The sequence below is a fragment of the Ursus arctos genome, chromosome X (assembly GCF_023065955.2).
Source record: "Ursus arctos isolate Adak ecotype North America chromosome X, UrsArc2.0, whole genome shotgun sequence".
NCBI classification, from domain to species: Eukaryota; Metazoa; Chordata; class Mammalia; order Carnivora; family Ursidae; genus Ursus; species Ursus arctos.
The window spans coordinates 83,912,298-84,053,587 of NC_079873.1; the positions used below are offsets into that span (position 1 = coordinate 83,912,298).

At 49.1% G+C, this 141,290-nt stretch overlaps 2 protein-coding genes across 8 annotated transcripts; one reads left to right on the forward strand and one right to left on the reverse strand.

Moving 5' to 3' along the window:
- Nucleotides 1-28,429: 28,429 nt before the first annotated feature.
- Nucleotides 28,430-92,516, reverse strand: TSC22D3 (TSC22 domain family member 3). Of its 7 annotated transcripts, none has more exons than XM_044392145.3 (4): nt 92,342-92,516; nt 89,407-89,832; nt 31,077-31,128; nt 28,430-29,972 (listed from the first exon to the last, which is right to left on the reverse strand). In XM_044392145.3, exons 2-4 carry the CDS (start codon nt 89,724-89,726, stop codon nt 29,742-29,744), a joined length of 603 nt encoding a protein of 200 aa, XP_044248080.1. In that variant the 5' UTR covers nt 89,727-89,832; nt 92,342-92,516; the 3' UTR covers nt 28,430-29,741. The 7 variants fall into 7 exon arrangements, with proteins under 7 accessions (XP_044248080.1, XP_044248081.1, XP_048069409.1 ...); XM_044392146.2 differs by lacking the exon at nt 92,342-92,516 and adding an exon at nt 90,859-91,065; XM_048213452.1 differs by lacking the exon at nt 92,342-92,516 and adding an exon at nt 90,839-91,038.
- NCBP2L (nuclear cap binding protein subunit 2 like) lies at nt 90,110-110,840 on the forward strand. Its single transcript, XM_026478766.4, has 4 exons — nt 90,110-90,295; nt 92,799-93,100; nt 101,679-101,746; nt 110,135-110,840. The coding sequence occupies exon 4, from the start codon at nt 110,164-110,166 to the stop codon at nt 110,689-110,691; it is 528 nt and encodes a 175-aa protein (XP_026334551.1). The 5' UTR covers nt 90,110-90,295; nt 92,799-93,100; nt 101,679-101,746; nt 110,135-110,163; the 3' UTR covers nt 110,692-110,840.
- The last annotated feature ends 30,450 nt before the right edge of the window (nt 110,841-141,290 follow it).

The following is a 141,290-nucleotide window of genomic DNA, read 5'->3' on the forward strand; positions in this document are numbered from 1 at the left end:
CCTGCCTGGCCCTGCCCCCCGCCCCAACCCCGTCTTAATCCCACCGGAGTTCTGGGTTTCTGAAGCCCAACCTTTCCTCCCCCGCCCCTCCCCAGGTCCCCGGCCGGAGGCTGTGGTTCTGTTTCCCCGGGCGAGCTGGGGGTGAGGGCATTTGTCGGGGACTTTTGGAAAATCTAAAGAACTCCGATCCTCCCAGGGCCTCCGGTAAGCAAGCCGGGGCTCCCCGGAAGCCGAGGCAGGGCTGGCCGGCCGCCGCCGCCGCCGCCGGGGCCGGCCTCCCCGCCACGCCCTTGTCTGGCGGCCGCATGGCAGCCCACATGCCCGCCCGCGCCCCGCTTCCCCGGCGGCAGCGCGTGGGAAGACATGTGCTCCCAGGGGAGGGTAAGCGGCGGCGCGCGCGGCGGGTCTGCCGGGGCCCGGGAGCCGCCCGAGAGCCCCGGCGGCGGCACCCCACCCCGCAGTGGGCGGAGCAGCGCGGGGCGAGGGCGGGGCAGAAGGTGGGCGGGGGCGGGGCGGAGCCCTTCCCCCGGGGCTCCCTGGGTAGTCCGCGCTTGCGTGCCAGCCTCGCCGAACGGCAGCCCGGAGCAAGGTCCCGATGTGGGCAAGTCAATCCAAGTGAAAAGAGGTTATAACCACAGAAAGACAGAACATTTCGTTCTGAGTGGGAGGAAGACAGCTGGGCAAGGCCAATGGAAAGCCCCCCCCCCCAGCAAGCCTTGCTTTTACAGGACTGATACCACTTCCCAGATGTTTTAAGCATAACATCTCTATTTTTTTCCACCTCTACTTATTTGCTCTCTGCAGTCGGCTTGAATGTGGCTATTCGTGTCCTTTTTTTTTTTTCCTCAAGGGCTTGCTTGCCTTTTTCCCCCCTAGAGACTGGAGAGGGTTTAATGAGATTCTACCTAGAAGGTGCAGTGAAAGCTGGGGAAAAGCTGGTGTTAAAGGCTTGATTGCTGAGGGTCTCTAATGAATCTAGCACTGGGGACACTTTCACACTCGCTCTTTATAATTCCTTGGAGGCGCGGGGGCGCCTAAGTGCCTTTGGGGGCCTCTTGCACTTTGGAGAACAAACAAAATGCCTCACTGCTCGGCTCTCCGGGACCGTTTCTCCTTTCAAGGCTAGCCTGGTCCCCTTGCCTTTTCTGTGTACGGTGTGAATCGGGGGCACACGGGTGCCGGCAAGAGAGCGATGGCGGGTAACAGCGCCGGGCTGGGCTGAGGGGCCCGCAGGCAGGGCCGTGTAGGAGGTGATCTTTTGAGCTCTTTGAGCTTCTTTTGCCTTCCTTCCACCCAAGAGATCAGAGAATCTGCTGGCGGGGGTGGGGGGTGCGGAGTGGCTGTGGCCCCAGGGCAGGCCAGTTTTGGACAGGAGCGGGGTTGGGCATTCTCAGAAAGCTCAGTCCCTTGGGGCGCCTGCCTCCCCACACGGAAAAAGCGCTGACAGGACAGATTCTCAGCATCTCCTCTGCACCACCAGGCCTAGCCAGCCTGCTCTCCGCCCCTGCCCTTTGCCCTCCCGCCCTGGCTCCTTCTCCAACAATGGCACAGGAGATAAAAGGCAAAAGGCTGAGGTATAGAGGGCAAGTGGCTCTGAATTAGGATGAGAGGCCCCGGGAGAACCACCATCTGTGGAGCAAGGACTGAGTTCCTCAGAGAAGGATCCTTGGTGTGTGGGGCTGTCACCAGGCAGTGGTGGCCTGAAGGGACGGTCCTGAGCTGTGACCTTGGAGAAAAGAATCTGATGAGGGGCCAGGGAGAACTGAGAGGGCATATAATCAAAGGGGTATCATTATACAAGGCAACATGTATTGAATGGTTTCTAAGTGCAGACACAAGTCTAAATGCTTTACATGGATAATCTCATTTAGCCCTCTCAGGTGCCTTGATGACCCCCATCTTACTCATTGGGAGTAGAAATTCAGGCACAGAGAACGTTGAGTAACTTGTTCAAGGTCCACAGTTAGTACAGGGGAGTGAGGCCAAGAACTCAGTTCCATCTGAGTTTAGAGCCACTGCCCTTAGCTAGGCAGCCTCCCCACTGATAGCATAAAGGCCTCAGAGGTTACCAAGGAAGGTTCTGGCAACTCCACCCCAGGCCCGAGGGACCACAGAGCCTGCAAAAGACAGCAGGGATCGTGGGAAAATTCTCACCCCATCCTCTGTGCCCAATTTTGCAGTCTGTGGAGAGGAGCCCTTCCCTGCTGTCGGCCTCTGGTCCCTGCCTGAGCCATGTGCAGATCCACGTGCAGCCATGAGGGTCACGGGATGGGGTGGAACTTGCTGTTGGCACGAGTGTCTGGGCTAGAGGGGAACGAATCAGCACCCAGAAGCAGGCTCTGCCTTCTTGGCTCTTGAATCCCCAAGGAGTGCTAGGCTTGAGCTAGGAGAGTGTTCTAGATGTTCCTGGCCAGGAGAACTAAGGTGGGGCGTCTCTTTCATCAGCTGTGCTAAAAGTCGCCCCAGAAAAGACAGCACTGTTTAGACACCTGTTGTTTGCCCCGGTGTGAACCCTTCTGTGAGGGTTTGCACAGGGGGCCCTTTGGAATGTTCTTAGGGGTTGCCTGGTCCCTGCCCCAGCAGGCAGGCCCTTCTAGCCAGGGACAGTGAATCACCCAGAGCAGAATGCATGCATCTGTTTGGGAGAACACTGTGTGCTCTGGGTCGGCGCCGGAGCCCAAGGGGAAAGGGAAGTGTACAGAACTGACCAGCCAGGGAGACACTGGGAGGGGTTTCTCCGGCAGCTGCTCAAGATCCTCCAGCGAAGCTTCGCCAGCACGCGCGCCTCACTTTCTTCCCTTGGGTGGCAGGAGGCAGTGGGAGAGATTGCAGGCTGCTCTGCCCTGCCCCCTACTTGGAGGCTGCTTCTTCCACTGGCCCTGGACGTTTGGTCGCAACGCCCATGCCTTACCCCTCAGTGTGTACTTAGAATTCAGGTAGTATCTTCTGATTGGAGCTGAGTCGCTCCTGGACTCTACCCTCCTCTCTATGCTCGCTGCCTCTGCCCTGACTCGGGCCTTGCTCCTCTGTCCCTTGAATTGCTGTCACAGCCTCTAGCCGCCCCAACCCCACCCCCTGCTCCATCCACTCTCCTTGCCACAACCCGAGCCACCTTTCTAAAAGGCATAGGTGATTATGTCCATCCTCAGGTTAAGCCCCTTCAGTGGCTCCTCATTACTCTCAGGGCAGAGGGTAAACATTCTGGCACGGCGTTCAAGGCCTTCATGGTTTGGCTCTAACTTGCTCTCCACCAGTGCACGGATACCAGAGAAAATGCAGGGATGTCTGGCTAAATGTGAAATTCAGATATCCAACAAATCATATTTTAGTTTAAGAATGTCTCTTGCACTGTGTCCTGAAATTTCATTTGCTAAATCTGGAACCCCTACTCCAGCTGTGTATCCAATCTTCCTGATAATATCTGTACTTCAGGTCCTTACCGTCTCCTGGGAGGAGTCACCAGCACCCAAACTGAGTCCTTTGTCCCCAGGCCCTCCCTCTTCCAAACCATCCACCCCTCTGCCCCAAGATGTTGCCGGGCCATTCTCTCACTGCCATCCAATAATGCTATTTCCAGGGGTGCCTGGGTGGCTCAGTGGGTTAAGCGTCTGACTCTTGATCTCAGCTCAGGTCTTGATCTCAGGGTCGTGAGCCGAGCATCGAGCCTACTTGAAAAACAAAACAATAATGCGATTTACATTTCCCACCTCTGTTCTAAACCTTGCCCGCCCTCAATTTCCTCCATGACGCTTTTTCTCAGTGTCCCAACAGCAGTCATTCCCCTCTCTTCTGGGCTCATGACACATCCCACCATCCCACCACCTAACATTTGGGGGTGTCGTGTTTCACAGGACAACCTGCTGATGTGCAGAGAGCGTGTCTTCTCTTCGACTGTCCCGCGAGGCATGATGCCTCATCCTTTTTGTTCCCTCCCCCCTCCCACTATTAGGTCGTGGGGCCTCAGTCAATGTAGGCTGGACGATCAATGGTTCATTTACTCTCTCACCAGACTGAGCTCCTAAAGGGCAATTTCTGGACCGAACCTCGAGTAGTTCTTTTTGGTTGAATACACATTTATTGAGCGCCCATTCTGAACCAGGATCTGCTTCTAAGGTAAGGATATCTGTTTCCAGTGCCCTCACGGAACTCACAGTCTAGCTAGGGAGTTCCAGTGTATATGGGTACTTACACTGCAACATGAGTCGTGCAGTGAATAAAGCACGTACAGGGTGCGACGGGCTTACAGAAGTGGAAGGGATGAACAGAATTTGGGAAATGGCGGAGGGGCGCCTGGGTGGCTCAGTGGGTTAAGCGTCTGCCTTCGGCTCAGGTCGTGATCCCGGGGTTCCTGGATCGGGCCTGGCATCGGGCTCCCTGCTCAGCGGGGAGTCTGCCCCTCCCCCTGGCTAGGCTCTCTCCCTCTTTCTCTCAAATACATAAATAAAATCTTAAAAAAAAGAATTTGGGAAACGGGATGTTGGATACGTTATAGCAGAGGTCATGCCTGCTTCAGGGCAGGCCGAGGGCACTCCTGGCAGGGGAACCACAGTGACACATGCGTGGAGGCAAGAGAGACCATGGCGTGTCTTCGGGAACCACAGGAAGTTCTAAAGCAGGGTCCGGCACGGAGGACCTTGAACAGTCACAGGAGATGTTTGGATGGTGGATGACTGACGGGGAGCCGTTCAAGGGTTTGACGAGAACGTTGACATACAACGTTGTGGGCATTGAAGGTGCCCAGTGTGATGATTTGATACACATATATTGTGAAATGAGGACCAGAGTAAGGCTAGTTAACACATCCATCAGCCAGTTACCATCTCATTCAAGGGTTTTAACTGAGCGGGTTTCTGTGTTAAGAGAGGCGATCAAAGCCAAACACAAGAGACCACACGTTGCACGATTCCATTTACATGAAATGCCCAGAAACGGCAAATCCATAGAGACAGAAAGTAGACTAGCAGTTGTCGGAGGCTGAGGGTGGGAACAGGAAGTGATTGCTAATGGGCACGAGGGACTTTTCAGGGTGATGGAAAGGTTCTAAAATTGGATTGTGGTAACAGTTACACAACTCCATGAATATTCAAAAATCATTGGATTGTATGCTTAAAATAGGTGCGTTTTACGTTACGCAAACTATACCATGATAAAGCTGTTTAAAAATAAGAGGCCATCATCAGTCTGGCCACGGTGTGGGAAACGGATGGGAGTGAGGCAAGCCTAGGTGTGGCCCAAGCAGTGAAGAAACTTCTGCAGAGGTCCAGGCAAGAGTTACGGAGCTCTGGCGCTCTGGCAGCAGGCAGGAGGGGGAGGAGGGCTGGAGTCAGCAGACAGGCAGGAGGTTGGATCGGTGAGGTTCAGGGATCCAGACTGCCTGGGGGGAATAAGTAAGAGAGACGGAAGGGTCTAGGATGGCACTCTGGATTCTGGCTTTGACAGGCATGACCTCTGCTATAACGTATCCAACATCCCATTTCCCAAATTCTTTTTTTTAAAGATTTTATTTATTTGAGAGAGAGAGAGGGAGAGAGCCTAGCCAGGGGGAGGGGCAGAGGGAGAGGGAGAGGCAGACTCCCTGCTGTTTGGGGAAGAGAAATGATGGCTGCACGCATTCCTGTCATCTCCACTCCTTCTATGGCTCCCTCTCACCGATAGGCTAGTCCTCTGCCCCCCAGGGTGCTTATTTCCAGTGATACCCCCGTTTGGAGGCATGGAATGACCTGGGGGTTCTGCTGTTCCCCGATGCACCTGTAGAAACCCCCCTTCTGGTTTCTTCTCTCTGGCCCAGAAACCATCTGGGCACACAAGAGACCTCTGGTCTGGTGTGGGGAGGGGAACACTTGGGAACAGATGGTCACCAAGGCCCTGAGGACTCTTGTCACGGGCTCAGGACTCCTCTCTCACACCAGTAACCCCCACCCTTACAGAACTCTGCCACTCACCTACAAACCCGCTCCCTCCCGTCAGTCAGTGAAGGTATCCAGCATGGAGTCCTGGGGATGCCCTCGAAGTCCTCAGTCCTCGGCTTCCACCTCAGTTCCCATTTGCATCTGCCGCCTGTCAGTCCACTGGACCAGCGTCCCTCTGAGTGTTCTCTTGGGAATGCCTGCCTCAGAACGACATTGGGGGGGGTGTTTATTAAACATGCAGATGGCCAGACCCCATACCTGACCTGCTCAGCCCGCACCTATAGGGCTGGGTAGGAGGAAGGAAGTTCTGCCTGTTTCAGAAGTTCCCGGGTGATTTGGAGACCTGAGAATGTGAGAGCTACTGTAGCGAAAAGTGGATTAGGGGTGCTCATGAGCCTGCCACTGCGGCACGCAGCTCCCACCCCCGCCGTGGCCACCTGATGGACAGAGAGCCCTCCCCCAAGTGCTCCCCATGACATGACATGACATGACATGACATGACATGACATGAGCGGCCTTCCCTGATACTCATCCTTCCATCAGGAAAGGCACTCCAGCACCACCGCTAATCGCTAATTGGATTACGGTCTTGCACAATCTGCTCCCCCCCTTTCCCCCCACTAAATTTCCACAGGACAATCAGTGCTCAATTGCTCTTTCCTCTGTCCTCCCAGGCGCTCAGCTTGGGCCGATGCGCTGAGGCGCAGGGGTGTTGGCTGTTTACATGGAAGCTCTTGAAGAGCCCAGGCCAAGTCTGGGCAGATGAATGCCTTCAGACTGCGGCGTCTAGGACAGGGCCAGGTATACAGTAGATGCCCAGTAGCTACTCGGAGTACTGAATCACTAATGAAGGGGGCAAGGGGCATGAATAACATAAATGGAAGTCTTGCATTTGGCCACATTCTGAGTCTTCCAGAGACAGATTTGCCCTCCTGGCTTGCCTAACAGTGAGGTCAATAGGTCAACACCACTCTGTTAGAGCCCCCCAGTGGGTGGGAACACAGTGACAGGGCTAAAGATCCAGAACTGGCAGGGACCTTTATTCATTCATTCATTCATTCATTCATTCATTCATTCTTCAACCAACTAATTTTTTTAAGTAGTCTCCACGAACAGCACGGAGCCCAACGCAGGGCCTAAACTCACCACCCTGAGATTAAGACCTAAACTGAGGGGCACCTGTGTGGCTCAGTCGTTAAGCGTCTGCCTTTGGCTCAGGGCATGATCCCAGGTCCCTGGGATCGAGCCCCGCATCGGGCTCCATGCTCCACTGGAAGCCTGCTTCTTCCTCTCCCACTCCCCCTGCTTGTGTTCCCTCTCTCACTGGCTGTCTCTCTCTCTGTCAAATAAATAAATAAAATCTTAAAAAAAAAAGACCTAAGCCGAGATCAAGAGTGGGATGCCTAACCTACTGAGCCACCCAGGTGCCCCTCAACCAACCAATTTTTTAAAACATATTTTGAAGATTTGTATTTATTTTTTTGAGAGAGAGCAAGAGCATGAGCGGGGAAGAGGGGCAGAGGGAGAGGGAGAAGCAGACTCCTTGCTGAGCAGGGAGCCTGACATGGGACTCACTCCCAGGACCCTGGACCAAGACCTAAGCCGAAGGCAGACGCTTAACTGCCTGAGCCACCCTGGTGCCCTCAACCAACCAATTTTTAATGAGCTCTTCCCATGCACCAGACACTGTACCAGTTCCCCAAAAGAAAATGGTGAATGGGACAGACCAGGCTCTCCCCCTCACAGAGCTTACAGTTTAGTGGGGAAGGCAGACATTAAATAATTAGAGCTCTGAGAAGCGCTATGAAAGAAAAGAACAGTGTCCAATGAAAGTGTATATAGCAACAGAACTTGAATTAGCCTGGCAGGAATGGATGGGGGACGCTGTTCAAGGAGGGGTTTATACCCCAGGAAGTGACCTTGAGCCAAGACCGCAGCAGGCAGGACCAGGAGTTAAGCAGGCAAAAAGCTGAGGTAAAAGCATCTCAGGCAGGGGGTAGGACCTGAGGCAGGTACAAGCTTGGCATGTTTGTGGAACGGTCAGGAAAGCTGGTGTGGCTGGAGCAGAGGGAAGGAGGGGTGGAAAAGCCAGGAGCTGAGACCAGGCAGCTCGGTAGGGGCCTTTTGCATCACAGTAAGGGGTTTGAATTTTATTTAAAGTGGGATGGGCGGGGGTTTCAAGCCAAGAAGATCTGATATGTGGTTTAGGGTCCCCTGGTTGCTGCTTTGGTAATGGATTGAAGGGGGCCACGAGTGGAAGCAAAGGGACACAACAGGAAATTAGGAGGGTAAGCTGGCCTCGGGTGGCAGCTGTGGAGAACTGGGTGTACACGATCAGCCCACACATTTTACAGATTAGGAAACTGAGTCCCAGAGAAGGGGGATGACATCCCCAAGGTCACCTTGCTTCCTGGTCCCATTTTCCCACAAGAGGGAGGTTAACAGAAAACCAGGCAGGGAAGGCTAAGTGGATTCGGGTTGGATGCATTCACTGATGCCTCGTGGCACATCTGGGGTTCTGGAAGCCGACGCAGATGTTCGGAGTGGGAAGGAAATGAAGCGACCCCGGTATGCATTACTGCAGGGCTCCGCAGCTCCAGCGCCGGGGGGTGGGTGCAGCCTTCGGTTGCACATCCCAGCCCTGTTTAGTCTAGCCGTCGCTCAGCCAGGAGCTAAGTACTTACTGGCCAGTTCCTTCCTGCTTCCACAGTATAACGAAGTGCTGAGCTGGGCAGAACTCCCAGTGCTGCTCGGTCCTGGAGCAGGCAAGTAGCAACCTCATGCGGGGCCACGTGAGGTCAGGGGGGCGGGGCCTGGCCGCCAGAGCTCGCGTGGAATTGGCTGCTATTTGACACACCACTTCCGTAGCGGGCCAATCACAAGAGCCACAGCACCCTTGCTCCCCCCCCCCACCGTGCACTTGTCCTTGTGAAAGCCACAGAACTTCCCGCTGCAAAGTGAGCTGGGGAGAGAAGTTCCTTCCCTCTCTTGCCCCACACCCGGCCCAAAAGGCCTTGGGGAGACGCGTCTTGCTCACAGCCCAAGGAGGATGACTGCTCTGCTGGCCAAAGGGAAACGTTTGCGTTTGGGGGGAGGACGTTGTTGAAGCCCAATTAGGGAGAAATGACACCACAGGGATGGTCAAGCCAGGCTTTGCTGAAATAGCCTTGGGTGTAGATAATCACGACAATAATTCTAGGCTGGAAGACTCTCCCAAGTCCTCGCTTGCTGGTCGGCATTGGTGTCCACCTAGCATGACATCTGCCATCTCTTCTACCTGGGTCCCAGCAGGTCAGGCCTCCCTTCACCACCTCCCCAGTCTGCTTTGGGAATGCCGTTCTTAGGGCAAGAGAAGCGTCAAGTGGATTGCAAAGGGTCAGGAAAACTTTTCTATTTTGGTTCTTTCATTAACGAGTTGGATAACCTCCCTCTAGGTCCATTCCCTCGTCTGGAAAATGAGGGATTGGAGCAAATTCTTTTTAAAAGCACTTCTAGGGGTGCCTGGGTGGCTCAGTGGGTTTAGCGTCTGCCTTTGGCTCGGGCAGTGATCTCAGGGTCCTGGGACTGAGCCCCGCGTCCGGCTCCCAGCTTGAAGGGGAATCTGCTTCTTCTTCTGCCTGCTGCTCCCCCTGCTTGTGCATGCGCTCGTCTCTCTGTCAAATAAATACATAAAAGCTTTTTAAAAAAACTTAAAAAAACAAAAAATAAAGGCACTTCTAGATGTGACATGTTAGGAGTCTAATAGCTGTTACCCACCAGGTACCAGGCTAAGAATTTTACATTCCTCATCTCATTTAATCCCCAGAGCAACTCCTGTGAGGTAGATAGACAGATAAGGAAGATGAGGCTCAGAGAGGTTAAGTGACTTCCTCAAGAACACACAGCTAGCCAGGATCGAAATTCGAAATTCGGGTCTGTCTCTCCCCACATCCTACACTCACAACTGCTTCCTTAAGCAGCAACTTCCCTGGCTCTATACTGTCTGAATTGGCCCTGAAGTCCTGACAAGCTAGGCATGGGATGCCCAAGAGAGAAAATGATTTCGTGTCCCCATTTTACACGACGTGCTGGTAGAAGCAGGTGGACGCTTTGCTGCTGGGCGCCGAGGCATTGAGAGAAAGTCTCTTTCGCTTTGTTCCCGGCAGTGATGCCATGGTGTGGGGTCCTGGGCACTCAGGGAGAAGCGGCAGGGCACTGCCAGCTGGGAAAGTTGGCAGGAGAAATGCCTCAGGAGGGCATCACCTGCTTTATAGTGTCGGACCCCTCCCATGGGTTCTGGGATGTCTGACAAATGCTGGACAAGTTCACGGGCCTATACTCTAATGATATTAATGAGGGCAGGGGAGCCTAGTGAAAATTTAATAGACCAGCATAAAAAGTTTCACAGACTCTGGCTGCAGAAGTTCTTTTGAAGGTCCGCACAAAGCCGCAAGGGCTGCTTGGAACTCTCCATCCAAGGAAATTATTAACCTTCCTCATTTCTGGAGAACGATGCTATCTGTTTATTAAATGCCTAAATTAAAGGGAGACGAACAGTGCAGTTGGGGGTTTTCCACCATAATTCATCTGAGGCTCTCTGTCAGGGAAATTCGAGCCTGAGGCTGACTAGGCTTCCTGACCACTTCCTGCTCCCGGGGCTTCCTCCAGCCCTAGGCCTTTCAGAAGTTCAGGTTGTTCAGAGTTCAGCTCTCATTAACCCTTTGAAGTCTGGGTGGATAAATCACAGTTCAAGTCCACGAACCACTTAACGTACATCAAAGATTGGCCAAGGAAGCAATTGGTCTAGCGTGGATGCTTCTAGTGGAAGGATCAAATGAGATAGTGTGTGTGTGTGTGTGTGTGTGTGTGTGCACTTTGTGATCCTTGGAGCAGTAAATTACTTTTATCATGATTTTTTCTCAATAGGATGGTTTCTTTATTTATAGGATGGATGCCGGTCCTCATTAGGGGCCTTTGAACGAACCAGATTGGTACTTGGTGAGCCTGGAAAAGTACTAAACTCTCCTTGCACTTCCTCTTGTGTCCCTCAAGCTAATTAACACCTGATTAAGAACCTTCTGATGGGCCTGTCGCTTTGTGCACTTGAAGCCAGAATAATGTGCGGAGTGTTTCTCCTCAACCACAGCCGCGAAAGGCAGAAGACGAAGGAGCTTTTCCAGCAACGTGGGGCTGGGTTTGTCCCTTGCTCCACCCAGGAGGGGAATTCTCACGGGGAAGGGCTGTGTGCTGAGTGGCTGAGGTGCCTTCGTGCACATCGGGAGGGATCAGTCACAAAGACAGGTCAGCTGGAAAATGGAGCTCATGTCCTGAGAAAACTCTCTTCCAAAAATGCCCAGGGTGACTCTTATGCATTACGGGTGCACAAGGAAACTGGCGCAGCCCTTTGGAGGGGAGTTTGAGAATATCTCACAAGATGAGGTATGCCTTTATCTTTTGACCCACCAATCCCGTTTGAGGGACTTAGCCTGGTGATACACCTCCAGCAATATGGCCGTGCACATGCATGAGGTTATTCATTACAACGTTGTTTGTAACTGCAAAATATTTAGAACGTACCCAAGTGTCCGTACATAACAGACTGGTTGCGTAGGCTTTGGTGCAGCCACAGAATGAGGTCCTGTGCCTCTGTAAAAAAGAATCAGGATGCTGTCTATGAACTGATAGGGAGTGATTTCTAGGATATGTTGTGGGGGAGGGTGGAGAAAAGCAAAATGAAAAAACAGCGTATCTGTAGTATGCTTCCTTCTGCGTAAGAAAAAGGGAAAGTAAGAAAATATAGATGCACCTGTTCACATGTACAGAAAGAAACACAAGAAGAATAAACCGGAAACTAATAGAATGTGTGACCTACGAGAGCGGGTGGGAACAGCATAATATAATAGGTGCTTCGTAGGCATTTTCTGCCAATAGCTTACGGGTGCCATAGAGGACACAGCGGAAGGAATGGTAGATTCGGCCTGGAGTAGCAGGAAAGGTCTATTGCTGTCTTGAAAGATGAGTATGTGGTCACCAGGTTGGCTGGTGAGACTGGCTGGGAGAGTGTCCAGGTAGAGGGGATGGCTATGAGCAAAGGAGCAAAGATCCAGAAAGGGGAGACAGTCTGGTATTTAAACTGTGAAGTGTGGGACCCCTGGGTGGCTTAGTTGGTTAAACGTCTGCCTTCAGCTCAGGTCATGATCCCAGGGTCCTGGGATCAAGTCCCGCATCGGGCTCCCTGCTCAGTGGGGAGCTGGTTTCCCCCTCTGCCTGCCGCTCCCCCTGCTTGTGCTCTCTCTCTCTCTCTCTGACAAATAAATAAAATCTTTAAAAAAATAATAAAGTGTAAAGTGTGTGTGTGTCGGGGGTTGGGGTGACGACTGAGACAGAAGGCCGGGTAGGATAGGCAAGAACCAGAATGTGGATTTCCTTTTATGCAATGGTAGGCAGTTTGAATTTTATTCCAAGTGACAAGAAGCCACTGGAATATTTTGAGCCGAGGAATGATCTGGGCCAGTTGATGCTGCATCAGCCCCTCTGGCTACAGTGTGGGGGATGGACTGAAGGGGAGAGAGAGGAAGCAGGGAAGCCCGCAGTACTAGAGGGGAGAAAGGAGTGGTCCTGCTCTGGGTTATTTTGAAGGGATAGCTGGTGGAACAAATTGGCAGATTGGGTGTGAAGGAGAAAGAGGAAGGAGTCTGGGATAATCCCCAGATTTCTGGCCTAAGCTACTGGGTGTCTGATGGAGCCCTTCTGCAAGATGGGGGACACCGGAGAAGAGGCAGAATTTGGGGGAAGGTGGTAGGTTACCTTGGATGTGTCAAGTGTGAGGTGTCAGTGGGGCACCCAGAAGTTGGATGTATGGCTGAGGGGCTCCGGGAAGAGGTCTGGGCCTGGACCGCAGGTGCAGGACCATATACGTGGACGTTGAAAAGATGAGGCCAACGCGGAGAGTGTATGTACTACAGTGAGAAGAGAAGGGGTCCAAGGACAGAGTCCTAGGGAACGCTAACATGAAACGGGCAGAAGGGGAAGACCCTGCAAAGGTAGCTAGAAGGAGTGTTACTAGAAACAGAAGACAAACCCTAAGAGACTATTAACTCTAGGAAAGAAACTGAGGGTCGCTGGAGGGGAGGTGGGTGGGGGGATGGGGTAACTGGGTGACGGGCATGAGGAGGGCATGTGATGGAACGAGCACTGGTGTCATATGCAACTGATAAACCACTAAACTCTACCTCTGAAACTAGTAATACACTCTGAGTGAGTTAATTGTAGATACCATTTTAAAAACGAGAAGAATTAGGAGAGCCAAGGGCCACCAAGGCCCAGGGGAAGACAGTCGCCTGGGGAATGTGTTCAGCAGGGCCTGGGGCTGCAAAGTGGCCATGGGGTCTGGCCAAGTTGACTTCTGATCTTCGAGGAGATGGTTGTTGGTGGGGCGGGGAGCCACACTGCAAGGCCTGGGGAGTGTGGGGGAAGTGAGGGAGTGCAGTCAGTGAGGGCGGGCTCTTCTTCAAGGACCTTCTACTCTGAAGGGCAGGAGCGAGGTGGGCCAGCACCTGAGGAGGGGCAGGGTGAAGGGTTGGAGAAGAACAGGCAAGTGAGCCCACTGGAGCTACAGAAAGTTAGTAGACACCCAAGGTTGAAAACCCAGACGAGAAAGGAATTATCCAGTGGAGTCAGGTGAGGCGGGGGTGGGCCCCCCTCTTCTGAGATGGCCCAGGACAGGGGTTAGGTTTGAGTAGGAGGAGGAAGACTTCTCTGTCCAAAGATTTACTTCTCATGAAATCATTTTTCTATAGCTTTATTTATTTATTGGTCAGAGAGAAAGAGAGAGAGCACAAGCAGGGGGAGCGGCAGGCAGAGGGAGAAGCAGGCTCCCCGCTGAGCAGGGCGCCCGATGCAGGGCTCAATCCCAGGACCCCGGGATCATGACCTGAGCCGAAGGCAGACACTTCACCGACTGAGCCACCCAGGTGGACTTCATAAAATCATTTTTAATGTGAAGGAAGCAGTAAAGATCAAATTATCCACGCACGAACAGGGGCTCTTTGCGAACTTGCAGAGCGTGTTAGCTCAAACTGGATCCCGGGCTTCGGTCCTAGGCGTCTGGAGGGGATGGTGGGCGCTGGTTGCCCGCTGTGAAATGCGAACAGTACACACTTCAGATGTGTTTGTACAGATGCAAACACAGTTGCATGTACGCACGAGGGCCTCCGATAATAATCAAGGTAAAAAATCTCCCTTAAAACAGAGTATGAAACTTGGCCATGAATAAATAGGACCTAATTAATGGGTTTGCCAATTGTTCTTTCCTGCTCTGGACTTTGGCCAAAGGCTGGAAAGCTGAGAACAGGACAGGGAGAAAGGCCCCAGGCTCCTTTCCTGGTTCACAACTCTGAGGTCACCCCATGGCCCTGAAGGTTCAGCAGAACATGGGGCCCAAGTGAGGCCTGGGTGTGGCATCAGCGCTGATCTTGTACGAAGCCCAGCAGTCATCGTGTGTGCTCGAAGGGCAAAGGACTTCAGCCTAAGACATTCTGTCCCTTTGCAGACAATAGAGCCTCTAAGCTGCTTCGGAAGAGCTCATGCAAGTCATTGTCTAACTGAAAAAACAATGTGCTGACCCTTGCGTGATATGTATTGGACAGAGAAGCAAAACATTCGATTTAGGCCCAGGCTCTGGCTATGAGCTTGCTGTGTGACTTTAGGACAGGACCTTCCGCTCTCAGGGCCTCAGCTGGCCCATCTGCCAAATAAGTGGACCGAACAGATGATCTTTAAGGGACCCGTGACCCCCACATTCCTTTTCTTTCCTTTTTTATTTTTTGATTAATCAACTCTCTTTTTTAGAGCCGTTTTAGGCTCACGCAAAAGTACGGAGAGCTCCCATAGGTCCCCTTTCCCTCCTCATGCACAACCCCCTCCCCTATGGCCATCCTCCGCCAGTGCGACATTTGTTACCATCGATGAATCTATGTTGACATACCGTAATCACCCAAAGCTGTACATGTTATGGGTTCTGACAAATATATAATTACACATGTCCACCGTCCTAGTATCATACAGCATATTTTCACTACCCTAAAAACCCTCTGTACTCCGCCAATTCATGCCCCCACTCCTCAGCTCCTAGCAACCACCTATCTTTCTACTGTCTCCATAGTTTTGCCTTTTCCAGAATGTCATATAATTGGAACCATACAGCAGGTAGCCTTTTCAGATTGGCTTCTTTCATGTCGTAATATGGAACTAAGATTTCCGCATGTCTTTTCATGGCTGGACAGCATGTTTCCTTTAGTGCTGAATAATATCCCATTGTCTGGATGTACCAGTTTATTTCGCCACTCATCCGCTGGAGGACATCTTGGTTGCTTCCAAGCTTGGGCAGTTGTGAATAAAGCTGCTGTAAGCATCCGTGTGCAAAATTTCTACGTGGACGTAAGTATTCGTCTCATCTGGGGAAACACCGTGAAGCATGATTGCTGGCTTAGACGGTAAGTATGTGCTCAGTTTTATACAAGACTGCCAAACTGTTTTCTGAAGTGGCTGTACCTTTTTGCGTTTCCCACCAGCAATGAATGAGCGTTCCCGCGGCTTCACATCCTCACCAGCATTTGGCGTTGTCAGGGTTTTCCACTTTGGCCATTCTGAAAGATACTTAATAGGATCTCATTGTTGTTTCCATTTGCATTTCCCTGATGACATACGATGTTGACCGTTTTTTCATATGCTTCCCTGCCATCTGTCTGTTGTCTGTCCAGGTCTTTTGCCCATTTTAAAATCGGGTTGTTCCTTTTCTTATTGTTGAGTTTTAAGAGGGCTTTGAATATTTTGGGTAACTCTCCTTTATCAGATAGATGTGTCTTTTGCAAGTATTTTCTCCCAATTTGTGGCTTAGCTTCTCATTATCTTGACAGTGTCTTTCATAGAACAGAAGTTTTAAATGCAGAAGTTTTTAATTTTAATGAAGTTCAGCTTATCAGTCATTTCTTCCTTGAATGTTTGATAGAATTCCCCAGTGAGCGCATTTGGGCCTGGTGCTTTCTGTTTTTGGAAGGCTATTAACTATTGATTCAATTTCTTTGATAGCTATAGGCCTATTCGGATTGTCTATTTCATGTTGTGTGAATTTTGGAAGACTGTCTTTTAAGGAATTTGTCCATTTATCTAGGTCATCAAATTTGGGTCACAAAATTGTTCATAATATCCCTATAACATCCTTGTAATGTCCATGGGCTCTGTAGCTGTGGTTCCTCTTTCATTTCTGATATTAGTAATTTGTGCCTTCTTTTCTTCTTAGCCTGGCTAGAGACCTAGAGATTTTAACGATCTTTTATTTGTTTTTATTTTTTATTTTTTTGAAGATTTTATTTATTTATTTGAGAGAGAGAGCGCTTGAGCGCATGAGTGGGGGGAGGGGCAGAGGGAGAAGGAGGAGCGGCAGGGAGCCCGACAAGGGGGGCTCGATCCCAGGACCCTGAGATCATGACCTGAGCTGAAGGTGGATACTTCACCGATGGAGCCACCCAGGCGCCCCTTTAATGATCTTTTCAAAGAACCAGCTTTTGGTTTTGTTGATCATCTCTATTGATTTCCTGTTTTCAATTTCATTAATTTCTGCTCTGTTTTTTTTTTTTACTCCTTATTTTCTTCTGCATACTTTGTCTTTAATTGGCTCTTCTTTTTCTAGTTTCCTAAAGTGGAAGCTTAGATTTTTTTATTTTAAATCTAAGGCTTGTCTACACGGAACCACCAGCAATTCTTCAGTTAATAGTTTAGGTTTTCCTACGTCAGTGCTGGTTCCCACGGAGGTTTCTGCTTCAGGGCTTTGGCTTTAGGTTGTGATTCTTTGTATCTCCTTGTCTGTCTCCCCAGTTCTGGAGACGAGGCAGAAGTTTGCCCTGTGACCTCACCTCTTTTATGGATCTAAGCTTTTTACTTGTTACTTGATGGAGTGGTGACTTCTAACCTCCTTACATGCTGAACTGGAAACCAGAAGTGTCTGTGGTTTTTCTCTGTGTGTTTATTTGTGTTTTGTCTCCCTGCCTATACTATAAGCTCTGTCAATACAGGAGCCTTGTCTGTCTTCTTCATCTTATATCTTCAGTGCCTAGCACTGTGCCTGGCACATGGCAAGTGCTCAACGCTCAATGTATGTTCAATGCAAAAACAAAGGACAGGGAGTCAGAAGACCCAGGCTGTGTGATCTTGGGCAAGTTCCTTCCTCTCTCCTAGTCTCAGCTTCCTCTCTATCTGATGTTGTTCATGTTTTGTTTTTTGTTTTTTTTTTTTTTTTGGTTTGTCTTGTTTTTCTTTAAAGGAGCCTCCACGCCCAGCGTGGGGCTTGAACTCACGCCCCTGAGATCAAGACCTGAGGTGAGATCAAGAGTCAGGTGCTTGGCCGACTGAGCCACCCAGGTGCCCGGTTCTTGTTTGTTTCTTTACTGCCTCCCCCTCCTCCCTCCGCTAGAATGCAGACTCCGTGAGCTCAACAACCTTTGTCAGAGAGCCCGGCATGCAACAGATTCTTTATTGCTTGTTGAATGAACACACGGATGACCGAATTACCGAGTCTACAGAAGAAGGGGGTTTGCCTTGTACTTTGATGGCAGGGATTTCTGGGAACTTACCCTTTCCCATACCTTAACGGGGTGCCTGTCTGGGCTAGTTTTACATACTCCTAAGAAGACTTAAGGCCTCTCTAGGAGAGAAAAGCAAATAGGTCACATGGGTTAAGATGATCAGAAGCGTATGGAAAAACAACTCGCCATACTTTGGAACACAGTGACTTGCCTTTGTCACCCAGGAGGGCACAGGCCGTGCTCCAACATGTGTATCTGACCACCATTTGAAGCTGGATGCTGAGCCTTCCAAAGCCACAGAGACTTAGGTGATGTGACCCAGTTCCTCGGTTTTGCAGAGAAGGGGGTGTGCGACGAGGAGAAGAGACGGCAGTTATGCACCAGTTTCTTTCTAAGGGCAAAAAAACAGAATGTTCAGCATTTGTGGGAGGGACAGGAGTTATGTTCTGCTTGAGGAATTCTTGCTCACTGGATGGGCAGGGTCAGGTGACAGACTTCCATAGCTTGACTTGGCACCAGAATGGGCCCTGCCCAGTGTCAGGAAAAGCGTTTTAAGTTTTAGTTTCCCCCAGCAATTAGTCACAGTGCTCTGCTGTCCCATCTCACAGACTTGAGGGGGGAGATTGAAGGCAATGAAGCAGTAGGACCTTCTAAGGAAACTCTTGTTGAAGAATTCAATCGGGAGCCCCCAGGACCAAAGTTCTAAAGGACCCCTTGCCTTTTGCCAAGAGAAACCCATCCTTGGCCTTCTGCAAGGCAGAAGCCGCTGAGACACTATGGATGCCGTTGGGGTGAAAAGAAGGGGCTTACAGCGAGCAATCTGTCCTTCGGTGACCCTTAGTTGTCTGTGTCATTCTTCATAAGGTTACCAACTGCTCTCCAGCAAGTTTGGAGACCGTCGGAACAGATCCTGTATTCCCAGGTTTGGGGAACTGGGTGTAATTGGGTAATTTTTACCCACAAAGATCTTTTTGGTCTGCGAAAAGCTACATTCCCATAGAAAATAACTCCTTCGATAGACCTCATTTTTTAAAAGATTTTATTGATTTATTTGACAGAGAGAGCAAGAGAGCACAAGCAGGGGGAACAGTAGAGGGAGAGGGAGAAGCAGGCTCCCCGCTGAGCAGGGAGCTGGCCATGGGACTCGATCCCAGGACCCTGGGATCATGACCTGAGTTAAAGGCAGATGCTCAACCATCTGAGCCACCCAGGCGCCCCAAAAATAATCCCTTCAAATTACCATCTCAATGCAGCCTGTCTGAGTGTGAGGTGGGAGAGTGGGAGATGGTGGTGATTGGTGGGATGAGGCCGGACTGGAGGCTTTACAAGGCCTCTTGCAGCCCCAAGTTCGACAGCCACCAAAATCTGAAAGGAGATTCTCTGGAATTTTGACTTTGGATATCGGAGCCCCAGCTTTTGACCTGTGGCTGCCCATTTTAGGGATCACTATCCCTTTTACCTCCATGAAGACATTTAAGAGGTTAGGCCGGGCTCCCAGTTTCTGGAATCTCTTTGGTGAAAGGCCTCTTGGGTCACCTCCTGAGGCCACCTTGGCTGAACAATTCTAGGAAAATGGTTCTGCAGCCGCAGAACTCCCCCCCCCCCCCCCCGCCAACCAAGGGTGTACTCTGCTGGTTCCTTTCCCAGGGCAGATGACCACGCCTGCCAGCCAGCTTGGGCCCACAGCAGTAGGCACGTCCCTTTTTGTGGAAGTCAACAGTGACAGAGCCTTTATGATGCATTTTCTGTGCCTGCTTCCTCTTTTCTTCTTCCTCCTTCTCACCTCTCAGTACATCCACACTCCTAGGGAAGAAACTGCTGGTTGCTGCCTCCAACATCCCTTCTTCTCTTCCTTAAAAACAGAAACTTGGATTTGTTTGGGGATGGCAATGTGCCCAGTTAAAGAAAGGCTGCCTCAGGAGGAGTGACCAGACGAAATTCTGGCCAAGGAGATGTTAAGCAGAAGTGTTGTGTGGTATTTCTCAGAAGCTTCCTCAAAAGGAAGGAGTGATTTTTCTTCCCCTTCCTCCTTTCTGCTGTTTGGATTGTGGATACAACGGCCAGAGCTTGAGCCGCCCTCATGGGCAATGAGGCAACATGCTAAATAGAGTGGGACAGCAGCTTGGAAAAAGTTTAGGTCTCTGGTGACTTTAGAGTCACCTTGTCAACCCTGGACTGCCTGTCTTCAGACTTCTCTTATGGGAGACATAAACTTCTATCTTTTTATTTTTTTAATTTTTTAAAAAGATTTTATTTATTTATTTGACAGAGAGAGAGAGAGAGAGAGCTAGCGAGAGAGGGGAGTGGGAGAGGAAGAAACAGGCTCCCAGCGGAGCAGGGACCCCGGGATCACGCCCTGAGCTGAAGGCAGTCGTTTAACGACTGAGCCACCCAGGCGCCCCTACACTTCTATCTTTTTAAAGCAACTGTTAGTATTTTTTTCTGTTATGGGAATCAGAGCTAATCGTAACACTGTCCTCACTCCCTAAATGAAACTGTAGCTTGACAAGTCACTCCAGATAATGGGGTGGAGTTTTATGGGTTAAAATACGGATACGGAGAAAAGTGAGCATGTAGAAAACCTTTAAGGAAACAGTGGAGATTTTCTTTTTTCTTCCCTTTCTTTTTTTTAAAAGATTTTATTTATTTATTTGACAGAGAGAGAGAGACAGCCAGTGAAAGAGGGAACACAAGCAGGGGGAGTGGGAGAGGAAGAAGCAGGCTCATAGCGGAGGAGCCTGATGTGGGGCTCGATCCCATAACGCCGGGATCACGCCCTGAGCCGAAGGCAGACGCTTAACCGCTGTGCCACCCAGGCACCTCCTTCCTTCCTTCTTTTTTTCTTTCTTTCTTTCTTTCTTTCTTTCTTTCTTTCTTTCTTTCTTTCTTTCTTCTTTCTTTCTTTCTTTCTTTCTTTCTTTCTTTCTTTCTTTCTTTCTCTTTCTTTCTTTCTTTCTTTCTTTCTTTCTTTCTTCTTTCTTTCTCTTTCTTTCTTCTTCATAGAGATTGTGTGAGTGGTGGGGAGGGGCAGAAGGAGAGAGGGAAAGAATCTTGAGCAGACTCCATGCTGAATGCAGAGCCCAGTGGGGGGTCCATCTCACAACCCTTGAGATCATGACTTGAATTGAAATCAAGAGTCAGATGCTTAACCGACTGAGCCACCCAGGTGCCCCCACAGTGGGGATTTTCTTAGTCAAGAAGCATAGAAACACCACTGGGCCGTATGCAGTTTCCCTTCACAATAAGCCCCACGAGAACCCACATCACATCTCTCAGATTTGCTCCAATATTCTCAGTGCTTAGCCCAGTGCCTGATGCACAGGACAGGTTCAATTTAAAAATGATTAGAAGAATAAATAATTCATCTCTTTTGTAATTGACGTAACCAACAGGCCATTTACTTGCATGATTTGAAAGACTTTGGGAAAACTCCCCCCGCCCATTTCCATCCACAGATTTCTTCCCCAACCCACCATCACCTGCCACAATATCTGAAACTCATATAAATTTATCTATTAATCAGTCCGTGTCAGGTACTGTGCTCGATCCTGGGGTGTAGCAGTGAGCAAAACAGGGGTGCCCTCGAGGAGCTTCCAAGTGCAGTAAGGTAGAAACCACAAACAAAAATATGTGAATTAGTCATTACAATCTGGGATAAACGCAGGGAAAGAAACAATGAGGGAAATTTCTTTAGACAGGGTTATGGGCAAAAGCGGATAGGAACAAATGGCCATTCTGAGAGCAGGGTGGCGGTGCTGGTGGGGGCATTCTGGACTGAGGGACCCACGTGTACAAAGGCTCCGAGGGCTGTTTAAGGAATGAAAGAAGCTTGGTGGGGCTGGAGCTTGGCAAGAGCAGGGGAGTGACACGCGAAAAGGCCTGAGAGGTCAGCAGAGGCCAGATCACATAGGCACTCCCCGGCCGTGGGAGGGAGTTTGGACTTTATCCTAAGTGCCATGATAAGCCTTTGATAAACCTCAAGCAAGGGAACACCAGGATCTGATTTCTCATTAAGAAAGTCACTCTGGCTGCTGTGTGGACTTGGACAAGGTCCACTGGGCAAGCAGGGAGTCCAGTGTGTGAGACTTTTGCCCATGTGGGACAGGGAGCCCATGTGAAAGATGAGGGTGGCTTCGCCTGGGTAGTGGGAACAGGGCTGGAAAGAAATAGAGGCATTTGGGGGTGCAACTATTGAAGGTCAAGCAGACGAAATGGGCAAAGGACTGGATGTGGGAGCTGAGGGGGAGGGAGGAATCAAGGGTTCTGGTTTGAACAGCTGTGGATGGATGGTGGTGCCTTACACTGAGGTGGGACCAGTAGGGGAGGGGGAGTTAAGACTTCCATCAGGGGATCTTGATATACTCGTGAAACATACAAATGGGGGCTGGTGAAACTTACAAAGGGAGCTGTGCAGGAAACAGCTGGGTATTTGAGACTGGAGCCCAGGGAAATGTTGCGGACTGGAAATGTAAATTTGGGAGTCATTAGGATGGTGATGTTGCTTAAGACCTTGAGAGTGAGTGGCCCCGACCAGAGAAAGACTGCAGAGGGGGCGGAGCGGAGCCCAGAGGTGCTCCCACAGGTAGAGGAGGAGAAGCATGCAGAGGTGATTGGGAAGGGATGGTAGAATTATTTGTATACTGCCCGTCCTCCCCAACAGAATGTTTTAGAGTTTGAGGAGGCTGATGAATAGCACCCCTTCTCTTCCGCCTGCAATTGGAATCAGTTGAGACACATACACACACACACACACACACACACACACACACACACACACACGTCAGACAGGAGAGAATACCACCTTTATTAAGCCTGAAGCAGCCTGTCTCATCGGCTCTCTCCATATGGTAACATGAAATGGGCTCCAGTAGCACCAAGTCCATGTCTGACCTGGTCTGTGCCTAGCAGAGTACCTGGCCCACAGTAGGTGCCAATGTTTGTTGAATGAATGGATCCAGATGTCAAGATTGAATCGATCTTCACCGATCATCCAAGAATCACCCGGGGAGCGTTAAATTGCCTAGGCACAAATTCTAATCCCAGGCCCATTTTCTCAACATTTCTGGGGATTAGGCTGAGGCATCAGGTTGCATTAAAACTCTTGGCAGGTGAGTTCGAGGTACAGCCAAGGTTAAGAACTATTGCCCTGATGGGGCACGAGGGTGGCACAGTGGGTTAAGCGTCCGACTCTTGGTTTCCTCTCAGGTCATGATCTCATGGTTGTGGGATCTCGTGGGATTGAGCCCCACATCGGGTTCCACGCTCAGCAGGGAGTCTGCTTGAGATTCTCTCTCTCTCCTTCTCCCTCAGCCACTCCTGCTTGTGCTTTCTCTCTCTCTAAAATAAAATAAATAAATCTTAAAAAAAAAAAAGAACTATTGCTCTGGTCCAATTCCTCATTTTATAGATGGGGACACTGAGGCCCAGAGTGAGAGGGTCGATCTGTAACACTAGGGGACTCATTCTGCCAACCCTGTGAGTTGCTGGGACAAGGCTGTTTCTCTCTATGGGCTTCCGGGTCCTCCTCTGGGGGTGAGGAGGTTGGGACAGCCCCCTCCAGACCTAATGGCATATTACTCTATTCTCTTATCCCAGGTGTTACTGAACTCGCTGGGACATCGCTTGTTGCCTCAAGATGCTTCTCCATGATGAGTAGTTAGTTTCGCACCTGAAATGCCTGGGTTCTGGATGGCAGTAAGCAGCAAAGATGAGATGTTTGGTGCGGTTCAGGACCCACACAGTCAGTCTTTGGTAGAGAATTTGTTTTGTTTTCTCTTAGGTGGTGGCAGCAGGAAGCTCATCAGGGGAACAAGAACAAAACAGCAGAGGAAGGTCCAATGGGCTGGGGCCACCCTTCTTCTTTGTTCACAGTCCTCTTCTTCTAGTTCTTGTTCTCCTTCGCCCATCCACTCCGACTTACCTCTTTTTCCTTCCCTTCCTGCTCGCCCCAGTTATCTACATCGGACACAAGTCTTTCAGAGGCGACCCTATTCCTGTGCCGATCCAAAGACGTCCTCCCGTGCAACTCACCCACCCTCTCCCATTTGAGTCTGGTGACTCAGAGCTTGTGTGTTGTTACAATATGGACAATCAGAAGGGCTTTGTGAAACGAGAAAGGTTGGGATAAGGCTGTAGGTGACTCCTGGCTCTACTAAATTACATGGGGTATTGGGGCACTGAGCCATGGGTTGATTTTTACTTTTTCTTTTTTAACGTAGTTCCCATGCCCAACGTGGGGCTTGAACTTGCGACCCCGAGATCAAGAGTCACATGCTTTACTGACTGACCCAGCTAGGCACCCTGCCATGCGTTGATTTTTAAAGGTGGATATTTCTCCAGCAACCTGATCAGAACTCATATATGAGGATGAACAGAATCTGGGGGCTGGAAGGGAAACTGAGGCCTAGAGCAAAGAGGTAATGTGTAGAAGTCTCATGGCTAACGGGCTGGCCCTTCCTGGCCTGGGTTACTTACTAAGCAGAGGGCTTAGAAATGATCCTGGGTAATCATTTTGTTTTGCACGTGGGAAAACAGGTCTGGCAACACCAGTGACTTGCCCCAGGTCACACAGCTTGTTGGCCAAAGACCAGGACTATACCCCAGGACTCCTGACTCCTCTTCTTAGAATACCTCAGCTACCCCAAAGAGACCTTTAGGGACTAGTTTATTTTGACAGGTGGTGGGCCTTGAGAAGGATTCTGAAGAGGAAACGTCAGAAAAAAAAAATGGACCAAAGGATAAAAACGGAGAGATCACAGACCTCAATGTTCCCTTGGGGGGGGGTTTCCTGTCTCTTTCTCTGACACCACCCCAGTTGGCCCTTCCTCCTCCCTCACGGGGCCTCTCTGGGGGCGGCCTCCAAGGTGCGGCTCTGGGCCTCTGCCTGGCCTCCTCTGCACCCACTTCCGGGGGCGCGGGTCCTCTCCCATCATTGCTGCCGCTCCTGTGACCCACAGACACCCCCACGGCTGGCGCCCCAGCTGCTCTAGCCCTGGACTTCCACAGCTGGTTTCAGGCTATTTCCATATGTAAATATGTCGAGCTGGGCTGCAAATCAAATTTGGCATTCATCTCCCCTCTGAAAATCCGCAGCCCTGTTCCTACACCTGTTTCCTTCAGTGTGTCTGTCTGTCCGTCTGTCCCGAGTCTCTCAGTCCTCCAGACTCAGATCTGTTGGGTCACCAGGGGCTGGTGTGGGCGGGGGACTCGGTATTTAAGGGGTCCAGAGTTTCTGTCTGGGAAGCTGAAAAGGCTCCGGAGGCGGATGATGGTGCCACGATTAAAAACAACAGAACCAAACAAAAACTCTCAGTGATCCTCGACCCATGGCTCTTTCGCTCTCTGCTCCGGGACTTGCTCTGTGACCGGGTCGTGCTGATGTTCCACTTTGCGCTTCAAAAGTTCATATCCGCCAGCATCACCAGGAGAGTGAGCAGCTCCCGAGCGCCACTCCCCTCTTTAGTCTGGGCGAGGGCCCGGATCTGCACTGAAAGCAACTTCCCCACCTACCTGCTCCGGATGGGTTGCGGACCTCCCTTAGAGAAACGCTCCCTTTCGGTGTCTCTTGGTTTTGTCCCTTTGTCTCCTTTCCAGGACCCCTGTCCCTGCCCGTGGCCGGCCCTCATCACCTCACACCTGGATTAGAGCAACAGCTGGCCTGCCTTCGGCTAGCCTTTCTCGGCTGCAGCCTCTCCAGCTGCCAGCACCCATCTTCTGCACATGTCTTTGACATCACATCACTGCCCTGCTTAGAAGCCTTCCATGGCTCCCTCAGACCTATTAGATCCTATCTCAATTCATTTGGCGGGGAGCCAGCCAAGCTGGCCTCCCATCCTCCCTCTTTCCCCCTTCCCCGTTCACTCCCATCCCCCTACGGAGGCCCAAAGGTCATGTTTAATCTTACGTCAGCCCCTCCGTTACTTTGGGGTGGTCTCCTTTCTACCGGTCCCTGAAACACTGCTGCTTTCACAGGAGGAATTCTGAAAACTGTGGAGATTCTCCGGCCTGTTTCTCAATGTATCTGTCTCCCCTCTCCGCCAATCCTGGCTCTGCCATCACTGGCGCTATGACATCGGCTCAAGTCGCTTCCCTTTTCCTGCCTTAGCGTTTTCATTTTCCCATCTGCAAAACAGGAATCTTAATGGTGCATGCTCACAGGTTTGTGGGAAGGATTCAAAGGGGTGATGTATGTCAAAGGGCTTAGAATGGTGTCTGGGCCAAAGTGCGGGCCATGGAAGTGTTCGCTATTATTACTAATTATCGTGATGATGGCCCCTTCCAGCCAGCTTCTCCCTGGAAACCGCTTCTGCTTAGAAGGGCTACCTGAAGGAGTTCTCTGTCAAACCTTGCCTGATCTAGCAGAGGTGGTTAACTATTAAGTACCTGGGTTCCAGTGAGCTTCTCTGCATGAGACAACCTGAGGAACTGGGCTGTCTACAAAGCTCTAGTTATGTTCATTAATTTCTAACCAACTAGGAGGAGAGGGGGTGAGATTTGAAAGCAAGAGATTGTTCCAGAATACGTACGATGATGTTAGGGCCACTTCAGAATAGCCTAAAGGGACAGCGGGTTGTGGGACTTCTTTCCTATGATCTTTCTAGAATCCTCCCTACACCACAGTTCCAACTGCCCAGCTTCCTGATCAGCTTGCCCCCTGGGTTCCTTCTAGGAGCCCAACCAGGAAAGCCTTTCTCTGTGGTGGTTCCCAGCCAGAGAGCTTTGCACCTTGTACCCCAGTAGTCCTTGTCTGTAAATAATCTACCGCCCACATTTCTGTTCTACTTTTCAAACCCACCTCTCTGCTTTTGTGGCAAATACAATGAATTCCTTTAAAAGCGCCACTGAATTCAGTCACTGTTTGTCATTATGTGTTCTCACTCTCTCTCTCTCAATGAACGCTAAAATTTCAACTACTGTTGGGTTGGGGGAAGTCCGAGCATATTTTTGACATTTTCCAAGGGTCCGTGCTGTCACGGAGGCCGGGAACCACTGGCCCGTGGGGTACATGGGAGCGGGGGGGAGGAGCACCAAGCTCTCTGGCTCTCAGTTTCCCTGTCTGCCAAATGGACGTAAATCATAACTGCCTCTTTTTCTAAGGTCAAGAAACAGAATGTTCCACATTCACGAGCAAGGGCATGGAGCAGCATGGGGAGGGCGGCCGTGGGGATCAGATGAGACAAGAGATAGGAGGGTTCGTGGAGAGGAGGCATGCCCAGGCAGGGGAGCATTAGCGCCGCTGTTCCTCCGGTTCTTTCCCTTGTTCTGGGTCCAGCTGGACCAGCTGAGCCCCGAACCCCAAAGCCCGTGAAGCTCCTTCCAGGAGCAGCGTGTTCTTTTTGCCTTTCCCCACCCCTACTTGGTTTTCTGTGGAACAACAAAGTGCGGCTCCTGGATGTGACTAACAGCCACAAAGTTCCTCTTATCTAGTCTAGCAACCACTGTGGCCTCAGAAGCTCTAGTGTTTGTCTCTGTTTAGTCGTGGTTGCCTAGGAAACAAAGCTGTTCTCTTTTTCCCACTATGGGACCGCGGGCCAATTTTTTCCCCTTTCTTGCAGGGAAGGGCTGGATGACCAGAGTGGGCCGAGGGTTTGCTGAGCCATCTTCTGGGTTTGTTTTTTTTGCAACTGTGGGTTCTTGTTTGGCTGCAAAGTGGGTGTGGGAAGTCTCCAGATGAACTGAAGAGTCAAAAAGTCCCTCGGCGCTTCGTGGGGGGAGGGGCTCGGGAACTGGGGAGAGCCGCGTGTGGGTCGGGCGGCTGCCTGGTCCAGTTTGTTCCGGCAGCTGTGAAATGTGCATGCGCTGGTCAAATGGGCCGGCCAGACAATGACCTTGGCATCGGGAGTAGAGAGGTTAGGAGCAGGTGGGGCAACTGGGATTTGAGAGGCCAGCAAGCCGGGGTTTGTCACGTTCTGAAGGAGAGTTCTGGCGACTGGAAAGGAACAGGCCATCACGTCTGACCTGGACAGCAAAGGAAGCGTGGCATTTTGAATGTATTTGGCCAGCGATTGGCGCAAGGGAGGGGGACGAGGCCTCTTGGTCCTTGAGGTTTGTGGCTCAGGAAAATCAGGGAGTTCTGCTCCATTTCACAGGGCCAAGGGACAGGCATAGATGCTGTAAGAGGCCGAGATGGAAGGGGATCGTTCCCGGGGGACACAGCAGAGCGCAGTACACAGTACAGGGGACATGGAATGCCCACCAATAGAAGCAGGGAAACGGCAGGACTCCGGATGCCGAGACTTGGGGCCAGGGAAAGGGCGACGGGTGAGAACGGACCCCAAAGGGAGCCAGAGGAAGGAAGTGGAGTCAGGAGCCTCAGCCCCGGCCATGCCACACACCTGGTAGGGTTTGTGAGCCAACTATCAGCAGCGACAAGTACATCAGCAGGGGTCCAGGGCACCTTTCCTGGGGGGATGGGGGGGTTCGGTTTGGGCACGGCATACATTCCGTGTCCTTTTCTCACGAGGGTCCTCTTAGCTCCTTTGCCAAGGTCAAGGGTCTCACGTGGATTGGTGTTAAGGAGGATGCACGAAGTGATCCTGATGTTTTCAGAAGAGGGAAGAGCCCCACTTGTGTTTATTTGGTTCCCTCACATGGATACCCTGCCCTTTTCTTCTGGGCCTCCTTGGGGTCTGCTTCCTCCCAAATCGGCCCCTCGAGCTGAGGTTATGTATTACGGGTCACCTCTCCACTCACTCTGAAGCAGTCTAACGAAAGCAGGAGCAGCACAGAGGGACAGACGTGGGGTGGAGTCCGAATTCGCGATAATAGCCATGTGACTCTGGGTAAGTCACTTACGCTGACCGAGCCTGTCTCCTCACCCGTACAATGGGGGTATTTTGACAGGTATGCCAGATCAAGGACGTAGCACTGGACTGCCACTTAGGGGGTGCTCACCAATGTTCAGGGAGTCGGAGAAACAGTGCCCCCAGCCACCCACTCCAGTTATACTCAGACGCCAGGTTTATTTTTAGAAAAAAAAAGAGCAAAGTTTATTGAAATTTCAAGCTACATTTGAAAAATCCAAATCCAAATCCTGGAGACATAACATCAGGATAAGGTGCCAGAAAGTGGAAAGTGTTCACTGCCACAGAACCCCCTAGACACAAGCTCCCTGAGCACATCACCCAGGCACCGTTGGGTCAAAGCCATCCCCTTGGCCATCCCTTGTGCACAAGGGGACACCAGCAAGCCAATCATTCAGTTCACTTGAGAGTTTTCCACAAACATAAAGAACAAAAGTTTTTGCATGACAATGTGAAGTCCCCGGCTGATCTTCTCTCAACCCCATTCTATGTAGTCAGCACCAGTGAATGGTGGGTTTGGCATTGGAAAGGGGACCTCCCATGTCTTCAGGGGACAGATGGGACAAGGGCTGAAGCAGCAAGGCATCCGTGGCCGCATTCAGAGGCTGGCCCCCTTCCCGCCTTTACTCTGTCGTCTTACTTAACATAAAGGACAAACTGGATCAAGTTGGTGAATGAACACAGTCAAAGAACTAGCCTGAAGAGACAAGGGACCCGTTGATACCCCCAAAGCCAGTCAGGGCCTGCAGCACATAGGTGTATGTGTATGTATACATCGCTACACTAAGATATAGATCTAGCCCTATGGGTTTATATACGCATGTATGGCTATATAGAAAACTATGCCAACACTAACCGAACAGAACTTTGTAAGCGGTCATCCCAAAGCCGTAATCCCACACTGGGCTGTGCACAAAGCCATGCATTAGACCATATTAACCAACAGAAGGCTGACTTGGCTCAATCTCTCCTATCTGTGGCCCTGCCTTGACCAGGCAGGAGAGGAGAGAGAGGTTGCCTCTGCTCAGAACACAAGTGGCTTCTTCATAGGAACAGTCGTTGTCAGGTGAAGCTGCCGAAGATGTCCATGGAAATGAAAAAAACAGACCCCTAATGCTTTCTGGAGTAAACCGGCTTAACAGCTCACACTACCTTTCTCCTTTGCCAGTTGCAGCTAAGTTGCCCAGGCCCTGGGAGCCCCCAGGGCACGGTGGCATGAGAGGCTCACTGGCCGGGGGGGGGGGGGGTGACGAGGCCCCATGCAACTCAGCCTCCAGAGACCTGCTCTTTGTCAGGGGTCTGTCACTGGAGTGGACCCAGGCGGCCATGTCCTTAGGACATCTCTTGGCACCAGCTATGCTAGGTGTAAAGTTCTCCACGTGAGATGACGCTTGGGGAACCAAAAACAAACTGGAAAGAACTAGGTAGAACAAGTTTAGTGGCTCTGCCCACCCTAAGGACAGAGCCACTTACACTGCAGAACCACCAGGGGCCTCGGGCGCTTGCGGGGTTTCGGGAACCGGCTCCTCGGGGCTCAGACGGGACTGGAACTTCTCCAGCTGCTCTGGGCTCGCCAGGGTCTTCAAGAGGGTGTTCTCGCGCTCCAGCTGGGAGTTCTTCTCCACCAGCTCCCGGATCTGCTCCTTCAGGATCTCCACCTCCTCTCTGACTGCGTACATCAGATGATTCTTCACCAGATCCTACCACGGGGGAATCACAACAAAGCCATCCGGTAGCCATCGCCGGCCCTCTGCGGCGGTCACCCTGCCATCGGGGTGTTCCCTGGGCCACCGAGCCCCGGCCTCCCCTCAGCACGATGGCCCTGAGGCCCTGTTCCTCCGGAGCGCTTCGGCCTCACCCAGGAGAGCTGCGCGACTGGGCCATGCCCGAGCTGGGAGCCCAGCTTTGAGCTGCACAGGATCCCCCTCGGCAAGTTTCTAGTGACTCTCAAAGCCGGCCACTTAGAAGTCCTCTGCGGGTCGGTTGCCGGCGGTTGGCTCTAGCCCCACTGCCACCTAAGGCCCTGTTGCTGGCCCACCTCCCAGGGAGGACCTGCGGGGCACCCCATACGGTCTGTCTGCTGGACACACCTTGCCCAAGAGGACGGAACTGGCTCTTCTGGAGCCTCCGCCCCGCCATAGGGCCCAGTACACCAGGCTGGGGTTGCACCTGCGGGGCAGCATGGCCCGACAGGACACTGGCCCCGAGCAAGGTGCCAGGATGGGTGCATCCGCTCTGAATCTGCGGACCCCGCCGGGGCAGGGGGCTGTGTCACTGGGCGCCAGGGCACAGGGAAGTGGTGGCTAACGGCTGGATGCCCCAAGCCCTGCAGCCATTTTGGCTGCTCGGTGGTCTGACCTCTACCTGGTAAGGAGAGGGAGAAGGGGTGGGGTGCTTTGCTTCCTGTTTCCTCCCAACTCCTGACCCCAGCCCAGGCTCTGCAGAGGCACTGCAGTGTGCTCACATCCAATGAGCTCCCGCCCCTGCCAAATGCGAGCTGCAGACAAATGCGAGTGTCTGAGCTCCCTGCCCTGCCACCGGCCCAGGGGTGAGCCAGAGGCTGCAGCAAAGAGACGGACGGGACGGTGAGAGGAGGGGGTCCAGCCAGGGCAGACTGCAAATGTCCTAAAAAGCTGCCCCTCTGACCTGACGCTACCTAGAGCCTCCAAGGGGAGGGGAAGCAGGCTTTTGGCTTCCTCAGGCTCTTGGCAAACGGCTTTTGCACCCACCCCCTCAGTCCTGCCCCAAGTTACATAAGCAGCAGCTAGGTCTGGGGCTGGGAATGACGCAGTGATGCCACTCACCATGGCCTGCTCGATCTTGTTGTCTATGGCCACCACGCTGGCTCCAGAGGCACTGCCAGGACAAAAAGCAAAGCGACCGCGTTACCCACTTGGTTCCACTCTGAGCACCTGGCAGCTGCGGCCAAAGTTCTCCATCTGCCCTGGTTCTTCCTCTCCCGCCTCCCTGCCTCCCTGGCCCAGAGTCCCGGGTACTTTGTCCCCCAAGCCCGTGCAGGAAGCTGCACCTCCCAGCCGGGCTGGCTCCCCCCGCCCCCGCTGCCGCCCAGAGCTCCGCGTGGAGCCGCGCGCAGGGCCAGGGGCGCACGGGCGAGCGTGGCCTGCTCGGCCAGCCCGGGCGACAGGCAAACAATGGGGGCGCGCGGCCCAGGGAGTCCCCCCGCCCGCGGCCCATTCCGGCGCCGGCCAGAAGGGCCGCGGGCGAACCTACCGCGCTCCGAAGCTAGCTAGGAATTCCTCCTCGGCTCGGAAGCTTCCGGCCTGCTCCCCGGCGGCGCACGGCGCGCGGCCAGCCCCCTGCCCAGCCCTGCTCGGCCCGGCCCCGCCGCCCTCTGCCTCCGGCTGCCTCTGCCTCGGGCTGCAGCAGCTCCTTCTCACGGCGCAGCGGCCGCAGGGACGCTCCGACGGTGGCTCCCAGCGCGGCGGTGACCCCCCTCTCTGCGTCCCCTACCCCCGCCCCTTCCCAGGATGCTGCACCGCGGGGAACGGGGACCGGCGGCGCACGGCTCGCTCGGAGATCCCGCTCGCAGCCCAGCCCCCGCCGGCGCCTCGGCTTCGGGAGCTGTGGCCAGTGGTTTACCTGTTATCCAGCTTAACGGAAACCACATCCCCTCCAAGCAGGGAAGAGAAGAAGGAGATGTTGAAATTGTGCAGCTGATAGACCGCCACCTCCATGGGGGTCTGATACATTTCGGCGTTCATGGCTCGGGCGGCCGCGGAGCGCTGGGCGGGCTGGGCGGGCTGGGCGGCTGCCGGCTGCTGGCGCGCTGCACGGGGCTGGGCTCTGCGAGTCGGGCCCGGGGGCTACGAGGGGGGTCGAAGGCTGCCGATCGGACCCGAAGCCAGGCAGCTGCTTCAGAGTTGAAGGGAAGTGACTCGAGGGGTGTCACCTAGTGTGTCACAAACTCCACAGCGGACAGTCCAACCCAGACTCGGAGATATTTCGGCTCCTGCTTCTTTATATAGGAGGAGCTGGCTGCGTCACATGGCGTCAGGGGCCATGCAAATGAGTCCTGTACCGGGCTTTGTGGTCCAGTTAAACCACATCCCCTCCCTTGAACCTTAGGCTAGGACTGTAAACAGTTCAGCACTTTCCTGTGCCAACTGGCATCTCCAAAGAGGGCTCTGAAGATTGGTACAAACCAAACTGGAGCGGATTCTTCGAGAAATAAGTACGAATGCCCTAACCAGAGCAGAGAGCGTTCAGTAAAGGGGGGGCGCTGGCTGGTTTTCAAAGCTCTTCTTCAGGTGTCAGCCGGCATACACCCCCCCCCATGGCTTTGCAATGCCCTAGTACACCACACGCCCTGGGTACCTGCCCACACAGTCAGGAGCCTCACCTCCTTGCCGCCCCCGCCTTCTCAGCCTTCTCTTCTGCTCACATACTTTGTCACCTGCATGTCCCATCACCCAGCCAGCCGGCCCACTGGTCTGCCCCAACCCCAGCAACTATCCACTGATCCCCCTCCTTTGGAGGTACCCCTCTGTGTGCTGACACATGCACAGATCTGTGACATGCTCAGGACAAGAGAGTGTCCCAAGAACTCAGAGGAGTGGGGGAACATGTACAAGGGGGAAGCTGGGGGCCAGGTGGGTGACGGAGGAAGTGGAGGGGGGGAGACAGCAGGGGAGTGAGTGCTGGAGTGACCACAAGACGCCAGCCCCTTTTCCTTTGGTCTCTACATCCTACTCTGCAGAGAAAATACATTCAACTTTATCCAGGATTTCATGTCCATATTGTTAAAAACAAGATCTTGTCACTTTCCTATAAAGAGCAAATGACAACAAAACTATGAAACAAGGCTACTTACAAACCATCCCAGGAAAACATTCGCTTGGTGATGGGTCCAGCCATAGGTAGGGTTAAGAGGCTACTTCGAAATAAGTCAAGCAGAGAAAGACAATTATCATATGGTTTCACTCATTTATGGAACATAAGAAGTAGGAAGATCGGTAGGAGAAGAAAGGGAAGAAGAAAGGGGGGGGTAAACAGAAGGGGGAATGAACCATGAGAGATTATGGACTCTGGGAAACAAACTGAGGGCCTCAGAGGGGAGGGAGGGGAAATGGGATAGGCCGGTGATGGGTATTAAGGAGGGCACATATTGCATGGTGCACTGGGTGTTATACGCAAGTAATAAATCATGGAACTTTAAATAAATAAATAAATAAATTTAAAAATAAATAAAAATTAAAAAAAAGAGGCTACTTCAGGAAAACGCCGATTCGGAGTTACAAGGAAAATGAGGTGATTGTTGCCTACTAAGAGTTACATATGTTTTCATCAAAATACGTTTTCCTTCTTTTCAGCTTCAAGCATAAAAAATAGAAGGCAGCAGAGGCTTGAGGTGCTTTGCTCCTACTCTGTCCTAAGTGAGGCCACCTGGTGGACAGATGCGGAATTGCAGCCAGAGGGCGCAACCTAGCCTGAAGAAGGGACAGGTGATGATGCAACCGCAAGTATTATTTACACCAACTCAGGGCCATAAGGAGAACACTGGGTTCCACCACACATACAATAGTCTGGATGAAGCTAGGGCCAGTGCCCATGAATCAGTTTGTGATTCAGGCTGTGGTCCAAAGAAATACCCTAATGCAATCATGCTACTGGAAAAGTACTAGGGCCCCTTATCAGCAAAGAAGGTAATTATTATTTGCCTCAGGATATTTCTCCTAACCAGGTGCCTGGCACCGACACCCCGGCCGAGGCCCCAGTTAGGCCCAGTCTTAAGGCCTTGCTTTTCTCCAGGCGGCCAGTGCACTTATGCCACCGAACAGCCAGTATTGGCCACCATGACGCGGGGCTCCCCCTGGATCCCACAATAACAAATGCACAAGGGCCATTCTATTGGCCAAGTGCTGACAAGGGAACTATCTAAGCAAACCGGCCCCAGAAGCCCAGGGTGGTGTTTTTCTTCACCCTAGGTGAGGTGGAAGACCCTCCCAATCTCAGGATATTATGTTGCTTTTAGGTCACAAGTCCTCCCACAAGGTGTTTGTTTGCACACAGCTGTGTGTAGTAGGCAGAACAAAGGGCAGACTCTATTTATAGGTCATCAAGAACATTAGCTGAGGGAATAAAAAAGCTTTCTTAAATCAGAAGCTTAATTGATACTGGAATTCCCTGATATATTAATCTGCCCTCTGTGCCACACAGAGCTTTCTTGGCCCTAGGAAGAGTTTCAGACCTGCCACTGGCCTGTAAATCTTTCTTTAACTATTGCTACCCACCCCCAAAATTCCAAGGGAGATGTTGAAAAGAAAAAAAAGATAAATAAGCTAGGTTGGCAGAGAAAAAAACCACCTCCAGGAAGACGAGGCACAGGACAGAAGAAAACAGATCCTTCCAGGGGAACTTCCTTACAGGGAGGCAGAGGCAGAGAAATCAAGGGAGTTGAGGAAGGGAAAGGAAAAGAAATCAATTGCAAGCAAGGCTGTTTGAATTGTAACCTAAAGACACTTACTACAGATAAGCTGAGTTTGATGGGGCACCTGGGTGGCTCCATTGGTTAAACTTCTGACTCTTGATTTCAGCTCAGGTCATGATCTCAGATGGAGCTCCATGGTGAGCCCTACATCTCCCTGGGCTCATCAAGGATCCGTGCTCAGTGCAGAGTTGGCTGGAGCTTCTCTCACTACACCCCCCTCCCCGCTCCCCAGCCACCACCCCCCCCCCCGCTCGTGCATGCACGCTCGCTCTCTCTCTAAAAATAAATAAATAAAATCTTTTTCTAAAAAAAAGCTGAGTTTGAGACCCACTGACAATAATGGCTACCATTAAGTGAGCATCAGCTATGGGCCAGACATTTGCACCAGCCACAGCATAAAGCCTGTGGTATAGGCACGGTCAGCATCATTTACAGATGAAGAAACCAAGGGTCTGAGAGGCTACCTTGCCCAAGATACCCAGCTAATACATTATAGAGTTGGGACTCCAAACCAGGTCTTCCTGACCTACAGACCAAGTTGGTTCCTACCACACTTAGTAGTGGGGTAGGGGGTAGGTGTGTTGAGTAAATAAATAAATGCAGTGGGGGGCTGGGTTGGAGGTGCCGGAAAGCGGTGAGGAGGAAGAAAGGAAGAAGGGCAGGACACGTGGTCCAGAGGCCGACTTTGAGTTCCGTCAGCACAGCGTCAGCACAGCTAGCTTTTCTGACACCCGTGGCAGGGGAGAGCAGCATGGGGGACCAGAAGCACATCCAAAGTGTCCAAGTGAACCTTATAGGGGGGCTGGGCTCACCCACATCATTTCAAAAGGCAGCCCCACAGCCCTCAAAGAAAGCTCGCTCCGTCTAAGAAATAGGAGCTGTTAATCCAACCGGGTGGCCCCCGCAATGGAGCCACATATTGTAGCCCTGGGGTAGACAGTACCCCAAATAAGGGAAGTAGTCTGAAAATCATAGTCATAGTCCAGGCAAACCTCCAGTTTCTAGGGCCCCACTAAATGGCATCCTTAATCCCCCCCCCCATTCCTGCTGTGCTCAGCTTTTAGGAGAATGAAGCCAACCACAAGAAAACAAGCTCCTATCAGGGATTTAGTTTTAAAAAACAACTTCAAAAGGATGCCCCAGGTTCAGCCCACACTCAGTCACTCTCATTCCCTCTACACCTCTAGTTTGCCAGCTGCCAGCCAAGTGAGAAGTGATCACCTTGAGGCCTTAGGATCCACCATTAGCAAACGAAATGATGGCTGGATCCCAGGATCCCAGAGCTCGCTAAGGCAAGACAATGGACCTAAATGCCCCTGTAGAGGGATTTTTCAAAACAAGGGCCAGGAGGAGGGGGAGAGGGGAAGAAGGAGGAGGAATCCGAAAGGTTTTCTGCCTTAACCCCTGGCACACTAGAAAATTCCTCTGCCCAGAATATCTGCGCCAAACCTTGCAGTGAGTGAGTGCGAGTTTGTGCTGTACAAGATATCTATGATCTGATCTAACTTTTCTGAGTAAAGTGCAGATCCATGGGGCTCTCTGTGTCCCTATGTTCTGCGGAGGTGGGCCCACGCAGGCAACAGTGGACTAGGCATTCAACAGCCCAACAACCTTGTGTGAATGTATCCAAGTTCCCTTCTTCCATCCTACACCCGGCAAACTGGGCTGGACCCAGAGCCAGCCTAGCAACAGCAGCCGGGCCTTTGCTGGCACTCGGGTCTAGCCCTCTGGCCATGGGATTCTGCAATCAAACAGACACAGCCGTCCTACCCTCTCTCAGGGGCGTCCTTCTAGATGCAGGGTGGCATTGTGAGGACAGGGCCGACTCCCTCCGTCTTAGGAGGCACTGGAAGCCGACTTGTTTGAGCTGGAAGAAGTGTCTCAGCATTCCCACCGGCCTGGTTCCACTTCAAAAGCCAGACTCTCTAGGACTAGAGTGCTTCCTACTTCGGGTTCCCACGGGACAGTGGGACAGAGACCGGGCAGTCCAGGCCCACAGAACGCGTGGGCCAGATCTCAGCACGCTGCTGAGGGGTGGGGAGCAGACTCAGGGTGGGTGCAGTAGGGTTGGGGTGGCGAAGAGGGGGGAACATCTCACTTCCCTTTTTGTCACACTTGAAGGATTGTGTACTATGCAGCCCAAAGGAAACTCTTTATAGGCAAGTCTTCCTTATTTTCTACAGGGAATGTTCCACCCAAAGATTTCGGCGATGTTGCCAGCAACAGACAGGGTCTTGTGTCAGGAGAAGCGGAAAAAGACACGATGTGCGAGGTGTGGGACAAGCCACAAAGCAAACACAGGGTTAGGAGCTGGGAAAGGAAATCAAAAAGGATATTGAGCACTGGCGCGCTAGCACAGTTAATGGGACGGCTGAAAACCAGCCCTCTCCACGGACTCCTCCGCCCGGCCCCCTTCCGGCTGAAGCTCTGTCGACTTCTAATTACTTACTTGTCCCTTTTTCTGAAGAGGCTGGGGGAATAAGGAGGCTGAAATGCCATCGCTTAATTTGTTCTTGCTTCTGTCTTATCTTCTCTCTTCCCCTCTGGTTCCCCTCCAGTGTGGAAGACCAGAGACAGGAAGGCCACTGCCACTTACGTCGTTACTCTGGCTTCATGGAAAATCCCCAAAGTCCAGAAGGAGGGAAGCAAGAAGGAAAGACGGTGACAGAGAAAGCGCCTTGTCCTCTGTGGGTCATGTGAACTGCCCCGCATGGCCAAGGCCCAGAACCCCCGACTCTGGGGGCCAGGAAAACGGGGAGGAGGATGCGGACGTGGATGCGGAAGGCGATGGTGGGAGGGACCCTGAGGAGAACCCTGGTGGAGATGGCCACTGTCTTGGAGAAGCAGCTCCAACAACCGATTTGGGCCAAACCCTGACACCAAATGATGACAGGAGCAATGAATTGTGCCTTTCAGCTCCCTCGCGGACGGGGTCCCATGCGAGCTTCACAAACAATCTCCTAGTGACGCGAGGGATGACAGGCAGAACCAAACCCCATTCTGACAGGGCAGTCCGCCCACTCCCCCTCATGCAGAGAGGTTCAGAAAGTGCTCCTGGCTGGGCCATCTGCATCACTCCAACTTTGGTGGCGAACCCTGAAGGGCAGGCGGTTTGTCCTGGTGTCTCGGCAAGACTGGAAGTATTGGCAACGTGATCCGGGAGTGCTGTTTAGCTCAGTGGATCTTAAATCTCATGAACCTTGTGTCAATATTTATGCCTGTCTCCCTTTGCCTTATGCCTCGCAGCTGGGAAAATTTACCTCCATACTTTTTCCAAGCCCTTTTCTCATTTTCCACCCTCCCCACTACCCAGCTCCTAGCCAGAAACAGATATTCCTGAAGAAGAGACTGCAAAATTAACCTTGGTGAATGGGATCGCCTCCTCCTTCTCCTCCCTCTCCACATCGCCCTGATCATTCAATTCAAGTCGGTTCAACTCGATTCAGTTCAAGATTGACTGAATGCCTATTCAAAGTGCAAGGCCAGTTTCGGGGAAATTCAACCAAGCAAACAAACCAACTGGTAGTACAAGTCAAAAATTGTGCTTCCTTCCAGAATATCCTGGGTTCGATCTCAGTGAAATGTTTGCTTTGGGGGGAAGAAGCCTAGGGCTTGAGGGTGGGTGGAAGGGTAGCTCCGGGTTCGGGAGGGCCGCACCCCTGCCATCCCTTCATTCCTTAGAATTGGCTGTGCTTTTTTTCTCCCCACCCTGGCCCTTGGCCCGTGCCCATCTCGACGGGGATAACAGAGCAGCCGCAAAGCTTGGAGTTTCTGTGGGACCGAAGATTCCTCTGACACTGCAGCCCATAGGCAGTCTCACTCTGATTCTCTTCCTGAACCCTCTGGGTTTGGGAACGGAGGTGTTTGTAAACCTTGTTTGTAAACAAAGCATAGATCTTTGCTCTCTGAGACGGGTGTCCATGTTTCAGGTGGGGGTCACCTGCCAAACTCTCGGCCTTCCTTCCTTGGCCGGCTCCTCTTGGTCTTAACCTTTGTTCCACTTCACCCTCCCAGACCCGCACCATCTTCAGGCAGGCCAATGGCCTCTACTCCCCCGGTCACGGCCCACCCTCTGGGAATCCCAGCGCACTCCAGCCTGCAGGGGGGGGGGGGCAGGGAAAGAAAGAAAGTCACAAGAACATGGCCGCTCTTCCTGTTTGCACCAGCCTCTCTGAGCCAGGGAGACACTGGTAGGGCCTCTCCCCATCCCTTTGCTCCGTGGAGCAGCCCCGAGAGCTAAAATTCCAAGCCATTTTTTTCCTGGCAGTTGCCAGGGTTACTTTGAGTGGTATGTGAAGGGCTTGCGGCTATTGGCAATGCTTGGAAGACAAGAACCAGGAGGATCTTGTTGGGGCTGTGGAGCCAGCAGACAAGAGGCCCATGAAGAGGCCAAGGTGGAGCAGCCGGCTCTGTTGTGGGCCCTGCTATAGAATGGCTGACCTTTGTAGTGGTACAGGTCTCCCGGGGAACAACAGGACAGTAATAATGCCAGCCTCTTCGGGAGCTTGGGCTCCTGGGCCGTGATGGGCAAGCTTTGTGAGCCTGCCCGGGCTCCTGCATTGTACGCCCCAGGCCCTCGCTTACCTCCCAGCAGAGCTATTCACCAAGGGCTCACTTGAGGAAGCTCCTTGATCCTCTGTGGTGGGACTCTGACTGGTGAAGAGGGGCTCTGCCGATTGCAAAGGGCCTCCCACTCTGCAGTCACCCCCGCAGCCCCATCCTGGAGCTTCCCGGATGGAAAGAAGGCAGCCTAGCTGGGGTGAGGGCAGGGGTGGGAGGGCGCAGGGGACACACGACTCAGCCGAACAGAAAGGAAGGAGAGACACGAGGCAAGCTCCTCCCTGGGCAGCCGCCCCCGCACCGCCCCCAGCCAAGGGAACAGTACTAGGGAACTCAAAGGAGTCTTGGGAGGGTTAAGGAAAGCCTCCTGGCCTGGTTTGAGAGCTGCTGACAAGGGATACACACACCTCCTTGGGAGGAAAGAGAAGCACAGACGCGCACACACACACATTTATGCAAACATTCTCTCAGCTTTTCGCCAAGCCCCATTCACAGCGACAGGCAGGAGTAGGGCACCCTGCCTCTCCTCCCTCTCTGCCTTGCTGTCTCTCTCGCCATTTCCCGCTTCTTCCTGGCCCGAAAGAAGTAGAAAGGCAATAGGACATGGCAAGGTGGCAAGGCAGGACACTCTAGACCAAGCCAGAGTATCAAAAGACATAGCCCTGGCTCTCTCTGCCATCCAGAGCTGGCTGCGCACAGGGCAGACATCATAGGTGACCGGTGGGGAGAGGGCAACAAGCTGAAGCCTCACACTGCACACCAGGAACAGGGAGCCCTGGTGCCGCCGGGTCCACAGTTTTCAAAGACGTCAATCACACATGAAAATAAAAGAGAAATAAAAAAATCAAGCACTACGTGTACATAATCAATCATACGAACGCCTAAGAAATGGCCCTCACCGGCTCGTCAGGAGGACAGTTCTGACTAAAGCCAGCCCTGGCATAGACGCCATGTGTGACTGGCTGCACTGAGAAGTCCTCTCAGCACTAGCTCTTTGCCTGGCGACTACTGTAGTGCCTAGAAACGTCACCATCCGAGTCAGACTCCTGGGTTCTTATGATCATCCTGGGACCTCTTCGTAATTTGAGGAATTAGGATCGTTTTTTTCCTCCATGCCAAAAGCCCTGGGAAAGGGCCACCGTCCGCCACTATCACGAATACTCAAGGAAGAACTCAGTTTTCATATTATGTTCAACAGAGCGGTCAGATCAGCACTGGAAGGCGAGGGACACACAGCAGGGAGACCTTGCTGGTGGGCTGCAGACGGAAAGAAATGGGTCCTCGTGAGATTCTTAATGTCAGGATTGCCTGGGGAAGCTTGTGGAGCATCTGGACGTCCTGGGATCCAGCCCTAGAAAATCCAGTGGGATGGTGTGTGGCTTGGGAAGGATGTTTTCCGATGGGTTGGATGCAGCTCTTCTGTCCCCGGTCCCTGGAACTGCTTTTGGGAACCACTGGCCTAAAGGTGACAGCCAAGACAGGGTCTACCCAAAGAGTCCCCAGAGTGTCAGGGTTGCCAAGACCTACTTAGGATAATACAGCGAGATGGGGTTCAGCATATTCCAGGCCTCATGTCTGTTGGCCTTTCACTCTCCCTTTCGCTCCTGAAAACACTCGATCAGAACACGAAGGAGAGTTGCTTATTAAAAGGCTAACACGAACCTGCTCTGATTTATAAGTCACTCTCTGGCAAATTCTGCCTCTCTGTTAGGAGGAGCAGATTGCTTCTGAGACACTTCACAGCTGTCGGTGGGAACCCTCGGCCTGGGAGGCTGGGGACGCAAAGGGTGGGCATCCCAGGGTGGGAAGGGAGAAGAACCCCGCGGAGAGGGAGAGAAGAGGGAAGGGCTGATTTTTCTCCAACAGCACAGTTTGGTCCGTTAACCCAGCCCTGCCCTCCCTCTATAAGAGCCAGCTCTCTGCCTGCCTTGTGATTGTCACCGCTAGGTCAAACATGGGTCCCTTCGTTGGAAGGTTGGCTGGAGGGGTGTGACTCATTCCCGCGCTCAGGAGCCCGCTGCGGCTGACTACAAAGAGTCACCAGGATCTCTGCAAACATGCTCATCCGCACCGTGATCCAAACCTCAGCTCCCTGCCCCTACCATCCTCACCCCTCCTGTGGCTTGCGAGCTCCTCCCTGGCAAGAAGGCTGCCCCCATGGCTCACCGACTCCCCTCTCCCAAGGGAGCGCAGAAGGGGAATGCGATGCTCTCCATGGCACGCATCCGGCCTGTGTTTTGGTATTTTATTTTATTTTTATGTTTAATTTACACTGCCTGCTAGGTTTGGGGCTTAAATAAACAAAGGCTATGCTTCCCCCAAGGCCTGGACTTCCTGGTTGCCTGTCAGCAACAGAGTGACCCTTTTAACCTCTTCTCTTGCTCCTTGAGACAGGCAGTGCAGGGGGGTGGGGTTGGAAGAGGAAGATATTTTGGGGCCAAAGCCTGGAAATGCTTAGTGCCAGCTTAAAATACCATCCCCCGCCCCCGCCCTTCTCGACAACATGAATGTGAAGTCCCGAAGCCACCTTACCAAGAACAGACTTGCTTTAAAGGCCACAGCAGCAGTGTAAGGGTAAAGCACAAAAATGGAAAAGTCAGAGTATTTGTATTGATTTTTTGGGGGGGAGAATCTACCTTCAGATGTCTTTGTACCACCAAGCAAAGACCCAGTTTGTGGGCGGAGCAGCTTCACACGCCCGTGGACTTTGCGGAGCACGGTGGGCCTGCCCGGGGAAAGGCTCCCTGCCAAAGCTCATACACCTTAAAAAATAAGGGGAACACTGGCCCCTATGTCCTGGGATAGAGCTCTAACAGCAAAGTAACGAATCCTGGTCAACAGTTCTGACATCCTGTTATTTGCTAAAACTAATAATACTGTGGAGTTTGTTGACCGACTTGCAGAAGAGCTAAAGTAAATATGGAAACTGAGGAATGGCCAAGTATAGACAGTTACTAGCTCAGCAGTTGAGAAAAAGGGAGTTTCGCAGATAGTCTTTGCGCACCTTGGGCCACTGGGGCCCGTGCGCGGTTGGGAGAAAATCTGGAGGCATCGGTGACATCACCGGGTGATTTCTCTCCAACAATAGGCTGCTTGATAATGCCCTTGGCCCACAGAGCTGGGGCCTGGGCACTTAGAGAATAATGGTATGAATCGAGAGGGACTTGCCCTAGTGCACAGGCCAGGGGAGGTGCTCCCCGAGAAACACAGCTTTAGCACCCATTCGACTTAGACTTGGTCAAGCAGGAAGAAACTACATCAGGAGGCCAGAGTTTTTCCACCTTGGCCACTAGCCAGCTGGCGGACTGCTCAGAAGGCTCTAAAGCCCCTGTGCTGCCAGCTCCTTGTTCATGAAATGGGAATGATGCTTGCCTCCCAACATAGACGCCACACAAGGTGGCTGTGTGGATATGACACCGCGAAGTCTGGAAACAGAGACAATATCATCATATTACTCTCTGCAGACTGATGACGTCTTAACAACAATACGTACATATATTTGCCTATGGTTCCAGACTTGGTGGACATCCTGTAGGTGGCATAGCTGTGTTCTCTGGGAAGTTAGAAGGACCACGTGAATGTGACATGCTCCATGATGAGTAAGGGTCCCGGTCCCCAAAAGCTGCTGGCGCAACAGCTCCCTGGGTGAGCAGCCGTATCAATCCCTATCAATGCTATTTCTAAGTCTAGCATTTTGAACTTTTTGTCATGTTCCAAGTTTTGTTTCCACGGTGTCACAAGTCACCAGTACTGCTAACGGGGACGGGGGTAGCGTGAGGGATGGATGTGAAAGCAGAATCAACATTTAAATTCAGTCTTATGGGGGTGCCTGGATGGCTCAGTCTGTTAAGTGTCTGCCTTTGGCTTGGGTCATGATTCCAGGGTCCTGGGATTGAGCCCCGCATTGGGCTCCCTGCTCAGTGGAGAGCCTGCTTCTCCCTCTCCCTCTGCCCCTAACCCCTGCTTGCGTGCGCTCTCTCTCTCACTCTCTCTCTTTCTATCTCAAATAAATAAATAAAATCTTAAAAAAATAAATTCAGTCTCTTGAAGGTCTTTAGCCATCCGCCCCTCTACTCAGAACTTGTAACTTGCAGAACGTTCTGGCCTCGAGGGCCTCTTTGATGGCACAAGCAGTCAGTAATCAGCAGGTCCTCTGGTCTTTCAAGCGGGACTGAAGGCACAGGCAGATAAGACCATGACCGGAAGTGGGCGACACACAAGGTCTCCAGTGAGCATGGGTTGGCTTCCTCGACTAGAATACGAGCTCTGTGGGTGTAGGGGTTTATCTTATTCACCACTGTACCCCCAGAGTCTGAACCTGTGCCTGGCACACAGTCTCAATATGGTAAATATGTGCTTAATAAATAACTAAAAGTGTTAGAACTTTGCTAATGGGGAGGAAGGGGAACCCTCTTACACTGTTGGTGGAAATGCAAGCTGGTGTAGCCACTCTGGAAAACAGTATGGAGGTTCCTCAAAAAGTTGAAAATAGAGCTACCCTATAACCCAGCAATTGCACTACTGGGATACAAATGTAGTGATCTGAAGGGGCACCTGCACCCCAATGTTTATAGCAGCAATGTCCACAATAGCCAAACCATGGAAAGAGCCCAGATGTCCATCAACAGATGAACACACACACACACACACACACACACACACTGGAATACTACTCAGCCATCAAAAAATGAAATCTTGCCATTTGCAATGATGTGGTTGGAACTAGAGGGTATTATGCTAAGCTAAATAGTCAATCAGAGAAAGATAATTATCGTATAATCTCACTCATATGTGGAATTTAAGAAACAAAACAGAGCCTCATAGGGGAAGAGAGGAACAAATAAAACAAGATGAAATCAGAGAGGGAGGCAAACCATAAGAGACTCTTAACCATAGGAAACAAACTGAGGGTTGCTGGAGGGGAGGGGGTGGCCGATGGGGTAACTGGGTGATGGACATTAAGGAGGGCATGTGATGTAATGAGCACTGGGTATTATATAAGACTGATGAATCATTGACCTCTACCTCTGAAACCAAGAATACATTATATGTTAATTAATTGAATTTAAATTAAAAAATAAAAAAAAAAGAACTTTACTAATGGCTCCTGTGGGGAAGAGCTATATAGGCAAATTCATGAATTCGCCTTCTGTTAACACTTGAATTTGGGGACAGTCACTGTCTGAGAGCAATTCCGCAGTTAAAAACATGAAAGACTAGTGAAAATCAAACATACTTGGGAAACCCAACCCAAACACAATTTAATTGAGTAAGTGGCCACTAATGACCTGGAACCAAGGCCCGACCTCATCAATAAAAGGGATAATTCACCCGTGTGTGTGCTCCTGGTTCTGCACTAATGCTGGGACTCTGGTCCATTTCCATCTTTAGCTGAAGGGGATGGGTCAGCTGGGAACAGGGCACCCACAGGGAGCAGTGGAGGGTGATGAAGCCCGGGAGCAGGGCAGCCAAGTCTCAGCTGGCAGCAACATCAAAGAGGGATTTGGGGCTAGCAGGCCTGATTTTGAGCGAGTGACAGCCATATAACTGGAACGCTGTGTGTATGTGGGGAGGGGGGGATGGGGGCAGACCAAAAACAAAAAACAAAAAACTGTCCTGACCAAAAATACCCCGATACCAGCCAAGATAAAGGAAATTCTCACTGTTCATGTCACCATGGGGTTTGAAGTGTTGAGGACCCCTGTTAAAATGAAAAGTCTCTCTCAGAAGGGGAACTGTTCAGTCTTTCTCAGAGCGGGAACATGATGACCTGCCTAATGTGCTCTGAATAGTGGGGGGCTTCTGGGAGACCTGCCCCAGGCTGGCTCAGTAGAGATGGGTGGGGTGCTGCTGGGAAGGGGCCTCACAGTGGGTCCTGCCTAACTGGTGGCCTCGGGCTCTCAGGGGGGCACAGGCAGATGTGTCCACATATTCTTGGGCTCGCTGTCAAGTGACCACAAAGTGCCCGAGCAGGCAGCTCTAAGAGCAGTAGAGCTCATGACATAGAAGATGATTTTCTCCTGCTCTTCTCGGGGAACCCAGCTCTGAAGCAGCTGTGAGGAGCAGGGATGTGCCGAAGCCTTACGAGGGACGTTTATCTTCAGCGTTCCCTGTCCAGGGGATCTCGCTTGCTTGCTCCTCAAGGCAGCCTCCCTGGGCCTACCCTCCTCAAGTTCCACTTACTCGTTTATAAGCTGGCATAGGTGGGACATGGACTCCCAGGAAGGCCCTGTGGCTGATAAGGGGCTGCTGGGCTCCCCCTCCCCTGGGATCATTCTTTTTCACCGAGGGCCTCCCATTAACCCAGAGGAATGAGTCCAGCGGGGGAAGCGCCAGGCCAAAAGGCAGGTTGCCGGGGAGCTTTCTTTGGCCATTTTCTGCCACTCTCCGTCGGCAGTCGCCTTCTCTGCCTGTGCACCAGGCGGCTCTGGCGGCGGACACAGTCCTCACACCAGAGCTTGCCAGGGCGGCCCTTGCCCCTCGGCACCCCTCCTGCTTGCTCTTGTAAAACCCTGGCAAAACCTCAGCCCTGAAACCCCGCTCTAGTGTGACCAGGTGATGGACAACTGCCTCGCACCAGGCAGAGCCGGGTCCGTGGGAGGGAGGCCGGGGAGTAGGGCTGGGCGGCTCCCCACCACCCCCCGTGGCCTTGCTGTGAGGCGCTGACAGCTGGGAGAGGACCTGAAACCAGTTAGCCTGGGGCTCCCGGCCAGCAGTGTATTTTCATCTTGTTTTGACTGGGACTGTCCTCCCCTGTGTAAACACGTCCATGTCAGGGGAAGAAAATGTAGAACGGCTTAAAATAGGTGGGTGGAATGCATCCCACCCATGAGTCACCAGTGCAGGGAATGCCCCACAGGTGGGCCTCGCTTTAAGCAAACCTGACAGAGGAAAGCCTCGATTCAACAAGGGGGGCAGGGATGGACAGCTGTTAGGTCTTGACCTATCACCGGGAGATCTCAAAGCCACATCTGGTCCAAATAACAGCAGTAGCTCCCGTGTACTGATAGCTTAGCGGGCTCTGCGCGAAGAGCATTATATATACGTTAGCCTTTGGAACCTTGTCAACAGTTGGCATAGGATCGTTGACAGTAGGGGATGGTATCATATTATCATTAGGCCCATTTTATGGATAAGGAAACAGAAGCCCAGGGAGGTTCAGTGACTTGCCCAGGGTCACCTGGCTAGTAAGTGGCAGAGGCCGAATGTTAAGCCCTGGTGTGTAATTCTAAAGCTCCGGCCCGTCTCGAGCAGGCGTTTTGCTTTGTTTTGAGGAGGATTTCCAGGCCAGGCTGCCTTCTAGGCACATATATTCCTTCCCACCGAACCCCCTGCATCACAGCTGCAAGGGAACTGGAAACCTTATCAGGGTCCGGGCGGGGAGCCCTAGGGTGGGGGTTGGTTCTTTCCATTGACTAAAGGATTCCCATCACGGTCCCCTGGAGGCTGGGAGCCCCCTTAGCGTGTCAGGATGGGAGAGATCCGCATTTCAACTCAGGGACTGGCGGACTGTTTAAGGGCAACCACTTGACCGGACTCAGGGAAGGCCCCTCAGGAATTGCGAATAAGTACGAACTGCTCAGACACCCGGCTGGGGAAGGGACAAAAGACTTAGTATAAGCTAGTATAAGGAAAAACCAAATGTAAACATGTATTTTGAAACAAAATGTCACGGATCATGCTGTCGGCGCAAGGCTGGCCCCCGGGGCCAAACTGTGAAGTAGGAGTCTGCCTCCAGAACCTTCCTGCTTCCTTTTTCAGGTACCTTCCTCCTGCCTGTCGCCTTGGGCGAGCTGTGCCCTCCTGCTCCTGGGAGTTCCATGGGGCCCCTTACTACCATCTGGGGTGCACTGCCCTCCCTAGCACTGCCCACTTTAAGGGAGACTGTCAGTCTCCCTCCCCCAAATCCAACGAACCTGGTTTAGGGGCCAACCCTAGAGGACAAATCAGAGAAATGTATTTGAGTCAATGGCAGGTAAAGCTTAACAGGTTTTCCTCAGTCAGATCGCAGGGGCTTTAACCACAGATTTTAGTCAGTGGTACTTTAGGCATGGGTGGGGCGTGGGGATGGGGAGGGAACGAGCTGGGGAGGGGATGGCCATGGGAGGGGGGAGATTGTTTTTCAGGGTTCTTCAAATCTTGCCAAGTAGGCCACATGCTACTCTGATTATAGGTAAGCCTGACTCTACAGAGAAGGATAAATACTGTGTCCTTATACTCATGCTGTATTCCTTCCAGAACATGGCAGAAAGAGCACTGGAATAGTAATCAGGAGACCTGAGTTCTGGCCCGGTTTTGCCACTGGCTACCAGAACAACCTTGGAAAAGTCCTGTAACCATTCTGGGCCCTAGTTTCCCCTACACATAAAATGAGAGGATCAGGGCTGCAAATTGGTATTTACTTGGGTGCTTATTTGGTGAGTGATACCCCTATTTAGACTGGGAGCTCCATGAAGCCATATGCCAAGGGTTTGTAACAGTGTCTGGCACATAGCAATACTCAACAAACGGAATGATAGAATGAATGAAGGAACTGAATGAATGAATGAATGAATGGCAAGTGTGACTTCTAAGGTTGCTGCCAGTTCTAATAGTCTCTCAGCCTTGACTTCAGCAGATGCAGCCGTGCCTCTGGGTGGAGAGGCCCAGGCCAAGGGCTGGCTGGATGAAGCCTTCAGGCCTTCGTGCTCAGGACCATGGGATGCAGGGGCAGCCTGTGGCACCATAGGTAGCAGGCAAGCACTTCCCTGAGGCTGAGGAAGCCTCCAGGATGCTGGATGGGAGGGTGTTAAGGGCTATAGGAAGGGCAGGGTCGGTCAGGAGGAGTCAGGAGAGTAACTTTTACACAATTTTCTGTAAAACGGGAAGCCGTGATAACAGAGACCTGATGGGTGTCTGGGCTGAGGTAGGAAAAGTGCCGAGTTGCATGGTGACTCAAGGTCAGGAGCTGGAATGGGGCCCAGAGCTCTCAGGCCTCCGCTCACCCCCATGGGACTGCCCCTGGCTCCAGGCCAGCTCCCTGAATAGCTCCCCCACCCCCACCCACCCCTCCACAATCCCAGCTTCTTAGGCCAACCTGCTTCCTTGTCCAGCCGCCTGCTGCCCTCCCCCAGGGCCACATGGAATCCTCCTCCCCCGGCCTCCCTCCAAGGACTCCAGTGCAGTCACCCATCAGAACTTTCCGAGGCCCACTTCTGGGCAGACCTGCCCACCCCCCCCCCCCAGCGTTGCCCGCGTTCACACTCTGATGCAACTCCTCCCCTTCTTATGCAAAAGGGGGAGCTTTGCCAGCACAGCCTCCCCTCTCCTCTGAACATACCCCCTGCTTCTCCTCCCCCACTCCATGGCCAGGGCCCTCTCCCAGGAACATTCTCAAGCATTATTCAGAGGACTGAGATTTTCTCCCATGGCCCTACCCTTTCCTCCAGCACCCTTCACATTTTAACAGGGGCCACAGTTTCAATCCAACAGAATGAATCTTGAAGAGTGACATTTCAGGTACTAGCAATCGGAGTGAGAGGTATTTATGGGGCAGGGGGCTCTTCCCAGAATTCCTGAGATAACACTATGGGGGTGGTTACCTCCATACTCTGCTCTGAATGCTCATTAGGCCAATTCTGGTCTTTGCTTCCCCGGGAAGTTGGGAGACCAAATTTCTGGTTCCACCACTGCCATTAAAACGGTCTACGTGACCTTGGGCAAATCAGTTAATCTCTCTGAGTCTTGGTTTCTTCATCTGTCAAATGGGAGTCATTACCCCATGCCCTACCCACCTTGCCAGAGCTGTTATGAAAATGAGAGAGCGCGCGCGCATGTGTGTGAGTGAGAGAGAGAAAGAGAAAGACAATGAACTTTTTAAATGGCAAGGTCCTGGATAAATATCGGGGAATTATTATGTCTCCCTTCTGCTGTGCATGAAGGACCCATACAGGTTGCACAGTAGTGCCCTCCTTACAAAAAAATGCCGACATGCCTCCGGCACCTTTCCTCTCTTCTGTCCTGTCTCTCCTCCAGGCTTTGGCCCTTAGCCAGGGTTGGCCTCCTGTGCACCTCCGCTCTGCTTTAAGAACATCTCCTGCCCTGCCCCTGTCCCCTTCACCACCCATCATGTTACCCACAGGCATTTCTTTAAGATCCAAGAGCCTCTAGCCATTCTCTCTCCCTCTCCGGTCATGGTCACGGGGTCATGGCCATCCGTGTGCCTAATGACCACTCTTTCATCCCTGACCTCAGGCCATCCCCATCAAAAGCTTTGAGGAGGAAGGACTCGTGGGTGGGGGGTTGGGGGTGGTAGTCATTGAACTTGACAATTTGCTATAGAGGGTGAACACGGTGCAGAACACCCCGCATGTGCTCAAGAAACACACCATTGTTTGGTTACACGTGTGTGTGTGGGGGGGGGGGAGATTTGGGGGTGGTGTCCGCTTTGGGGCCCCTGAAATCATGACAGCTAGGCAACTGCCTGCTCTACCTCTAGATTCGCCAGGCCCTGCCCAACTGTTCTTCCGGCCCATCTTCCCGCCCATCTTCCCCTTCACCTCTCAACCCCGACCACCATGGGCTGGGCTCTTTTATCTCCAGGACCTGCATGCTAGAATGTGATCTCGGGCCTCCCTGGCCTAGCGCCACAGAGTTTCTCTGGTGACCCCACCTTTCCCTCAGGGATGAGAGGCTGGGAGCAGTTTGGGGCATCCTCCGAATTTCCCAGCATAAGCAATCCATTCCCTCTGAAGGACCTCACCCACGAGTCTCTTTACCTGAGAAAATCTGGGTTTCTCTCCCCAGAAGGAGGGGCCCCTGAGCTTTTCCTAGAGGCTCGAGAGTGATGCCCACCACAGATGGAGTAGCTCTGCACCTGTACTAGGCCATGGCTGTCCCCTGGGCTGGAATGTCTCTCGGTCTGGTGAATGCCAGAAAGAAGGCTTCTCCCCAGATTGTGAGGGGAAAGCCCTCGCTTTCCCCCTAATGCTCCCTCAGGACTTCATTTCAACCCACCCTTCCCCAAAGGAGGAAATCAGAAGCAAAAGGTGACCTTGCCAGGCCTTGCCAGGGACTGGTGACAGGGCCGGCAATGCATGGCCTCATTTTGTTGGCCCTCACCACCTGCCTCCCTCCCTCTGCCTGCTGCCGGGGCCCCAGGGTTGGCAGGCAGGTCCAGGGGAGGTGGGACTCTCTGGAGGTCACCGAGAAGGCTGGTCCCGTAACAAAGATGGTGAAGGGGGGGTATCTCGGAGGCCCAAAGGTGAAGCAGCTGAAGCAGTGGGAGGCCTCTGAGGTAAGTGAGGGAAGAGGGGAGTGCGCAGAGCAGAGTCGAGGTCTTTGGTGGTGGTGGGAGGTTGTTAAGAAAGACCACGAACTCTCACATTTGTTAAACTGGTTTTGAAAAGAATAATGATGCTAATAGGTACTACTTATTGAGGGTTTATTATGTACCAGGCATTGCGTCAAGCGCATTTCACGCATTATTTCATTTATTTCTCACAACAACCCTATGTAATTTTTTTTTTTTTTTACAGATGACACATGAAGGAATAGCAGCTCAGGGAGGTTGTGACCAGCCTAATGTCACACACCTAGAACTGGGATTTGAGGACCTCATTGACTCTGTAACCCACACTCTTCACCCCTAAGCTAGCCCTCACTGTTCTTGCCACAAGCATGGGCCCGCTGGCCGAAGGGCCCACCAGGTACCCTCCAGCATCGTTGGGCCTCCCGATGCCCTGAGAGCCTCAGTTTCCTGGAATTGACTTTTCTTCACCCCACTTTCCCCCCCCCAAAGAGCCTAACAATTTCAATTGGGGATTCATTTAAGAGCATCCAATGGATGGGACAGGGGTCACACAAGAGGACAGCGCTCTGAATTGGGAATGAGATCAACTTTTGCTCTGGGCTCTGCCATGAAATTGTCACGTGACCCCAGGCAGGTTGAATCTTCTTTTAGGCCCTCAGTTTCCATACCTGCCCAGACTTTATCTCTGCTCCCAGGCAGAGATCAGTCATGAATAAAATCTAAGAGTATCAAATTCTTCAGGATGGGCCCCTGACCACCCTCTCCACCGAGGAAGAAGTCCTGCCGGTTTGAAAGTTTTCCAACTCCCCACTGTCCACTCAGGGCTCACCCTGTGGCGAGTCTGCTGTAACACCCACTGCCACCCTCAACATGGGTCTGGGAGCTGCTCAAGACCTCCGTGCCAGGAGATGGCTCCTTACCCACCAAACCCTCTCTCCCCGAATGTGCATCGGTGTCCCTTCCTATCACTACTTTGAGGTGACCTTGACTTGCCTTTTCCTCCTCTCCTTCCTCTCCTTTCCCCCCGGCCCACTATTGCTCTGGGAACACCATCCTTCTTTCCTCCTGGCAAATGCGTCTGACGCACACCAGCTGGCTTCCTCCTTGAATATGCAATCCTCCCCTTTGGCCTACTTGGCATCTTCTGGCCTCTTTTTCGTTGTGTTTTGTTTTCCTACATATTCAGAGAGATGGAAGGAGACTTGAGGACCAATTAGTTACATTCCCGCCTTTTATGGGGGAGGACAGTGAAATTTGGATAGAGCAAATGACTTGCCCAGGGTGATACAGCTAGGCAGAGGCAGAGCCAATACTTCATCTGTCTGATTTGGGGGCCGCTGCTCTTACTCTCTTTGCCCTTTAGGTAAGGCTTTGGCCCACCAACCCACCGACCACCACTTCCCTCCCCATCTCCAAATGTCACACCACTCCTGATTGCTTTCCATGTGTATATTTAGGTTTCCCAACAGAAAAGTAGTCTAGCGGGGGCAGGGAGCCAACTAACCCCTGAGGTATGAATGAGGTACCAAGCAGAGAATTGATCTGCCTAAGGTCATACAGTTCATTAGCAGTAGACCTGAGACCAGGATCTGGGCCTCCTAGTCTCCACTCTGGGCCATTTCCACTACATCACGATGCAGCGCACCTCTGTTGTTCTCCAATTCCCCCCTTCTGTCCTTTACTGAAATGTTTCATTCTTGCATCGTCCTCTTTTCCTTGTCTTCTCCTCCTTCCTAACTTCTGCCTTTTTCACAACCCTGTGGGATTTCAGAGCCGGAAGGGACCTCAAGGATCATTTAGTTCCACTCATCACTTAACAGAGAAGACTGACAACAGGAGATGGGAAGTCATTGGCTTGAAACTGGATAGCTAATTAGTGACCCAGCTGGGATACAGGCTCAGGTCCCCAACTCCAAGTTCAGTGCTCTTTTAACCAACCTCTTCCTGACTTTATGTCTAGAGTCCTTCTTCCTTGAAACCCCCCCCCCCCGCCCCCACCGCCCCTGCCATCCAGGTCCAGCAAGATCTGAGAGTGCTTGGGCCCACGGTCCTACAGCATCCCTGATGAAAGGTTTGGAAGGAGCAGAGGCCAGGAACCACTCCCATCCTCGCACAACCCACCCCAGGAGGCCCCAGCCTGGCCTTGCCGAGAGTGGTGACTATCAAGTATGTGTTGACATAAAGCCATAGCCTCTCGGATTCTCAGTTCATGGCCTAGACGGTGGCGTCAAAGCCCGAGCCGGCTGCAAAACGAGGTCAGTTCACTGTCCTCCCAATGGAAAAATCTTGTAAAATCAATAGCACTTATAACGTCAACAGACCCGGAGACCTTTCCTCTGTTTGTTTTTTCCTCCTGAGCCACTCTTTCTCACCCACCCTGCTGTGAAGGCATAGACGACAAAGGAATCTGCCAAGTGAAGCCCGGAATCTCTGAAGGCGGGCTTCCACTTCCCAGAGCCCCTGAACCCAAGGGAGAGAGGGGGCATGTTGAGGTCTGAATGGCTTGTGAAGACCACCCCCCCAAGGCCCTCCTGGCTCCCTCAGGCGAAGCTCATCAGATCCAAGGCCCTGCCTGGCAACTGGCTCCTGCTTGGGAATAACCAGAAGCTGCTCAGAGCTCCAGCAGAGATTCTGGAAGCTCAGCCCTACCCTAGCTTTACCACACTGGGCCTTCACTAAAGAAGAGAACAACTAGAAAGCCAATTAGACAACACCATGGGGCCTTCCTGCGCTGGGAAGTGTCTGAGGCCCTCAGACTGGAGTGGATGTTGGCTCTTTTCCCAGACATCCTTCCCCTGCCTCCAGTGGGCGTATCCTACCTTCCCTCCATGCACATAGAGGGTGGCTGCCCCTGTGCTATTATTTGCATGGTCACAAACAGGCTTCTTCCTCCTGTCCCTAAACTGGTCCTACCACAGAGCCTGAAATTCCTACTATCAGAGGCAGTCCTTTATATGAAAGCATTGTGAATTTATTCCAGCCTGGATTCGTTTGACAAACAGTTATCGAGCACCCACTCTGCATCACACGCTGGTACCTTCTAGCAACTGTGTTTCGTGCTACTGAAGACGGTTGTGCCTCATGAGTTCCCTTTGAGCATGGAGGACCAGACGAGATGGCACATTTTTTGCTCCCAGGCAAAGGAAGCTTGGGGATGAGATATGAAGGCGGGTCCTGAGAGTAAGTGTGTGCCAGGGCGTGGGTGGTGAAGTGGGAGACACCTCTTCCATACAAACTCGGAGGACCGGGGACAGACACACCCCAGAGAAGTTGTCCTGGGTGGCCGCAAGAGGCAGATGTCAGGACAACCACATGGCACAACTGTGCCTTCTGCCCTCTGTCCCCACAGCAGGGCTCTTTGCCTGTTGGCTTCCCAAGCAAGGCGAAGGACAAGACATTTTGGAAGAAGTGGTTCTCTTTTTTCTGATATGCCCTCGGGGCACTACGGTTGGCTCCTTTGTTGGTCAAGGTGTGCCCAAGGCGTTTAAAGACAACTAGGTACCTCTTTCAGCAGAGAGTTCTCCTGGTTAAACACCCCACCTCCAACCTCTGAATGCACGAACCAGGTTTCACAGCTCACCTTCTCCTAGGCAAGGCCTTGGCCCTGTGCCTGCTCCCCCAACCCTGCCCTCTGGGTGATCTTGCTCAAGGGTGCCAAGGGAGTTGGTGGCAGGGGCTGGGAGTAGAGCCCGGCTTTCCGTGGATCCTTGCCTGGCACTCTTTGCCACCAGACCCTGCAACCTCTCCCTCTCATCTCTTGCCCTTTGTGCTCTGTCTGCACCCTCTGGAGGCGTGCCCCCGCACCCACTAGCGTTCACTGGGTGAGATGTTTCTGCCCAACACCACTCAGCGGTTCAGCCATATGGGGCATAGGGAACCTGGCGGTCGGCTGCCCCCTGGGGCCAGGCCTGGTGGGGAGGGGAGGACAGGTCACTTCGCTGGTCTGAGATCGGCAGAGCTGGATCCCTAAGTCAGTCATTCCTTTTTTAAATCAGGGACCCTAAGTGCAGCCCCTAAACTTGGCATCCCAGAGCTAGGACCAGGTCACCGTGGGGCCCCACTCCCAGGCTTGTTGCTATGACACATGGTTCTACAAGTGCTGAGCGGCATTGTAGGGGCCGGATGCAAACGGCACGCAGCAGGGTCGAGCTGTGAGCCAGTTGGCCAGCTGACATTTCAGGGTCCAAAGAGCTTGTGTGTACTGGACAAGCTGTTTATTGTGGTCTTGGCACTGCCCGGCCCTTCAGACAGCAACAAATGCTCCCAAACTGGGAAAGGAGAGGAAATAAGGAATCAGCCGTAGCCAAAGAAGACCTGGAATCTCTTCCCTCACACCATTTGCTCCCTGCAGCTGACGTGCTGCTGGTGCCAACCATCGGAAGTGCCCCTGTGAGGGAACTGGAGGGGGCAAGCTCCACAAACCCCCATTCGTGAAGACCCAGATCACAGATCGTGTGCATGCCCACGTCGGTACCCTTCTGCCTGCCCAGCTCCCCGAGGCTGCTGCTGCTGGAAGGTCAGGCAGTCTGTATTTGGACTAGGAAGGAGAAATCTTGATGCTACAAGGTCTAAACATGCAGAGAAACTGGTACACCAAGTCTGCTGCAGGCTCTACACACACACACACACACACACACTACCCCCATATTCTCAGGGAGATGGCCATCAAGAGGCCATGATAAAAATGTCCTTTCGAGTCCTGGCTTGGTCCTTTCAGATATCCTCAGGCTGGGGAAAATGTAGCAAGGGCATGTGTGTTAGAGCGTAGGGTGGGGTGGGCAGGTGAGACAAAGATCCCAAATGAAGGAAGCCGGGAAGCCAGAGTCCAGAGAAGTTGTGGGGAAGGTGGAACTTTCCAGAAAAATCTGGCCCCATCCATGCCCAGGAGCCAGTCTAGTCTGGCCTATGGCCTGAGGGGAAGCCCTACTTGGGAGGGACGGGATCAAAGATAAGGGGTTGAACTCTGCCTCAGGCTCTTGACTTCCACCCAGGCTTGTGGTTGCCAGGACTGGACAAATGAACTGCGGGAGGATCTTCTGAGCATCTTGGTCAGGGCCTCTGGTTCGTCAATGGTTTAGCAAGTAGTCAGCCCTATCAGCCCAGCTATGCGTGATAGATACCTTCTACACACACACACACACACACACACACACACACACACACACACACACTGCAGTAGTAACGAACACCAGCAGTAAACATTTGTTGAGTGCCTACTTTGCACCAAACATAGTTCAAAGCACTTCCTATACAGTATGACCATTATCTCAACTAACCCTCCCCGAACCCTATAGGGTCGATAATTTTTTATTCATTCTCCATGTACAGAGGGGGAGTCAGAGGCTCAGGCAGGGCGAAACAACCTACTCCAAGCCCCACCAGGTAGAGCGAGTGGCTGCATGAGCATGCAAATCTAGGTCTGTCTGGCTCCCAAGCCTGTACTCATTACACTCAAGGGCCCTTGTGACTAAGCCTACTTGTCCCTTTGTACAAAAAGCCTCAGGGAAAGAAAGAAGAGGAGGGTAAGAGGGAAGATCCAAGAGCTTGGCCTTGGGAAAAGAACCACAGTGATGGGAGAGACGGTGGGTGACCGTGTGAAAGAGGGAGGCTAGGCCGCAGAATGCCCACCAGACACCAGAGCTAAGATCATCTAAGTCTGCAGCCTCTCGGTGACCCCCACAACCCCCCACGTGGTGCCTGCCAGGACACTGGTACTCACTCAGTAGAACTGCCGAAACACAAGTAAGCCCAAACATGGCCACCTTAGGGAATACGCACAGACCAGGTTGCTGCCTCCCATTTGGTAAGACCCAAGCTTTTTTTTTTTTTTTTTTTTTAAGATTTTACTTATTTATTTGAGAGAGAAAGAGCTCGCAGAGAGAGAGAAAGAGAGTGCAAAAGCACAAGCCGGGGCAAGGGCAGGCCGATCAGGGAGCCTGACGTGGGGCTCAATCCCTAGGACCCTGGGATCATGACCTGAGCTGAAGGCAGCTGCTTCACTGACGGAGCCACAGGAGTCCCCAAGACCCATGTTTTAAAGTGGCTTCCCAGAGGCTGGGTCACCAGACATTACTGAAGCCCCCAGCATGCGGTGGGCATTGGGAATAAACAAAAGAATGCAGTAGGGACCCCGGCTTTGAGACGTGGCCAGGCTGGCGGCGGGGGGGCGGGGGGGGGATGTTAGATTTGCCTTGAGCCACCCCGAGGGGTCAACTGAGGTGAGGGGGGCAGGCTGTGCACAGTCAGGGAACAGAGCTAAGCCCCTGGGCCTCCCGGGGGGGATGGGGCTGCGGCCTTCAGCTCCATGGTCAGAGCGAGGCAGCCCGCACTGGAACCATTCTTCATCGGGTTGCTTCTACAAAGGCAGCTCAGAGCAGTCTTTATAGGACAGTGCTGGCCACTTTAACTGGCAAAGCAGAGAACCCGAGATGGGTGAGGGCTGGGAGAAGGAGTGAAACCACAGGAGGTTACCCTCATCCTCGCTCTCCCTAGCGTCTGCCAGCGGACCCCCCACCACCAGGAAGAGGAGAGCACCCTTCTTCAGAGCTCCTACCCACCCGCATATCGTCTCTTCCCTCCCTGGGAAGCCCAAGGCTTAGAGAAATGAATCCAAGTAATTAACTAATTAATGAATATGGATGGCAAAGTTGCTGAGGTTGCTGGAAAACACCCTGCTGCCGCCAACACGCACAGCCCAGCCAGGCACCCGCCTCCCACTGTGGGCGAAGGGGAGGCTACCCAGGGACTACTTGACTGTGTCTCCCCAAGGCACCAGCTGCAGCCGCCGTGCCTGCCACCCAGCAGGCCCGTGCCCAATGCCAGGAGACCCGCGTCAGGGCAGCCCGTCCCCTTGCGAGGACAGCATCCCCCCTCCAGCGGGGGCTGCGATCTGCTCAGCTACTCAGCATCAAGGGCGCGCTGTGGTCCAAGGAAGGCCGTGTGTGGGCTCTCCGACGCGGAGTGCAAGGCTGCAGGAGATGGACGGATGGCGAGAGGAGAAGGGGAGAGAAAAGGAGAAGGAGAGACGACGGAGAGACACACACAGCTGGCAGGAGCCCATCTCCAGCTGTTGGGCGGGCTGTTTCCTTTGATAAAGCACTTGGCAGTACTCCCAGTTCTGTAGTTTCTGGCCTGCGAAAGCACACCCGGAGCACGAGCCTGCCTGTGGGAGGACTTCAGCCTTGCTTTGTTTTCCTTCTTTCTTTCTTTTTTTTAAGCTTTGCAAAATGCCCCTCCCCTTCCAAGGAACCTCGCCCCTCCCCATACCCAGGCAAAGTGAAGTTGTACCGACAGGTGATGTGGGCTGGGCCACTGGCGTGTCTTCACAGAAAGTCAGTGCCACGGAGCCACACTTGAGGGCCTGAGACGGGTGTGCAGTGAGGCCCAGGTGTGTGCATGTGTGTCGTGTACGTGCGTGCGTGTGTATGTGACAGAAGGGAGGAGGGAAGGAGGGAGGGAGAGACTGCGTGTGTTTGTGTTTGTCTGAGAGGCTGTGCTTGTTTGTTGTGGCCGACGCTGCCTTCTGTAGGGCACATCATCACTGCTCTCCCCGCCTAGGCTCGTTCCAGCTCCCTGATGTCTCCCCGGAAAGGACTGGGAAATAGGGGAAGTCCCAGGGTCACATGACCACGAAGCACAACAAACCCTCCCTCCAATCCCTGGTCCTGTGGCTTCGTGGTGCCTCCCTTGTGGAGTGAGGAGCTGAGCTTGAAGGCCTCCAGGGTTCCTTGGAGGAACCAGAGCATGCAGTGTCACGGAGCCCCCTGCCAGGCTATAAACGAGCCTAATGACAAAACTCCCCCACTCTGACCAGCCCCCACAGGGCCTCCACCGCCCCGGTTTCCCAGATTCCTGAGGGGAACTTGATCTGGCCCAGGGGTCTGCACGGGCTCTTCACATCGTCCCCAGAAGTCCCCGCTCCTTGGGAGCCCCAAGCCCAGAGCTCGCTCCCCCACCCAGCCGGCCCCGCGGAGGCGCGGGAGGCCGGGTCTCTGAGGGAACCTCTCCGGGAGGGGGGGGTCAGTTGTAAGGCTGCCACCCAGGGGAGGGGGCCCTGCCCAGCCCAGCGGGAGGGCCAGAACCTCCTCTGCAGCCCAAGGAGGCGGCGGCTGCCCCACGTGAAGCAGCTCAGGGTGACTGTGCCACTGACCGCTGCCCCACTGTGCCTGTGGCCCAAAGCAGAGGGGCCCTTGGCTCTTTGCAATGGGAGAAGTGAAAACAAACACAGCCTGGGAACTTTGGACCAGCTTCCAAACTGAAAGGTCCTCAAGTGTCCCTTGTCCCTCACCTCCCTCCTTACGAAAAGCATTTATCTCCTGAAAAAGGGGAGGGCATTTAGACTCACAGGGCTAGAGTCCAACTACTTCATCTTACATAGGGGGAAACTGAGGCCCAGAGTGAGGCAGAGACTTCTGCTGGTTAGCAGAACAACTGGCATTGGAAGTCAGGGCACTATCCCAAAGACTTCTGGGTCCTGGCCATGGTTGAAAGAAGATATACCAACCCGAGGCCCAAGCAGGCTTTTTGGGACCCAGACGCTATAGACCCAACTCTAAGTGGACAGTGTAGCCCGAGGAGCTGAGGGTGGCCATGAGGGTGGTGTGGGGCTGTGAGCACTCTAGATCCGTTTCACCTGTCAAGAGTCATGCTTGTTGACACTGCTGGGCCAGGTGTGCATCATACCTGGGGCTCAAGCCTGAGTTGGGATGGGAACCCTTGCTCTTCCCTACTTTTACCCTTCCTAGAATATTCTTTATACTGAGGTTTCAAGGTCTGTAATGGGGTGGAAGCCCAGCCCTAAGTTTTCCCCTGGTGGTGGTGGGGGGGGGGCAAACCTAGATATACGACCTTTACCACTCCTTGGGGATGCAAAGCCCACTTGCTCCTTCCTAGCCCAGAAGTGGGTGCATGGGAATACCTATCAGCTTTAAGAAAGCGATGCACCATGGATCACCTCCTCAACTTTGAGCAAGCTCTGGGGCCAGACTGTAGGAAATGTCTAAGTTCACAAGGCTGACCCTGGTGTGCTCAGGCCACAATGAAATCGATTGGGTCTGTGCTCAAGCCATGGGCTGGGGCCGAAGCGGAGTTGGCCCTGCCCTCTCTGACACCGCCAGCCTTGCAATACTAGAAGCTGCTAACCCTCTACTGTGGCCAGTGTGGAAATAGCACGTGCTATTTTCTGAGACGGGGTGACCTGGATATCTGGGAGCAGCCCCATTAAAACAAAGAGCTCAGCACGGAAGACAATCATGCCCACTGCTTTCAGTACTTGAGCACGTACTTCGGAAGCTCCTCTCACCACCTCCACTGCCCTTGTTCTCGCTGAGGGCCGTGGTGTACCAGTAACAGAACATGCTCCTTCTTGACTTTCCACTCGTGAGGTTCTGCTCCCAGATTCCAGACTGTTGCAGCTGCCACTTCATTCCACCTATCATTCTATAGAGCCCATCGTTTCATAAGACATTTTGGTATGTGTTGTTTTGCATCTGTGGACATAGATTTTTATGATGGTTCTTGAGTTATTTCTCTGCACGTATTCCACCGCCCCCAACTTGACCCAAAGCTCCTGAAGGGTGAGAAGCAGGTCTTAGGTAATTTTTCCCCTCCCTTCCTCCCTACCCCTGTGCCATTCGGGACAGTAGTGTGGCCAAGAGGATCGCCTCAATAGTGCCTGTTCAACTCAGTAGCAACAATTGAGGAGGCCAGTATAATTTCTGAATTCATCTGTATTCAGCGATGATGGAAATCTGCAGCTGGATATATCTGTTGCAGCAAAGAAAGAGCTATTCTTGAGGGGAGGGCCACCCAAAGCCAACATGTCAGTTGACTTAACCACCCCCTCCCTGTGCCATCTTCATGAAATAACAAATAAGCAGTTGGGAGAAGGGTGGGGTGCCTCACCCCAAGTGGCCATTAAGCCCACAAGCTGGACATTCTACTTCCCAGCATCCCCTACTCTGTTTCATCCATCTCTTTGGCAACAGGGTGTTAGGCTGCTTTCTAGGTTCATGTTCAGAAGTGGCAGTCTCCCTGAATCTAGCCACAAGCCTACATCGGATCCAGAGTGAGTTATTGATAGGAAATTACTGAAATTAGAGAACATGTTAGTTCATTTATGGATATTCACATATACCTTGTTTATGGGTTTACCTAGGAGAAGATATAAGGGGACTGGTTTTTTTTTTTTTTTTTTTTTTTTTTAATTAATAATGATTTTTTATTATATTATGTTAGTCACCATACAAGGGGACTGGTTTTTGATGGTGGGGACACACCTATGGATGGGAACCCTGCATATATACGGACACTTTTCCTAAAATACTCATTCCAGTCAGAACTGTTTCTGGGTTTTCCTTCTCTCCTATTTCACAAGTGGCCTCCTAGACTAAGTAGCTAGAAATCTCTCATTTCTAACAGGAAGAATACAAAGGTTGTCCAGAGACCTATGTTATAGCTAAGACTGAGAACTTAGCTAATATCTCTAAAGAGTGAACTACTTACTATTAACCAAGTCATTAATTAGGGTCATGTTTGCACTTCAATTGTCAGCTCCAAACATCTGTTTGTTTAAACCGAGGTCACTTTAAGTTTATTACAGTTATAGCCACTGGTGAGATAATCTGCTTAGATTTCACAAGTATGTGTGAATTGCCTACCTCAGCCCTTATTTTCACAGAATAAGAGTTCTCTTGAAGGCACAGGGTCAGACTAAAGATAATAGATGATTTTCCTTCTCAACAGAACTAAAAACAAGGCTTTAATTAATTCACCAAATTCTAGGATTGGATATCTGTATTACATTTCTTAATGATGTTAATCTGTCCAAGGGTGACCCACAGGATTCCCATTGATCCAAGAACAATCTTTAGGCAGACGTTTCATTGGCTCAGAGATTGTTTCCTAGTCATTAAACCCTGCCCTTCTCAACTGTGGAGTCACCCCCACTTTGTTGGTAGAAACTGCAGGCGGCCAGGGAGAGGGGACAGGGGGTGGGGTGGGCAGCACTAGAGATCATGAAACAGAGAGGTGGAGGGATTTATGGTAGAAAATATCTCCCTAAGGAGGAGGAAGCAGAGGCAGAGAATTCAAGGAGGTCTGCGGTAAAGAATAGGGAATAGAGGGGCTCCTGGGTGGCTCAGTTGGTTAAGCATCTGCCTTCAGTTCGGGTCATGATCTCAGGGTCCTGGAATCGAGTCCCACATGGGGCTCCCCGATCAGCGGGTAGCCTGCTTCTCCCTCTCCTCGTTGCTCCTGCTCTCTCTATTTCTGTCTCTCTCTCTCTCTCCAATAAATGAAAGAAAGAAAGAAAGAAAGAAAGAAAGAAAGAAAGAAAGAAAGAAAAAAAGAATAGGGAATAGAGGCCGAGATGGTTCTCCCAGGCAAGCCTAAGATTTGAGGATAGTCCAGACATACACACCCTCATAAACCCTCACCAGACACACAGACACACACAGACACTCACACACACACACACACCTCTTTCACATACACTTCCTCACCATGACTCTCAAGTTCCATATACAGGAATAGACTCAGATGGAGTTACACACATACGTCACACACACAAGAACACCAACCCTCCCAGATGCTATCCTTCCAGCTGTCCCTTCACAAACACAGGTGCCCCTCTCCCCTCCCCACATAAATGTATTTACCACCTATTTTCATACCTTTTTTGCATACATTTGAAACCTGTTTTTTATGCATATCCACATTACTACCCAAATCCCCTCTACACACTCAAGTCCTGACACATGTACAGTTATGCACAGACACACAGACACAGGCACACACACACACCCTCCTTCCCAACAAAGGCAAAAGGAGTCTGTGCTCAGTAAAACCTAGTGCTTTCTTCCTTGGTAGAGGGGATGTGAAGGAGTGCCTGGAAAGCTAGGTGAATTTGAAAAGTATTTATTCTAATGACTCTTAGTATGGTGGAAAAGTCCATCAAGGACATTTGAAATCCCTCACAGAGTTCACTCCCTTGGCCTATAGACAAGACACCAGTGGTAACCTTTAGCAACTGCCAAAAGCTTCTAAGACTCTCTTAGTCCTGCTATGCTAGCTGACCTTTGCAAGGAATCCTGGGTATTTTGAACTAGGGACATTCAGTATAAGATATAACACAAAACAAAACAAAAACAAAATCTTTCCCTGACATTTAAGAACAATACTAAAGTGTCTGTCCAAATTCACCTGGCAGGCCTGGCCTGTGGCAAGATGGCAAAGAAGGAAAAGTTCATTCTAAAGCCCACCTGCCCTGGGTCTTCGTCTTGTCCCCTGCCAGGCTTACTCTGTTCTGGCCAAAGAAGACTAGAACTTGGAAAAGGCTTTTGGATTTGACCAGAAGGAGGTCATGGGCAAATTTAGAGGGAGTCTATTAGATCTAAGATCCAAGGGCTAGGCACCATGACCTAGGTAGGGCCTTCTGCATCGGAAATCTAGGGTCCAGTGAGTTTTTATCCAAGTCCTGCCAGCCTGCCCATTAAGTTCAAATGTGGCTTGGCTAAAAAGCAATCAGATCTGTTATTGACACTGTTTCATTCTGAATAGCATGGAGGACTAAAGGCTTTCTTTACTTAGTTCATTAGTTAGCTAACAAGCATTTTCCAAGCACCTACTGTGCATGGAGCACTGTCCCAGACACTCAGCTCTTGCTGTCTCTGCTCCTGCTATTGAATTTCTGAATACAGGCTGTTGCCAGACATCCAATTTTCTGAGTGCTTGCTCTGACAGGGAACAATGACTAATGAACCAAACATCAGGGAGGGCCCTCTGATCTCCAGCACAGAACATGCCCATAAAGGCAGAGTCTAATTTGTTCAGCAAGCAGCTGCCAATTCTTTTGGGATCTTAATTACCTGGAGCAGTTTATATGGGTGAATCCCCTTGGGAGAGAAACCCTAAACCCTGTCTTTCTCACACCCTATCATACCCCAGGCCCCATAAATGGCTTTCACCCCCAGTCATTGCACATGGGTACAAAGTCTGGGCCACAGAAGTTCACCAGACAGGCATTCAGGCACCGCACACAGTTTTCCTTCACATCTCTACACACATCTACACACACACACACACACACACACACACACACACACTGGCAGCAGTGGGTTATAGTGGAAAGCACTCTGAACCGTGAGTCAGGAGATCTTGGTGTCAACCAGCTCTGCCTCTGCTTCTCTGTGTGACCTTGGGCAACACTTTTCCTGTCTCTGGGCTTCTTGCTTCCTTGCTTATAAAATGAGGGTGGGACTAGATCTCTATGGCCCTTCTAGCTCTGGGACTTGACATTGCGATTCCTGAGCCTCAGAGAAGCTGTGTGATCAGGTCAGGTTTGTAGGGGCAGCGGCTGACTCAGGAGCCCGAATAGTCACCAGAACAGTAACCATCAGGGAGAAGGGGCAATCTCTCTGTCTCCTCGGGTTAGCCCCACCCAAAGATCCATACTATTTCCCATATGGCTGGTGGACTGGAGACAAGTGTGGGCTCTGCTGTTGACTTCTGCCTCATCTCTCTCCCCCATCACACCTTGTATAACCATCATTCCAACGCTCGTTCATTTTAACCAGCCCTTTCACTCATGGCGACTAGTTCCCTTTAGCAAGCTCTTCAGAGAGGCCAGTGATTAAATGGTCTCGAGAGTCTCCCGAGTCTGTAAAATGTAAATAACAGCCTCTGCCCTGGCGGCCTTTGCGGGCTTTCCGAAGGATCAAATAAGATAAAGTCTGTGAAAGCGCTTTGGAAATTGTCAAGTGCTATGCAAATGTGAGGGATTATTATTAATGATGGGTGGGGAGGCAGCCAAGGGATGGAAGGAGCTGAGCGCCAACTTGCCTGCTCTCCTCACCATCTTAGCTGGGTGAAGGCGCTGGAACTACCAGCCAGCTTGTGGCCAGCCAACACATCAGTAGGGATGGCGTTTTGATTGGCATTACCCCCCATTTTCTCCTAGCAGAGCTCAGGACCAGAGGAAAGAGGGCAAGGAAGGAGTAGGTTAATTTGGGCATGGAGAGGAGAAAGGCCTAGAGTGCCTCAAAATTAAAAAAAAATTTAAAGGAGACCCTTTCTTTCAAACAGAGTCTCAAGGGAAAACCCAATTTATAAAACCAAACAAAGGAGAGCTGCAGTCGTAATTGAGTAGCTGAGGTTGGGGTGAGGGGCATGGAGGCCCACTGGCTGGGCCCTCTGCTGGCCCTTAAGATCACTCTGATAGGTCCCTAGGGCTCCAAAGGAACACACTGGAAAACTGAAAGTGTAGAGCAGGAGCTCATGCCTGGCACCCAGTGCTCTGAGCACCCAGAGGACAGCCACCACCTGGACACTGGAGGGATAGGGGTATAGGGCACAGAGAAAGGGGGAGGTTAGAGAATGCTATAGAAAGGCAGACAGAGTTGGGTGCAATACTTTTTGTCTACTGAACAGTCTTGTCTAGGGCCCCAGGCCTGTGTTCTCGGGTTACCCTAGAATGGGGCTGTAGCTTTGGCAATCAGTGCGGATGGTCTATGAAAAACACGGATCTAAAAATGGGTAAAAGAAAGGCCCAGGCCAAATGAATGTGAACAGTGCTCCTGCTCTCCCATTTAGCTTTGAGGGGGAAGGAGCTGCTCCCCAGGGTGAATCCACTGAAGTAGCTCCTTCTAACCTGGGACCCCACTATGAATGAACATCCCTGGCATGGGGAGGAGGAAAAGGCCGGAAGGAACTGGCTAGACATCTTGAGGTGGGGTCAGTTGCCAGCCAGGCAGACAGAAACCTGCCACCAGCCCAGGAGCTGAGCAGAGGAGGAGCGTGGGAAGTGCTGGCGAGGACAACTCGGGACCCAGCAATCCAGGCAGGGGGTCTTGGGCCTGGTCAGGATTGGAGCCCAGAAGCGGAGTCACAGAACAAGGAGAGAGAGCTGGGGAGTCAAGGGGGTGGGAAAATGGAGAACAGTTCCCTCCTGGAGCACTTGCTCCATTTTCCCAGCCTCCCCACCCAAACAGGCTCAGCAACAGGGCACAGCTGACTGACTAGGCAGAAACCGATCAGATACTGCAGGTACAAGCTGAAGGATCCAGGCCGGATAGGGGTATGTGTGCCCAGGATTTCCACACAGGCAGGACATGGGTGGTTGCTGACTCGAGAGGCAGGTGGAACGGTGTCAGGGATTTTGTTAAAGTCCCTGCGATGGGGAGGATATAATAATAATAAAAAAAAATCACCTTAGAGTAAATGATGCTGGCATCCTAGAAACATCCGGTGCTGGTATTTCTATATTATTCAGGCCCTTTGCAAAAAGCCCAGTGTCTTTTCTCTAGGAGATTCTTATTCCACATGTGTCTTCCCCTGATTCCTTTTCCACATGTGGTGGCCTAGAGCTCCTTCTCAAATTACCCTGAGGTAGCTGCTGTGGAGACACGTTTGCTGTGCCAGGGCTGAGCAGGAAATGGGTAACCCAGAGCAGAGGATTAGCCGCAAAAGCCATTTGTGCTTGAAGGAAACGAGAACATTTGGAATTCCGGTGTGCTTGGGCGGAGGGGAAGAGGTCGTTACATCGGTCCAGACGGTCTTTGTCCCTGCTCTTCTGGAAGGGAGCAGTGGGACCATCTCGGAAAATGTGTTGCATGAGAGAATCACTTGGCGAGGGGTTACTTCCCCTGCATAAGCCTGTGTGAGCACAGACACAGGGAAGGAGGTGGAGAGGGGGCCTCCTGAGGGGCCTGGAGAGGAACAGAACTCAAGGAGGAAAGAAGAGCAAGTGAGCCAAAAATAGCTTTGCAACAGACCCCTCTGAAGGACTGTAACCCTTGCTCCGTGAGTGGTTAGAGCTCCTCCCTTCAAGGGAGAATGGTTTTGCTATTACAAGTAATTGCCTCACTCCTGCTTTCTCAGATATTTAAAAAGTCAACTGAGTCAGGTACACATGCGGGGATTTTCCAGTTTCTTCCCTGCATCTTTTGAAAGTGCATGCCTGGCTGGGTGGGGGGAGGGTAGAGAGGCCCAGTAGGCCCAGTGCAGCCCCGCTCCCCAACTCCGATCTTCAGGCTAAGCCAGAGCCTTCACCCTGATACCCAGCCCCTTGTGTCTGGGCTTCTCTGGGGGGGGGGGGGACACGGCCAGGACTCTCCCAGTTACCTCTGTGAAAGCCAGCCACGTCCCCAAGGACGGCCTGACGCATGGGTGGAGAGGGTGGCTGCCTGCTTAGTATGATTTGAGGGGCTAAAGGTCAGAACAATCTTGCCCGGAAAGGTCAGCTCCACCAGCCCACAGCTGAGCCTGCAGTTCTCGCTTTGCTTACTCCTTTGGAAAGTCCAGGTTTAAACAGAATTGTGACTTGGGAGGGGAAAGCGCATTCCGCTACTGCCAGCTGTTTACACCTTAGCTGGAGTCACTGTATCCCATTAGCAGTAGTAGAAAGCAGGTCTCCCCCAGGGGGATGGATGGCTCAGAGGTCAGGAGGTCAGGAAAGTTCTGGAAGATGTAGTTGAGAGCCCTGAGCAGCTGAGGGTAGTTGGAGGGAGCTTGGGCTAGAAGGGAGACTGGGGAAGAAAATAGAGCGTCAAAGACAAATCCCACCCAGTTCACCATTTTCCTGGTGATGGGCCTGCTTCCTCTACCCCAGCTAAAAATGTTTCAGGTTTTGGCAGCTAGGTTTACAACAAGGGAGACACAATCTCCTCTCCAGACTGAGGCATTTCCCCAGAATTCATGCTCATCTCTGCCCACTTAATGCAAGGACCAGGTGCTTGTGGGGTCTGGAGCCAGGGTGCCATTCACCTTCCCTACTGGGCTTCAAGGCCTGGCATGAGCCACCCCTTGCTTCCTGAGGAGCATGAAAACAGTCATTGGTTCTTTGTCATGAGGGAGTGTGGTGGAAGGGGATATGTGCTCCCTTGGCCAAGCCCCTGCCCTGGAGACAAAGAATAAGGAAGGAATGCATGAAGCCTTGCACCCGGAGGTCCGGAGTCTGTCTCCAGTGGGGCCAGGCACAGACCTGAGTGGAGTGGGTGCTCCCAAAGACAGCTGGGCTGGAATTTGCTGGGGTCCCCTTGCATTGGAGAGGTTAGAAACCATCTGGACAACTAGAGCCCTCAAGATGGAGCACCGCTGCCCAGCTTAGATTCCCCAGAGACACCACCGGAGCCTAATGAGGTTGCCAAGGGAGCGGGTCTGGCAGCCTCGCATCAGGGGCCGGGACGCGGAGCAAAGACACAGTCCCGGGCTCAACAGAGGGCCCAGAGCCAAGATATGCAGGGCAGGCAAAAATGCAAAAATCAATTCGCAAAGACAGCAAGAATTAAGTCTAGCTCTAGCCCGACGGAATGAGTCCCCTGTCCTACCCTCCCCCGCCCAGGCTTCTGTGGGCTGCAGGGACTGGAGGAACCGCATCCACCCACATTGCCACAGGGCCAGCCACGGCCACACACTGTTGTGGCTGGCTCAAGGGTCTCGGCCTGTCACTGCCACACAAAAAGCAGCACCAGCCTCTGTTCTCTGTTCTTCACCTCCAGCTCGGCCCCTGGCAGGGTGCACCTGGCCAGCTCTGCTCTGTTTTCTTAAGGGTGTGCTGAGCCAGAGAGTAGCAAGGGAGAGAGGATGGGCTCAAGAGCGAGGGAGGAAGGGCCGGGATGCTGGCCTCCTGAGGCGGCAGAGATTCCGAATGAATACACTACAGACTGGGAAAGGTAGCAGTGCTGCCTCTTCCAATTCTAGCACTTCTGGGAGTCATTTCTCAGCTCACACTTCCCTCCTGTGACAGATACATAAATCCTTTGCTGAAGAGGCTGCCGTGCCCCTTCCTGTCTCAGAAGTGATTTTCCTCAGATGAATTGCACCACCTCCTTCAGACTTGCATGGGTCAGATGACCAGACCAGGCACAGTGATACAGCCATCAGGCTATGGTGAAGAGGGACAAGGGGGCTATGATTTCCTGTCAGCAACCTGGCCCCGAATCTCCCCAGGTCAAACTGGGTACCAGTGGACAGGACCCTTGGAACTTCCTGGACAAATCCATGGCATAAACAACCATATGACACATTGCAAAGACACACAGAAAAGACTTCTGTCTGACTGGAAGCCAACTCCCAAGTATTTCTGGGTGCCTTCTTCCACTTTGTGAAATGTCCATGGCAATACGTGGTCTTGGCTTAGCTTCCCCCTACACCCACTTTCTCCTCCTAGTTTCTGTAGACTCCAGGGATGCAAGCTCATTTTCATAGCAGCCCAAATAATGAGGAAGGCAGAACTACTGAAAAAAAAATTAGACCCACAATGTGATTTCAAAGTGAGTGATACATGATTTTTTTTTTTAGAGATTACCTTTTATTTTGGATTATCCGTTGCCGTGTTTGATGTTAGTTACCCCAGCCACGTGAAATTCAACTATGGTTGTCTTTGGAATCCATGTATGAGTGGATAACTTATTTTTGCAAGAGCCTTCTTTATTTATGCTCAACTTAGACTGGTGTCAAAGTGACCCCGCATGCCTGAGTACGCAGAGACTTGCTAGAAGGCGGGGGACGGGTGCGGGGGGACAACGTGAGACTCAGTGACTGCCGTGGATATTCCACAAAGAGGATAATGAATATAGGAATAATCAAAATGTGACTCTACCCAGATGAAAGAATGGGGCTATGTGGGTAGGGAGGCTAAAGGAGGAGGCTGCAACGAATCGTTAGCACACAATTCAGTAGCATTAAGGAACAAGCATGATCCTGGATGCTCTAAATAGGAAAGAAACATGTAGGAACTATGAAGTCATCTTCCTTCTCTACTCCATGGCCGCCGGCCACTAATGAAACTCTACACTGCTCTCGTCTCCCGTTGGACAGCTAGCTCAGGGGGTTAGGACAGGTGGCTGGGCCCTCCGAGGTCCAGTTAATGTTACTCCTTTCCTACCTTGCCACCTTCCAAATGTGTGTCAGTGGTCATTTTGAAGAGACTCGGGGGGGGGGGCTGGCTACAGGCAAAGGTGTGCCCCTTACATTCTCAGCAGTTACAGAGGACAGAATGAAATCTCGGGTGGAGAATTTGAACAGTGTCTAGAGGATGGAGAAATAAAAGCTGGTTCAAAGTGTTTTTTAAAAAACAGATACAGCTAATCTGGCAAAGGGGGCTGACAAGGGATGGAATAACTACCATTTAAGCATATTACGTGGTGTATAAGAAAGCTGGAGGACAGAATTTAAGAGGAACGGTCCCGGAGAGCAAAGGTTGTGAAACACTGGAATGTACCACCAAAGGATATTGTGGTATTCCCTTTCTTCGAGGTGTTTGTGGCTCAACTGTATCTGCCTGGGCCTTTTGCTAAAGACAGTTCCAGGGACCAAACAGCATAGGAAAGAGATGCAAGTCTCCCAAGGTTGCAACCCACTTGGAAGGCGGGAGACCAGGCCCATAACTTTATTGCCTTGCTGCTTGCTTCCTGGGGTTCATCCCCATAATCTGCAAGGTGAGCCCTGGGAGGAAGCAGGGATAATAATCACATTCCCTATCTTAGGGCAAGCGAAGGAGGAAGTGGAGCAAACTTATTTATACGGACAGAGCTCATCACAGACTCCCAACAGAAATAGGAACCCTCTTCTCCAGTTTGATTTTCTACAAATTTCCCACCAAATCTTGTCCAAATCTGTCCGGAAATCGGCTCCAGTCCATGTAAATCGCCACCGTCACATACTTCCTGTCCTACTGCGGCTTTGTGCATTCAGAGAAAGATCGTAACCTCTTTGACCTGCTTCCTGGAAATACCTCCTTACATCTGAGTTAAATTTGCCAATGAACAATGCTGAGAAGAAATCAGTGGAAGCTGGTGAGGACAGCCCCACCAACTTTCCCGAAGCTTTCTACCCCCCGCCCCTCTCCGTGTGTTCTGGAGTGTGGTAGAGACAGTGCCCCGGGGCAAGGGAAAGGCCTGCCGGTAATCTGGAGTGTTGAGTGTCATGGGGCAGAGCAGGACACCAGGAATATAAAAATAGCAGGGTGTTCTTACACTTGGACTAGGGCTGTCAGAGGAGGCCTTCAAGCTAGGTGTATGTGGACGAGATGATCTCAAACCATACTGGATGGCCCCTACTATCCTCTGGCCTGCCTCTGCTAACACAGTGCGGTAGTGGGGCCCCAAATGCAGTGATTTGCTTACCACTGTCAAGATATTAGCCACATCTGAGTACCACCAGCATTGTTCTTAGGGGCACCTGGGTGGTGCAGTTGGTTAAGCGACCGACTCTCAGTTTTGGCTCAGTCATGACTTCGGGGTCGTGAGATTGAGCCCCGCCTCAGGTTCTGCACTCAGCGCTGAGTCTGCTTGGGACTCTCTCTCTCCTTCTGCCTCTCCCTACTGCTCTTTCTCTCTCTCAAGTAAGTAAATCTTAAAACAACAACAACAAAAAATAAAGCAGATTCACTTCTTAAAAATGCCCCCACCTTAGGAATATTTTTGAAATCACAGAGTATATATGTTAGACACATTCTCCCCCTTACTACCTGTCAAATAAATAAATAGCCATAAAAATAGAAAAACAAAGTTAGTCCATGTAGCACCTAAAATCATCTCGCATACCACCAGCATATGTTTACCACGCTTGGGGGAACAGTACTCTCTGTATAGTGCACGCAGATGGTCCCCACCGCCAACAAGCAAGGCTTTATATCCTCCTCCAATGTAAAGCCGGCAGGGCTTGAGAATGCCTGCCTGGCCCGGAATACCGTTCCTGAGCCCGCCTCCCTCGTGCCTTTCTCTCAGGGCGAGGGCCCGGGCCCTTATTATTTTTCTCCTTTCAGGTGCCAAACCCCAGCCAAAGCTGGAGTTTGCACCAGAACACAGGGCCCTTATTCTCAGTCAAGTGTTCCTTCCCTCCGGCTATTTCCCCTGCTGAGAATTCCACACTAGACCTCACTTAGTTCAGACAGTGCCCTCTCTGGAGTGGACTTCTTCTGCCTTGGCCCCTGGGGCTGCATCGGCTGGAGTGCCCTAAGCCCACATCAGTAGCCTTGCCTGTCGGGCCAGGCACTCCACAGGTCCGGCGACCTCCGGCTGGGGCTGGCCGCCCAGGGAGCACGTGGTGCCCTTGGTTGGGAACACCGTCTTCCCTGGGAAGCCAGCGACCCGCCCTCTCCCGAGCCTGCTCCTCGGGTGGTCGGCGGGAGACAAAGCAGGCCCGCCGCAGGAACATGAGAGGAGGGGCCCAAGCATTCTGCCGGCCAGAAAGAGGTGTGCCGATTTTAGCTCAACCGGAGGACTTTCTAACAATCAGGGCTGAGACGCCTTCAAGCCCAGGCAGGGGGTCCAGCCCCCCCGCCCCGGGATGCTTTACAAGAGATTCCTGTTTCGGCTAGGAGTGCTCAGGTCCTTCAGTGACTTAAAACTTTTGTTGTTGTTCTTAAACAGATAAAACAGATAATCATCCCCCATCCCTCACCACCCCACCCCCACCCCCACCCCCACTCTAACCTGGCGGCTCTCAGGGTCCCTGGATGCAAAGTCCTCAGAACAGCAGAACTGCCCCAGGCTGGGAACTCCGCCCCCTGGGTTCCCCTGGGGGGGGGGCACCCAGAGCCTCACACAAGACACCTTCTAGTTCAGGGGAGCCCAGCCTGAAAACCCTGTGATGAGGAAAAGCAAGCCAGGTGAGGACCCAAACCCTACAGCTGTAAAGGACACGCGTTAAGATTCTTATTTGTGACCTTGTTTGTTTGGAGGTGTTAATCTCTATTTGGTCAGGCGGTGGCACAATCTACCTCCCCTCTTTCTTTTTGTCCTCTGAATTCTCTCCTCCTCCCCTTCCCTCCCTCAAATTCACCTTCTACCTGGCCTCTCCTCCCTTTCCCTCAACTCTCTCTTCCCTTTCTTCCTTCTGCCCCTGGGGCGGCCCCTAAGGTGCCAAGGAAGACCATAGGGCTCTATATAGGGCGGCACAGTTTCCTGCAGGAATTCCAAGATCCCTTCCTACCTTAGGAATCTATGATTGATTAACTGAGTGGCAAGAAATGATTGTTGAAGGTACTGAGCCTAGAAGAAGGACTAGTCGCAAGGGAGCAGAGCATGTGGTGGCGTGGATGGGGGCGCTAGGGCAGTGAGCAGGTGTCTGGACAGGTGCTGGGGAGGGGGTGTTCCTCTTCTACTCACTCTCCCTACTGCAGCTTCCCCGGCAGTGGGGGCGCTGATGGGGACACAGTTGGCAGAGGATGTTGGAGATGACCTGCCATCTAGGGAGCCCTGCGCTCTCACGCCTGGCCCCGCAAGGCGCTCTCTGGTTGGTGAAATGTCACCTACTATGGCTTATAGACTCTCACCGTACAAGCCGGGGAGGGGCGAGCGACTCTGAAGGAATCCGAATGCAGTGCGATGTACCAAACACCAACACTCACCAAGCAGATTGGTTTCTGGTAGTTCATCTGTGCATTAGTGGGGGGAGAGTAGCTATATATAGTGAATGTCAAATTCTCAGAGGGCCCTCCAGCAGTGGGCCTGCTGCAAGTGGGGGATTTCCCAAGAAAGCAGGTTTCTAAGACAAGGGGTCAGTCTAGTCTCTCTTCTTAGGCTCTCTTTTAGATTTGGAGGTGAACATGCAAGACCTGAAGATACTCTTAACTCAATTGAGAATTTCCACAAAGACGCACAGGAAGCCCACAAGAAACACATTCTGGATTGAGTACCTGAATTTTGGGGCTTAAGGGGCCACCCGGAGACATTTAGTGGAGAGGCTCATTAGCAACCGCGCATTGACCACACCCCCAAACATCCTAGTTGTCCTTACTAGCTCATTCCAAGTCCGACATCCCTTGGGTTCTGAAAATTAACCCCAATGTTCTATTCAATCTGGATTCCCTCTTGAGGTCATGACTCTTTACACATTTACCACTTTCTCCTTCCCTTTTCTCATTCATGGGAACTCCTTCTCCCCTACCCCAGCATTTTAACATTCAGGAGTCCAACGACTTATCCAAAGCATCTGTGTGTCCCATCCACGCACATCAGGATTTTCGAGGCATTTTCCTGAATAAATGAGTTGGAAGAGACTCTAGAGACCGGCTTGGCTCTCCCCTCCCCCATTTCATTAGTAGGGAAAGCAGCCCACGGAAGGGTAGGGAGTTACTTACTCAAGCTCAAGCATCAGATTGGTGGCAAAGTCGGGACTGGAACCCAGATCTTCTGGATCTAAATCTGACCCACTTTCCACCACCTCGAGCTGTAGCTCCTCCAGGAACTGTGCCTCCTCCACGAGTTCAGGGTCCTCCCCAAGCTGGGGCTCCTCCACGAGCTGGGGCTCCTCTAGCCTTTCCCCCTTCATCTCGCCACTGCCCAGGAAAGCCTCGATTGCCTGGCTGGGGTTGGTTCCTCTTCTCTCTCGCTCGCTCTCTCTCCCCCTCCCTCCTTTCCTTCCTCCTTCTCTCCCTTTCCTTCCGTATCTCTCTCAATTGCTCTCTCTGTAGCTGCTGGGCTAGGGCAGGAGCAACTGGAAAGTCTTCCTCAGTCTCAAAAGAAAAGTGCTCAGGGAGTCTCAGGGCCAGCCTGGGCTGGCTAGGCTGCGGAGGCAGGAGGAAGTTCCCGGCCCTGAGTGCCTTGGGGGCTGCTAGGCTCTGAGGGAAGGCTGGAGCTCCTGGGGTGAGCACTGCCCTCCGGATCTCCTGCAGAGGCCGGGCCAGCTTCCTAAACTAACTCCCAGACTGAAGGGGAGGGCCGGATCCTCCGGGGGAGCCCAGACGGCGGCTCTGCCAGCCAGCCCCTGTGGTTGGAACTTTCAAAAAGACCAATGTTTCAGCAACTGATTTCTTTTCCGAGCCGAACAGCAGGCCTTTCTGTCCCCCTTGCATGACTGTGGCTGTGGCATACAGCCCCAGCCTGAGCAGAAGCAGGATTCCAGGGCTGGGACTCCATAACACCCAAACCACTGGTCAATTCTGTTAAATAAAATCAAATAAAAAAACACCGTTTTTGGCATCAGGTGGACCCAAAGCTGGTCTCCTGGCATGGAGATACTGTGTACCTACTGGGATGGGATGTGCACAGCCGTCTAGAGACGAGAAGTCAGAAGACCATTGGGTCAGAGAATCAGGAGATATGGTTTCTCTTTTCAGCTGGTCACTAATTGGCTGTTGGTTTGGGGGCAGGTACACAGCCTCTTCTGGACCTCAGTTTCCTCACCTGTAATGGGAGGGGATTGGACCAAAGGGCTGCGAAAGCCCTGCTCCTTCTGAGCCTCCGGGTCTCTAAGATGTGTGTAGAAGCAGAAGGTGCTGGCCCCCGACCCTGGGAAGGGGGACGCTTGGGGTCTTGAAGAGGCAGTCCCCAGCTTCACTGCCTTCTGAAACCCTTCTTCTTTTGCTAGCAATACCTGTAGAGTGCCCTCAAGCTTCGTAGGTTTTGATCTCTGGTACAAATTTCCAGGCTCCCGGCAGCTTGCCCTGCCCACCCACACGCCCCTACCTCTGAAGGAGGAAAGCCAAAAGCCTTCTCAGTCATTTATACCTGAGTGTGAATGAAGAAAGTTCAGAGAGCAAGCGGGAGAAAGCCTGCCAGACTGGGCTGCAGGTGTTAGCTGGCTCTGGGCAGGAGAGGGCGTGAGACTGATGGAGCAAGGGGAAGGGTCCCCACGAGGACTGGTGAGAGGCAAGGCAAGGCAAGGCAGAGGACGCGTTGTTCTGGTTCCATGTAAGACTTGCCTAAGGTAATGAAGGCTGGCTTCCCTTTACTGAAGGCTTCCTGGGAGCATCCTCTCACTGAACCTTTCCAACCACACTCGCCCCATTCTTTAGATGAGAAAACTGAGGTCCAGGGAAGTCACTTGTCAAGGTCAAAGAGTCTGTCAATGGTAGTTTATCAGATGTGAAGCCCCTGTACTTCATGAGCACACAGTGGCTAATGTCTTTCTCTGCTTCTTGGTGGCCCCTCCAGGGTCTTTTGGGGGGGGCAGGGGAGGGAGAACACCATCCCAGCTCCCTACAAGGGCCAGCACCTCCCACTCCTCTGGTAGAGGGACAGGGAAAAGCAGAGGAGGACTCTGCTTCTCTAGGATCCTGGCTCCCCGAGATCCAACAGCCCTGGGCACACATCGCTGCAAATACTAGAATATACTAGCAAAGTCTCCCACATTTGAATAGGAGAGTAAAGACAGCATTTTGGAGAGCCGGTATTTCTGGGGGCCAATTTCAAGTGTCATTTTCAGTGCATTAGTTCTTTATTCTCTTCACTGACCTTCATCCTGTTCATCTGGCGAGTGAGCTCTTCAAAGCCTTCCTGATCCTGATTTTCAGCTGCTAGACTATTATGGCCCTTAGAGAATCACTCTACCTAAATCAAGGCTGCTTGATCTCGGAACGAGAAAATGTCCTTGGGGGTTTGCGACTACACAAAGGCCTCAGTGAGCCGGACAGACTCCACTATCCATATCTTAGGGCATCTTAGTGACTGGGGCCGTTCTGCCTTCCCTCGATACTGATTTGGGGTAAGACTAGCTCACCGAGGGGTACATGAGGTGCCCAGGGTTTTAACGAGGTGGCTTCTTTCTGCAGATCTCCTAATCCTAGCGGAAGCCCCCTTAGCTTGTGTTCTCATGGCTTCCTGCACCTTTCCTTCAGTACGATCAATTGTAATGGTACAGTTATTTATGTAATTATTATTTAATGTCTGTCTCTGCCACCAGATTGTAAGTTTCCTGCCACAGGGATCCTGCCTGGTTTGTTGGTTGCTGCTGTATCCCTCACGTCTAATCTTCCTCATGTGCGTGGAAAGAGGAATCCTCTTCCTCCACAAGTAGCTGGGGTGGGCAGTGTTCCTCTGATGCCCCTGGCACAGGAGTTCTCCCCCAAACTGTTAGCCTGTGGAAGATGGGTACCCCACCGAGGCTAATTTGAGAAGGCTGTAGGACGCAGGAAGCTACCCTGACAGTTCTTGAGTCCATTCCCCCACCCCATTCCAGGCCCAGAAGAGTGCATGCCGGCTTTAATGACTGAGCACCAGTGGAGATTTCACATTTTTATTATGAAAGTATTTTTGTGAAAATACTTTCATATACCACACATGCACTCTGTTCTGACTTAGGAGCACCTGCTTCTGCCTCCTTTGCCTGTCTGTCCCTTCCTGTCCTTGGTCCTTATAACCGCCCCTCTACACCTTTACCCAGTTCTTTATTTCTACGGTCAGCACCTTCCCCACATTTACACATTATTAGAACACACCACGGTACTTTTATTTAGCTTCTCTGAATGCTTATCGTCAGGAAGTTCTTCCTATTATCTAATCTCAGTTCTTCATGCTACAGTAGAGGCCTGTTTCCTCTTGTTTTGTTCCTCGTGTGGTTTGGAAGCAGCTAGTCACCATCTCTGAGTTGTGACTTCTCTTATATTTGAAGATCAACCTCTCTCTCTTCACCACCCTCCACTCCACCCTTAAACTCCTCTTAGATCAATCATCTTTGTTCCATTAGCCTGGCCCCATAGCCCCCTGAAGTCCCAGGTTTATCTCCTGCGGGCTAAATAAGTCTTGTTGGCCTTATCTGGACCCTTCACAATTAGAATCCCTTGGATCACGCTGACTCTCAGCTGTCACTCGCCTTGCTGTTATGGTGGGACCAGCCACTCTCAAAAATGAAAGCTGTTTGGAGTCCCTTGATCAACTTTGCCCCTCTCCGAGGTGTAGCCTCCCTTTCCTTCTGCATTCAGGTTGTTTTTCAGCCTGGATGAATATCTGACATTTGCAGCCCAGAAAATTTACACCTCGGGCTCCAGAAAGGAGTGCAGCCTGACGCTCTGTGTCCCACTGCCTCTGTACAATGAGAAGCATTCATAACTCAGAAGGAGGCCCACAAAGAGAAAGGAAAAGCCAGACGACCCTCCCCTTTCTTTTTTCTTTACAGTAAATAATTTACAAAACCAAATTTTCCTCCCCACAGGCTATACCCACTTTATCACCGGTCCCCAGGACCAGCCTTTACACATTTCCATACTGTCATGGACTATTTTTAGCAAAGGATGACATTAAGTACTAGTCGCCCCGTGGGCTTCCAACTCATCTCTTCCTCTTGTCAGAATGCTGTTAGTCCCCCTCGTTTGGACCTGACAGCCACTCATGGCCTAGAGATGTTTCCGAGGGTGTGAGGAGCTACCTCACGGTACAACTCCAGGGGCGCCTTCGCAAGTCCTCGGCCTAAAAATGTCTCCTTTGGCCTGGGTCTGCCGATTAGAACTACACTGGGGCTGATGATTTCAATATTAGAGATGCAGCCCCTCAGCTCAGGTATCACTTCCTCAGGTAGCCTTTTCTGGGCCTTCGTTAAACTCTCTGACAGAAGCTTGTTCCTTTTCCCTCTTACCCAGTTTGTAATTGGTACCTTCATTAGTGTGACTGGTTAATGTCTATCTCTTGCACTCTGCTGATTATTCCATGATGGCTGTGACTGCATCTCTTCTGAGTTTCCTGTTCGATTCCCAGTGTCTAACACTGAGCCTGGCCCAGGGAAGGTGTGCAAGAAATATGTTTTGTTGACTGAATCTGTTCATGAGTTTAAATGTGAATTCCCCAGAGCACTGATGGGAAAGGGTATGAGTGTGAGTGCCCAGCGTACTAGCTGGGGGAGAGGGTCCCAGAAAGCAAGGGCGGAGTGCTGCTCTGGTCAGGTGACTTCCTTCCCCAGGTGACTTGAGGCTGGCTCCTTTTGCTCCCCCAGCTCCTTCTCCTATCAGCTTGATGCTTCCCTCCTTCCTTCGCATTACCCCAGGGCCTTCACTGGTAGGGCATCTGGGAAAGAAGGATCTGAGCAAGGTGCAAACAAAGCTAAAATGGCCTCCTACAGGGCTGCCAGCAACTTTTGTCCAAAGACACATGGGCAAATCGTGTATATATTCTCATGGCAGCACCTTGACTTGTCCCTGGATATGTGATCCACCTCAGGAGGGGCCTGGTGGAGATGAAGGCCAGGGGTGCTGAGACATGAAGCCACCTGCCCCCCAGGCTCCTCTGGTGCCCACCCTCGACTGCCCTCCCAAGCTCAACCCACCTGGTTCCCATAAGCTTTCTCCAGGCAGAAAAGAGAGGTGCGCCTTCCTGCTCCCAGGCCCCAAAAGCCTTCACCTACCCAGGGCTAGCCCAGGTCCCCGAGGGTACTAGAGGCCAGCTTGCCCGGAGTCAAAGAGGAGCAATGAGAGGAGGGCCAGAGTGGGCCCTCCTCTGGTTCCTGAAGCTTGGTGACTCCGGCTTTCAGTCCAGGAAGAATAGAAAGTGTTCTTGGCTGCTGTCCCCACTCCAGGCCAGCCCCTTCCTACCCATGATCCCTGCTCCACTGGCAAGGATCCCCTCCCCTGTCCCAACCAGAGAGCCCTGCAGCTGCTTCCCACCATGCCAAAGCCAACCCATTCTTATGGCCCTGCTGGAAGCCACAGCCTAGAGAGACTCTCCCTTCCTAGTTTGCTTTGGCACCACCCAAGCTCCAGCCCTGCGGACCCAGGGCGCAGCAAGCTTAAGGCCTTTCCCGCAAGGAGCAGGAGTCCCTAGCCGGGCCTGCGGTTGCCTTAGTGGAACTGCTTTGTCCCCCGCTAGCCTTGGGGACAGCTTCTCCACCCCTCCAGCTACACTCTTAGCTCCCCAGGCCCCATCCTGGCCCCTGCCACCTTGCCTGTCTTCTTCAGTGCTAAGTAGGGTAGGCACTCAATAAATCCACAGTGGGTGCTCGATCAACAGTGGGCCCTTGGTCAATAAATGATGGCCTGATTGACTAAAGCACTTGGTCACTCAGTCCAAGGCCCAATGAGGGGCTGCCATCATTCATTTCTCTGTGCACCTGGGTAGGAAGACTATGTTGCCTTCAGACAGAGCAGAGCTTTTTCTTAGTCTTTCTTTCTTTCTTTCTTTCTTTCTTTCTTTCTTTCTTTCTTTCTTTCTTTCTTTCCTTCCTTTCTTCCTTCCTTCCTTCCTTCCTTCCTTCCTTCCTTCCTTCCTTCCTTCCTTTCTTTCTTTTTCTTTCTTTCTTTCTTTCGTCAATAAATGATGGCCTGATTGACTAAAGCACTTGGTCACTCAGTCCAAGGCCCAGTGAGGGGCTGCCATCATTCATTTCTCTGTGCACCTGGGTAGGCAGACTATGTTGCCTTCAGACAGAGCAGAGCTTTTTCTTAGTCTGTCTTTCTTTCTTTCTTTCTTTCTTTCTTTCCTCTTCTTTTTTTTTTTTACAGCAATGGACTCTGAACTAGAAGGGCAGGGGGATAAGGAGAAGCGAGGGGCTCAAAGCCCAGGAGAGGGGGGGGTCTCAAGAAAGGGAAATTCTGTACCTTCACCTCAGGCTCCCCAATATTGACTGGATTCTGGCTGGGATCTGGGGTACTTCCAGGGCCCAGCTCTCCTGAGCCCTGAGATGATGGTCTTAAGCCTGTCTAAGGATTCCGGAGTCTGAGCTTTGGTTACAACCATGTCTGCTGGTAATTTCCACACCACTTTTCTTTTTACTTTGTTTCCCTGTTTCTTCCTCTTTTTCTCTAACCAGAGAACAGTGTCCCCAACTACCCTCAGCCTGTGAGCCATTTACCCACTGGCAGCACAGTGGGATGGGCTCAGGCAAAGACAAGGGAAGAGCAGAAGAGGAACTCTCGGTTTAGTCACAAACTTGGAGCCAAGGGAATATTAGATTGATTGGCCTATTCTGTGTTGTAGATAGTCAAATGAACTTACTAGAGAAATATGTCAGAGAATTCAATAAGCCTGACTTTGCTGGGGGCTTGGTTGCACCAAGCCAGGTAATGTAATTTTCTGAATAGGACAGGAAGAAAGAAAGCTAAGAGTCCTTGTGAATTCAGGCCAGCCTGGGGACTTTGAGGCTTCATGGAGAATGGGCTGGGAATTGGCCTTCTTTTAAACGGCTCCCCCAGCTTGTAGTAAACTATTCTGTGTGGGGTCCCAGAGCAGTCCCTGAACCAACAAGCAAATACAAAAGGAACAGGGACTTCTAAGACCTGTCCTGGGGCCCCTCCAGATGCACCAGGTTGTCTCTTTAGCAATGTAGGATTGGGTGATAGAAGAAGTCGCCCTCCCTACCCTCCACCCCCTGCCCCGCCAAATGCCCCAAATCACGCGACGCCCACAGCAGTTCACCTGCCTGCTTACATGTGCTGCTGAGTGTGGGGGCTTCAGGGGGGATCACCTTTGCAACCTGGTACTTGCCTCTAAGCACACTGCTTTCCTGACACCATAGGGAGAGCAGGCTTTTCCTTTGGAAATAGGATGAGCTCTGTAGACCCCCAGCAGGCTTCTGAATGTCTGGCCCCAGGGAAGCCTGCCACTGAACAAGCAGAAGCTTGATGCCTCAGTAACCTGGCTCTGTTACATAAGGCACTATGCGAGATAATGAGTCAGGGCCCTCAGGCTGGCCTAGGCCCAGCCTAGTCTGGGAGTGAGGCTAAGCAAGGTGAGGGAGGGTGGGAGGGGGGGTGGGTAAGCAAGGAAAGAGCTGCTGGAACCACTTCCCTTCTTCTCACCCCCTTCTTCCTCAAGGATAGCAGGCGTAGCCAACCAACGGTCTAGACCGCTCTGACGGGAATCCCAGCCAGACCCCTAAGCTGTGAGCAGCTGCTCTCCATCTCCCCTGAAGAGAAGACAAGAGGAAGTGGGTTGAATACCCAAGGCTATTTCGTGAGTAAATTCTTCCTTCGAGGAAGGATGGGGAAGGTCCCTGTGGGGTTCTGTCCACAGGCAGGGCCCCGACTTCAGGCCGGGCCTATTTGAGGAAAGTGGCTTCCAAGAGAGGAAGGCTGACAGTGTGCCTGGGGCATCACTGACCAAGCCTGCTTCCAGCTCTTGTTTCTCCTTGGGCTAGTGTCTGTGCCGTGGGAAGCTTCCCATTTGGTCTCCCATGCTGGCTGGGATCTCACCCCACTTACACTATTTCCAAAAGGGTAACAGCCACTTTGGGGCAGGGACCTCCAGCTAGAAGGTACAAGTGAATTTGCCTTGCTCACTGATAAGATTTCCTCCTGCCTCGATTAGCATTTGGGAAACTTGCTGTCTACTCTCCCAGACCCCTATCTTATTCCCAGCCCAACTCCTTCATCCAGCTCAGTGTCGGCATGGTAGACAGTGGCTGCCCTAAGCCCCTGCCATGACTCCTCATGGAATCTGCTTTGAGGCTAGGATCTAGCCTTCTGGACCTCACGCAGATTCCATTAGCCCACAGGGTTCTATGGAAGGCCCGCTCTGCCAAAGCTGTGGTCTTACAGCGAAGCCCTAACCCTTGTCCCATTATTGCAGACATTGGAACAGCACAACATGTCCTGGGCCATTATTGCTGTCTTCATCTAAAAGGGAAATTTCGTCTTTTTGACCCCTGTGGTCATGGAATGCCTTCCCTTGAGTGCACAGAGCACACAGAGTGCTCCACTAAATGGGCCCAAGCTTCAGTCCCACTCAGCACGTTGGCTTCTCCAGGGCTCGAGAGGCGATTGCATGACACCAACCAATTTATTATGTAAACCCAGCCAGCCATGGCAGATTATGGCTTTGTAGTTATCTTGAGGGATGCCTTACATAAGAGGAGAAAGTTCAGGTAGGAGCAGCATCGTGATGAGCAAACACAGCACAACGGCCACCACCAGGTGCGGATAGACAGGGCTAGCCTTGCTCGCCTCCACCAGCCCACAAGGTGGGGGCAAGTGCTCTGCTGGGCTCCATCACTCAGAGGATGGGAGACCCTGGCAGCCTTGGCCAGACTCATCTATCTCCATTTACCCAGACTCCCTGGCCTTCAGGACCTGTCCTGGAAAGGAGCCAACACTCTACCTGGAATTGAGAGCTTGTTAGTTTATCTGGAAGTGCAAATACGAGCAGGAGTGTTAACCTTCTCTTCAGGCAGGGAGGGAAAATAAGGTCACCCTGGGAAGAGTTCTTTTCTGAGGTGTGGGCTCACATGTGTCCATTCCTGGTAAAATTCATGCTCTGTTCTTACCATTTCCTTCCTTCCTCCCTCCCTCCCTCCCTCCTTCCCTCCCTCCCTCCCTTCCTTCCTTCCTTTCTTTTTCTTTAAAAGATCTTATTTATTGGAGAGAGAGAGAGAGAGCACGTGCACAAACAAGGGGGAAGGGGCAGAGGGAGAGGGAGAGGGAGAAGCAGACTCCCTACTGAGCAGGGAGCCTGACTCGGGGCTCGATCCCAGGACCCTGGGGTCATGACCTGAGCCAAAGGCAGATGCTTAACCGACCGAGCCATCCAGGTGCACCCCCTACCATTTTTCTTTAAGAGCACAAACCTGCTAGCTACACCTCTCCAGCTCTCATGCTGCCCAGAGCCCCATGCTGCAGTGGGCCTTCCACGGATGCCAGCCTTGCCTCTCTACCTCCCTTCTCCAAACTTGGCCTTCCCGCGTGTCATTCCCATAGAACCCTACTCCCAGTGAGTTGCCTTCTTGAAAGAAGGTCTGATAAATAAATCCACACAAAGTAGTCAATGATAAGTAATAATGTCACATGTGGCTAAAAGGTATGGTAGGCCCTGGCCATTCATGAAAGGGGCACCCTAAAACCTTTGCCAGCCTGGATTCATGAGCATCCAGAAAGCCCATCATTTCCCCTACAAAAACTTCTCTTTCCATCACTTCGTTAAACTTTTTAGCTTTCTTTTCATTGTAATCACCAGCCCTAGCAGCTGACTGGGGGAGGGGGTGTTCTCCCCAAAGAGACAGGGACTCAAAAAGATGCGTGTATGCCAGCGTGCATGGCAGCATTTTCCACCACAGCCAACAGGTGGAAGTGACCCATGTGTCCGTGGACGGATGAGTGGTTCAACAAAATGTGGTTGATCCACACAATGGAATATTATTCAGTCATTAAGAAGGAATGAAGTACTGTCACGTGCCACAACGTGGGTGAACCTTGAAAACCTTATACTAAGTCAAGGAATCCAGACCCAAAAGGCCACACAATGCATGGTTCTACTTACAAAAAATCCCTAGAGCTGGCAAATTCATAGAGACAGAAAGTAGAATAGAGGTTACCTGGCGCTGCGGGGAAGGGAGGATGGGGAGTCAGTGTTCAATACGTACAGAGTTCTGTTGGAGCGATGACAGAGTTCTGGAGATGGAGGGTTGCACAAGCTCGCAAATGTACTTAATACCACTGAACCGGCTGCTTCAAAGTGGTTAGAATGGCAAATTTTATGTTATATACGTTTTTCGGCTATATACGTATATATTACTTACATACTTCATATACGTACATAAAACACCTATATATCATATATACATATGATTTATGTATATTATATACCTATACCAGCAAAAGCCTCTTAGCACATGAAATTCACATCCATGCCTCAAGAAAGAGACAATTTCTTACATGTCAAGATTCTCATGAGGCATCCAACCCATGACAGTTAAGTTCGCAGATGCATTTGTCATGTTAACAGGGAATGTGTCTTAATCCAAGAGTGCTTATTCTTTGTCAGACCACTAGGGGCTCAGGAAATAGTTATTTTAAATTACCTTGGGCAAGGGAAGGACTTTCGAAGCTTGATACCAAAAGCGAAAAAAATCACAAAGGCAAAGAATGACAGGCTTAACCACATAGAAATCCAAAACCTCACTACAGGAAAAAAACCCCTCCATCCTCAAAATCAAATGGCAAATTAGTTGACAAAGGGCTGCAATCTCGAATTCGGGGTTTCTCACGGTGTGGTCTGCATACCACTGGTGCCATGAAAGAGGGGTTTTACATGGTACACAGATGTCGAACTGGATCTTAGAGTATGACTTTAGACACTACAGCAGGCGGGTAGGAGAGTCGTTTTGCGCCTCAAATCACACCATGTAAGTGGCTACGCCCTCAGAGGTCAAATGCAGGAACATACACTTACAAAATCATTCATTCTAAGACTCCCTTAGAGAAGCCCAAATAATTTGTTTTTTTTTTTTTTTAAAGATTTTATTTATTTATCCGACAGAGATAGAGACAGCCAGCGAGAGAGGGAACACAGCAGGGGGAGTGGGAGAGGAAGAAGCAGGCTCATAGCGGAGGAGCCTGATGTGGGGCTCGATCCCATAACGCCGGGATCACGCCCTGAGCCGAAGGCAGACGCTTAACCGCTGTGCCACCCAGGCGCCCCAAGCCCAAATAATTTGTATACGAATTTTTCTGGGAAACCTGATCTCTGAATCTCTATCTTTCCCCTTGCTGCTATATATCAACTCAATAGGAAAGTTAAAGGAACTAGCACACGCAAAGCAATTCGACATTTTTGCTATTATTATTTTCTGAGCATCTAAGTGAGGGAACCAGTTGTTGCCAGCTAGAAGGTTAAAGGAAGACAATGAGGACTTTTAGAGCCGGAAGCAAACTCTAATTCAGAGTGTTTCAGGCCACACCAGGCAGGTGCGCTTGGGGGCCACAGGCAGAACAGAGCTGATTGAGACGCTTTGGATAAAATCTTAGAACTATATTTGAGGTTACAACATCAGTGACAATAACAGACTGGCAAAAGCTCTCGTTCCAGCTCGCTACACCTTACTGATCAGAGAATTAAGGCCCCTCACATGTCAACTTTGCAAGTTTTTTTATGGGCTACATTTATTTTATTTTAATTTTTTAAAAGATTAATTTATTTGAGAAAGAGACAGAGAGGAGGAGCAGGAGGAGGGCCAGAGGGAGAGGGAGAGGGGAAGAGAGAATCTCAAGCAGGCTCCATGCCCAACTCGGCGCCCGACATGAGGCTCCGTCTCAGGATCCTGAGATCATGAATGGAGCTGAAATCAAGAGTCAGATGCTTAACTGACTGAGCTGCCTGGGTACTCCATATTTTATTTTATTTTTTTTTTTACATTTTTTTAAAGTAGGCTCCATGCCCAGTGTGGGGCTTGAACTCATGACCCTGAGATCAAGAGTTGCATGTTCTATTGGCTGAGCCAGCCAGGTGCCCCTCATAGGCTACATTCAAATTGGAAATTTTAGCTGTTTGCCCAGTATATTCTATCTGCCTCCTAAGTTTTCCAGTTTTAGAAGCATATTCAAATGATAAGGCAGTGTCCCTGAATAAAAGGGTGACCAACCATCCCAGTTTCCCTGGGACTGTCCTGGTTTGAACATTGAAAGTCTTCTTTCCCCAGACTGGAGGGTCGGTCACCCTACCTAGTAAGGACATTTTAACCACTTGATTAGTTTCTGGGCTAATATTTACCTCTGCTTAACAACTCTTTCTTCGCAGACAATTCTTTACTGTCTGATTGATCTTAGGCGGAGTTTTGGCTTTGCTCTTTGTTGTGAGGCATCAGGCAAGTTACTTAATTTTCCCAAGCCTCAATTTCCTTTATTATAAAATAAAGAAGGGTGACAACAGTACCCATTTCATTGGGTTGCTGTAAGTATTAAGTGAGATTATGCAGATAGAATGCTTAGTACATATTGTAAACGCTCAATAAATGTTAGCTATTAATCTGTTGTTAGTTACCTAACACGAGATTGAAGGGATGGTATTTATTTATTTATTTTGAAGATTTTATTTATTTATTTGAGAGAGAGAGAGAAAGCACGAGGGGGGGGAGGGTCAGAGGGAGAGGGAGAAGCAGGCTCCCCGCTGAGCAGGGAACTCTGAGGATGTGGGGCTCCATCCCAGGACCCTGAGATCATGACCTGAGCTCAAGGCAGCCGCTTAACCGACTGAGCCACCCAGGCGCCCCTAAGGGATGGTATTTAAAACACATCTTCCCCTGGGGCACCTGGGTGGCTCAGTCAGTTATGCATTTGCCTTTGGCTCAGGTCATGATCTCAGGGTCCTGGGATCCAGTCCCACATCAGGCTCCCTGCTCAGCAGGGAGTCTGCTTCTCCCTCTGCCTCTCCTCCCCGCTTGTGCGCGTGCTCTCTCTCTTTCAATCTAAATAAATAAATAAAATCTTAAAAAAAAATAAAACATATCTTCACTTTACCCAGTATTTTAGAGGGACCTTTATATACCAACAAGCTGCTTGCCCATTACCATTGATTCGTAGGTATATACACAGCACCGTCCATCAGGACTTCTACCAGGCTAGAAGTAAATGCATGTAGCTCAAACAACAGAAATCATACTTAAATATTAATAAGGATTTTCCAAGACTAGTTTAAAGTTGTAAAATCTTTACAGAGGACCACACCAATAATTAAGCAGTCATCTGGTTAAAAAAAAAACAACAACAACAGTTATTGCGTACTGGCTGTCTAACAAGAAGCCTAGGGAAAACTAAGTGAGTGTAAAACACGGTCCTACCCTCAAATTGCTTACACTCTTGTGTTCCAAGGATTCCAAGAACTAAGCCAGGAGCAGGGGCAGGTCAAAGTAGACAAACCAGATAGAAATGAAGAATGTGCCCCGCCCTTCCTCCCTAGAAAACAGGAGCCCTGGCAGCAGAAGAGTGGGCTGCAGGCAGAGAGGCGAGAGAGTAACTTTTCTAGAAGAGGCAGCCTTGAAAGTCAACAAATTAAAGGAAAAGGACACCCAGGCAGTAATTTGAAATATCAAATCATTAAATGGAACCGAAGTAAAAGGGATGGCTGAGTTTTGAAGACAGATGCCCAGGGAATAAATGAAGTAAGAAAGAGGAAATTTTCACTTTGGAGAAGGCTGCCCAGCAATAACAGTCTCCTATGTTGCTAAGGAGCATGTCATTCTGGGCAAAATCTAAACCACATTCAGAATCTCCAATCTCTAAGGTCCTAGGAAAGGTCAAGGAAAATGAGACAATGCTTCATCCTTCTAGAACTTTAGGGCTGTTACCACAGGACCCTGTCACTGCCCAGCCTCACGGAAGCCTGAGGGCTTGCTGGTTTGTTGCTCAGCTGTTTGGGACACTGAGTTGCTCTGATTCCAGGAGGCACAGTATTCAGGTACACCTTCTCAACCATTCGCCCTGCTCCCTCAACCAATGCCCTCAGCGCCCCCAGCCCCAACCCATAGTATTTTCAGGCTTTGCCAAGAACCAAGCATCAACAAGCAGGTGTCCATGGTAGTAGGTGACGTAGGAGGTTTTTCCATTCAAGAAACCCAGACAACCAGAAAGCATCCCAAGGTGTGGCACAAGCCAACACTGATCTCAGGCTCTCAGCCTTACACCTCGCTCACCTAGGCTGACAGTCCTAGGTCTTGGACTTAGGAACCAGAGCCGAGGAAGAGGAAGCGTTCCCTCTTATACTTCAGCAAGGCCATTTCGAGGCAGTTTCTCTCCCCCATTGAAAGAATACAAATGCTACAGGCGCTCTTTCCAGGTGTTTCTGTCACCCCTCCCCCTCCACCACTCTCCTACCCTTTGGAGCGGGATTGTTAGGAGCCTGTTAGGGCTTTAGCTGGGCAGGGGCTGCGGCGTCTGTGGTGTGAATACACTTGTAATCTTCCACCAGAAACGAAGATTCCCTGGAAACCTGTTCCGTATCTGGCTTGGTTTCTTTGAGACAATTGCCGCCTCACGTGAAACAATTAACGAGAAAGGGCTTTGATGGCCTGGAAAATGCTTGAGAAATACAACTTGTTATGATAATGCTAACGAAGTCAGCAGCCCTGCTTGTGGGGCTGTGGAGGCAAACCTGGCCTTAGCACCAACTGAGGGCAGTTCCTGCCGATGGGATTGCTTTGACAATTTCCTATGTGTGCTTCACAGAGCCACCCAATGATTCAAATATCCTCTGGGTGCTCAAAATTACTTATTACGTTGGCCCAATACACCACCTGCGACCTGAGATCTCAGAACTACAAGGAACCTTAAGAGACCAGAAAGATCAGGGAACTTGCTCAGGTTCACACACGGAGATAGAGCCATAACTAGTACCACAACCCTGGTCTCCCACAGCGAGGTTCTCCTTCTCTTACATAACCTTTGTTGTTAAGAGAGAATAAGATCCACCCCTATACATGCCTGCTTACACATACACACACACACACACACACACACACACACACACACACACACATGCGCGAGTGCGCGCATCCCCCCTGCCCCAGCGTCCTGTCCTGATGGTTCTAATACCAACCCCAGGGCTGGGTTTTCCTGCTTCCCCTGCCTCAAAACTGCCTCAGTTGTCTCCCCGCTACCAAGACTAGCTCTTACCAGAATGTCTTGGACTGGAGGACAGCAGCCACCTTGGGTCTTCCCATTGTGTTTCTCCCCTCCCCCTCCCTTCCTTGCCCTTCAATAGGATTTCTAGAAAGTCTGACCCGCACTCCAACACAGGCCTGTGGAAACAGCGGTTCATCCACCCACCAGTCCCAGGATGTTCTCTCTGGGGCTGCTTTTAGCCATCACTGGAAGTTGAAGGCCATGATCCATGGAGGAGGTGGGGGTACCCCCAACCAGAGTCTCAAAAAATTCTCACACATGTGTAATTTTTCTTATTCTTAGCCCTCCCCCACACCAGCAGCAGCTTAATTTGTCTTGACATTTTGCTTGCCCTCGCTGTCAGTCAGGGCCACTAAGTAATTTAAAAACCCTTGCAATTTCAGTCCTAGTTTGCACATTTAGAAATGGGCTTCTGAAAAGGGTGCAACTCGGATCCCGGGAGCATCCCGCAGCAGAATCTCCAAAACGGTGGCAGAAATGTGCGCATTTGAGGACGGGGTGCCGCTGGCTACCCCCAAACCAATCTAGGGCTCTGCCCACCTCCAGGACTCCAGATCTCCCTAGGCAAGTCTCCGCGGGCACCCTTTAAAATAGGGCTCCCACCTGCTGGGCCTCCCCTCTGCCCCACCGGACTCCAGGTAGCCCAAGGGTCCGAGTCAGGTCGCGGCCACCCGGAGCCCCGCCTCCCCAGTGCTCCCCCCTCCCCTGTGAACGACCCGGTCGCCCCTTACGTCAGAGGTGAGGGTCCAGCAGAGGCCAGCGCCAGCCGGGACCGCGTGCCCACCCGTATGCCCAGCCACCCACCTGTGGAAGAAGAGCAGGATGGAGAGCATGGTCTGGTCGATGTTGCGGTTGCAGATGCCCTCATTGATCAGGTAGCAGGGGTCCCGCAGCACGGGCTCTAGCGAATCCTGCCGCATTATGCTGTTGAGCTTGTCGGTGTTGAGGTTCTCAAAGATTAGCTTCTCCTGCAGCTGCCGAAAGTTGCTCACGGTAGGGCTGCCCGGGTTGTTGTTCTCTCCGCTGCTGTCGCGCTGGAGCCCACTCCGGTGGGCCAGGTCCAGGCAGCAGTTGCAGCAGTCGAGACCGACAGGTGAGCGGCAGTCGGTCTTGGGCTGGGCCATCTTCTCAGGCTCGGGGGCCGCTTGGCCCTCGAGGTCAGGGTCGGCTGGCAGGTGCGCGCCCGCCGGGCTGGCCTGAGGGGACTCCAGGGTGTCTGGAAAACACAAGCTGTGAGAAGAGTTGGAAATTAGTGCCTAAAGCCAGCCACCCTCTGCTCGGCCCCCTCCTGGCTGTGCTGCTCTGGGTGCGAATAGAAACAGCTGGACAAACAGCTCCGAGCGGATCCTTCGGGCTCACTTCCTCCTCTTCCTCCTCCTCCTCCTCCCCCTCCTCTAGAGGCTGGGGCTGCCCCCGCCCCCCTAGGTGCCACACGCGGCCCTAGCGCAGTCCCAAGTTTCCCAAGTGTGAGCGGGGCTCGGCGGACCTGTGGCAGCAGGAAGGGCGGGCAGCAGGGCAGAGGGAGAGCCGGGGCGCGCCCTCGCTCCCTCCCTCCTTTGCTCCCTCCCTCCCCGGCCCGCTGGCTCTCCCGCTCTCGGGCTCCCCTGGGCTGTGCCGGCTGAGCGGTGGCAGGAGCCGAGAGCGAGTGAGCGAGGGAGCGAGGGAGCGAGGGAGCAAGGAAGCGAGTGAGCGAGTAAGCGAGCTGCACGCCCAGGAGTCAGCACAGGGCTGTGACAGCATGTAAATTACCCCAGGGGGGCCGGCGGAGAACGGTCCTCCGCAGCTTCCCCGGAGGCCGCCTGGGTCCTGCCCCCCCAGCCCCCGCCCCCACCGCCCGCACCCTCGCACCCACACGGCCGCTCGCACCCTCGCCCGCGCTCCCGGGAACCCGGCCCGGCTCTCCCCCCGTCCGCGCGCCCGGCGCCGCCGCTCGGGCTCTCTGGCGGCTCAGGGCGCATCCTCCGTCAGAAATCTACTTGCGGCCGGCCGGGGACGCCGCGCCACCCCGGTCTCGAGCTCCGCGGGAGGGCAGATGTTCCGCGTCCCACCGAGGACGGGTCCCCCTGCAGGAGAGACGCAGCCCGCGCGAGCCCGTCTCGTCGCTGCCTTAAACCGCCGCTCCGCCACCAGCCGGTTTCGGGGGGTCTGCGGAGAGCGAGCGGTTGCCCCCGCGGGGAGTCTGAGAGCGCCCGGCACGCTCTCGCGGTGCCCGGGGAATGCCTGAAACCAAACTCACGGAAGCACGCTCAAACTCGCCTCGGTTTCTGGCCCCTTCTTCTCACTGATCTTCCCCTCTCTCCCCCACCCGCGCTCTCCTCTCTTCCCTGAACCCCATCTGAGGCGATCTCTGCCCGGGCTTCCGGGAATGCCAGCTCCCCGGGCGGCTTCCCGCTGCCTTGCCCCCTCTCCCTCCCTGGGCTCGCGTCTCCCTTTGCCCTTCCGTCTCTCGGCGCTTCTCCTCCACTCTTTAACCTTTCTTTCATTTTCTTTCTTTTCGGTGTTTCTTTCTTTACCCATTTCCGCTCCTCTTCCTTTTCTTTTTTGCCCCCCTTTCCTTATTTCTTTTTTCTTTTCTCTGCATTTCCTCAGTTCCCCGCTCTTCTCCCCCATTCCCCCACTTCTCCCCATGCCCCCACTTCTCCCCCATTTTCCGTCTTCTCCCCTATTCCGCGTCTTTTCCCCCATTCCCCGTCTTCTCCCCATTCCTCCTCGTCTCCCCCATCCCTCACTTCTCCCCCATTTTCCGTCTCCCCCATTCGGAGTCTTCTCCCCCATTCCCCCACTTCTCCCGCATTCCCCATCTTCTCCCCTATTCCCCCTCTTCTTCCCATTCCGCGTCTTCTCCCCCATTCCCCCACTTCTCTCCCATTCCCCGTCTTCTCCCCATTCCCCCACTTCTCCCTCATTCCGCGTCTTCTCCCTCATTCCCCATCTTCTCCCCCATTCCCCATCTTCTCCCCCATTTTCCAATCTTCTCCCCCATTCCCCATCTTCTCCCTCATTTTCCATCTTCTCCCTCATTTTCCATTTTCTCCCCAATTCCTCGTCTTCTCCCCCATTCGGCGTCTTCTCCCCCATTCCCCATCTTCTCCCCCATTCGGCGTCTTCTCCCCCATTCCCCCACTTCTCCCCCATTTTCCATCTTCTCCCCCATCCCTCCACTTCTCCCGCATTCCCCGTCTTCTCCCCATTCCTCCTCTTCTCCCCCATTCCGCGTCTTCTCCCCCATTCCCCGTCTTCTCCCCCATTCGGCGTCTTCTCCCCCATTCCCCCACTTCTCCCCCATTCCGTGTCTTCTCCCCCATTCCCCCACTTCTTCCCCATTTTCCGTCTTCTCCCCCATTCCCCCACTTCTCCCCCATTCCCCGTCTTCTCCCCCATTCTCCCTCTTCTCCCCCATTCCCCGTCTTCTCCCCCATTCCGCGTCTTCTCCCCCATTCACCCATTTCTCCCCCATTCCCGGTCTTCTCCCCCATTCGGCGTCTTCTCCCCCATTCGGCGTCTTCTCCCCCATTCCCCCACTTCTCCCCCATTCCCCGTCTTCTTCCCTCGTTTTCTTTCTGCCCCCTTCATTTCCCCCCCTCGATTTCCCCCCGCGCGTGCCTCGCCTCAGCACCCCCGCTCTCTCCTCCGGTCTGACCCTTTCTCCTCGCTTCACTTATCTTCCCCTACTTCTCCAAGCTTGCTGCCCCCCATTTTCCGATCCCCGCCTGCCACCTTAGTTGGTCTCTGTCCTCACCCTTTCGAGAGCTGTGGTGAGGAAATGCTCGTGGGCACGGGGGTGGCGTGAAAGTGCGAGCCGAGGGGCTCTCGGCTCTGAGGAGAGGGTGATCGTGGGGCTAAGGAAAGGTCAAAGGTCAGCTCCGCGGAGAGCGAGGCAGGCTGGTTCCTTGGGTCAGACCCCGCGGGCTTTGCGCGCTGTGGGGAGGGGCAAGCGGAGGCTTTCCGGGTGCCTCAGGCCTCGGGGAATTGGAATACTCCGAAATGTGGAGGATTCAACAATTATTGGCTCCCGAAAAAAAAATTCCAAATATTCATGATGTTCAGTTTTCACATAAAACTCAAGTGGATTTCAGTTTCAGTCAGCACTCCCCACCCCCCTCCGGCTCGTTTTTTTTTTTTTTTTTTTTTTCCCCTTCACAGGAAGCTCGTGGCCCTCGCCATAGAGCAGCGTATACTGCCATCTTGTGTTTCAGACCTGGAACATTCCCTGCCTCGGTCACAGAGTTCAATCTCCGGGAGACCACAGAGGTGCCTCCTAGCGGAATCCACACTGCATTGGTTCTGAGAGCGGGAGGAAAACGGAGGCAGATCCTTTACACGAAAAGGGGCCCCCATGACTGACCTGACACCCGGACGCCAGTCAGGGCCAGAGCCACCCTCTTTCTAGTGGAGCTTCACTTGCCCGAGTCCCTGCAGATTGGGTTTTCCATACATTCGAAATTCCCTCGGGGTGCCACAAGCAGCCGCCCTGTGACTAGGAGCAAAGGGCAGCCAAGTAAGTCCGGTTCCCAGGGCCCTGTGGGTCTTGTATGGGGGCCCCCACAACTTGCGGAAATGGAGGGAGGGAGGGCCGTGCTCTCTCTGCCGTGGGGGTCAGAAAACCAGAAACAAGCTGTATCTCTAGCTCCCGACAAGATCCCAGGATCAGAGATGAAAGAGGCTTTTGGAGGTCACTGACCAGCCGGGAAGAATTGAGACCATGGTCCCTAGGCTTTCACAGCCGGCTGAAGGTTCAGTTTGGTCTCTCAAAAGCCTTTAGATGCTTTAATTTCCCCCCTTTTCTTCTTCCTTGTCTTTTTTTTTAATGTTCTTGGGTAAAAGCCAGAGGAGGTAGTAGAATATGAAATTTCATATGCATTGTGCAGACTTATAGCCTACTGAATTGTTTTTTAATTACAGTGTTTATGATTTCCCCCCTTGTTTATAATTATTTTATGTTAAACATTATAACAAAATATATTAGCTCCATAAATGTTTACTTAAGTTGTGTTTTGAGAACTGCTGGGGCCTTTTGCTTCTTTACTTGCCTGAGTCTTCTTATCTTTGTGCATAACCTTGGGACGAGGCCCTGGTGGAAGTATTTCCTTCTTGGCATTTGGCACCATTAAACTCAAGATTTTGTCCCCTTGACATTTCCCTTGTTGTAGTCCTTGCTCTCGAGCAGTGTTGTTAATAATTCAGTGCAGCTTTGCATACTATATCCAGGCCGATCAAGAGCAAATATAACTTAGATATAGAAAAATCTGGGTAGTTCAGAGAGAGAGAGTCAGAAAGCTACCGTGTGTTTGCATACAAGTCCAGCTTGTATTGACACATAGTATACCTCCATGGGAGGGCTGACTGGGCAGGACCCCCTAGGCTCCCCTCTGTGAAGCCTCCCCAGAGCTTGATTCTCCAAGCTGCAAAATGCTCTTGCAAAAACCCAGCAAGCAGAGGGGGGTGCACTTCTACACAGAGCTGGTGGTGGCTTCCTGGGTGGAGCAGAAAGGGAATATAAGAGGCATCTCCTTCTCAGACGGGGTCATTCAAGAGTCAACTTGCTCTGCACCTGACCGTGCTGGATGCCGTGTTAGTGGAGATTCCGAGGTAAATAAGACATAGCCCAGGCCCTCAGAGGACTCATGGCCTCCTGGCAAAACAGATACGTCGACAGATAAGAACAGTACAAATGGGCAGTGATGATGGAGGCCTGGTGTGTGGTGGGAGCAAGTGCCGTGGAAGCGTGGAGGTGTCAGCTCTGGAAAGAGGGAGGGGCAATCTAGGTGGAGAGAGCAGAGAATAGAGGCGGCGGGGATGCTGTCCCAACGGGTGTGGATTACAAAGAAGGTTGGTGTCCTGGGAGAACAAGATGAGAGATGGAATAGTGAGAGGTGAGGCTGGAAAAGGAGGGGGGACCAGGTCTTAGAGGGGCTCCTGTGAGACATGAAGGGGATCCTCTCACTTCCCAAGTTTGCCATGCATTTGGCAACTCTTAAGAAAAAGCACGGGGGGTGCCTGGGTGGCTTAGTTGGTTAAGGGTTAAGAGTTTGATTCTTGGTTTCAGCTCAGGTCATGATCTCAGGGTCATGAGAAGGAGCCCCGCATGGGGCAGGCTCCGCGCTCAGCACAGAGTCTGCTTGCAATTCTTTCCCTCTCCCCCTCTGGTCCTCCTCCCCCTCTGCTGCTCCTCTAACTCTGCTTCTCCCCTGCTTGTGCTCTCTCTCTCTCAGATAAATTCTTTTTTTAAAAAGGGTAGGTATCATTTATTGAGTTGCTGCTTGTGCAGGGCACTTTATTTTTTTTAAAGCTTTTCCTATTTTTTTTTTTTAAAGATTTTAGTTATTTGTCAGAGAGAGAGAGAGAGCACAAGCAGGGGGAGTGGCAGGCAGAAGGAGAAGCAGGCTCCCTGCTGATCAAGGAGCCCGCCCCGCTGCCCCCTGGATCCCAGGACCCTGGGATCAGCAGACGCTCAATGGACTGAGCCACCCAGGCGTCCCATGCTAGGCACTTTACATTAATAATCTCATTTAAGCCTCAAGAAAATCTCGTGAAGCAGGTACTATAGTTATGGTGATGAAATGGGCTTTGGGAAAGTTAAAGAAGCTCTCATGTCACACACATCCTAAGCCAGGCGTTCGAATTTGAGCCCACCACAGCTTTCTGACTTGGAAGCTTGTGGCTTTAACAATTAGGTGACTTTGTAATGATGGGTTTATCAAACATTTACAAAGTATAACAGCTGTTTTTTTAGAAGATTGCACCGAGAAAAAACGTGCCATCAATGATTTACTAACATATTTAAAGATTTGTATTTGTACTGTAGAGAGCCAGGAAAGATATTGGCAAATCTGGTATAATAATTAATACTTCAATAGTTGAATTTTTGATCACCTCCCATGTGCCAGGCACTGTGCTAAGTGCTTTACGCGGCACCATCCGGCTTCATTTATCACAACGATCCTGCAATTTAGATACTACCATCATCCTCACTTAAGAGATGGGGAAACTGAGGCACAGAGAGGTTATCCAGCATATCTAGGCATTTGCAGTCTAGCTAGATTCAAGTTAAGGCACACAAACAGTGATTTTCAGGCAATCCCCTTTCCCTACCCTCAAAATTCAATTTTGTTCACTTTCTTTGCTGGAGAAAGCCGATTATCCTTCCTGAAACTTTTCACAATTGTTTATCACAGATTTGTAGACTGTTGTAGCCAGCAGGGGTTTTAAAACCTAAATCAAGGGTTCTTAAATGTATTTGTGCAAAGGACTCCTTTGACGGTATAGTGAAGCCTGTGGACCCCTTCTCAGAACAGTATCTTTAGATACATAAAATAGAATATGTAGGATTACAAAGGAAATCATTTACACCGTTATGCCATTATCCGGGGTGCCTGGGTGGCTCAGTGGGTAAAGTGTCTGCCTCCGGCTCGTCATGATCTCAGAGTTCTGGGATCGAGCCCCGCATCTGGCTCCCTGCTCAGCGGGGAGTCTGCTTCTCCCTAGGCCCCTCACCCCGCTAGTGCTCTCTCTCTCTCCCTCTCTCTCAAATAAATAAATAAATAAGTAAAACCTTACATTGTTGTGCAAAGATCAAAAATAGGAAGTTGTGATGTAGTTATGTAAGTGCTTGTTATTCGTGTAGTAAATACCAAGATCTAGATGGGGCTACGATAACCATGGTAACTTCAAAATAATGATGAGAGTGAAAAGTATTTAAGGGCACCTGTAATGACAGTAACATGACCTAAAACTGATTGCCGCCAGTGACAAAGTCACAGGTGCTGCTAATACCACTGTGGTCTGTTCTCTGCATTTGTAATTGAAGGAAATCTGAATTTTAGTTAAAGGTTGCTGAAAATGGAGATGTAACATTTTCCACTGAAGTTTCTTTATCCTCTGAATTTTTAAGAATCCTTGCTCTAGACCAACCACCTTGTAATGTTAAAACAACAGCTAATACGAATGAGCCTCGACTACATGCGAGCTACTGTGCTGGGTCTTTACAGCCATTTTCCATTTATCCCTCATAGCAAACCTATGAGGTGGCCTTGTTTTATAGCTCTGAGAGAAATGGAATTAATTTTCCAAGGTTACACAGCTGGCAAGTGGAAGAGAATGACAGAAATGTACTTTCTCGCAGTTCCGGAGGCTAGAAAGTCTGAGATCAAGGCGTTGTGAGGCCCCCTCCTTGCCTTGTACATGGCCATCTTCTCCCTGTGTCTTTGTATGGTCTTTCCTCTGTATGTGTCCAGATCCAAATTTCCTTGTCTTATAAGGACATCAGTCATACTGGATTAGGGCTCCCCTTAATGAACTCATTGTAACTAAATTACCTCTTCAAAGACCCCCATCTCCAAATATGGTCACATTAGGAGGTATTGGGGGGTTAAGACTTCAACATTTTGGATTGAGGGGAGGACACAATACAGCCCATTACAGACCCCAACCACAAGGATTCAGATTCAGTAGGTCTGAAGTGGGGACCAGGGGTTTATAATTGTAATAGGTCCCCAGATATTTTTTTTTGAGAGAGGGGCAGGGAGGGGCGGAGGGAGAGGGAGAGAGAGAATCCTAAGCAGGCTCCTTGCCCAGAGTGGAGACTGTGGCGGGGCTCCATCTCACAACCCTGAGATTGTGACCTGAGCTGAAATCAAGAATCTGACGCTTAACTGAGTGAGCCACCCAGGCGCCCCCCACCCCGGGTGATTTTTATAGGCAGCCAGGTTCAGGAGCTATTCTGTTCCCAACCACAAACTTTCTTAGCACAGTGCTTGGGCATGGTTGATGCTCAATACATATTTGTTGCTTGACCAACTGGAAATAAAATATGGAGATGAGCAAGTGGAGGAAATTTTAAAGTGCCCTTAAGGACCATCAAGTAGAACTTAGACAGAGGTCTCAAATAGACACCTCTGTTTGCAGATAGGGAGCTGGACCCGATGAACTCAATGTCCATCCCTTCTTACTTTCAGTTTTTTATACGCAAAAAGGACGAGGTGCAAATTTATATGCGAGTGTTAAGCAAGCACGAACTAAGAACCGATATGAATGGGATAGAGTTAACAAGAAAACAAAAGTAAGATCCTACATATGTAGGGTATTTCAGTCTTTGTGATTGTGTGTTTACTTCTATCTGGAGCTTTGCCTGTTGTGGATATTGTGCGTGTGCATGTGTGTGGGGGATGATGGAATACGGTTGTATATGAGTGAGAAGGATTTGTATAAGAAGGGTGTGTGAATGGGTACTTGTATCAGGTTTCTTTTTAAAAGTTTTTTTAAAAGATTTTTTTTATTTGAGAGAGAGAGAGAACAGAGGGTGAGTGAGAAGGAGAAGCAGACTCTGCCGCTGAGCAGAGAGCCCAAAGTAGGGCTCCATCCCAGGACCCTGGAATCATAACCTGAGCTGCCATAAGGCAGACACTTAACGGACTGAGCCACCCAGGCGTCCCATTATATCAGGTTTCTTAATGTCACCTGAGGACCACTTTACTTTTCTGCCATAGAGCTCAATAGATGGTTACCATTTTAATAATTTTTAAAAAGCAGCAGCGGAAGTAGTAATATAAAGCCCTGGTACTCAAGAATCTCTATTTTTTCTCGATATACTTCAAATACTGATTTATTTTACTATAGCTTGGTTTCCATCCCTCTATTACAACTGGGATTTGCTCTATTCAGAATAGATACATTTTTCTCTCACTGAAATTAAAATATATCCCCCTGTGGAAGGATTCTAGCTAAACTGTTGATGGTGGTGATCTCTAAGGAGGGGGTGGGATTAGGTGTGGGGGCAAAGGAGTAAAGGAGAGGGACTTTGTAGTGTTATCATTTGCCAAAAAATTAGTATGCTGTACTTATAAAAATTAAATACTTGTATCATTAAAATAATACAGGATTAATTTAGAAAACTGTTGTTGCAGGATGGTATGAAGAAGCCTCAAAATTCAGCCACAATTCTGCCAGCCGAGAACAACTTTTATCTTAGCCCCCCTGTATGGAACTATTTCATGGAGGTCATATATTATTGCATCCTAATATCTACAGTGTTTTTTTCTGGAGTTGGGGGCGGGGAGAGGAAGTAAGGGAGGAGGGGGGAGAGAGAGATTTACAAGATAAAAGGTGTGATAGATGGAAGCACGGGGTGGTGATGGGGGTGGTGATGGAAGGAACACAGGGCAGGCGTACCTAAAAATTGGAAAGGTCAAGGAAGGCTTCCTGGAAGAGGTGATGCCTGAATTAAGCCTTAAAAATGAATTGGGAAGGCTGAGCCCATTTTCTAGTGCCTAGTAAGCATTTGACTAATTCAATAGTGGATTTAAAACACTTAGTGCCTAGCAGGTGGTAAGAGCTCAATAAATAGTAGCTATCATTATTACCTGACCCTTTCAAACAAATTTGAATGATAGTTTGTATTTGCTATGAGGAATAAATGAGATAATGCACGTCGAGTACTGAAGATGGTGCCAGGCACCTAGTAAGTGCCCCCTACATGGTGGGGGTTGATACTGTTGTTGGTAGTGGTTTTATTATTTTGGGATTCTACTGGGCTGAGATGGACTCTACTGTCTCTGATCTTCTGGGTTGTCTGACTCCGCAGTTTGTCCTGTTAAATTATTTCAGATATGATGTCTCCAAGCATGATTATGTTCGGAACTTTTCTTTGGAAGCTTTTCCTCATAACAACCACCAGCTCTGGGCACCTGGGTGGCTCAGTCGGTGAAGCATCTGCCCTCAGCTCTAGTCCTGATCCCAGGGTGCTGGGATCGAGCCCCACATCGGGCTACCTGCTCAGCAGGGAGTGTGCTTCTCCCTCTCCCTCTGCCCCCCACCCCCCACACTTGTGCTCTTTTGGTGGCAAATAAATAAATAAATAAATAAAATCTTAAAAAAAAAAAAACAAACAACCACTGGCCCAACCACCACTGCCACCATCACTAACCACGTGGTGTGCTCATGTTGTAGTCTCCAGAAGCATATAGAACATAGCGGAGCTGATGGTAGAAGAAGTGGTTGCCTCCTGGTTGCCTCAGAAGATATTTTCTGTGTAGTAAAGAGATAGTCGCTGGTTTTCTGATTAGTACAGCCCCTCAATTGCCGAAGACAGCTGGTAGAAGTGAATCGAAAGCCTCCCCCATCTTTTTGGGGCACTCTCATTGTTCTGGATTAGAGGGTAGAGTATACAGAGGTCACAGGTATGCTCCTCAGTCCAACCCCATCTCCCCACAAAAGTCAAGAGCAACTGCTTCCTCACCAGCTGCCGGCAGGCACTTTTTCTCCAGTTTCGCTAGCCAGGGCAACTCGTCTGGTTTTTGCCAAGCTTCATGGATATTCTAATGGCATTTGTAAATGGTGGATATCAGAGATTGCTAGCTTGCTGCCGTATTAACCCAGAGTTCCCCAGATGAAACCAATCTTCTTACTGAAGACTTCAGTAAGAAGGCACAAAAGTCCTTTGCTTTTTCTTTTTTAAAAAAAGATTTATTTATTGATTTATTTGAGAGAGAGAGGGAGGGAGAGAGAGAGAGCGAGAGCATGTGCCAGCGGGAGGGGGGTGGCAGAGGGAAAGGGAGGAGGAGGAAGCAGGCTCTCCGCTGAGCCAGGAGCCCAATCGGGTTCTCGATCTAATGGTGCTGAGATGATGACCTGAGCCAAAATCAAGAGTCAGACACTTAACCAATGGAGCCACCCAGGCACTCCAAGTCCTTTGCTTTTTCCATGGTCCTTTGTGAACTAGCTTTCCACCCCTCCAGCCTGGGGACCCTGTTTTTAGCAGTCATCTCATTTTACCAGATCCAGGACTCCTCTGCCTTTTTGTAAGGAAAAGCTGTGTTGTACTTTCCTGAAGCTTTCGATCTCCTCTGGCAAGAGGGAGGTTAAGAGTAGAGGGAAGCTGAATGAACCTAAGGGCTGCCTGTCAGGGTGTAGGGGTGAGAAGGGTTGGGGGGGTGCAGGATGCTGCTTTCTGTCTTCCTCTCCGAGCTGAGAACCCTGGCACCTTGCAGAGAGCAGGGCAGGAGAGGGTGACTATCTTGCAGAGAAAACTTGTAAGGCTTTGACGTCGTTTGTAGATCCCAAGCTACTGATTAGGGGCCCCTGACCTAATATAGTAGAAAAATGGCTTGTGTTGTTGCTAGTTTTTAATATCCTTCCCAACGTGTATCTCCCTTCCCGTGTTAGCTTTCTGAATCCTGATACTCGGCACTCAGATTGATCTCTTAGCCCTACTTTCCACTCCTTGGGGCATTCTCATTTACTTTCCAGCCACCTCTGGAATTCTGGACCTGGTTTATCTAGTCCTTTGTCCCCTCTCCATATGTTGACCTAAAGGCAGCCTGCAACTCTTACAGAGGTTGAGATCTCAAAGTTCATTCTGAAGTCCATTGTTTACAAGGTGACATGCATTTTCCCATAGAAGAAAATATTGTTGGGGGTGCCTGGGTGGCTCAGTCGGTTGGATGCCTGCCTTTGGCTCGTGTTGTGATCTCAGGGTCCTGGGATTGAGCCCCATGTCGGGCTCTCTGCTTGGTGGGGAGTCTGCTTCTCCCTCTCCCTCTGTACTGTCCCTCCCCCCCTCAAATAAATAAATACAATTTAAAAAAGAGAGAGAAGAAAATATTGTTATAAATGGTAGTTACATTTCCAGGCCAGCCCACCACTATATGTATGTATACACACACACACACACACACACACACACACACACCCTCACCCTCCAATGTATTAGAAGCGTGGGCCGTTTGCAAGGAAAAGGTTGAAAATCTTGGTCATTCAGCCCAAACAATCCAAGGGGAATAAGACATGCTTTAGCCTGAACTGCTGGCTGGAGCCGGAGTCAGGGAAGTCCGATTGGACGAGGTAGGTGAGGCTTCCGTGGAGGCTGTCTCGGGGCACTTCTGATGACTTTGCAAGGCTGCAGAGGGTCACAGCTCTAATTCTCTTTTCTTTCAAATTTCCCTTCAAAACTGACAGCTTTCAGTAATCATGACTACCATATCCTGGGCTCCTCCTGTGTCTCCTCCTCCACCTACCTGCTCCTCCTGTCGGCCTCGCAAAAGCACTCTCAAGTAAACGCTGTAATGATCTTTGTTTTACAGACCGGGAGACTGAGGCTCGGGAAGGTCAGTGCGCTTGACGAAGGTTACTAGGTACAGTTGGATCGCAGGTCAGTGGTCTCCCACTCCCCAGACCCAGGCTTTTTTTTTTTTTTAAGACTTTATTTATTTATTTATTTGACAGAGAGAGAGACAGCCAGCGAGAGAGGGAACACAAGCAGGGGGATGTGGGAGAGGAAGAAGCAGTCTCCTAGTGGAGGAGCCTGATGTGGGGCTCGATCCCAGAACTCCGGGATCACGCCCTGAGCCGAAGGCAGACGCTTAACGACTGAGCCACCCAGGCACCCCCAGACCCAGGCTTTTACAGTAGTACTGGCCAGCCTTTTCTCTCCCTTATCAGGACGTACATCAGGAGCACTGCTGGAGGGCTCTCAGCCGGGATTAGACTTGTTGGTTAGCTCACAAAGGAAACAAAGAGCGGAGCAATCCAGACAGGTGACACGGGAGGGAGGAAGGGAAAGAGCTTTGCTGGGCAAGAGTTCCGCGAAGAACCCAGGTACAGAGAAGTGCTTCTTAGACTGTCACTGTGCGTACAAATCATCCCACACCAGCGATGCCGACTCTTCCTCAGCAGCTCTGGGGAGGGGCCCCGGGCCTCCTGGTTTCCTACCTGGCTCCCAGGTGACGCTGCTCCCGTGGGCCCAGGGCAACACTGCATAGCAAAGCCACAGAGTGCAAACGATAAACGAAACAATCAAACGTCATGAATGCCCTGTTCTTAACTTAATCAGGACCAGCTTCTACACGGAACAGCCACTTTATGATTCTCTTTTCTCCTGTAGGCGGTCCCAGGCCATTTTCTCTGCCATGTTTCAGCATACGCTAGGCTACTCTATTTATTTATTTATTTATTTATTTATTTATTCATTCATTCATTCATTCATTCATTCATTTTTAAAAGATTGATGTATTTAGTTAAGAGAGAGATAGCACAGAAGGGAGGGACAGAGGGAGAGGAAGAGAAAAAGGTAGACTCCGTGCTGAGCGCAGAGCCCGACACAGGGCTCGATCTCTCAACCCTGAGATCAGGACCTGAGCGGAAACCAAGAGTTGGTCGCTTAACCAACAGTGCCACCCAGGTGCCCCTCAACTGCTCTTTGAGATGCAGGTGTAAAGACATATGAACATCTTCTGCCACTCTGAGCTCTAAGCAGCCTTAATCAGGCATTAGTTTCTCTTGGCACAAGCTAGATCTCTGGCCATGGGGTTCCAGGCCTCAACAGCTGCTCCCAGCTCTCTACCACTAGGAACAGTCGTATAAAGGTAAAGCATGTAACACTGAGGTCCCAGCTCTTTCTAATTTCCTTTCTCAGAGCTGCTGCCTTCATCTGCAGCGGGAAACAGCCTGGCTTATTTCTTCTGCATAGTTGAAATAATACCAAGCATTGGTTTAAGGCAGCTATTGTAAGGCTCTTCATGGGGTCCTCCCTCCAATTCCAGAAGGCCAGTAAAATTTGTTTCCTGGAATGTTATTTGCTTTACCTTGCCACCTACTCTCCTCTCCCCCCACCCCCCAATTTTGATCGTGATCATTTTGAGCCATTCTTCAAGTTTTTCTTCTATTTTTAGAGTCTCTGACTCATTCTTCCCCAATAGCAAAAGTCAGGGAGGGCCTTCTATTCCAGCCAAGCTCTACTTTCTAAAGTAGGAAATAGTCTCTCACAGTGTCTACAAATCAGCTTGACGGTCTGCGGCGCACAATGACTGGATTGCTTTTCCATCTTCTCTCTCTAACTGTAGCCTTTCTAACTCCTGTTGTGGGTAGGTGTTCATCCAGCCTTCACTTGAATACGCTGGATAAGTTCACATTTCATGATTGGATAAATGAAAACCTGCACTGAAAAGGACTTGCAATCTTCCCTTTGTGACTCCTATCCATTAATCTTACTTTTACCATATGGAGCAGAAAGAATCCTTCGAATGTTTCATGACGGCTGTTGTATCTTCTTTTAATCATCTCTTTGTGACAGAAAAACGCCTAGTTCCTAATCAGTCTGCAATGGTTTCTTTTATTTTTTTTAGATTTTATTTATTTATTTGAGAGAGAGAGAGCGAGAGAGAGAGCATGAGCAGGGGCAGGGGAGAGGAAGAAGCGCACCGCCCCCCCCCCCCGCTGAGCAGGGAGCCCAATGCAGGGCTCTATCCCAGGACCCTGGGATCATGACCTGTGCTGAAGGCAGACACTGAAACGACTGAGTCACCTAGGCACCCCGATCTTTCTTTAAGGATTTATTTATTTATTTTTGAGAAAGAGTAAGAGTGTGGGGATGGGGGTCGAGGGGGAGTGGGAGGGGGAGAGGGAGAGGGAGAGAGAATCTCAAGCAGACTCCTCGCTGAGCATGGAACCTGTCATGGGCCTTGATCTCATGATGCTGAGATCATGACCTAAGCCGAAACCAAGAGTCAGTCACTTAACCGACTGAGCCACCCAGGCGCCCTCAGTCTGCAGTGGTTTCTTGACCCTCATCTAGATGCATCTTAAAACCAGGCACCTGGAAATGGACATACTGCTCCCTGTGTGGTTTGACCTGTGCTGAGTACATTAGGACCCTTCCTTCCTATGATCTTCTAATACAATTTTATGATTATGTTGGCTTAAAACAAAAGGGAGTCATTTCTTCACATGTATTGAGCACCTACTTTGGGTCAGATACAGTACCTAATATCTACTAAGTGACCTCTCCAAAGTTTCAGAGGTTGAGGGTCTCGGTTCTCTCTGACCCGTGGGACCAGGAGATGGCATAGTTACCCTCTTCCCATACTTCCTGTTGTCTACTGCCCTCCAAGTCTCTCACTTAGTAAGGACCTCAGCACCTCATTTATGGTCTCCGCAACTCTGGCTACCATCCTGAGGGATTTTGATGACCCATCTACAAGCTTCATCCTTTCAGTCATCTTCAATCCACTTCACCAACCCATTCCCGTGATCTACTTTGTTTTCAACATCTAACTTCATCACGTATTCCATTATGCAAATCAAGGCCATCAGTTGCTCACTTTCATTTTCCTGGCCTTAATCCACGCTGCCACATAGCTCCTAATGTCCTTTTTGTTTTTGGTCTTACAGGAATAGACATAGCTTGTCCAGTTCAAGGCTAATCCATCCATTATGCTTTGGAGCCCATTTTCTCCCACCTCTTGGTGACTTTTCTCCATTGGTTATCTCCCCTTTCTCATCGGTATCACCACTCTTTCTCTTTTGTATTGGCTGCCTCCCATCAGCATTTAGATATGCTCAACTTTCCCCCATTAAACAAACAAACAAATAAACAAAACTCTTCTTCAGCTCTGTTCCTCACTGGTGCTATTTCTTGCCTTCCATCATCAAGGAAGCTTTATCAAAAGTGAGCAGTCTACACTTGCTGCCTCCATTTCCTCACCTCCCATTCAAAACACAGCCCTGCCCTTTCCCCCACTCAGTCTGGCTTTTCTGACCCCAGAACACCACTGTTAACTGCTCTTGTTAAGGAAACCAATGACATCCTGATTGCTAAACCCAACGAACAATCTGAAGTCTTGATTTTCCTGGAACTCTCTCTGCTGCAGATAACATAAATGATTGCCCTCACACCACTTCTGTCCTCATGCCTCTCTTGAAAGTGCCCACTCCTTGGCTTTGCTCATGCTGTTCCTCTCCTTATTCTCCTCATTCCTCCTGGTTACTCCTTCCTGTGCCCCTTTGTGGACTCTTCTCTGCCACCCCTTAAATGCTGGTCTTTGCCAGGATTTTTCTCATTCTATACCCTTCCCCTAAATCATCTTATCCATCCCTATGGTGTTATCTACTGGGCTGATGACTCCCTACTCCATAGTTACAGCCTCAGACCTCTCTTGTGAGCTCCAAACTAGAATCCTCAATTGTGACTAAGCATGTGGGGACATGTATGTCCCACAGGTACCTCAGAACCAAGATCTGTGTGTCAGAAATTCATCTTCCTTACTCCACTCTGCCCTCTAATCTCTGTACCCCACTACCACCATTTTGGTGATGCAGACCTCTGTCCACACAGTTGTCCAGGCCTGAAACTGGGGAGTCCCCCTAGACTCTTCATTCAAGCTGTTGCCAAGACTTGTTAAGTGTATCTTCTAAGTTTCTGGTATATTCTTTCTTTCTTTCTCTCTTTCTTTCTCTCTCTCTCTCTTTCTTTCTTTTTTTAAGATTATTTATTTATTTGAGAGAGAGACAGATAGCAAGAGAGAGCATGAGCAGAGAGGAAAGGAAGAACAAGGGAGAAGAAGGGAGAAGAAGGGAAAAGAAGGCTCCCTGCTGAGCAGGGAGCCTGACTCGGGGCTCAATCCCAGGACCCTGGGATCATGACCTGAGCTTAAAGGCAGATGCTTAACCTACTGGGCCACCCAGGCGTCCCTGGTATGTCTTTTCTTTATGTTAGTACAGCATGCTAGTCCAGACTCTCCATCCTCTTTCTTTAAACTATTTAAATAGCTTCTTAACTAGTCTCCTGCCTCTTGGCCTACTCCCCTTTTAATCTGTTCTCCACATTGGGGCTAGAATTAGTTTTCTCGAATGCGAATCACATCACATCACTCCTCTCTGCTTCAAGCCTTATATGACTCCCCACTGTTTGCTGGTAGAGTCCAAGCTGCTCTTTATGCCTTACAAGGGCTTTCACAACCTGGCCTTGCCTACCCTTCCAGTCTTATCTCCTCCTTATGACCTATAATGCTTTCCTTATCCTTATGCCCAAGAAATAGCAAACTGAACACCCCATTATGCCTCCATGCCTTTGGACACACTGTTCTCTCTGCCTAGAATGACCCCTTGTCCTCCAGCCAAACTCTTATTCAACTTTCAAAATTGAGCTTGGAGTAGGTCAGGAGAGTTACACAAGAAACTAGTAACAGTAATTTGCCTCTGCAGAGAACTGGGTGGCTGGGGCAGAGGTGGGAGGCCAGCTTGCCCCTTCCATCTCTCATCCTTTTGTACATTTTGTACTTTGTACCAGACATCTGAATTGGTTACTTGAAACATAAATACAACGGGGTCATTAAAAAAAATAAGGACTTAGGGATCATGTCCTCTAGAAAGTTGTTCCCCCCATTCTTTCTCTCTGTAGCCGCCCCCCAGCCCCCGCCGGTTCTTTGTGCTACCTCCGGACCTAGTCTGTGCTCCCGTAAGTAAAATTATCACAATTATTTTCATTTCTCTTTTAAGCTGTCTGGCCGCCCAGACTGTGAGCTCCTTGAGGGCAGAAGCTTATCTTATCTCTTGCCGTTTCCCCAGGATCTAGCACAGGGCTCCATGAATGTTTAGCCAATGAAGACATGAGTGAAAAAACGAAGTATGGGATGCCCCAATTATAAAACAGGGCTCCCAAGCCTGTGCTCTTTTCAGATCTCCCGCCCTCTGTCCCTTTGCCATGGGTCGAATCTAAAAGTAATAATTGACATTTATTAAGTATTATTCATCACCTTGTCAGTGTGGATTTAGTATCGTCTAAGGCTGCCCAGATCCCTTCAAAGTCCCTCCTACCTCCAGTCACTGGAAGAGTTGCTAGGTATTTATATGTCTTATTCTGAGTCACTGAATCACAGAATGGAATACTTTGTCTAATACCTGCTGTTTATTGAACACCTACACTGTGTTAAGCATTGTGCTAGGTGGGTTCTTTTTTCTTTTTAACACATGACACTGTCACAGCATTTGCTGCAAGGTAGATATTTTGATCCCCGGTTTACAGGTATGAAAATTGAAACCAGTCTGGTTAAGCACTTTGCCCAAGGTCACATTTCTAGTAAGTGGTGAAGCTGAGATTTGAACGGAGGTCTTTTGACGTCAAATTTCATGCTTGCTTCATACACTACACTGACAGAAAGGGGGCCTCTCCACTGCTTGACTGTTCCGTGAGGGGTTCCTCAAGGCAGCCCATTCCATCTTAGGCCCTTCTGACCATTTTAAAAGCTCTTGTTTGTGGTAAACCAAAATTATAAACGAGCAGAACAAGACACAGCCAAGAATAGAGCCTTTTGGCTCACTGCTAGAACTTCCCTTCTGGTCTGACACCAAACCACTCGTTTATTCGACTAGTTACAGATTCATCTCAACAAACAGCTGGAGCGTCCAGGCTATACGTTCCCATCTCATCTACAAGAAAACGATGGGAAACTTTGCCCAATGCCTGGATGAAATGAAATCTACTCTAGCTATCACATTCTCTGATCTGCCAATCTAGTAACCAGATTTAAAAAAAAAAAAGGGAAATGAAGTCTGAGAGGGATATTTGTTTTTTAACGGGGCAATTTGTCAATGACTCCAAGTAATGAGTTTCTAGCAGCAGACTTTCAGCCACCATTGACAGGCTGTCAGGAAGATGGCTTGGGGCAGTGGGCTTCGTAGTGTTCTTCAAATGACATCTAAGTAGGCAGGGCCCCCTCATTTGCATTGCTTTGAACTGCACAGCAGTGTCGTTTGCACCTGGTTTTATTTCGGCTTCTATATCCATTTTCCATTTTATTTTTCTTTGACTGTGTTCTGCCCTTGCACATGTTTTCCGTGTCTGGTTCATTCCCGAAATTTCTACATCCTCCTTCCAAACACACACGTGCATGCACACACACACACTCACTCACTCACTCAATCACTCACTCTCTCACCCTCCTTGTCCATTGAAAGTCAGTGCATTGCAGCCCCTCCTTTGGAAGCCTTCTCTGATGCCCCCACGCTGGAACTGCCTCTCCTCCTCCTGTGTGATGTAGTGGAAAGTGCCCACGGTGCCCATCACAGAGCAGATCCCCCGTAAATGTTCGTTCCCTTCTTCTCTTTCCCCCATGTATATCTCTACACCAGTGTTGATCACGCCATATTGTATTTTCTTTTCTTTTCTTTTTTTTTTAAAGATTTTATTTATTTATTCGACAGAGAGAGAGACAGCCAGCGAGAGAGGGAACACAAGCAGGGGGAGTGGGAGAGGAAGAAGCAGGCTCATAGCGGAGGAGCCTGATGTGGGGCTCGATCCCATAACGCCGGGATCACGCCCTGAGCCAAAGGCAGACGCTTAACCGCTGAGCCACCCAGGCGCCCCCATATTGTATTTTCTTATTTACTTGCCTGGCTTCATCACTCAATTCTGAACTCATGCATGCATTCATTTGACGGATATTTATTGCATGTCTACTGTGTGTGTGCAGATCATTGTTCATGCTTAGGGCTGGGGATACAAATAATTTCTGAACATCCTACTTTTGCCATGTCTTTTTCGTTGTTGGATTCATAGCACCTAGCATAGCGCCTGGCAAATAAAGGGTGTTCATTAAGTGTTTAAGAGAAAGCATTTCCTTAGCGGGGTTCCTCCAGGTGTGGTCCTTGTCCCGCTTGCATCTGGATCACGGAAGGGTGAGGGGTGCAGGTTTGACGTTACAAGTCAGCTCCTGGATCTTGCTTTAGAATCTCTGAAGGGGGGGCAGCAAGAATCTGCATTTCCATCTAGTTCTGCAGGTACTCCTTGCACACTAAAATCTGGGAACTGTTGCAAAATAGGACGGGGGGTGGAAATAATGCCTGCTTTTGAAAAGCACAGCTAAAACCGATTGAATCATTTTTAATGCCTCTGACTGCAGCAGGAAAATTTAGTAAAGGGGGGAAAAGGGCATTAAACAACAACAAAAAATTCTCTGGGGAGGTTTTTTAAATAGATGGAGTATTCCAGTAATTACATATAAGGCCTTCTAAAGTCTAAGATGAAAAGCGGATTTATTGCTAGTAAAATCTAATCTTAATTTAGGTCAAATTTATGATGCCAGAAAGCTTTCATTTTTATAGAGCTACATGTACACTTGATAGTGTATATCTAGGGACTTTTTGTCTAGTCTAACAATGCACTATATTGATTTCCATATTATAGACTTGACTTGTAAATTTGTTATTTTACATTATGAGAGGGTATAATACAACTGTATTTGTGCTTTGACCCTGATTACATATATATATATGTATATATATATAATGTATATATTACATATATATACATATATATATGATTTATATATATAATGTATATATTACATATATATCACATATATATACATATATTACATATATATATATATATCTGATTTATCAGATGCCTAGTCCTTGATCAGGAATGGTGGTAGTGCTCGTTCTCCGTGAAAATTTGATCCATTCTACTGTTTTATGCCATATTTTCCAAGAGCATTCTGTTATTAAATGTGTTCTTTGATAATAGATTAGGTATGTAAGAGCTGAGTCAACCGAAGACAGCGAAGACAGCGGCGTAGCTTCCCTTTCAAGAAGACTTGCAAAGTTGCATTTTATGACCACGTTCCTGAGGCCTGGAAATTTCCATTTTGGGTTTGCCTTGACATGAGGTGTCTATGCATCAGGGCACAAACCTCTGGACCATACACAGGTTTGTGTTTCTGCTTCCTTCCCTGTCACTGTTATTTTTTTCAATTTAATCTAGGGTTTCATTGGTGGTGTCACTGCTCCAAGATGGATCGCAAACAGCAGCCCTCACGGTATCCACTGGGCACCGTGTCCAACGATCTGAGAATTCTGCGAGGCGATTCCTCCCTGGAGCTGAGCCAGTACCGGGACCAGCACTTCGATGTGGATGATGATGAACAGGAGAAATCACTGGAGGAAAGCTCCACACTCTATGTGGGGAATCTTTCCTTTCATACTACCGAAGAGCAAATACATGAGCTCTTCAGTAGATGTGGTGATATCAAGCATGTATTTATGGGCGTGGATAAAATTAAGAAAAAGGCATGTAGTTTCTGTTTTGTAGAATACTATGACAGACTTGATGCCGAAAATGCCATGTGGTGCCTAAACGGGACCTCCCTAGATGATCATATTATCCACACAGATTGGGATCTAGGCTTTAGAGAGGGCAGACAATATGGCCGCTGCCGACCTGGGGGCCAGGCAAGTAATGTGTTTCGTGAAGATTCTGATGTTGGTAGAGGTGGCTCTGGAAAACAGGCTCAGGCCCATGATAAAAGAGGAGTCCAGTAGTGAAAAACCTGCAGCTCTGGCCCCTGGAAAAGTCTATTAAAGAACAACACCAGGTCAGCAAATAACCCGTTTTGTAACAAGTTGAAATTACTTTACGTGCTGAGCAGAGACCCTTTCGTTGTATTTTTCTTCTCTGAAATGTTATTAAATGGCAGGAACGAAAACATTCTTTTGCTCTTGTCTTAATTTTGAAGCTGGTTGTAAGATATCAGTTTGACCGTCCGGTGGTCTAAAGTAAAGTGTTCGTTAGGAATAAATTAGGTATAAATTAGGTATCTGAGTCAACCAAAGCACGACTACCATTTTAGGAAGATTTTATGGTCATGTTTTCAGGGCCTGGAATGATTTTTTTAAAGAGCTTTCATAAAATAAAGTCAAATCGATGGAAATTTAGGAAAATTATCAAAGGAATAAAGGCACATTATTTTAACATAAACACTAAAAAGTCTGGAAGAGTTCATAATGAAATAAAAATTGTCTTGCTGCACCAATTCCTACCCCAGGCTTACTCCCTAGGCAATAACTTTAAATTTTAAAAAAATATTTTATTTTTATTTTTTTTAAGATTTCACTTATTTATTTGACAGAGAGAGAGCGAGAGAGCACAAGCAGGGGGAGCAGCAGGCAGAGGGACAGGGAGAAGCACCCCTTGCTGAGCTCAATCCCAGAACCCTGGCATCAAGACCTGAGCCCAAAGCAGATGCTTAACTGACTGAGCCACCCAGGAGCCCGTTAAGATTTTAAGTCATCTCTGCATGCAACGGGGGGCTCGAACTCACAACCACGAGATCAAGAGTCACATGCTCTTCCTAAATTTTTTTAGCAAGTTTTTTTTGGGGGGGGGGTTTCTTTCCTGATAGTTTCCTCCATATTTCTAAATAACATGACTGCATATACTATTTATTTTCATTTTAAACATCATCTGACTTCCTGCTTTCATAGATGAAGATTTCATTCACTTACACCTACATTTTCACTTCTCTCCATCCTCTTAATATAGTAGTTTACAGCACTTTATTTTTTCTATTGTTACATAAGTTAGGCTATACTGCGGTAACAAACAATCCAAAAAACAACACTAAACAATCACTGAAGTCTGATCCTCACACTAGGTTTCCATTGCCAGTTGCCTGGGGGGTTCTGCTCCACACCTCAGTGATCATCCTCTTTCTAGGGCCCAGAAGGCATAGCCACTGTCATTAATGTAAATCACTTATGGCTATTAACCTCCCTCTTGCTGCCCATTGTTTTAGGAATCCAAGCTTAAGCCCATCAGAGGTTGACAAACCCTGTGATGATAGTTATTAACAAGTTCAGGGGCAGACGATGACCCATGGGGACCCCAGCAAGACTGAAAGCAAGGATTTTTAGTTTATGTCTTTCCCACTGGATGTGAATATGTATGTATTATAGTGATTGCTACAAGCAGCCTTCTTACAATCACAGGAGAAACCAGCCCTAGGATGAATTGGACACTTTACACGGTGAAAGGAGGGGCCAAAGCAACTGCAGCCTTCATGAAATTATGCAGCTGCTGAAATCAACTAACCTGGCAGCACACACTGTGTTTCAATGTCCTATTGTGTGAGATAAGACATTATTTTATTGTGTAAGCCAGCTTGTTAACATGTTCTTGAAAGCTCTTGGATACCAAATACTTTTTCATTTTCTTTCTCTTTAAAGAGAGAGGGAGGGTGAGAGTGCAGGCAGGAGTGCACCTGTGCAGTGGGGGCTGGGTGGAGAGGGGAGGCAGAGGGAGTCTTTGAGAAAGTATCTTAAGCAGGCTCCACTCCCAGCACCGACAGCGGATGCGGGGCTCAATCTCACGACCCCGAGATCATGACCTGAGCCCAAAACAAGAGTCTGACGCTTAACCAACTGAGCCACCCAGGCGCCCCCACCAAATACTTTTTCTTAATTATATTCTTGTGTAAATGATTTAAGTTGCTCCCTTGTAAGCCCAAACATGTATCTCCAGGGTTCATGACCTTACATCTGGGAAGTTAGATAAAAATCAGCTTCTTAATCCTGACTTCTCCACTCTCTGACCGGAGGTCAGCCTCTCTGGTCAGTAACATTCTTTCCTGAGTAAGAGAGGAAAGGGGATGTCAATTTTTATAGAATGACAATTTTGTGCTGGGCACTTTGCTAGAGGCTTTAAAACACAATCTCATTTACTCGGAACAACTCTGTACCTGTGACATAGGTGAGGAAACTGATGATCAGAGAAGTGAGGTCACCAAGGAGTAGGTGGCAGAGCTGGGGTTCGAAGCAAGGGAGTCTATGGCGAAGCCAGTGCCCTTAATCACGGCACTCTTTTGTCTCTTTCCCTTACCTTCAGTCAGGTCACTAGGTCCAAACCTCTCTCTGAGGTTCCTTTTTCTCTGGAAATTATCCCACTGGCTACATCATATCTGAGCTCTCCCTGCCCTCCCTCCCCAAGCAACCTTCCTGAGTGCGTTGTTCTTTCTGCCTTGCCAACCAATGTCACTCAGGCTCGACACTAATACCACTCAGCCATATGTATCTTTACTCCCCGGGCAAAAAAGGAGCATCCGACAGGCATTTCTGGCCAAGTTAGATTACTCTGCATACAGTCATGGAGTTTACTAACTTTTCAGGATCTCCCCTTTGGAACTTCCCTAAAATAGAAGAAGATATTTTTAAAGTCATGGGATTAAAAATCGGATTTTAATTACAAAATGTTTCTGGAGGAGTATCTTGGCATCTCTCAACCACTCCTCCTAGTGGCTCCCCACTTGGATTGCTCCCAAGGATGTCTTTTCCTAGGCTCAGAAAAAGCATTTAACAATATCTTGTGAAGCATGCTTTTGGTTAAGCAAAGAAACTTTCATACTGTATGGCTAGAAGAGTCCTCAAGTCATTCTTACAATATACCATGTTCTTCAAAATCACACTGAATATATCAATAGAATAAAGGATGAAAATCACGTGATCATCTCAATAGGCACAGAAAAAACATTTGAAAAAATTCAATACCCTTTTCATGATAAAAATGCTCAACAAACTAGGAATAGAACAGAGCTTCCTCACTCTGATAAAGGACATCTATGAAAACCCCACAGCTAACATCATACTCAGTGTTAAAAGACTGAAAGCTTTACCCCTAAGATCAGGAACAAGACACTTTTATTCCATATTGTACTAGAGGTTTTAAGCTAGGACAATTAGGCAAGAAAATAAAATAAAGGACATCTAGATTGGAAAGGAATATGTAAAAATATTTTTATTTACAGGTGATATGATCTTGTATAAAGAGAATCAGAAGGAGTCCACAAAAAGTAACTATTAGGGCTAATAGTTCAGTAAAGTTTCAGGATTCAAAACTGATACACAAAAATTAATTGCACTTCTATGAACCATCAATTAAAAAATCCAAAATGGGGGACGCCTGGGTGGCTCAGTGGTTAAGTGTCTGCCTGCAGCTCAGGTCATGATCCCAGAGTCCTGGGATTGAGTCCCGCATCGGGCTCCTTGCTCATCAGAGAGCCTGCTTCTCCCTCTGCCTGCTGTTCCCCCTGCTTATGCTCTCTCTCTGACAAGTAAATAGATAAACTCTTTTAAAAAAATAAAAGAATAAATAAGAAATCCAAAATGAAATTAACAAAGCAATTTCATTTAAAAGAGCATCAAAAAGAAGACAATACTTAGGAGAAAATATAACAAAAAAGTGCTAAATTTATACTCTGTAAACTTCAAAACATTGTTGAAAGAAATTAAATGGAAATAAGTGGAAAGATATAAATGGAAATAAATGGAAAGATATCCTGTGGTTTATGGATTGGAAGACTTATTAATATTGGTAAGAGGGCAATAACTTCCAAATTGATCTATAGATTCAATGTAATTCCTTTCAAAATCCCAGCTGTTTTTTTAAAATAGAAATCAAGGAACTGACCCCCAAATTCATATGGAAATGTAATAAAATAGCCAAAACAATCTTAGAAGAACAAAGTTGAAGACACTTCCTGATTTCAAAGTTACTATAGGGCCCCCCCGGGGGGCTCAGTCCTTAAGCAGCTGCCTTCAGCCCAGGTCATAATCCTAGGGTCCTGCGATCGAGCCCTGCATCGGGCTCCCTGCTCATCAGGGAGCCTGCTTCTCCCTCTCCAGCTCCCCTTGCTTGTGTTCCTTCTTTCGCTGTCCCTCTCTGTCAAATAAATAAATAAAATCTTATAAAAAGTAACTACAAAACTATATAGTAAATAAGACAGTGTGGGCACCTGGGTGGCTCAGTTGATTTGGCATCTGCCTTCGGCTCAGATCATGATCTCAGGGTGCTGAGATCAAGTCCCACATTGGGGTCCCTGCTCCTTGGGGAGTCTGCTTCTCACTCTGCCTCTGCCTCTTTCTCTCTCTGTCTCTCATGAATAAATAAATAAAAATCTTTAAAAAAAAGACAGTGTTGTACTGGCATAAGGACAGACATACATCAATTGAATAGAATTGAGAGTACAGAAGTAAATGCTCACATTTATAGTCAAATTATTTTTGACAAGGGTACCAAGACAATTCAATGGAGGAAAGAATAGCCTTTTATCTTTTTTTATTCAGTTTTATTTAAATTCCAGTTAGTTATCATACAGCATAATATTAATTTCAGGTGCACAATACAGTGATTCAGCACTCCATACAACACCCGGTGCTCATCACAAGTGCCCTCCTTAATGCCCATCACTTATTTAACTGATCCCCCCCCCACCTCCCCTCTGGTAACAATCAGTTTGTGGCACTACTAGGTATTTACCCAAAGAATACAAAAATACTAATTCAAAGGGATGCATGCACCCCAGTGTTTATAGCAGCATTATCTACAATAGCCAAATTATGGAAATAGCCCAAGTGTCCATCAACTGATGAATGGATACACACACCAAAAAGCATGAATAGCTAAAGAAAAAAATAGATAACTTGGATATCATCAAAATTAAAGACTTGTGCTTCAGAGGATACCAAAAAGAAAGTAGAAAGACAATACAAATAATGGGAGAAACATTTTGCAAATTATATGTCTGATAAGGGACTTGTACCTAGAATATATAAAGAAGTCTTACAACGAACAGTAATAGACAAATAACCCAACTTACAAATGGGCAAAGGATCTAAACAGATGTTTCTCCAAAGAAGAAATATACATAGTCAATAAGCACATGAAAAGATGCTTGGCATCAGTAGCCATCAGGGGAATGCAAATCAAAACCACAATGTGATGCTACTTCCCAAACACTAGGACAGCTATAACCAAAAAGTCAGATAATAACAAGCACTGGTAAGAACGGAGAGACATTGAAACCTTTGTATGTTGCCGATAGGAATATAAAGTGGTATGGCTGCTTTGGAAAGAGTTCCTTGAGATGTTAACCATCGTGTTGCCATACGACCCAGCAATTCTACCCTTAAGTATATACCCAAAAGAAATGAAAACAGATGTCCCCACAAAAACTTGTACACGAGTGTTCATAGCACCATAAATTATAATAGCCGAAATGTGGAAAGCAACCCAAAGTCCATCTACCGATGAATGTAGAAACAAATGTGGTATACCCATACAATGGAATATCATTTGGCCATAAAAAGGAAAGAAGAACTGATACATGCTCCAATACGAATGAACTTTGAAAACATTATGCTTAAGTGAAAGAAACCAGTCAAAAAGGACCACAGATTGTATGATTCCACTGATATAAAATGTCCACGGTCAGTAAATCCATAAAGACAGTACATTAATGCCAGGGTCTGGGGGGAAGTGGGGCAAGTGATTGCTAATGGGTATGAGGTTTCATTTTGGGGTGGTGAAAATGTTTGAAAATTGTAGTAATGGTCGCACAGCTCTGTGAATATACTAAAAGCTGTAAATGGATGGATTGTATGGTATGTGACATATCTCAATAAAGTTGTTAAAAATCAGGCTAACAAAAAGCTTATTGGAGGTGGGCAGAGAAAGGGAGAGGCAAGCTATTCTATCTGTGTCTCTTCTGGGAAGTTCGAAGGCTTTCCTCGATTAAAATTTCTTCCAGAACACTTGCCTTCCCTGCAACCCTACTTTCACCAACCCATTTTCTTTCGATTCATGTGCCTTGATGGGTCTTCCATGGTGCTAGTGCCACCAGCACCTTCCTTGGTGGGGAGAGGGAATGTACAGTTAGTCAGGTATTTGGATTCTTTGCTGTGTTCTGTCCTAGAGGAGCTATCTGTTTGTCTGGGTAAGGATAGTGCACTGGACCAATTTCTGATCTAAATCCAGGAAAAACTCGACCGGATATGTAATGCTACCTTTATTATTTTTAAAAGATTTATTTATTTCCGAGAGAGAGAGAGAGAGGTAGGGAGAGAGGGAGGGAGAACAAGCAAGCGTTGGGGGTGGTGAGGAGCAGAGGGGGAGGGAGAAACTCAAGCAGACTCTGCACTGAACACAGAGCCAACATGGGACTCGAGGTGGGGCTTGATCTCATGATCCTGAGATCAGGACCTGAGCTGAAACTAAGAGTTGGGTACTTAACCGACTGAGCCACCCAGGTGCCCCCAGCATATTCTTTTTTTAATGTGACTTTGCTACTGCTCCAAGTAAGAAGAGGAGCTCCCCCCCCCTCAAATCTGGGCTGTAACTTGCTCTGACTAATAGAATGGGATAGGAATTATTTATAAAACTGTCAATGCTGGGCCTTAAGAGATCTTGCAGCTTTTGTTTTCACAGTTAACTTCTTAGAACATGGTTGCTATTTAGAGAAGTCCAGACTCTCTGGCTGGAAAAAGAGACCATGAGGAAAAGAATTAAGTTGTCCCAGTTGGCAGCCAGCACCAAGGCTCCAGTCATGTGAGTGGGGCCATCTTGGATCCTCCAGACCCAGTCAAGCTGTCCAATCTGACACCACATGGAACAAAAATGAGACTTCCCTACTGAATTCTGCTAGAAGAGGAGACAGGCAAAAAAAAAAAAAAAAGAAAAGGAAAATCTATAGAATAATTATAAATTACAGTAGATTATACAAAGGAAACAAACAAAAAGCTAAGAAGAATAACACAGGGGACCTACTTTAGATGCACTGGCCAGGGAAGTCATCTCTAAGGAGTTGACATTTGAATTCAGACTTAAAGGACACAGAGGAATAGTGGTAAGAGTGTACTAGGCATAAGGAAGAGCGCGTGCAAGACCTTGACTCAAGAGAGAGCTCAGTGTGTTCCAAACACTTAAAGAAAACCAGGGAAGCTAAAACAAGGAAGACGAGGTCAGAGAGGCGGACGGAGACTAGATTCCACAAGGTCTAGCCAGTCAATCAAGAATTTGTATTTTTTTCCTAGGTACACTGTAGGTTTTTTTTTTTTTTAAGATTTTATTTATTTATTCGACAGAGACAGAGACAGCCAGCGAGAGAGGGAACACAAGCAGGAGGAGTGGGAGAGGAAGAAGCAGGTTCATAGCAGAGGAGCCTGATGTGGGGCTCGATCCCATAACGCCGGGATCACGCCCTGAGCTGAAGGCAAACGCTTAACCGCTGTGCCACCCAGGCGCCCCTGTAGGTTTTTTTTTTAAAGATTTTATTTATTCATTTGAGAGAGAGAGACAGAGACAGAGACAGAGAGAGCACAAGCAAAGGAAGAGGCAGAGGGAGAGGGAGAAGCAGACTCCCCGCTGAGCTGGGAGCCTGACATGGGGCTCTATCTCAGGACCTGGAGATCATGACCCGGGCTGAAGGCAGATGCCCAACCCTCTGAGCCACCCAGGTGCCCGTGAAGGGTTTTAAACAATGGGGTGACATGATCTTTCATTTTGAAAGGGCCATTTTTGCTGCAGTGGGAGAAAGGATTGGGGGGGGGATGCAAGTGGAGAAATCAGGTCATATTGCAATCTAGGCTAAAGTTGAAAGTCGCCAGGTCCAAGTGATGAAGATGGAGAAGTGTGGCTAGCTTTAAGATATACTTTGAAGATACAGCTTGCTGATGAGTGCCATGTGAAGAACAGGATAAGGGAAAAGGAAGAATCAGAGGTGACATAGATTTCTGCTTAGGCAATAGGATTGATGGTGGTGCTCTCTGTTGAATGTAAGGAAATGATTCAGGGAATCCAGACTTCAGTTTTGAACATGTGAATTGTGATACATGTGTGTGATCTCTCTATACAGGTGTCAAGTGGACAACTGGAACTCCGAAGAGAACTCTGGGAGATTCATTTGGGGCTCATCAGGAAAAATGGCACTTCAATTTATGGGAATGGCTGAGCTTAGCCAATGAAAGAATATAGAAATGAAATGGGAAGAGGGTATAGGACAGATCACTGAAGAATATCAATATTTAAAAATTAGCTAAAGGAAGAGCAGATAGCAAAAGGGAACGAGTAGTGACTAAGAAGTTAGGAGGAAAACCACGAGACTGTGGTGTCAGGAAAGGCGAGAGAGAAGTGTATTTCCAGGGGAAGGAGTGATCAACAGAGCTGAATGTTGCTGACAGCGTGAGTACAATAAGGACTGATAAATGCCCATTACATTTGGCAATATCTAGGTCATTGGGGACAAGAGCTGTTTTGGTAGGATGGTAGAAGTGGAGGTCTGATCGCAATGGATTGAGGATTGAATGGGAAGGCAGGAAGTGGAGACAGCATATGTGGAGAGCTGATATGTGAAAAGTTGGCTATAAACAGGAATAGATGAATGGGATGGAAGTTGGATATATGTTCAAGGGAGAATGCTTATTTTTAAGATCAGTAGTACTAGAGTGGGCTTGAGCTCTGATGGAAACGATCCAAAGGAGAGGGAAGGATTGCTGTTGCAGAAGAGAAGGGAGATAGATACCTGGAGAAGATTCCTTGAGGGAAAGAAAAGGGATAGGATTCAGAGCACAATGGAGGGACTGAGTGCCCTCTTGAGGTTTACGTTCATGAACTTAAAGTGAAACTGATCAGCTTAGTTATGTGATGCCCCCTGCAGTATTCAGCTGCCTGCTTGGGTGAAGGTTCCAAGAAGGCAGATGGCAGAGTTCATTTGGGATTGGAGTTTTGCCGGTAGCGTCAACAGAGGGAGAAGGGGCCAAGGGAATTGACTGTATTTGCAAGGATGAAACATGGGTTCAGGACTGGCTGAGGAATGAAGTAAAATCAGAATGGAGGCCGATGGATATTGAGAAGAGTGATGGCCAACAGATTGGAGGTCTTGGAGAGGCTGAGTGTGTGTGTGTGTGTGTGTGTGTGTGTGTGTGTGTGTTGGCAGTGACGGTGGGTGGCAGAGGAGTGGGATGTTTCAAATAAAAATGGGAGAGGTGATAGAATTTTGGTGATGATGTTGTCCAGGGGTAGCCATGGGAACAGGTGGCTGAGTTGGAGTGAAAGAAAAAGACCGTGGGAGATGGATAGGTCAAGGCACTGAGAATCTGGTGGTTCGTCCACGTGAATGCTGAAGCCCTCGCTTTGTGGAGTAGGAGGCAACATCTTCTATATAGAGTGAGTCAATCAGTGTGTTTGCTCTTCAAAGAAGCCAGTTTTTGTGTTTGGATTCTAACTTCACCTGGGCCCTCAGAGATACTGGGGAATTCTCCATTTCCCTAATGAGCTCGCTCTCTCATTCCTCAGAACAGCTCTTTTGACCATATACTACTTTCTGAATTATGTACCTCTCTCCTCACACTTGGTGCATGATTTTGCTTCCTACCGTCTTCAAGAGTATAGTCTTGAAGACAACAGGCCATCAGGAGGGACATCTCTCACGCCAGCTCCTTCCATACAAACTAACTTATATGTGCACAGTTTCGTGGTTTCCTCCTTAAGTGGGATCTATCCGTTCTCCTAAGGTTAATGCCCCATCAGTGTGGAGCTCCACCAACGTGCCCCATGCTGGCAACATCCTGTCTCTTCTGTATCTTTATTTCTGCTTGACGTTTCCCCTGAGGCTCTAAATTGGCACACATCTGTCCCAGCTGTACACAGCGGCGGCTGCCACCATGACCACCACATCCTTCCTCTGGGCTTGCCTTCGGAGGCAGACATGTTGAAAGTAAAGTGAAACTAGCGGAGAAGACATGGCTGCCTCCACTTCTTCATGTCAGAATCACTTCTTTATTTGTCTTTTAACTTTTCATTTTGACTGAATTTCAGACTTATAGAAAACTTGCAATAAGATTGAAAGAAAAGCCCATCTTGCCTTTTACCCAGATTCCCCAAATGTTAACATTTTACCACATTCGTTTCATCCTTTTCTCCCACCCCCATCTCCTCCTTCCTTCTCCCCTCTCCCTCCCCCACCTCTGTCTCTCTGTCTCTGTCTCTCTCTGTCTCTCTGTCTGTCTCTCTCTCTCTCTCACACACACACACACACCTTCTTTTGTTCTGAACCACTTGAGAGTAAGTTGCAGACATAATGCCGTTTACCCTTCGCTACTTCAGAGTATATTTCCCAATAATAAGGACATTGTCTCATGTAATCCAGTCACAATGATCAAAATCAGGAAATTAACATTGATAGGATATTTACTAATGTACAGATCTAATTCCTAATTCAGATTTCACTGAATGCGTTGACCCAGTGTTGTCCTCTATAGTAGAAAATCTTGATTCACGGGTAGCACTCAGCTTTCACGTCTCTTTTCATCTGAAATAGTTCTACAGTCATGTGTTTCATGACATTGTCAATTTTGAAGAGTACAGACCAGCTATTTTGTAGAATGCCCTTCAATGGGAGTGTATCTGCGTTTTCCTCATGAGTGGGTTCAGATTATGTGTTTATGGAAGGAACGTCACAGAAGTACCGTGTCCTCAGTAGGCTCATGATGTGGATTTGTCCCATTACTGGCCACGTTAACTTTGATCACTTGGTTAAGATCCCATGTGCTAGGTTTCTTCACTATGAAGTTACTATTTCCCCCCCTTGTACTAATAGAAATCTAGCAGGGAGATACTCCACGACTATATATCTTTCTATTCCTCAAACTTTCTTCCACTAGTTTTGGAATCCACTGATGATTCTTGCCATGTGGTGGCCACGTGTTTTTTTTTTTTTTCCTAATTTTACCAGTTCTCTTACATTTTTTATTGCTGTAAAGATGAGCTTTCTCTTCTCTTCTGTGTGTTTATTTCTATCTGTGTGGACTTAAAGATTCCTATACTTTTCAAAGGGTTATCATCTTTTATGATGATACTTTATTTTAATGCTCACATTTTCCAGATTTGGCCAGTGGAAGTCTCTTCATGCTGGCTCTGGTATCAATTTGATTTGCTCCTTTCATATTTTGAGTAGTTTGTTACTTTCTTGCACAAACAAGATATTCCAGGCTCATCTCGTACTTTCCTTGCCCTAGTCCTGAAATCAGTCGTTTCTCAGAGGAGTCTTGTTCCTTTTAGTGAAGAATATCCTTGAGGAACCAAGGTCTGGTTGCTGACTGTGCTTGTTGCCTGTAGAGCTTCACAGTGGACAGAACTATGAGACACATGTATGTATATGCACCTACACGTATATGCAGATATGCACGTAACCTCCAGAAATGAACACCTGCCTTACAACTATGTCTCTTTGAGTGTCTATATCTATATTAAAAACAGTGAAATCACACGGATGGTCCCAATTCAACACCACAGGAGTCATTCTGTCCTCCTTTTCCATATTTTAATTTTCTTCACCAGCAGTAAGATATCTGACTCCCGTTATTCACAATATATTATAATCACTTCTTTACCTACTATGCTTGGGCTTTGGTTCTACCAACTCACCAGAATGATTCTTGTCAAGGACACAAATTTTCGTAATTGCTCAGTTCAAAGGTCACTCTGGTCCTAATATGCCTTGACCTCTCCTCCGTGTCTGACTGTTGAAACTGCTCCTTCTTTTTTTTTCTGTGTTGTGCAATTTTATTTCTTTTATTTGTTGATAGAATATATATCTAGAACGTATAAGTGCACATTTTTATCCCTTCTTCCCATAGAGCCAATGTGCATATTCTTAAATATTGGACAGTCCACAGAATTGGGGAAAGGTTATGAACTTGATAAAGCCACCAATTGAATTTGCTAGTAATTCAGATAATCCTGAGTATGAATTCGGTCTCCAAAATTCTGGAGTATGGAAAACCCCAAGATAGTGGTTGTATTTATAGTATTGGGGGAAAGATTCCAGGACTCCGGGAGCACAATGTCCACGTTAAGTGAACCTCCGTTCATGGGCATCCCATTACTTTGGGGTCTCAAACCTTCCGGGTTATGTCAGGACTAGGCCAGAACTCAGGAGACTTTGTGGTTTGAGGTGTTGCTGAGTCTTCTCTCAGTTTTAAGCTAGAAGCTTCCTGGACCTAGAAGCTTCCTGGAGGAGGGCTGGTTGGCATGGGGCCTGTTTGCTTGAGAATTGTCATCCTATGTGGGCCCGAGTGCCTGCTGAGCTGGCGAGTGTGTTGAATCATCAAAACCAAAGCCCATAATGATAAGTGATGATGAACATCTTTTTCATGTGTCTGTTGGCCATCTGTTTGTCTTCCTTGGAGAAATGTCGGTTCATGTCTTCTGCCCATTTTTTAATTGGATTATTTGAGTGTTGAGTAAAAAGTTAAAAATAGAACTATCTTATGATCCAGCAATCTGGGTATTTTCTCAAAGAATACAGGAACACTAATTCAAAGGGATACACACACCCCTATGTTTATAGCAGCATTATTTATGATAGACAAGATATGGAAGGAGCCCCAGTGTCCATTGATTGATGAATAAAGAAGAAGTGGCCTATATATATATATATATATATATATATATATATATATATATATATTATTCAACCATGGAAAGGAATGAAATCTTGCCATTTGAAATGACATGGATGGAGTTAGGGAGTATTATGCTAAGTGAAATAAATCATTCAGAGAAAGACAAATACCACATGCTTTCACTCATATGTGGGAATTTAAGAAACAAAAAAAAAACAAACAAGGGAAAAAAATAAGAGAGAGAGAGACAAAGCAAGAAACAGACTCTTAGCTATAGAGAACAAACTGATAGTCACCAGAGGGGAGTGAGGTGGGTGGGGGGGTGGGTGAAACAGGTGATGGGGATTAAGGAGTGGACTTGTGATGAGCACAGGGTGATATATGGAGTGTTGAACTACTATATTGTACACCTGAAACTAATATAACACTGTATGTTAAAACAACAACAACAAAACAAACCCAGAGCCCTTAAGTCACTGTGCTCCCACAGGGCCATAAGATCTGACAAGACTCCTCAGTAGTTTCACTCTGGCCTTGATCTTCCTTGACCTCTCCTCTGCGTCTGAACCCACTGAAACTCCTCCTTCTTGAAACTCTCTACTTCCTTAGTGCAGTAGGGAAAATAATGCCCCCCCCAGATGTCCAAGTTCCAATTCCTAGAACTTATGAATATGTCCCTGAATATGGGGAAAAAGGCTTTGTAGATGTGATTGAGTTAAGGATCTTGAGATGCGGAGATTATCCTAGATTGTTTGGATAGACTCAATGTAATCAGAAAGGTCTTTATAAGAGGGAAGAAGGAGGGCAGTTAGAAAAGATGATGTGATGACAGAGGCAGAGACACGTGACAATAATATGCTACTGGCTTTGAAGATGGACGTGACCGTGAGCCGTGAGCCAAGGAATGCGGTGGTCTCTAGAAGCTGGCAAAGGCAAGCAAAGGGATTATTCCCTAGAGCCTCCAGAAAGAGCCAGCCTGTCGACACATTGACTTCAACCTAGTGAGACCGATTTTCAATTTCGAACCTCCAGGAATATAAGGTAATAAATGTGTGCTGTTTGAAGGCACTCATTTTGTGGTAGTTTGATAACTAATAGAATAAAAATAGAAATACAGTAGTCCCTCCTTATCTGCAGGGGATATGTTCCAAGACCCCCAGTGGAGGCTGAATCTTATATATACTATGTTTTTTTCCCATACCCACATCCCTAGGATAAAGTTTAATTTATAAACGAGGCACAGTGAGAGTTACGACAGTAACTAATATTGAAACAGAACAATTATAGCAACATACTGTAATAAAAGTTATGTGAATGTGGTCTATCTCTCAAAATATCTTAGTGTTTTTTTTTTTAAGATTTTATTTGTCAGAGAGAGAGCACAAGCAGGGGGAGCAACAGAGGGAGAGAGAGAAGCAGGCTCCTCGATGAGCAGGGAGCCCTAGGTGGGGCTTGATCGGAAGTCCCTGGGATCATGACCTGAGCCAGAGGTAGATGCTTAACTGACTGAGCCACCCAGGCACCCCTATCTTAGTGTTCTGTACGCACCCTTCATTTTGTGATGATGTGAGATGATAAAATGCCTATGTGATGAGATGAAGTGAGGGGCAAGAAGGCTTTGTGACAGAGCATTAGGTTATTGACGACCTTCTCACTGTATGTCAGCAGGGGGATCGTCTGCTTCTGGACTGCGGTGGACAGTGGGTAACTGAAATGGCAGAAAGCAAACCCACAGTGATCGGGGGACTACCGTATATACAACAGCAATAGAAAACTAACACACTTAGCTCCATGACACTACACCATCCCGCTTCTCCTATCTCTCTGGCTGCTCCTAGTCCCTTCTTCCTGGGCTCCTTCCAGGGCTCCTTTTCCTCTGCCACTCCTTAAATGTTGACATTCCCCGGGGCTCTGCTGTCCTCAGCCCATCTGTCGTCTCACTCTGTCTCTTCCTGCGTGAATTTATCTGCTCTCATCATTCCACTGAGCATGCTTGTGATTTGCACATCTGTGTCTTCAGTCCTTACCTCTCTTCTGAGCTCCTCATCCACACATCCATTTGTCTACCCAAGTATTCTGTTTCATTATTCTATAGGCTCCTCAAACTCAGCATGTCCCAAACTGATCTCATTATTCTTCCCCCGCATTGCCCCATCTTCATTTCTCCCCAAAGTCTACTCCTTTTTCTGCATTCCCTACCCCACAAGAGTCAGTTAAGTGTCTGACTCTTAAAAGGATGGCATCACCATCCCCAAGTACCCAATATGACTGACCTGACTCGTCCTTCCTCTTTCCTTATTTGACACAGTTCTATTCGAAGCTCTCCATCTCTTTTATATTTGTGTTCTCTTTATCTTTCTTCCTACATTGCAGTTGTTTCCCAACAGCTGTTCTGTCTTATTCCCCACCCCCTCCCATCCATCCTTCTCATAGCTACCTGAGTAATTTTTCTAAAATACAAATTTCATCACGGCATTCCCCTATTTCCAACCGTTCAGAGATGGTTCAAAGCTTCTGGATAACGTCCATATTCCTTGGGATGTCACATAGAGTCCTTTGTGATCTATTCTCGGACCACCTTATCAGCCTCTTCTCTTTATTCTACTCTACACTCAATCTATCTGCCTACAATATTATCCACTCTTTGCCGTTACCATATCCTCTTTGGCCTCCGTGCCATTGTGCGTGCCACGCCATCTTTCTGAAATGCCCTTTGTCCTCCAAATAACTTCCACACTGCTTTCAAGACTCATCTTTCCCCGACTACCCTCCTCCCACTTCCACTGCCTATCAGGATCCCATCCTACATGCTTTGTAGCAGCTTGTGTTTATCATATCTCAATGCTTTGTCACACTTTTTGTAATGGCCTGTTCACTTGTATTTCCCCTCCTAGACTGTGGACTCCTTGAGGACAAGTACTCGGTATACATCAAAAAGTCAACTCTCAGGGCACCTGGGTGGCTCAGTCGGTTAAGTGTCTGACTCTTGGTTTTGGCTCAGGTTATGATCTCAGGGCTGTGGGATCGAGCCCAGCGTTGGGCTCCATGCTCTGCAGAGAGTCTGCTTGAGATTCTCTCCCTCTCCCTTTGCCCCTCTCCCGCTCATGCTCTCTCTCTCAAATAAATAAATACCTTATAAAAATAAACTGTCAGCCATAAAAAAAAAGAAATCTTGCCATTTGTGACAACATGGATGGACCTAGAGGGCATTATGTTAAGTGGAATAAGTCAGAAAGAGAAAGACAAATATCATAAGCTTTCACTTACATATGGAATCTAAAACACAAGACAAATGGGCAAATGGACAAACAAAACAGATTCTTTTTTTTTTTTTTAAAGATTTTATTTATTTATTTGACAGAGATAGAGACAGCCAGCGAGAGAGGGAACACAAGCAGGAGGAGTGGGAGAGGATGAAGCAGGCTCATAGCAGAGGAGCCTGATGTGGGGCTCGATCCCATAACGCCAGGATCACGCCCTGAGCCGAAGGCAGACGCTTAACCGCTGTGCCACCCAGGCGCCCCAACAAAACAGATTCTTAAGTACAGAGAACAAACTCGTGGTTGCCAGAGGGGAGGTGGGTAGGGGGATGGGTGAAAGAGATGAAGGCGATTAAGAAGTACAAATTTCCAATTCTAAAATAGATAAGTCATGGAGATGAAAAGCACAGCATAGGGAATACAGTCAATAATATTGTAATAATGTTGTATGGTGACAGATGGTGATTACACTTAATAGAATTGTGGAACCAATACGTTGTACACTTGAAACTAATATCACATTGTATATCAATAACACTTCAAAAATAAAGAAAAAATAGACTCTAGTGTAATGGTTTGATTTACATATGGCACCAATGAAAGCCAATCAAATTGCTTTGTAGTCACAGGCTTGTATCTTATTTTATTGTATATGTATACATTGACAGTTCCTTGAAATAAAATGTAAGATTTATATATTAATTGTCATGCATTTTCGTGTAGTTGCTAATCCTCTCATTCTGTCCATCTGGACTTCATTTTCATTCCCCAAAGCTTATATTTCCTCAGAAGAAAACTTAAAGTCCCTTCTAAATGACTATCTTCAATGAACAGGCAAGTAATTTTCCACAGTTGCACATAACTGAGCTCTTTATCCTTTCCTGCAAACTTATCAGGAATTGGAGAATCTGAGAGTTGAAAAAGATTTTTATAGGTTTCATTTTCCAGTGCTTCCCATCCCTGATAGCTCATCCAAGGGGGCCTGTAAATATACAGATTTGTGGGTCCCACTCCAGAGGTGCGATACAGCATACTCTGAGATCGGTATGGAGCCCGTGCTGGGGTCTAAACACCCTGCCAGGCCTTGAATAACCCGGATAGCGATATAGCATATGCAATTCTTCTTAAACTTGAATGTAGAATTTCACTCGGTAGGTCTGGGTAAGGGTCCCGAGGTTCTGCATTTCTAGGAAGCTCTCCTGTAATACTCTGCTGCTGGTCCTTGGCCCACACTTTGAAGAGCAAGGGCATTAAAAGCACAGAAGGGTGGAGTCAAAGAAGCCTACGTTTAAAGGCTGCTTCTGCCGCTTACTTGTTATGCAACCTCGAGCAGTTTGCTTCACTTGCCCAATCTTCAGTTTCTTCCTTTATAAAAGGTCTCATTGAGCTGTTGCGGAGATTTTTTTTAGGTATACAAATTGACACAGATAGATTCTTCTGAAAATTTGAGCAATCTAAACAAATTGAGCTTTCTCTTCATCTTGATTACGCAGACTAATTTGAGGAGAACATCTTTAACGGTACTGTGCCTTTCTCTACAAGAATATGTCACTTTTTATTGAAGTCTTTTTTTATGTGTTGTGAGACAGTAAATGAGATAATGCTTTAAAAGCACTTAGCGTGGTTCCTGGACGTCGTAAGTGCTCAGTACTTGGTAACTGGTAGCTTTTTTTTTTTTCTTAACATTTGCTTATGGAAAATTTCAAACACATACAAAGTAGAGAGGATAGTATAAATGAACCTCAATGTATTTATCACCCAGTTTCAACAATTATCCATGCATGGCCAATCATGTTTCATGTATACACCAACTCATCTCTCCCACCTGAATTATTTTATTTTATTTTAGATTTTATTTATTTGAGAGAGAGAAAGAGAGAGAGAGAGAGAACATGAGCGCGGGAGGAGCAGAATGGGAGAAAGAGGGACAGGCCGACTGTGCTGAGGGTGGAGCCTGACCCAGGGCTGGATCCCATGACCCTGAGATCATGACCTGAGCCGAAACCAAGATTCAGATGCTCAACTGACTGAGCCACCTGGGGCCCCTCCTGGATTATTTTAAAGCAAATCCTAGACACCCGTAGGATTTCCACTGTAAACACTTCAGTGTGTATTGCTCAAAGATAAGACCTCTCTCTATCTCATAATGACCATTATGCCACTATTTTCACCCAACACTTTAACACGAAATCCTCAATATAATCAAATATCCACTCAGCATTCAAATAGCTCCACTTATCTCCAAAGCATCTTTTTGAAGTTGGCTTGTTCAAATCAGAATATGAATGGAAGTTGTATTATTAGTATCATTTCTAGTACCATTATTTCTGTCACACAAATATCCAGCCTGGAACCCCAGTGATGGGGAGCTTATCAGCTGCCACGGCAACCTGTTTCATCTTTGGATAGCATGACTACGAGGTGTCCATTCAATATAAAGAAGGAGTTCTGTCTCCCTGTATCTTCCATCCACTGGGTCTCACGCAGGACAAATCTACTCCCTCTGACAGCCTGTATTAGTTTCCTATGGCTGATGTGACAAAGTACCACAAACCAGGTGGCTTTAAACAACAGAAATTTATTGCCTCAGTTCTGGGAGACCAGAAGTCTGAAATCAAGGTACTGGCGGACCTGTTTTCTTTGAAGGCTCTAGGGTTGAATCCTTCCTGGTCTATTCCAGCTTCTGGGGGCTCCTGTTCTTTGGCCTGTGGCAGCGCAACTCCACTCTCTAGCTCTGTCTTCACGTGGCCATCTTCCCTCTGTGTCTGTGGCCAGATTTCCCTCTTCTTATAAGGACATCAGTTACATTGGATTAAGCAACCCACCCCATGCCAGTATGACCTCATCGGAACTAGTTGCACCTGCAATGACTCCATTTGAAAATAAGGCCACATTCTGACATCCCAGGGGTTAGGACTTCAACATACCTTTTTGGGGGACACAATTCAACCCATAAAAGAGCCCGTCTGATATTTGAAGAAAACCATCATCTCCCTTATAGTTTTCTCTTGTGCAGATTATATCTTCTCCATTCCTTCAACCTTTCCTGGGGTTTGGCTTGATTCTTTCCAAACCACTGGCATGTATTGAATAATCTGATTTGGCTCATGGATTGAAATGTTGTTGAGGCATAGTTTGACTGTGCCGAGTAGACCTGCACTATCTCCTCGCTGGTTCCATGTATGCTATCACTGCAGCCTAGGTTTGAATCAGTACACCCCCCCCATCTCAGGCCATATTAGGTGTTCCCCTTCTGTTCTTTGCACTTACCACACTACATGACAGTTATTGGAGTGAAGAAATATTAAGGGTGTTATAAGTCAACTCTACACGCCAACAGCATGTTATGACCATAAAATAGCTGATCCGTCAAACATTAATTGAGATTTTACTATGTGCCAGGCACAGTAATGGTGTGATGGATACAACTTTGAATAAAGCATAGTCTTTACCCTCCGGAAGCTCAGTCTAAGGAGCGATACAAGCATGGGAACAGACATGTCGGGACAAGTGTTGTGACAGAGGCCAATTCAGGATGCTTTGAAAGCACGGAAGAGAGACTTCTAATCGAGCCTTGGGTGGGGCATGTTAGGGGAAGCCTTCCTTAGGGACATCATGCCCTGGTCTGAGTCTGAGAGGATGACAAGGAGTCTGCCAGGCAAACGGGGGGAGCATCAGAGGGAATGGGCATCAAAGCAGAGGCTGCCATGTGGGCAAAGGCATGGAAGTGTTCGGAGAATTTCAAGGTTGCCAGCTGTTTGGTATTGTTGAAACATAAGCTGTGCGTGAGACATGGTGGGGGATAAAGCTGGCAAGTTTGAGGAGATTTGTGTGGTCCTGAAGTAGCTCGGACTCCATCTTGTAGGCAATGGGGTGTCACATGATCACATTTGCACTTTAAGAATAGCTAATTCTGGTAGCCATGTGGAGATGTGGATACTGTTAAAACTAGAGGCAGGGAGACCAGCTGCGAGTTGGTGACAGCTACTGGGTGTGTGATGAGTTGAGAAATATTTGAGAAGTTAAACTGTCAAGATTGGGTCAGGGTTTAGCTCTGGGGGGAGTGAGAGAGAGACTGAGGAGGCAGAAATGACTTTCAGGTTTCTGGTGTGGGGGTGATTTGGTGATGCCATCATTTGAGACAGGAAATATAAAACATTGACCAGACTTGAGGAGGAGATAAGAAGTTTGGTTTTGGACATGTAAACTGGAGGTACCTGTGGGATTTTTCAAGGCTTGGGGTAAGTTCTGGCCTGGAGATATAGATCTGGGTGTCATCAGAACAGACGTAAAAATAGAAACAATGGGAATGGATGGGGCCATCAGGGAGAATTTGGAAAGTGGGAAGAACCAAGGACCAAAGATGAGATACTGGTCAACACCTACGTGTTGATGGAGGGGAGGATCACGCCAAGGACAAAGTAAGAATAGTTATAGAGGTGTGAAGGGAACTAAGAAAGTGTGGTGTCATGGAAACCGAAAAAAGAAAGAAAAGAGCAGCAGTGTTAAATGACACTAAAGGATCTAGTAAAATAAGGGTTCTAGGAAAGACCGTATTTAATGCTTTTCTAAAAACCAAAGAAACGCAAAATTCGATTCCCCTTTCCTTGTTCTCTGTACTGATTAGCCTCATCAAAGAAGGAAATCAGGTTCAGTTGACTTATTCCTAGTGAAAACTGCCTCCCTTTTATAATCTGAGTGTTCCAGAATGTTCATGAAGCAAATATTTATCAAGCCCTTGCTGTACACCAGGCACTGTTCTAGACTCTGTTCTGAGTTTATCACTGGTAAACCAGACAGACAAAAATCCCTGCTCTCATGGAGCTTATAATTGAGATGCATTATAGTGATGATTCTGACTCCAGTTCCAACGTGTGGCAGTTTCTCCCCACACCACCAAGTGATTCTTTGACATCAGCTGCGTATCCTACAATTCAACTCAATGCTGACACTATCTACCCAGACACAGTGTCAGAATCCACTGGTTAAGGGCTCAGTCCTACAAGATAGCCCTCCTTCCCACTTCAGGTGCCAGTCACAAGTCCAGGTTGTCTCCTGTGCTTCTGACCCATGGCTGTAGATGGAGGGTTCCAGTAACTCCCTTCTTTGTTTCATTCATTTGCTCAGAACTCAGAGAAACATTTTACTTACTAGATTACCAGTTTATTCTAAACAGGTATAATTTGGGGGGGCCTGGGAGGCCCAGTCCGTTAAGCATCTGACTCTTGATTTCGGCTTAGGTCACCATCTTGATGTTGTAGGATCGAGCCCCGAGTAGGGCTCCGTGCTCAGCAGTTTCTTGGGAGTTTCTCTCCCTCTGCCCCTCCTCCCGCTCACATTTGCACACACACTCTCTCCCTCTGTAAAATAAATAATAAATCTTTTTTAAAAAGATACAATTTAGAAACAGCTAGATGGAAGAGGTGCATAGGGCAAAGTACGTGGGAAGCGGCACAGAAGTTCTACGCCCTCTCCCGTATCGCAATCTCCCAGCATCAACATGGGATCACCAACCTGGAAGCTCTCCAACCTGGTCCTTTTGGCTTCATTACTTAGTCAAGATTGATTAAATCACTGGCCATTGCCCATTGATTCAACCTCCAGCCCTTTCCCTCCCTGGAGGTCAGGGGTGGGGGAGGAGGAACTGAAAGTTCCAACCCTCTAATCACAGGGCTGGTTCTCTTGGCAAGCAGCCCCCATCCTTAGGCGTGGTCCAAAAGTCATCTCATTAACATAACAAAAGACATATTTTCCGGCTCTCATCACTTCGGAAATTCCAAAGAGTTTTAGAAGCTCTGTGCCAGAAACAGGGACAAAGACCAAATATTTATTTCTTATTATAAATCACAGTATCTCAATAACATAATGCTTATGAGCTGGTCTAGATTCTGCTAAACTATATGGCCACGTGGGCAAATTCCTTAATCTCAGCCTTAGTTTCTTTACCTATAAAATGGGGACATGAAGGATTATTGTCGGGAGGTTATTATTAAGATTAGAAGAGCTAATACATGTAAAATGCTTTGAACAGTGTCAGGTGCATAATAAGAGCTCAAAAGAAAATGTTATTATCCTGGTGTGTGTGGGTGCAGGGAGACAAGTCAACACAAGAAAATATGTTAGTGGTAAGTGCAATGGGAAGAATTAAAATTGGGTGATTTGAAAGCAAGTAAATTCGTAGTTACTTTGGTTTGAATGGTTTATTGGGAGACAATGATATCTGAGCTGAATTCTGAACCAAAAGGAATTAGCTATGTTAATGGTCCTGGCAAAATACACTCCAGGTTGACCACCTGTGGCCCTTGGGCCAAATCCGGCCCACAGGCTGTTTTTGTAAATAAAGTTTAACTGTTTATGCATTGTCTATGGCTGCTTTTGCTGGGAGCTGAGTCTTTGTGACACAGACCAGATGGCCAGATAAAGCCTAAAATATTTACTGTTTGGCTCGTTACAGAAAAAGTTTGCCCACCCCTGCTTTAGGCAGAGGAAACTGCCAATTGGAAAGCCCTGAACGGGGCTGAGCTTGGAGAGTTCAAGGAACAGAAAGAAGGACCGAAATAGGTAAGAGGAAGAGAAGCGTGGTACAAAGCTTGTCTGCAATTTGCAAAACCCACCTTCTTGCCCCGTTTGAAAGCAGTTCCTCTCTAGTCTGGGAGGATCTGGCACTGGCACTTCTCCCATGTGTCCGATGATTTCCGGATGACAGTGGTGCATTGATCTTATTTGCAAGTTCTCAGTAGCCTCAGGGAGTGATTCACTGCGGCCAGAAGGTTTGAACCAATTTAGAGCAGCGCGCTCAACCCATCTCAGGCCCGTATCCTCCTAATAGGTCAATATCAACAGAAGGCACTACCCCCATCAATGCCTTGTTTAAAATTGGAATCCCGGGAGCGCCTGGGTGGCTCAATTGGTTAAGTGTCTGCCTTTGGCTCAGGTCATGATCCCAGGGTCCTGGGACTGAGCCTCACATTGGGCTCCCTGCTCAGTGGGGAGCTTGCTTCCTCCTCTCCTCCCTGCTGGTGCTTTCTCTCTATATCTCTCTCAAATAAATAAATAAGACCTTTTAAAAAAATAAAATTTGAACCCCGCTCAACCTCATTTCACTGTTAGCTTTGAGTTGGAATTTATGGTCACAGATCTTAAGTGAACTTTTATTCATGTCTATTACACAGGTATCCCTGCTTTTTGAAAGTTCACGTTACCCCATTTTGCATTCACGAAAGACCTACCTTAGCCTCTGTTTTCACTAACCAAAAAAAAAAAAAAAAAAAAAAAACCACCGAAGATTGTCCCTTTTATAAAGAGAGATGAAAATCGAAAATAGCGCTCAGTGTTTCGAAGTGAGCCTTTATACAGGCAGCACGCATCCCACGAAGCAAGAGGGACGCTGCCCCCCTCCTTCCCCTGGACTGACCCTCAGCATCTTAGCGTCAGGCTGCCATAACTTTGAACTGTGTTGGTGAACATCTGTGCTTTATCTTGACTTATTTTGTGCGTCCGTTAGCAAGATGTGTCCTAAGGTATCAGAAAAGCCTAAGAGAGGTTATTTTGGGGGCCTTGAAAATTTTTCCATATAATTTTGTGGTCATTGCTTCTTTGCCATTGCCCCTTGTTTGCCATTGCCATTTCCGCTTAAGAAAGTTTTTTTATAGGAACCCTGTACTTTTGGAGAGCAGGGGAGACCTGTATATATCTATAGACCTACATATCCATGCCTATATATCTACGTCAACGATATTTCCAAAACCACATTTTGAGAGATGCTTGTGTCCTATGAGATATTAATAAGTGAGAAGAACATAAAAGTTCTACGGTCAAACATATTTGGGAAATGCTAAATAAAGCTAAGATAGGTTTTATCTTAAGAAGACAGGACTTCTTAAAGCTTTGATAGGCTAATGTGAGCTGTGCCTCAGGGAGGGAGATTCACTGTTGTAGCATTTCCTAAACTTCTTTGTTGAAATTCTTTTTTTCCTCGGAACACCAGTTAATATCTTGAGGGACACTAGTGTTCCTTGAGTCATTTTGAAAATTGCTGGTGGGTAGGCAGTCGAGGCCCTGAGTAATGTGTCTGGCCTCCCAGCATGCATCAGCTACAAATGCCCTAGTTCTGCCAAAAGGTCCTTTCCAGGTGTGATAGTCTCCGGGCAGATTGAAGACGGGGGTAAATCTGTATCGGGCTGGTAAGGGTCGTCTCTGGAGCACACTCTGTCTTGTTTCTTGCCATTCATTCATCCAGCAAATATTAGCACCTACCATGAGCCAGGTTCTGTTCTAGGTATTGGAGACACACGAGTGACGGAGACAGACAAGGTTCTGGCTCTTGCGGAATGTATGTGCTAGCGTGTATGTATATGGAAGACGACACATAATAAACACATACGGTAATTTTAGCTAACGATAAGTGCCCTGAAGGAAATAAATAGGGTGTTGTATTAGAGAAAAATGTGAAGCAGTTACTTTAGATAAGGTAGTCAGGGAGGGCTTCTCTAAGTCCTAAGAGAAGGACCTAGACAGCCATGTGGTGAGTAGAAGGAAGAGTATCCAGTGGAGGGGAGAGAACATGCAAAGTCCCTGGGGTGGCCAAGAGCGTGTGGTTCAAGGCATATCAGAAGGCCAGTGTGTTTGGATTGTAGTGAGTAAGAGCGAAAGTGGAGCAGGATAAGGTCGGAGAGGTAGGCAGGGGCCAGCTAATGCCATGTCTTCTAGAGCATGTTAAGCAATTTGAATTTCACTCTAATGGCAGTGAGAAGAAGGAGTAAAATATCAGATTTCTATTTTAAAGAGATCACTCTGGGGGCATCTGCGTGGCTCAGTCGGTGAAGCGTCTGACTCTTGATTTCAGCTTGGCTTGTGATCCCAGGGTTGTGAGATCGAGCCCCGAGTTGGGCTCCACATGGAGTGTGGCGCCTGTTTCAGATTCTCTTTCTCCCTCTCCCTCTCCCTCTGCCCCTCCCTCTTGCCTGTGCACTCTCTCTCTCTCAAAAAAATACACAAATAAAAACAAAAAGATCACTCTGGCCACAGTACTGACTACAAAGGGTGAAAAATGGAAGTGGGGAGACCCAAACAAGACTTGATGGGTTGAGGTGGGATGTCAGGGAGAGGAGAGAGTGGCAAGGATGACCTCCTGGGGTCTGGTTTAAACAGTTGGGTGGTGCCGTTTACTGAGACGGGGAGGTGTGGAAACCAAGAGCTTTTCTTCAGTGGCATTAAGTTACAGCAGTCTGTGAGGCCTCCAGATGGAGACGTAAAATAGCCAGGTGCCTATGCCATGGGGACTCTGGGGAAAGGTCTGAGCTGGAGTGATAGAATGGGGATTGTACTCCAAACCACAGGAGTAGTGGAGGTCACCTAGGAAGTAAGTGAGTGGAGATGGAGAACAGAGCCAAGGACTGAGTCTTGGGACACACCAACCTTTGGAGACAGAAGAGCAGGACGAGGAAAGAACAGGACCTGAGGAACAGGAAGTGAAATGGGAAAAAAAAAACATGGAGATCGTGGTATTGGAGGCCAGACGCTCAGTGACCGACTGGGGACACAGGTTAGGAAGGCATGGCCAGTGGGAACATTTAGACTCGGGCCTGAAGACTTATTAAAACTCCAGGAAAGAGGCGCCTGGGTGGCTCAGCTGGTTAAGCGTCTGCTTTCAGCTCAGGTCATGATCCTGAGGTCCTGGGATGGAGCCCTTTGTTGGGCTCCCTGTTTAGCAGGGAGTATGCCTCTCCCCCTCCCTCCTGTTTGTGAGTGCTCTCTCTCTCTCTCTCTCTCTCTCTCTCAAATAAATAAATAAATAAATAATCTTAAAAAAGAAAACTCCAGGAAAATATTTACCTTTGTAATATAAATATCAAAGATTATGTGTTTTTTTTAAAGATTTTATTTATTTATTCGACAGAGATAGAGACGGCCAGCGAGAGAGGGAACACAAGCAGGGGGAGTGGGAGAGGAAGAAGCAGGCTCCCAGCGGAGGAGCCTGATGTGGGGCTCGATCCCAGAACGCCAGGATCACGCCCTGAGCCAAAGGCAGACGCTTAACCACTGTGCCACCCAGGCGCCCCAAAGATTATGTGTTTCTTGTAACAAACAACAATTTGGATACATTACAAAATTAATAAAAAACAATACCAACACGTAGATCAAAGGAGCATAAAATATCAGGAACGTGCCGTTTTCTCCATACCAGGAACATATTTATTTTGAACCACTGTCTCTTACGCCACAAAGTGGCCAGTTCACAACGAGTTTTAGAACAATGTCCTGTTGATAAGCCTATGCCAAAGTACGTTTCTTCTCACCATCCCGTTAAGAGCCCCCTGGTTAAAAAAGCCTTTGGTAAACCTCTGGATTTCCGACAACTAGCTGCTTCTTTGGAGAGCTGTATGAAGGCTCCCTTCTGCAGAGGCGACAATTCTCTTGTGCAACAAAATCTCCCTTCTGTGAATTTTTCCTTCTGAAACAGACGGGGCTCTGTGCTTCTCTCTGTAGAAAGTATCTGGAGCCACTCCCCCTCTCCCCCTCTCCAATTCTTAGCTGGAAAAAGAAAAGCCCATGAGCTGTCCCTTTCACGCTCTAGGACGGTGGTGTGGTGAGTCTGCTCCGGATTAATTCAACACCTCAAGCTGAATCTGTCAAACATCTTTTTTCCCCCGATGGATCTGATTTATTTTGATAATAGGATCAACACATGTTCTATACAAAGGTAACCATTAAATCATTATAAACAAATAATTTCATCACATGCTCCCAGCCCATTTTGCATCTCCTGCCAGATACAAAACATTTACTTTCATACATTTACAGCGATAATTTGCATAAAACCACTGAACATGGGGATAGTTTCAAAGCAGCTGCTTCTGTGATGTGATTAGCAAAATCTCCCCCACCCTCCCATCCCCACCCACACACACTATTAGTCATTCCTTTGAGTTAAATACATTGAAGGCCTCTGTTAAAATTAAAACATTATCTACTAATAGAGAGACAAACGGAGCTATTAACATTTTGCACAAATTAGTTGATTGAAATCCTTAATCGGTAAGGTCTTTTGTGAAAGGGACCCAGAAGCAGTTTTAAGTTATGATGAGGGAAAGGAAAGGTCCCGAATACGGGCTGGTGCCTGGGGAGGGATGATGGGGTTCCAGCACTCTGCATGGGACTCTGGCCAGGGACGAGCTTGAAAGCACTGGAAACACAGGTTGGGGGGGGACACCTGGGTGGTTCAGTCGGTTAAAACATCTGCCTTTGGCTCAGGTCATGATCCCAGGACCCCGGGATTGAGTCCCACATGGGGGAGCCTGCTTCTCCCTCTGCCTGCCTTTCTCACTCTCTTGACAAATAAATAAAATCTTCAACAAAACTCAGGTGGAGGGGAGACTGCTAAAAAGTGAAGGAGAGGGTGGTTTTGGAAGGATGGTAAAGGCCATTATAAAGCAAATGTTCTTTAAGGGACAGTGCTGCCAAGAGCTAGGGAGCTTGGTTCCGGTGTCTGTGACCAAACTGGTCACTTCTTCACGTTTTAGAAAATTCCCCAGCTGTCTGCAGAGATCAGATCCAGTGAGGTTAAAGAATTCTAAGGGATCAATTGACTTCTGACTCAACTTGGGTTTTTTTTTTTTGAGACATAACTTTAAAAAATGTTTAACTACAAAAGAAATGATCATTGCAGGATATTCAAACAGTTATAAAATATATAGAATCAAACTGAAAAATCCTCTCAATACCCACCATAATTCCAGGCTGCCACTATTTAGGATGTGCTCCCATGTTCTTTTCTATGCATTCACCTGCATTTACATAGGTTGACCCTTGAACAACACAGAGGATAGGGGCCCAGACCCCTGTGCGGTTGAAAATCTGTGTATAACTTTGGACTCCCCCAAAATGTAACTAATAGCCTACCGTCGACCAGAAGCCTTACCGAAAACACGAACAGTTGATGAACATATCTTTTGTATGTTATATGCGTTATACACCATATTCTTTTTTGTTTTACCTTTTTATTAAGTTTTTCTTTTAATTCCAGTATAGTTAACATAGAGTGTTATATTAGTTTCAGGTGTACAATATAGCTGGATTTTTAAAAAAGAATATTTATTTGAGAGAGAGAGCACACAGGGGTGGGAGGAGCAGAGGGAGAGGGAGAGAATCTCAAGCAGTCCCCACTGAGCACAGAACCCAGTCCTGGGGCTTGATCTCATGACCTTGAGATCATGACCTGAGCTGAAATCAAGAGTCCAACCCTCAACTGACTGAGCCACCCAGAGGTGACCACATAGCTGTATTTTTAGAGTAAGCTACAGAAAAGAAAGTGTAATTAAGAACATCATAAGGAAAATATATTACAGTACTGTACTGTAAAAAAAAAATCTGTGCATTGGTGGACCCACGCAGTTCAAGGTCAACTGTATATTTATTTTCTTACACATACAACAATCTCTACCTGTTCTGTATACATCCTTGTTCTTTTAATTTAAAAATTTTTATTTTGGTAAAATAGACATCACATAAAATTTGCCATTCTAACCATTTTTGAGTGGCAATCAGTATATTCGCAAAGTTGTGTCAGCCCCACCACTATGGAGTTCTGGCACTTTGTCATCATTCCAAATAGAAACTCTGTAACCACTAAACACTTCACTCCCTATTCTCCCTTCCCTTCAGTCCCTGGTATCCTCTATTCTATTTTCTGTCTCTACGCTCCTTGTTCTTTAATAATTGTTTTTCAAAAGGTAATACAGGGACATTATAAAAATGCAAACAGTACAACAGGGTGTATACAATGTTAAATACTTCCTCCTATCCTTGACCCCCAGGCAACCAGTGTAATCAGCTTTTCACAGTAGTAGCAAACCATACACCACTTGCTGTTTTCATTTAACAACGTTTGAGAGAGATAGACATATGATATGTAATATGTACATAATATACATAAAATATGTATATATATTTAATTCCTAGTTATCCACTCCTCTGTTGTGCTAGGATCAGTTTTCTTCTGACTCAGCTTTTGAAAAAAATAATTTTTTTTTATTGTGGCAAAAACCACATGACATAAAATTCACCCTCTCCACCATTTCTTAGTGTACAGGGCAATATTGGCAGCCACGTGCACACTGTTGTGCAATAGATTCCCCAGAACTCCCCTCCCCCCCACACACATGCCAGTTCTGCATGACGAAACTCTACATCCATAGAACAACACCTCCCCACCGCACCCACCATTCGACTTTCTGTTTCTATGAGTTTGACTATTTTAGACACCTCCTATAAGTGGAATCATTCAGTATTTGTCCTTCTGTGACTGGCTTGTTTCACTTAGCATATGATCCTCGAAGTTCACCCATGTCCTAGCATATGCCAAGGTGTCCTTCTTTTCCAAGGCTGACAGGTATATGCCACATCCTACTGTATGTATATGCCACATTTTCTTCATCCTTTAATCTCCTGGGGCATGTAGGTTGCTCCAACCTCGTGTCTATCGTTAATAATGCTGCAATGAATGTGAGGGTGAAAATATCTCTTTGAGATTTTGCTTTCAATTCTTTTGGCTATATTTCCAGAAGTGGGATTGCTGGATCATATGGTAGTTCTATTTTTAATTTTTTGAGGAACTTCCATACTGTTTTCTGGAGCAGTTGTACCATTTCACACTCCCAGCAACAGTGTACAAGGGTTCCAATTTCTCTAGATCCTTGCCAACACTTCTTACTTTCTGTTTGTTAGCTTGTTTTTAAAATAACAGCCATCCTAACCCGTGTGAGGCGATACCTCGTTGTGGTTCTGATTGGCATTTTCTGATGATTAGTGATATTAAGCATCTCTTCATATGCTTGGCCATTTGTCTAGCTCCTTTGAAGCAATGTCTATTCAAGTCCTTTGCCCGTTTTTTAGTTGGGTTATTTGTTTTGTTTTCGGGTTGTAGGAGTTCTTTATATATTTTGGATACTAACCCCTTAACAGACATATGGTTTGCCAACATTTTCTCCCCATTTGTGTCTTTTCACTGTTAATTCTTTTGCCATGCAGAAGTTTTTAAGTCTGATGTAGTCCCACTTGTCTATTTTTGCTTTCGTTGCCTGTGCTTTTGGTGTGACTCATTAACTTTTATTCCTCTTAGGGTCAGACTTTCATCAGGATAGCCTGGTTGTGATTTTTGCCTTCGTTTCCACCTCAGTGCTCTCTAGCACATTGTTTAACAGGGGTGTTGGCTAATTACTATTGGTTCCCTGATGGGTTACTCCCAGAGCTACCTTAATTTTTCTGGACTCCTTCCCATGCACAGTAATGGGAGGCCTATGTGAGAGGGGGGTGTTTCCTTCATTTTTTCTCTTCTTTCCCCTTGCATCTCCAGCCCTTTTATCCCATGTTAGGTACACAGTCTCCTCTGGGGCATCCTCCTTCTTTTCTCTCCCATCCTCTTTGTGAGTGGGGCGGTGGTCTCTGAGCCAATGACAGGTCAGCCGACAGGCTGATCCAGACCAATGAGGCTTCTGGGTTCCAGATGGACCAATTAGCTTATTAGGGCCTTTGTACCTGGATAGCTGGCATCTGTCCCATTGTCCTCTTTAAGGACCCTCTTCTTTTGCCCATCAAGGATTCGAATGTGCAAATGAAACCCTACTTTCTTTTGTTTTGTTTTTTAATTTT

Coding starts and splice junctions, on each gene's coding strand:
- TSC22D3 (XM_057313538.1), bottom strand. CDS start 89,726: ATGGCCCAGCCCAAGACCGACTGCCGCTCACCTGTCGGTCTCGACTGC. Junction 31,129..89,406: donor ATCCTGCTCTTCTTCCACAG/GTGGGTGGCTGG, acceptor TTGTCCTGGCAG/TGCCTCTGGAGCCAGCGTGG.
- NCBP2L (XM_026478766.4), top strand. CDS start 110,164: ATGGATCGCAAACAGCAGCCCTCACGGTATCCACTGGGCACCGTGTCC.